At 38.9% G+C, this 144,179-nt stretch overlaps 1 long non-coding RNA gene across 14 annotated transcripts; it reads right to left on the bottom strand.

Annotated features, from left to right (window-relative positions):
* Positions 1-52,063: 52,063 nt before the first annotated feature.
* LOC149127849 (uncharacterized) lies at positions 52,064-111,851 on the bottom strand. Of its 14 annotated transcripts, XR_016229965.1 has the most exons (6): positions 111,601-111,851; positions 111,442-111,511; positions 89,270-89,344; positions 88,450-88,551; positions 85,964-86,058; positions 82,431-84,026 (listed from the first exon to the last, which is right to left on the bottom strand). It is a non-coding gene; the product is annotated as an uncharacterized LOC149127849 (long non-coding RNA). The 14 variants fall into 14 exon arrangements; XR_016229962.1 differs by lacking the exon at positions 111,442-111,511 and having other exon boundaries at positions 111,601-111,849; XR_016229963.1 differs by lacking the exon at positions 88,450-88,551 and having other exon boundaries at positions 111,601-111,848.
* Positions 111,852-144,179: the final 32,328 nt, after the last annotated feature.

The following is a 144,179-nucleotide window of genomic DNA, read 5'->3' on the forward strand; positions in this document are numbered from 1 at the left end:
TAAAGGCCAGAAGAGAATGAAATTATATATTCAAGATCTTGAAAGAAAGAAAAATCCAAATAGGTATGCGAAATCCAGCAAACCTATTCTTTAAAAGGAGAAACATCATCTTTCCAGATGAGCAAACACAGAGAATTCATCACCATTAGATGATCCCTGTAAGAAATCCCAAAGAGATTTCTAAAGTATCAGAAAAACCTTCATAAAAATATGTAAAAAGAACTAAATCCACTAACATATCAAGGACACAAAAAAAGGAAGAGAGTCAAATTTCATTATGAGAAAACACCAAAACACGATGAAAAATATTAAAGGAGATATTAAAATAAAAAGAATATATGAAACAATCAGTAAGCAACTAAAAAAATAAGTTAGTTTTGATTTATCAATGTTAACATTTAATGTGAGAAGAGATTACCTAGACAAAAGATAAAGCTTGGTCAAATGGATAAATAAAAAACCCCAGGGGCCAGTGTTGTGGTAAGGAGGATTAAGTCACCACCTGTGGTGCTAGCATCCCACATAACCACTAGTTCGTGTTCTTGGCTGCAATCCATCTAATCCTTCTCCCTAATAATGCACCAGGGAACTCATCAGAAGATAGCACAAGTACTTGGGCACATCTCTCCCACACTGGAGTCCTGGACGCAGCTCCCAGCTTTGGCCTGGCCCAGGCATTTGGGAAGTAGAGCAACAGGTGGACTATCTCCCCCTACCCCTACCTCGGCCTGTCAAATAAATAAATCTGAAAAAGAATATCTCACTGTGTACTGCCTCCAAGAAGCTCACTTTCCAGGTGGAGATACACATAGCCTGAAAGTGAAGATTTGAAAAAGATAATCCATGTAAATGCAAACCAAAAATGAGCAGGAATAGCCATACTCCATATCAGATAAAGCCAACTTTCAACCAAAAAAAGTACAAAAAGTGACGAAGAAGGATTAGGTAGAGTATCAACACAGTGAGAAGATACTGCAACTTAAATATATATGCACCCAAGACTACAAAAATATATAAAATGAAGATTATTAGAGCTAAAAGGAGAGATAGATTCTACTGCAACTTTAGTGAAGAACTGCAACAGCCCACTCTCATCTACGGATGGATCATCCAGAAATCAACAAAAGCGCATCAGAGTTAAGACATACTCTAATGACAATTGCCTTAACAGACATTTACAGAATATTACGGAAAATGGTAACTTTGAAGAAGATATTTTTCTGATTCTGAGTCAATACCCAATATTTTTCGACTCCCCAGTCCACACCCAAGCCCCCAAGTCCATAAAAATGCTGAAGCTCCCTAGGCAGTAAGACAAGTTTCATGTCTTGGTTGATTGACCTAAATTATATGAAGAAAGCACAATTGATTTAGCATTCAAAACTAATCAAATAATTAATTTAGTTAACAGTGTAAGAAAGAAAAAGAACTTTGATCATCTCAATAGATGCCAAAAAAATCATTTAACAAAGTCACACAGCCATTTCTAAGAACGGAAAAAACAAAATTTAGTAAACTAGAAATAAAAGAAAAATTTCTCATCTGGCAAAAGATATTTCTGAATAAATCTCCAGCTGATCTAATTCAATAACAACACGCAATGCTTTCCCTCTAAGCAAGTGGAACTATTGTTGAACTATTGTAGAACTCTAACCACTTCTACTCAACATATTTACTAGAGCTATCAGCCAGAAGCTAACAATAAATAAACAAATGTAGATAATTGTTTGTGAAACACTAAAAAGCTACAGTATAATTAAAAATAACAGAATATGTGCTAAACACACAAAAGTCAATTATATTTTTATATACTAAAAAATCAATTGGAAGTTGAAATTGATGTTAAGACAAAGCAACAAATATGAAATAGTAAATATAAATATGATAAAAGTTGCTCAGATTCTATACTAATTACTCAGACCAGAGTTGAAAAAGATCTATATATATGGAGATATGTGATACTAATTTATCACAAACTCATTAAGATTAATTTGGAAAATTTCTCCAAATTGATCTTTAGATGCTGTGCAACCCTAATCAAAATCGCTTCAGATATTTTTGTAAAATTTTTATGATTCAAAAACAAATGATATCTTTAATGTATTATTCATTTATACAGAAACATTATTTGGACTGATATATTTACAGTCTTTCCCAATTTTTCACTTCCACTGGCCAAATATATATCACATAATAGTCAACAATGACTTGAATTTATTGCCATTATAAATCTGTATGAGATAGGGTTTAGAAGTCCTCCCACCCCACTTTTAAAGACTATAATTTCATTTTAACTGAAACATTTTGCTGTATAAGTTCCACCAATCTTTTTTCTATCTTATGAATAAATCCACCAAAACTGATCTAATGTCGTCAAATTTTCAAGACATTTCATTGTTACTTTTCCCAACTTGTTGTTTATAAACCATGGCAATTAAAGTCCACATCTCCAGCCTGCGATGACTTAACTATACTCCCTTAAATGGAGCTTCACACTCCGGCAGAACCAGACATTTTCTCTTCAAGAGAAATCTACTCTCCTTTCTTCTCTTCTTAATTTTTTATATATACCAGACTGCTGCCTCGCTTAATATTCAGACACTAAAACTTTCAGCAAAATCCTTGAATTGGTTTTCTTTCAGTAGCCTAGAATGTATTGAATCATTCCACCTGTCTTCAGCACTATGAAATGCTACACTGTAAAAACTGCATTTTCTTATTGTTCTTCAAAAACAGAATAGCTTGGTTTCACTTAGTAAAATTAATATGACTTAAAAAGATACATATGGGGGCTGGCACTGTGGTATAGCAGATAAAGGCACCGCCTGCGGTGCCAGCATTCCATATGGACACCGGTTTGAGTTGTGACTGCTCCACTTTCAATCCAGCTCTCTGCTATGGCCTGGGAAAGCAGTAGAAAATGGCCCAAGTCCTGCACCCATGTGGGAAATCCAGAACAAACTCCTGGCTTCAGATTGACGTAGCTCCAGCTGTTGCGGCCATCTGGTGAGTGAACTAGAGGATGGAAGACCTCTCCTTCTCTCTCTCTCTCTGCCTCTGCCTCTCTGTAACTCTGCCTTTCAAATAAATAAATAAATCTTTTTAAAAAAAGATATATTTGTACACAGATACCCATATAGTTTTAATCAGCATGAAACCTTTTAAAGGCATGCCAATTTGAAAAGGCATCAAAGTAAAAAAACAAAAGTAAACACTAAAAATTACTTTACAATAAAAAAACTAAATATTTGGTAGGTTAAATGATTGAAAAATGAGGAATGTAAAGTGAAAAAAAAAACTAAACTTGTATTACATTTTGATAAAATGAAAGAAAACCTATGATGTTTTACGGTTTTTCAAGAAAATTATATTTCAATATCAATTTTAAAATCTTCCAAACATATTCCACATAGATTTTAGGAGCCAACATTAAAATTTCAAATTCTGTATACAAAGTTTATCAAAGAAACACTAATAGAATTCCAATACTTGTAAAATTCTAAGTTTTTGATAGTATTGTAAATGTCACAATTGGTTTGTACTGGAAAGGTATGAAGAATCCATAGGAGAAAACCTAAGCATTTGATTAAATATACCAAGTATTTTCTAAATAATCCAAGAGAATATCTTATAAAAAAACTGTAATTTAATTGTCATTCATGTATTTTTAGCTGCCATAACAAAGAATGTAAAACAATGAAATTGCTACAACTGGTATGAAGTAAACTTATGAAGATCCCATACTCACATTACAAGAAAAATAAAACTGTACACATTTATAAATAAATGCTCTACCAGTTAATACACACAGCTCCCTTTATACCAAATTCCCTTTCCATTTGCCACTGACCTGGGCTTTGTCCCTTGCGTGTTAGGTGCACCTGTGCATCCTTGGTGTCTTCTGCTGTCTGTACACTGGAACCACGTTCTGAAGTGTTTTCATCAGCCTCTAGCTGAATAAACCTGGAAGCAGCGATGCCCTTCTCTGAGCTCTTAGGTTCCATGAAGAGGGGCTGTTCTCTTCGTGAACCCTGAAGCTCCGGTGGACGAGCAACCTGCTGGAAAGGGGCGGTGGTGGTTTGAATAAAATTGCATCACTGCTGCTTATGAAACTTGCCATTGGCTGTAAAGCATGAGACTGGCACGGAGAAGGGTCTTGGAAGAGAACTCAGAACATACTTTTATCTTTGAGTTGCCAAAAATTCAACAAATGATAATTACGAGGACAAGGCAAAGACAAAACAATTTTAGAAAACAATCATACATTTGGAAACTTAAACCACCTGACTTCAAGGCTTATTATAATGAAGCAGTAGTCTAGAAAGCATGGGATTTTTTTTTAAAGATTTATGCATTAATTTGAAACATAGAGTTACAGAGAGGGAGCAGGAGAAGCAGCGAGAGAGATTCCATCCACTGGTTCATGTCCCAAGCAGCCACAACAGTCAGGGCTGGGCTAGGCCAAAGCCAGGAGCTTCATCCAGGTCTCCCATGTGGGTGCAGAATGCAAGGACTTGGGCCAGCTGCTGCTGCTTTCCCAGGAGCAGTAACAGGGAGCTGGATTGGAAGCAGACAGGCCAAGACTTGAATTGGCACCCATATGGGATAATGGCACTGAAGGCAATGGCTTAACCCACTGTGCCATGGTGCCAGCCCCAGAGTGGCATTTCTTGTAGGGAAAAACATATCATGGAAGGGACTGAGGCTCTCATAAAGAGTCACATATGGATGAGGACAACTGAGTTCAGTGGAGAATTGACACTTTTTCAACAAATTATGTTGGAATATTTGGTTATCTACATGAAAATAAATGAAATATGCAAAGTTTATCTCACACTAAAAATGTTATCAAAGTAGATTCCAGACTTAAAAGTAAATCCTTAAAGTACAAAACTTCTAGAAGTAAAAATAGAGAAAATGCTTTTGGACATGGATTGTGGAAAGATCTTAGATATAACACTGAAAACCTATTCCATAAAAAATAAAAACTGTATGTTCTATCTCAACAAAATTTAGAATTTTTGTTCCTTGAAAAATGGCATTAAGAGAATAAAAATATTTTAAGTGCCATATTTAATAAAGTCTTGCATCTAGGATATAAAAAGTTCCTAATGCCAATACTAATTTTTCAAACTCAGAGAACTCAATTTAAAAATGAATCAAAGATTCAAACACTTTCAAAGAAGATATATGGATGAAAAATAAGTACATAAAAACATGTTGAACATAATAGTCACTTGTAGAATACAAAATAAATGTGCACTTTGAGTATAAGCAGACCAAGTCTTACATAGCATGTAGAGCAACTAGAACTCTCATTCACTACTGATTGAAATGTAAAGTGTTGCAACCATTGTAGAAAAGATAACAGCTTCTGAATAAATGAAATACACATCTCTTAAATAGGGAGACCCATATTGAGTTCAGACTCCTGGCTTCAGTTTGGCAAAGCCCCAGTTTCTGTGGGGCATGATGGAGGATCTCTATCTCTGTTTCTCTTCATTTCAAATAAATATAAATAAATTGTACATTATCAAATATATAAATATGTGCATTTCATTTCAAATGTTAATCAAAAATATATACAATATGTGAGATTAACAAAAAAAGTCATTGTAAAGTTAACAATTAGTATAAAAGAGCTCAGGTGTTATAGCCAGACCATGGACCAACAGTTTGCATAAACAAATAGAGTTGGTTCACTCCCAAAATTCCCACAGTGGCTAGAACTGAGCCAAGCTGAAGCCATGATCCAGGAACTGAATCCAGGTCTCACACATGAGTGCCAGGAATCCAATTATTTGAGCCACCACTGCTGCATTCCAGGGTCTGCATTAACAGGAAGCTAGTGTCACGTGCTGGCACCAGGTATCAAACCCAACTACTCTGATGTAGGACATGGGACTCTCTGGTGTCATAACTGCTGGCTAAATGTCCACCCCTAATTCTCAATTTTTTTAAAAATTGCTTCATGTGAAAAGGTGATCAAATGAATCACAGGAAGTCCTTCAATAAAGAAATTCTCAGAGGTAGTTGATTATATAGAACATGAATATAAAAATATAATACTGATATGCCATGGTGCCAAACTTCTTTAGCCAGAAAATTACCTCTTCACAGAATACATATTAACATCAAGTATTCCAGGATTCCTCTGAAAAAGCTTAAAGAAGTTCTAATCTGGGGCATCAATTTAGCAAACATTTACTGATGACCTAATTTGCACCATGACTCAAGCTTTAGGCACTGGGATAAAATAATGAACAAAACAAACAAAAATCTCAACTCAGAGGGAGATTTCATTCTTCCAGGACACTATTGTATGAATATTGATGCAATTTAAATATTTTAATACTCAAATGGTATTTTTTATGATTTATTTATTTATTTGAAAGGCAGAATTACAGAGAGGAGAAGCAGAAAGAGAGAGAGAGAAAGAGAGAGAGAGAAAGACCTCTATCCGTTGTTTCACCCCCCAGATGACTGCAATGGCTGGAGCTGTGCTGATCCGAAGCCAGGAGCTAGCAGCTTCTTCTAGGTCTCTCACGCGCGTATAGGGGCCTAAGGCCTTGGGCCATCTTCTAATGCTTTCCCAGGCCATAGCAGAGAGCTGGACCGGAAGTGGTGCCGCCAGGACTTGAACCAGTGCCCATATGGTATGCCAGCACTGCAGGTGGCAGCTTTTCCCACTATGTCACAGGGTGGGCCCCTCAAATGTGTATTCAATCCAATATTGTGCAATTTAATATAAATTTATATTCACAAACAGAAGCACAAATTAATTGATTTTTCACTGAGAATTTCTTTCATTAATTTATTTGTTTACTTGAAATGCACAGTAATAGAGAGACTGAACAGAGAAAGATATTCCATCCCCTGGTTCACTCTTCAGTTAGTTACAATAACCAGGGATAGGCTAGGCAAAACCAGAAATCAGGAACTCCATCCAGTTCTCTCAAATGGGTGCCAGGGGCCCAAGCACCTGCGATATCATCTACTGCCTTCCCAGGTGCATTAGCAGGATCTAAACCAGAAGCAGAACAGCCAACATTTGAACTAACACTGGGATTTGGGTTGCCAGCATCACAAAAAGCAGCTTAACCTGTGGTACCCGAATGCCAACCTCAAGAATGTTCTAGAACCTTTTTATAATAATAATGTATTAACATATTAATAATATAGCAATATATTAATGTAACAGTTGTAATTATTCTATATTTATTTGATATTTAGTGTAATATTGATATTATAATATTTAATATTATGAAAATAATAATTTTCATACTACTTCCTGAGAAAAATACAACAGCAGTAGCATATTATAGGTCTGACATTTAAATCTCAATTTGAATAACATAAAGTACCATAATAAATGAACTTCAATTTTTTGCCCTTCTTTGTTTCTTTCTCCATATTATCTTATCTTCTCTTTCAATTTTCATTTATAAATTCAAACTTTTTGCTAATATATATTCTATTCTCATTCATAATAATTGATACAAGTGGGACACATTTTAAATATTTTTAGACTTATTTTTCATATCGATTTTCTAATTTAAGATTAAAGAGGTCACTGCTCCTTTTTCAGAGAAAGGTATTTTATTCAGGGAGAGAAGTTACAAGATGGATTCACAGTCAGAAAACATCAGGAATGTAATTCAGCGTTAAAAAAAATCTCAGAAAGGTAGCTCTCAAAACGTACAACTTGCTAACAAGCATAAAAATGAAGGATCTGCTAAAAGGTCAGTTCCTCTCTAAGCCTTTACCTGTTTAAGGAATAGCCCTGTGGGAAAACTAGGTATCTTAAAAAATAGCAATATCTTTCTGACCCCAGGAACCAGGCCGAAAAAGCAAAAACCTAGGAAAGTCTGTAGTGATATTAAGTTCCCACTAAAGCTGAATACTGCCACAGTCTATATATTTCCAACCCTAAGCAGTGCCTTTAAAGGTTGAAAGATTGAAGATATATGATTACTAATGGCGGTGGAGGCTGGTTTTCCCAGTATGGGGAAAGGAAATCATTATTTAGAGGAGAGGAAAGAAAAATAAGGACAGATTAACTCCCTGCATGTTACATTTCACATCTATTCTATCAAGGAAGGATTTTACAAAAGATCTCCAAAACATGAGTTCATAGGGGTTTATGTAAATGTGTGATGTGTGTCTGTGTGAGTGTGATTTACCTAATTGAATTAAATTCACTTAAAAAAAAAAAACAGATGCTTGTTTTGTTTGTTTCTTGTAATCTGGTTTGGGGGTATGGTGATATGCTTTGGAGTCTAACTGTGGGTTTTGATTTTATGTGATTCCAAGTAAAATATTTATGTTCAGAAACTGCCCCATATTCAGAATACTCCTTTTGTATGAACTGTATGTTTCATGGATTTCTGTTGACAAAGCTTCTCAATGTATTCAAATAATGGAAAGGCAGGGACTCCTCCCAAACTTATATGAATTCAGCATCACCTTCATTACAAAACCAGAAAGATATACAACAATGAGAGAGAATAATAGGTCAAAATCACTGATGAACCTAGATGCAAATATCCTCAACAAAATACTAGCTAATTGAAACCAACAACACATCGGAAAGAGCATTCACCTGGACCACATAGGATTTATGCAAGGATGATCTGACATCTGCAAATCATTAAATGTGATGCATCACATTAACACACTGAAGAAAAAACCATGTGATTGCCGCAATAGATGTGGAGAACACATTTGATAAAATACAACAGCCATATATGATAAAAATCTTAAGCAAATTGAGTATAGAAGGAACATTCCTCAATACAATCAAGGCAATATATGACAAACCCATGGCCAGCATCATATGTAAAGTGGAATAGTCAAAATGAAAATAAGCAAAAATAAATAAATAAATAAATAAAGTGGAATAGTTGGGAGCAATGACACTATGATCCAGAACCAGACAAAGATGCCCATTTTCATCATTGCTATTAAATATAGTCCAAGACATTTTAGCCAGAGCCATTAGGCAAGAAAAATAAATCAAAGGGATATAAATTAGAAAAGAGGAAATCAAATTGTCCCTGCCCGCATGTTTTAATATATAGGGGAACCAAAATGCTAAGGGACTATTGGAACTCATAAGAGTTCAGCATAGTTGCAGGATAAAAAAGTAACACACAAAAATTGATAGCCTTTGTATGCAAAATAACACTATGATTGGGAAAGAATTTCTAAGATCAATTCCATTCCAGATAGATAAAAAAATAAATATTTGAAAATAATTTCATCAAGGAGATGAAAGATCCCCATGACGAAAATTACAAAGCATTAAAGAAATAGAAAAAGACAAAATAAAATGGAAAAATCTTCCATGCTCCTTGATTAGAAGATTTATAACTATCAAAATGCCCAATCTACCAAAAGCAATTTAAAATTCAATATGATCCTAATCAAAATATCAATGAAATACTTCCTAGATCTAGAAAAAAAGATGCTAAAATTCATACGAAAATACAAGAGACCCTGAATAAGCAACAAGAACAAACCCGAGGCGTCACAATACCAGATTTCAAGACATACCACAGAGCGGTTAAGATCAAGAGATTCTGGTACTGCCATAAAAATCAATATGTAGATCACTGGGACAGAATAGAGACCCCAAAAATCAATTCACATATCCAGGACCAACCAATTTTTGACCAAGCAACTAACATGAATCCCTGGAGAAAAGAGAGTCTCTTCAACAAATGCAGGGGAAATTGGATCTCCTTGTGCAGAAGTATTCAACAAGACCCTTGACTTACATCTTATACAAAAATCAACTCAAAATTGATCAAGGATCTAAGTTTACAAACTAATACCATCAAATTACTAGAGGAGAACGCTTGGGAAACTCTGTAAGACATTGGCATAGCCAAAGACTTTTTGAAAAGACCCCAGAAGTACAGGCAATCAAAGCAAAAATAGACAAATGGGATCATATAAAGCTAAGAAGCTATTGTACTGCAAAGGAAACATTCAACAAACAGGCAATTGACAGCATGGGAGACAATATTTGCAAACTATACAACTGATAATGGATTAATATCCAGAATATATAAAGGAGATCAAGAAATCAAACAACAACAATTTGCCCAGTTAAGAAACAAGCAAAGAAAATGATCAGGCATTTTGCAAAAGAGTAAATTCAATGGCCAACAAACACAAGAAAAAAATGTTCAGGATCACTAGCCATCAGGGAAACGCAAATAAAAATCCATAATGATGTTTCACCTCACCCCAGTTAGAATGCATCTCATATAGAAATGAAGAACCAATAAATGCTAGCAAAAATGCGGGGAGAAAGGTACCCTAATCTACTGTTGGTGAGAATGCAAATGAGTACAGCCACGTGGAAGACAGTATGGAGAGTCCTCAGAGGTCAGAGAACAGATCTACCCAGTGACCCATCTATCCTACTCCTAGCTCCCTAAGGAAATGAAATCAGCATAGTAAAGAGTTATCCTCACTCCCCTCAATGTTTTTTGACAGGCAGAGTTACAGTGAGAGAGAGAGACAGAGAGAAAGGTCTTCCTTCCGTTGGTTCACACCCTCCCCAAATGGCCACTACGGCTGGCACGCTGCGCTGATCCAAAGCCAGGATCCAGGCACTTCCTCCTGGTCTCCCATGCAGGTGCAGGGCACAAGCATGTGGGCTATTCTCCACTGCCTTCCCGGGCCACAGCAGAGAGCTGGACTGGAAGAGGAGCAACCAGGACAGAATCTAGCACCCCAACTGGGACTAGAACCAGGAGTGCCGGTGCCACAGGCAGAGGATTAGCCTAGTGAGCTGCGACACCAGCCACTCCCCTCAATTTTTACCACAGCTCAATTCACAATAGCTAATCAACACAGACACTCATTAACTAATGACTGGGTAAAATAAATGTGGTACATATATAGTATGTAATAGTACTCAGCCATACAAATGAATAAAATTCTATCTTTCCCAACAAAATGAGTGCCAGTGGAAACCATTACCTGTGATAATTTATAGAATACCAAAAATGTAATATATAGGAGTGAAATTGACATTTTGAGATTGAGGTTTACAACCCTTGTCTCTCATCTGAGGAACAGTATTTTTTTTTTCTTCTTTTTAATATTTGTTGAACTCTTTTACTTAGTCTATGGTTAATCATATGAGTATAAAATAAACTGAAAGTATATCATTGTAAAAGTTAAAATAATAAGTAAGGCAGAGGGAGCATGTGACTATACACGGGAGGGAAGGTAGGCTGAGAACTATCACTATGCTCCTAAAACTGTATATATGAAATACATGAAATTTCTTCTCCTTAAATAAATAAAAAATCTTTAAAATGTGTAATCCTAGATAGAAGAACCCATATACATTATAACTGTTAGTGTAGATAAATTTATGAAATTTGCAATCTATGCAACAAAGTATGGAAGTACAGAATTGAAGGATACAGGAGAAAATGACAAACCTTAAAGAAAAATAGGAAACAAAATTAGTGGGCCAGGATTTTGTGATTCCTAATTTCCCAATCTTTTCTACTTTTAACCTATTGTGTGACTCAAAGAAAGTCATACAGTTCCTTTAACTTCAAGATAAAAGGATGGATTCTATTACCCCACAGGTCATTTTCAGCCCACAATGTTAAGAAGTTGATCTACTTCTTCCTATTTCTGTGAGTTAACTCTGCTCGCCTCAATTCACTACCGGTGAACTCAGAATGAACATCTGGTGAATATTTCAATGTTGCTGTGGGGACACAGCCTTCAGCAGATAGCCTACCTGGAGAGAAAAGACTCAAGTGATCCACTCCTTCCCTCTAAGCCTGGATTATGTACATTCTGTTATTTTACCAAAAAAGACTGTGATATATAGAGTCTACTAATAGGCAGTAAGATGTGCTTGCAAAGCACTACAGCAGTCACTTGTAACCTGAAATATTTACTGCAAGTTCTAATGCAATGCCATTCAAGGAAATAACTTACACATGAGAAAAAGTTGGCTTAATGGTTTGCAAGTTTGTCATTGTATCTACACAAAATGTGCAAATATAACTAGTTAATTTCTGCTTTTTGTCAATTTTATTGAACTGTTTTCTTTATATATTTTCCTGTTGTGACCAATTATAATAGTTTCCCTTGCAAAAACTATTTTTTAAGAAAACTGATTCTCTCTAAAACTATACTTTCATAATACTGTGACAAATTTAGGAAGAGTTTTTTTCTTTTCTTTTCTTTTTTTTTTTTTTTTTTTTTTTTGGTTTATTAGAAAGAAGTCTGTGTCAAAGCAAAAATTGCACGTGGCAAAGCTAAACAGTCAAGGGAGATTTAATTCCAGCCTACTGCAATGGGAAGAGAAGGCAAAAATCAACCTGACTGAATGTCACTAAAACAGAGGACTGGCAGTTTTGCAAGGGCTGGACATACTGAGGGTGCTGGATAGTGTTAACCTACTGTATTTGCTAATTGTCCTGGTCCAAAGGAAAAAAATCCCTTTCTGATATCAACACGGCAGGAAGCAGTTTTGAATTTGGAGCAGAGGCCCTGGGCAAGCTGGCTGGAGTCCTGGCGCGGAGGCTAGCTGTTTTTGGGGACACCTGCTTTGGTTATTGTATTGTGACAGGATGTCTTCCAGGTCCTTGAGAAATACAGTCCTGGATTATAAAACTGACAATAAACATTTAAAAAACTGTGTATCTCAAAGGGGCAGAGTAAGAATTCACAGTAACAAGTCTCCTAATGTGAATTATCTAAGAAAAAGGAGGTCGGGGCCGGCACCACGGCTCACTAGGCTAATCCTCCGCCTTGCGGCGCTGGCCCCTGTGTTCTAGTCCCGGTTGGGGTGCCGGATTCTGTCCCGGTTGCCCCTCTTCCAGGCGTGCAGTGGAGGATGGCCCAAGTACTTGGGCCCTGCACCCCATGGGATACCAGGAGAAGCACCTGGCTCCTGGCTTCGGATCAGCGCAGTACGCCGGCCGCGATGGCCATGGGAGGGTGAACCAACGGCAAAGGAAGACCTTTCTCTCTGTCTGTCTGTCTCTCTCTCTCTGTCTCTGTCTCTCTCTCTCTCTCTCTCTCACTAACTCTGTCAAATGAATAAAAAAAGAAAGAAAAAGGAGGTCAGAGGCCTAGTTAGGCATAAATTTATCTAAAGTTTAGTCAATCTGAGGAGAGCATGTGGAAGCCTCTCGTCCTGCCGGGAAGCCACAGTTCACACATTACCAAACACTGGAACACAGGATTTTTTTTTAATCTCACGAAAAGAGGAAAAAATATGCCTGGGAACACACTTCAGTCTCTAAAGGTTTTCAAAAGCTCCCCACCCCTCATCTGTAGATCATCACTATTGGAGAGAAACCAGGGAGATCAGAAAGTTTAGTGTGCTAACAAATGTTCTAAGTATGAAAACATAAATAAAGTCTAAAAGCAGGTCCCATTCTCTGGATATTTGGAGTCTAGAACCAAGAAGAGGACTAAGCATTAACGTGAGGAGTTAGACTACTAGGCAATAAGGCAGGGTCATAAAGGGCTGGGTCCTTTTAAGAGTGGACAAAGTGCTTGCTTCTTCCCAGAGGCAGCCTTTAACATTTAGTTTTTTCACGAAAGCAGGCTACAGAGGATTACCAATTCCAGCCCTCTGATGGGCTTTTAGTTTTATCATGAGAGCAGGCTAGACACAATGACAAATTCTGGTCTCCTGGTGAGTTTTTATCCTTGCCTTTAATTGGTTGTAATCCCAGCGCTCCAATTGGTTGCTATTCCAGTCCTCTGACTGGTTATTATTCCAGCCTCCTGTTAGGCTATTCTGGCTCTCTGGTTGGTTGTTAGCTGTTATACTGCTCCTCCCCTGGTTAGTTAAATCCAGGTAGCCACTTCTGTGCGTTAAAAGAGCCAGCACTTTTTATGGCTTCCTGGGTAAGTCCTCCCTCGGCGCCTTTTTCCTGTAACTCTCTCTTGGCTCACTGTCCCTGTCTGTGTGGAATTCTTCTTCAACATAAGAACTGAGATCACCTTCACCATCCCATGATAATCACAGCCCCTACAGTATAACCTGGTATAATTTAAATAAAACACTAAAAGGAAAGGCTCCAAACAGTCAGCAAGAATAAGTTGGCTTACTTATGGAAACAGGCTTGTATGTGTGAGCTTCTGTCAAATTACGGTTTCTTGTCAATTATTACTATTTATGAAATGAAAATCACTTTTGAATCTACATACATTCAACAAGAAAAATGTAAGAAGAAATTCTAGATGTGAGTGTGACTGACATGAATACAGGTTTCAAATTGGGTTCCTGGGAAACGGGTTCCCTGAGGTAGTTTGGAATTACAGAGGAACCAGGATGAAAATGACCCCACAGAGTTTCACCATCCCTCCCCCCAACACACCAGCTCTACTTACATACCTTTTAAGATAAGCTTTGTTATGCATTGTAAAGAAAAGTCTTTCACCATTTCAAGATATAAAGCTGCAGAAAATATTTCAACATAATGAAGTTATATATAAGCCAACAGCTAACATCATACTGAATGTGACAAAGCTGAAGGCATCCTATCTCAGATTCGGAACAAAACAAAGATTGCCCACTTTCATGCTAGTTTTGGAAGTCCCAGCCAGAGCAAAGGCACAAGAGAAAGAAAAAAGGGTATCCAAATCAGAAACAAAGAAATTAATTTGCCACTGTTTGCAGATGGCATGACGACTTCTCCAGAAAAGCCCCAAAGATTCCTCCTAAAGGCTGTTAGAATAAAAAAATTCAGGAAAGTCAGAGACTACAAAGTCAAGGTACAAAAGCCAGTATCATCATTATAGACTACAAGATGATCATCTAAAAAAGAAATCAAGAACATAATTCTATTTTTAATAACTACAACAAAATACTTGGGAATAAATGTAAAGAGCTGAAAGATACTTAAAATCAACACTATAAATCACCAATGAAAGAAATTAAAGAAGATACAAAGAATTGTGAAGACATTCCATGATCATCACTTAGAGGAATCAATGTCATTAAAATGTCCACACTAACTAAAGTAAGGTACATAATGATTGTAATCCCTATTCAAACTCCAATAAAAAGCACTACTTAAATTTGTATGGAACCACAAAGACCCCAAGTAACCAAAGCAATCTTGGTCCAAAAAGAACAAATCAAGAAACATTAGATTACCTGATTTTAAAACATTTTGCAAAGCTATAGTATGGTATTGGCATAAAAACAGATAAAGAGACCAATGGAACAGAATTGAGACCCTAGAGGTAAAGCAGCACACATACAGCCAAGCGATCACTGACAAAGGTGCTAAAAACATACAATGGAAAAAGAATTATTTTTTCAAAAAGATTTTGAGAATACTAGATTTCCACATGCAGAAGAATGAAACCAGGCCCATATCTCACAGCACACACAAAAATCAGTTCAAAATGAATTAAAAATAAGGATGTAACATCCACATCTTTGAAATTACTAGAGAAAATATAAAGGAGATGCTTCAGAACATTGGAATGGGGAAGGAATTTTTGGATCAGACCCCAAAACACAGGAAGAAAAAACAAAAATGCACAAATGATATCTCATCAAATTCAAGAGATTCTGCAAAGTAAACAATCAACAGAGAAAGGACACAACTTGTAGAACAGACTAAAATATTTTAAAGTTATACATCAGATGAGGTTAATACATGTAATATATATAATAATTTAATAGAAAAAACTTAAGAACAGGCAAATCTAAACATATTATACAAAAGAAAGTATACAACTGGATACAGACACATGAAAAAATTTTCAATGTCACTAATCATTAGAAAAATACTACCAAAAATACTCTGAAATGCAACCTCCCTCCAGCTAGATAACTAATGTTGATGAGGATGTAGAGAAAATAGAGACTCTGAAATATGCAAAGAATGTAATGATAGGAATATAAATTAGAACAGAATTTGTGGGAAACACTATGGAGGTTCCTATAGAACTATTGTGTGATCAGCAATCCCAATGCTGGGTATTCAGAGGAAGTGAAATTCCTTTGTTAAAGAGACATCTATACTTTCATGGTTACTGCAGAACCATTAACAATAGACAAGAAACGGAAACAACCTAAGTGTCTATCCACTGAGAAATGGACTTTTAAGATGTGTTTTACACACACACACACACACACACACAAACAAAATGAAATATTACTCAGCTTCAAAATGGGTAAATTCATGTCAGTCACAACATCATGGGTGGAATTGGAGTTCATTATGTTAAGTGAAGCTAACAAGCCAACTACAGAACAAGAAGCATCATATGGCTGTCACACATGGAATCTTAAACAAAACAAACTTCCCTCATAGTAGTTAGAAACGTACTGACCATTATCAGAGGCTGGGGAGGGAAAATTAGAGGAAGGGATTGGGAAAGGTTGATTAAAGGGTGCTTTCTAGATACAAGAATGGTTGGGGCTCATTAGGTAAAAGCAAATCAAAACCACAGTGAGGTTTCACTCACCCTACTTAGAATGGTTCTTATACTGAAATCAAGAAACAACAAATGCTGGAGAGGATGTGGGGAAAAAGGTTCCCCACTTCACTGTTGGTGGGAATGTAAACTGGTGCAGCCATTGTGGAAGACAGTGTGGAGTTATCTCAGAAAGCTGAAAATAGACCTACCATATGATCCAGTAATCCCACTCCTGGGAACTTATCCAAATACAACAAAATCAGTAAATGAAAAATTATCTGTACCCACATGTTTATTGAAGCTCAATTTACAATATCTAAGATATGGAATCAACCCATATATCCATCAACTTGTGACTAGATAAAGAAATTATGGTATATATACTCACTAGAATACTACTCAGTAGTAACAGAAAATGAAATCCTGTCCTTTGCAACAAAACGGACATTATTGGAAACCATTATAAGCCAGTCCCAGAAAGAAATACCATATATTTTTCCTGATCTGTGGTAACTAAGAGTACAAAAAATTTAATCTATAGGAGTGAAATTGACATTCTAAGATTTGATGACTGTTTTTAGCCCTTTGCTCTGCTGTTGAGGAACAGTGTTTTTTTCTTCATATTATTTGTTGAACCCTTTAATTAGTGTAGAGTTAACCTTATTACTATAAAGTAAACTGAAAATAGATCTTTATAAAATTAAGAATGGAAATAGGAGAAGGAGGATAAAGGGAAGAGTGAGGGAGGGCAGGGTGGGAAGTATCACTATGTTTCTCAATCTGTATATATGAAATTCATGAAATTGGTATATCTTAAATAAAATCATGAAAAAAGAATTGTTGGGGCTCTTTTGTATAACAAGGAGACTGTAGATAGTGTCAATGAACTGATAGTTGTCTATTAAACTAGAAAGCAGGATTTTGAATGTTTTCAACAAAAGGAAATGTTAAATGTTTGAAGAGATAAGTACATTTATCCTGATTGAACATTAGGTAATGTGTACATGCACTGAAACATCACATAGCACTCCATAAATATGTGCAATTTTTATATAGGGTTAAATATTTTAAATAAAAATTTTAAACAAAAAATCCATATAGAAAAAATGGGTATAAAAATTATCAGACAATACATGATAGTTTAATTTTTATTTGTGGAGTTTTCACATCTATCATTTGCCCCCCACATCCTTTATATAATTACCAAATAGGTATTTGCCTCAGACTGAAAAATAAATCTTCTTTCTTCCTTTCTAATTCATGTCACACTGCAATGATGTCACTCTTTGTAATGGTCCTCTAAGAAGTTGGAGTGAGGAAGAGAGGCCGAAATACATTAGCAAAGAGCCTGAAAAACTAATATAAGCCTTGGGGATTATTCCATATGTTGTTACAAGGAAAGAAACTGGGACAGTTGGAATCAGAGAGATAGAAGTGCCTGGTCATCCAGCTTGCTCTAAACATCAGCAAGCAAAGATCCACCAGCCTTGGGTAACCACGCACACTTTACATGTGACTTGTATTGACAAATTGATAATGAAACTGTAGCCTACATGGAACTATCAGAAATCCTGAGCTTATCCTGGAGAACAGCAGAAATACCATGTTTAGACTCCCAGACAAAACATGCCCAAACAACCAGAATCATGGGACAAAACACACATGTGTCTGGCTGCTGTGTGACCTAATGAAGAGGCCTAGATCTCTCCTTTCTAAGCATTATAGAGCCACCATTTTTTTTTTTTTTTTTTTTTTTTTTTTTTTTTTTTTGACAGGCAGAGTGGACAGTGAGAGAGAGAGACAGAGAGAAAGGTCTTCCTTTGCCGTTGGTTCACCCTCCAATGGCCGCCGCGGCCAGCGCGGAGCCACCATTTCTTTAAACATGCAGTGTGTGAAAAGGCACAGAGCTGACCCATGCCTGCAAAAAAGAAACCAAAAACTCTGCTTTCCTAAATCAATTAACTCCCATGCCTCAACTCCATCCTTTGCTCCCTTCCCCTTCCCAGCAAATATGTTTTGTAAAAATTGTGCAGGAGTGTTCTTTGAGAATTGCTTCTGATTCTTTTCTTGGCTACCTCTTACTAACCCTTCTCTCTGCAAAAGACTCCATGTTTGTATTTCCCAGTGTGCCACCAAATGGACTCATCTTGATTGACAATAATGGTGAAACTAAGCCCTGCTACACTTGATTCAAAGTGTGCCTCTTTAAAAAGAAAAAAATAGGGATCAGCACTGTGGCATGGTAGGTAAGCCTCTACCTATGGCACCAGCATCCCATGTGGGTGCTGGTTCATGTCCCAGCTGCTCCTTTTCCCATCCAGCTCTCTGCTTATAGCCTGGGAAAGCAGTAAAAGATGGCCCAAGTGCTTGGGCCCCTGCAACCACATGGGAGACCCAGAAGAAGCTCCTATCTCCTGGCTTTGTATCTGTTCAGATCCTGCTGTTTCTGCCATTTGGGTGAGCAAACCAGCAGATGGAAGTCCTTTCTCTCTGCCTCTCCCTCTCTCTGTCTGTAACTCTGCTTCTCAAATAAAATCATAAAATTATCCATCTTTTGCATAATTACAGTTGCAACTGGAGGACATCATGTTCAGTGAAATAAGCCACACACAGGAAGACAAATATTGCATGATCTCTCTTACGTGTGGGAGCTAACATCTGAAAAAAAATCAAAAAATAAAGAACTGCCCATGTGTATCGATATTGTTACAAATATAGGTTTGTCAAACTTTTAAAAATATATTTGTCAAGCAAATTGTTAAGTATGATATAGTACTATGGTTTTAATGGTGAAGGAATATACAAGCAATTAGAAAGGAGAAAAGGAATACTTTTGATTCATAGAGAATTTCTGGTTATAGACTTTGTATTTCCCTGGACACTCAGTGGGTTCTCTCAAGGACCATGAGGAAAGGATATAAGCCAGTGGCTGGCACAGAGGTTAATCTGTTGCAATTTTTCACTGGACACAAAAGGACTGATAGTGGTTCAAACATTAACCTAAACCCCCAAAAAAGACTTCCATCTGGAAAATGATCTCAGATTAACCTACTTTGCTAACTCCCTTCCTTACTCTTGTCACATTTCTTCCCAGTGCTTTTTCTTCTTTAAAAAACACGGAGAGGAAAGCCATGGCCATATATCACTGAGCAAAAAGAGGGCAAATTAACCTTTATCTCCATCCTTGCTTCCTTTGTGGTAGGAATGGGTTTCTGAGTTTTTATTCTAGGCCCTGTTCCTGCATAAAATCAGAACTCAAAGCAGAGGTATGTGCAGACCGCAGGGAGGAGAGCAGGATTTATTTAGAGAGAGAGAGAGAGCAGGTCTATTGAGGCATGAGAACACATTCAGGCCATGAGAGGGCCAGAGGGAAAGGCCTGCCCTTGCTGAGAGCGTATAAGAAAAGGCCCAAAAGGGAAGCTCCTAAGTCCAGTGGTCCCCTTCATGGGGTGGTGGGTGGTGCCCTAAATGAATGCACAAATCATTCAGTGTGTATGAGGTCTTCTGGGAAATTTTTATGGCATCTCCGCATGGAGCTCTATGCACATGTGCACATCACGGCACCCTCCTTCCTGATGTGGGAGGAGACTCAGGTGCAACATGGGAAAGCTGGTATAATAGACTGCATGCAAAGGGTGAAGTTAAATGCACAGGGCCAGAGACAGAAATGGTGTAAAAACCTTCCAGCTCATTTTCTATGAACTCCCTGCCTGTCCTGAGCCCCATCGCATATTCACTTCCTCCCTACTTTACTTCCTTTTTTAAGTGATCATATACTCCCTCAAGCAGTACCAGCTAGAATTTCTCAACTGTTCTCCTTTAAATACTAAGGAATATGGGTATGGGTGTTTGGCACTGTGGTTAGTACACCATTTGGGAGATCTCTGTTCCATACTGAAGTGCCTGGGTTGAAGTTCCAGCTCTCTGCTAATAAGCACTCGGGAAGGCAGCAAGTAATGCAGCAAGTACTTGGGACACCATATAGGAGATCTGGATTGAGTTCCCTGCTCCTGACTTCTGCCTGCTCCTTCTTTGGCTGTTGTGGGCCCTTGGAAAATGAGCCAGCAAATGAGAAACCTCTATTTGTCTGGCTCACCCTGTCTTCTGAAAGAAACTGTACAAATTGAAATACTGAGGAATGTAAAAGAACATGTATCCCAGTGGGTTTTGCATTTTGCAATTTTGCTACAGCAAGAAACAAGGACTGATGTTGACAGCCTCAGCGGCACATGACCATCCTAAACATGCACATGACCTCTTTCCTAATGGGTCATCACAAACATCGGACCAATGCTAACAGGACACAGATCTCTTAACCAGAAACCTCAAAACTAGAGGGAAAAATATCCTTCACCAACTGTGTTTGGCAGAATCCAGAACCACATAAGTTCCGACACAACTATCAACAAGCATTCCCCAAGCAACCTATTTTAAAAGTGTCTTAGTCCCTTAGTCCATTTCTGTCAGGTAGAATACTACAGAGAAGGAATTAAAGTCTATAAACAAATAAGGTCCATTTTGCACATAGCACTGAAGGCAGGAAGTCCAAGACTGAGGGGTTACCCTGCCGAAGGTTTCCCTGCCATGCCACAATATGCTGCTGGGATCCTATGGTGAGGGAGCACCAGAGAGAGAATGAGAGTAAGCAAGAAAGGGCTGGGATTCACGAGGCTTTATCATTAACTACTCCTATGATAACGAACCTACTTCTAAAGTGACAGAGTTACTGTGTTTATTAATGACATGGAAATTTAATGTATATATCATTTAGGGGTTACACCTCCCAATACAGTCACGTTAGCAAGTAAATTTCAAAGTAAGCTTTGGATATGGCATTCAAACCACAGCAGTAAATGATCTTGACGCTATTTGGCATTTCTGCTTCTATTTCATATATCTTCTAAATTAGTAGATTTTGGCGTGTGGTATCCTGAGTTAATTTCCTCAAAAAGATTGCCATGTAAGAGAAACGCAATAAATAATTAACTGACTGAAATGCAGTTGAGGCCTCATTTATCTATCTCTAGTTTAATAGAGCTAGAAGATAGCTTCTATGTTATGTTCACTTTCCGAACGCCTTCACAGGACGAGAGACACTTTTCCTCTTAGCATGATATGAATGAGGAGCAGATCCTCCCTCCCTCTGGTTCTGTATAGCATGGAGTGGACAGCACTGTGTGTGAGGAAGAGGAATGCTACCTGTCTAGGGACAGGATCTTCTCCAACAGAAAACAAAGTCCTGCAGGACAACTCATGCTTTTCAGTTTGGTGGATGACTTATTCTGTTTTAGCTCTCATCTAATGTTACTATGAATAAAGCAATTTAAGGAGCCACTACTTGTGGTTGAGTATTACCTAAAAGGTGCCTCTTCTATTGTACACAGGGGTTACTGTTGTCAGGGGTGCAGTCTGTACAGTACTAATGCCATGCTCAGACTGGATTTGGATAGGAGATTTCTAATGAGGGTGTGTGGTTCTAACATTTTTGTTTCCAAAGAGAAAGACTCAGCCAAATCCTACTGCTACATTTTGTTCTACATTTTTTCACTTCTTTAATTCTTATACACCTTTAACCAGCTGGGCTTTAATTTCTGAACTATCCTACACAAAAGAACATTGAGGAAATACAGGTTAATTTTTTCTATTTTAATTCATGTACATGATACTCTTAACTCTGCTATAATTTGCCTAAATACACATTAAAACCAAAAGGCTTAATTCTCCTATTAAAAATAAGGGAAGAGATTTCATTCCTCTCATTTTCCATAGGGAATTCACTTAAAAAATCTTGGCAATGTAAATGTTATCTCCTGTCTTTAAAATTCATATATCACTTGGAAAGCTGATTACCTAGAATGTACATCATATTCTGGTTCAGTTATAATTTAATAATAAGACTGATTTTCTCTAATACCTTGTTGGAGGAGAGTTTTGGTAATAGAACTCAGAATATACTCTGTCAAAGTAGACACCTTGGTGTACTGAATATTTTAAGCTTAAGGGAACTGGGCAAACAGCAGAAGCAGGAAAGTCACTATCTAATCTTTTCCAACATTTTCCCCTGAAATAGGCCATAAAAGAACACTCTGACCTTACTCTGAAGCAAGCGTTCTCACTGTACCCAAAGAAATGCATCCAAAGACAGAGATTAAACAATGTGAGCAAACCTTGCTAATTTCCCCTCAGTTTATTGCTGTTAGGTAATATCCTCTTAGGAGTCTGCTAATCATGATTCTATGGGAAAGTCTATAAAAAGACATATCCTTCCCTGTTTCTTTGCTATATTTTTTCATTTCTGAAGATTCATGTTTCACATGAAACATATAGATTTGTGTATGTTTTTGGCCTATTAATCTGTGTTTTGCTATAGAAGTCTCAGCAACTAATCTTATATGACAGGTGAGGAAAAGATGCGGCTTTTTCCTATTCTATGCTGGGTTGGAGAAGTTCTTGTTTTTAATTATATTCCCTCATCAACACCAACCATTGCTTTCCAGTACAGACAATAAAAGGAGCAATCACTTGTTTCTCACTGACTAGAGAAGGTAAATTGCACCTTCCAGCACTCTCAGGATGTTTTCTCTCATTTAATTGTTTGCTTATTTAGGTTAAAATGTGTCTTTTATGCATATTGTGAAGTTTACCGAACTACGCCTAGACTTGCATAGTCAACTAAGACCGGGCTAGCAATCTTCCTCCATGACACATTGACATTTAGGTCTTAACTCTGAAACATAAACAAACACTAAAGGTAAACATACTGCTTTTAATTGCTGCTAATTAACTCTACTCTGTCATACTCTGCAAAAGATGAATTACTGAAAGCACATGGTGAATTCCAATTAATTTTTTGACTAGATAAATTGAGGTTCTTCGGAAAACACTCATGATTTGCAAAATTAAATGAAACTGTTAGAAGTGCAAAGTAAATTAGTAGGCAGAAATTAAAAAACCTATCATGACCAGCCCAGTCTTCATCTGCCCTATTTATATGAATTGTTAAGAGACTTAAAAACAATTAGCATTAATTGGATATCCATCATTTGCAGCCTTGAGCTGATTTCTTTTTCTCCAGTATATCTATAATAATAGTAGTGCATTAAAAAATTAATTGTATTTTTCTTCATTTCCATCACTTAGGGAATCACTATATTTGTCCCAGAGACACTGCATCACTTAGAAGTGTAAGAATTTCAAAGAATTTACCACAAATGTCTTTTTATTAATCTGATCAAACCCTAGAATCAAATGTCCATCTATTGAAGGTTAATTAACCTTTAGAAACCACTAACACTATGAAAATCATATTTGAAATATCAGAAGAAAGACAATATGACTTTTCATTTAAAACTTATTTTTAATTCAAGAGATAGAGAAACCCCATCCATTGGTTCACTCCCCGAAATGCCTGCCTATTATCTATTATGACTGAGCCAAATCCAGGATCTAGGAAATCAACCTAGATCTCCCAGAGAGACATGGAGTCAACTGATTTATATAAATATAAATACACTGATTCTAAAATTTGTATAGCAAAGCAAAGATCCAGTGCAGCTAACATGATATTGAAGAACAACAAAGAGAAACAACAGTACTTGATTCAAAGCTTACCGTAAAGCTATGGTCATCAAGAAAGTACAGTACCGATGAAAGACTAAACCAATGAATCACTATAACAAATGGACAGCCCAGAAACAGACGTACACAAATATCACCAACTGATCTTTCCTTTTCAATGAATTCTGAGAAGCAGAGAGACAAACAGAGAGGAACAGATAGACAAACACAGAGTCCCATCCATCAATTCACTCTCTAGATACACACAAGAGTGGAGGAGGACAGCAACCATGTTTGATTGAAGCCCAGACATGGGAGCCAGGAACTCAATGCAGGTCTTCCATGTAAGTAGCAAGGTGGCAGTGAAATGAGCCTATACTGTTGCATGCCACAGTGTGTATTAGCAGAGAGATGGAATTGCGAGCAGAGGAGGGACTTGCACCTAGGCACTCAGTGTGAGATGTGGTCATCCCAAGCAGTGTCTTAATCACTAGACCAACTGCCTGTCCCAGTTTTGTTTTTTTTTTTTTAAGATTTTATTTATTTGAAAGAGAGTTGGAGAGAGAGGTAGAGCCAGAGAGAGAGAGAGAGAGAGAGATTGGGGGGGGGTAGAGCGAGGGGCGGGGGGGGAGAGAGAGAGGTCTTCCATCTGCTGGTTCACTCCCCAAATGATCACAATGATCAGAGCTGCACCGATCCGAAGCCAGGAACCAGGAGCTTCTTCTGAGTCTCCCATGTGGGTGCAGGGGCCCAAGGACTTGGGCCATCTTCTACTGCTCTCCCAGGCCATAGCAGAGAGCTGGATTGGAAGTGAAGCAGCTAGGACTTGAACTGGTACCCATATGGGATGCCAGCACTGCAAGCTGGGTCTTTAACCCACTGAGCCAGAGCGTCAGCCCCCATTCCAGGTTTTTTGACAAAGAAGAAAATACAATTAAGCAAAAGAGTCTTCTCAATAAATAGTGCTAGAACAACTTGACATCTACCCACCAAAAAATAAATAAATAAATAAAACCAAGACATAGATCTTCTACCATTACCCAAAATTAAGCCAGAGACAAACATAGGAATACATGTAAAATTAAAAACTACCAACTGCTATAAGAAAACATGGAAGCATATCTGCATGACCATAGGTATGGTCATGAATTTTAAAAGCAAATATGTGATCCATGAGCCAAGGGAAAAATTGAGCATCCAGACTTCATTAAACTTTTGTACACTGGAAGACATTGTGAAAAGAATGAGAAGACAGGCCACATACATGCAAAAAAAATTCAAAACACATCCCTTTGCAAAATATTCTTGTTCCAAATTTACAAGGAACTCTTGAAACTCAACAATGAATAGATGTACCTCCCCACTGGAATACGGAGAAAAGACCCAAGTGAGTACCTCCCAAGGGAAGATATTCAGGAGGAAGAGAAGCACATGAAAATATGATCCACCTCACAAGTCACTGGGAAACTGCAAATTAATACAATGTTGAACTGCTACTACACACCCATTAGACCAACCAAGGCCTGCAGATACTGGTGAACCTGTGCTGTGGCAGAACTTTCTAGTTGGAAGAAGCAGATTTGAAAGGGCTGTGATTCAAACTATGTGGCATTCTGGAAGGAGCAAGACTATTATAGAGACAGTGGCCAGGCAGTGAGGATGAGAAATCCAAGGAAGAAAAAATAGACTGATAAGAGGGCATTTTGGTGCTAGTAAAACTATTCCATAATACACAATCATGATGGATACATACCATTATATATTTGTTGTGATCCACAGAATGTATCGTAACAAGAGTCAAAACCATGGCAGGTGGTGTTGTGCGGTCGGTTAATTGGCCATTTGGGAGGCCCACATCCCATAACAGAGTGCTTGTCTGAGTGCCCAGGTTAGGGTTAGGGCTAGGGTTTAGTTTTGGTTAGGGTTAGGGATAGGGTTCAGTTTAGGGCTAGGTTTAGGGCTAGGGCTAGGGCTAGGGCTAGTGTTATGGCTATTGCTAGGGTTAGGACTAGGGTTAAGTTTAGGGCTAGGGCTAGGGCAAGGGCTCTGCTTCTAATCCATCCTCCTGTTAGTGTTGTCTGGGGAGGCAGTAGATAATGACCCAAGTGCATGGGCCCTGTCACCCATGTGGAAGAATTTGATGAACTTTGAGTTTCCTGGTTCCAGCCTGGCCCAGGAACCAGGTCCAGAATCTCTCTCTCTACTATTTCTCTTTACCTTTAGAGTAGGTAAAATAATAAATCACTGTAAAAAGTCAAAACCACAGTGTGAACAGTGGACACTGAGTGATGACATAGAGGCAAGAAGTAAATGGTAAATCCCAGTGCCTTTCCCTCACTTTTCCTCTAAACTTAGTACTCTTCTATCTTGAAAAAAATCATATTTTGAATATTTGGCTTTTAAAAACTTTCAAGTTTCTCCAAAATAAAGATGCTCCAACAAAGTAAATATATATATATATATATATATGTATTCAATCATATATATATATATATTCAATCATATATATATATATGGCCATATATCGAAAAAATTATGTAAGGTCATTAAGATAGTGTTTATAATTAATAATTAAATATAAAAGTTAATAATTACAAAATATCTTGCCTGATGTGTTAGTATTGTGTTTTAGGTGAAATAAAGTTCAAAATTTACTAACTTCTAATGATATCTTTATTTGCTATTGAAATTTTAATTATTTAAATATATTGTCAATATTCAAAAATTCAAGAAAATTATGTTTTCAGAAATGTTTGAACAGAAGTTTCTGAAAGGATTTGATTTTCAATCATGCTGCAGGATAAAATCTCTGACTTTTAAAATGGAATATTAGAAGTCTCTGATCCTCAGAGAATGGAATTTAATCAGACTGAGGCAAGATAGCTGTGATAGACAGTTATTTATTTAAGAGCAATATGACTTTTCAGTTTTGATAAGCAAAGTGCCCTCTTCTAATATTAAAGTTGACAACTGAAGTGAACTTACTTTTAAGTTCAGAAGATAAAATAATGCACTTTTATAAAATCTTAGAAAAGTTTTCATGTTTCATACTTGAAAAAAATCTTTAGACCAATGGATATCAATAGGAGTCTAACACAGATTCATTTCCAGAGAATCTTTAAAACTAATGAACACAATGAGACCTACTAATCTATTTTAATTATTTGTGTGTTTCTAAATGCTTCACATAATACATGGTTCACTTAACGTGTTCAAAAGTTGACTGTTAACAAATAAGCTTCAGAAAGGTATGGGAGAAGCCACAGGATATAACCATTCCATGGAGATGTACTTTTGTCAATATAGGCTACATCGTTTTTCCCTCTTCCACACAAGGAGCCCTGCATTCATGGGTGATTAATGAAGCTACTGAGTAATTGCCTCCAACCACAAAGTATAAGATATCCGATACCATAGACTACCTCTCCTAAGACTTCAAGTTGCCTCTCAATATAACCAAAGTCTTTAAAAGAGGCAAACATCATTTTAAAATTGATTTGCCTCTTTAAGACCCGATTGATCACTGATTTTTAGATTGTGAAACAAAAACACATGCATATTGTTTGTTCAAGTTCATCAAATTATCAAGTAAACCATAATCAGGATAAATTTTTTCCTGAAATCTGATTCAAATACTTGGTATAGCTTGTTATGAGGGAAGCTGAAAAGTGAAAATAATTCTGGAGAAATGATGCAACTTTTTTCTTTCAGGTTTTCTTATGACCATCACTCAAGACCATCACTTCAGTTTCTCAGATAGCAATGTTATCCTGACAGATTCCTCACCAAAGGGACAATCAATGACAAATTTCCCAGCTATAGCCTTGTCAACAAAGAAACTAAAATGTAGGCATGATCTTGAGCACCCCCTGGATCCTATATCCACAAAAAAGGGTGTATGGACAGGTATTTAGAAACTTGAAATAGACAGCGTGGCTGCAACAGAGGGAAGCCCTCAGTGGAGGCTGAGAGAGGGGTTAGTCATCTCCTTGTCTTCACTGTTACATGTGGAGTCATGAAAATGACTCCCACAGTTGCTATAGATTTATCCACTGCTGATGACTAAAGAACTATTGCTGGGTGAATGAATGAGGAGACCCCAAACTGAAAAGCTTCCTAACCCTGAGTCTGTGTGTTCAAACGGGGCTGCATCTAAGCATGAGACGGGAAATCTCTTTACACTTTTCAATCCTGTAAAATGCCATATCCACTTAGTAAGGCGCACTCAAGACTGTCTATTCTAATTAGACTTTCTAGCTCAGCTCTTCCCTCTGAAACTCAGCTTCCCTGGGAAGCATAGAAATCAAGGTTTGAAAAGCTAAGGCTGGGGGCCTGTGTTGTGGGGCAGTGGACTAAGCCACTACTTGCGACATAGCATCCTGAATCAGAGCTCTAGTTCAAGTCCTAGCTGTTCTACTTCTGATTCAGATCTTGTAATGTGCCTGGGAAAACAGTGGGTGGATGGCCTAAGTGCTTGGATTTCTGTCACCAGACCAAGAGTGAGTTCTGGACTCCTGTCTTGACCCTGGCCCAGCTCCTGGTGTAACATATTTGGGGGAATGAAGTAGAAGATGGAAATGTGTATGTGTGTGTGTGCACACATGTGTTACTCTGCCTTTTCAATAAATAAATAGTTCTTTTAATTAAAAGTTAAGATTGAACAGATTCATGGGGCTGGGTCTTTTCCAACTTTAGACATAGGAAAATCATACAGAACATTGTGTCAGAGGCTAACACATCTGTTAGGAAAAGTGCTTCCTCACAGCCTGTAAATAGTTTTTCATAAAATAACAACTGTTCCTAATCAAAATTTAAGAGTATTGAGAAACTTTCAGGTTAAATCATCTGAAATATATTAAGAAGTTTACTGTGTAGAGCTTAAATATATTTGTATTTATAAAATATATCAAAATATTTCGTGTTTCCCATTTTTCATGTCTCTTTTTAAAAAATCAGTCTGGTTTTATTTCAAATACTTTGAATTTACTTTCTTAGAAATCACAAATTGATAATTATGAACAAGCATTTTTAGCATATTTCATGTTATAACTAATACAAATGTGGTTATCTTGTTTGTCATCTTAACAGGGATGAAAGGGACAGTGGTTTATGCCATTTCTGATTCTGCTGATAAATTATACTACCTCTAACACCAGGAAGACAGTGCTGACTTTAGAGGTAGAGGATCTAAATCTGTGTCATGGACAATTTCTTTCAAAAAAAAAAAAAAAAAACCTACTTCTGGCAATCTCATCTTGTCATCTCTAAACCAACCAATAACACAAGGTTGCTTTATTTACTAGTGATGTCCCCAGGGGAAAAAGTACTGGCCAGGTAATTGAGTTCTTCAGTTAGACAAATTCCATTAATGTGTGTACATAATCCCTATGATTTATTAAAACAGTTTCATTTTAAATTTAATGTCTTTAAATATTGTGCAAGAAATTGCATTAGTAGTTGAATAAATTTTGCATGTATTTCCAAATTTTTTGTTTTATAACAAAAAATATTGATTTGTGGGTAAGCTGTCAAAAATTGACAACAGTTTTTTAAATGATTATCATATTCTAAGTTCTATAAGGTAATTAATTTACAAAACTAATGTACTGTGCTGATGATCTCCGTGGTATTTAAAGCCTCTCACAGAATGCTTTTTAATATGCTTGTTTTGTTGTAACTTCAAATTTGCATTAAGTATATGCAGAATCCCTGAGGTGCTGTAACTACATTGATCATTTCCTTGGAAGTTATAAATTAGGAAGACTTTTGTTGGAAAAATTGGGTTATTGGAATTGTTCCTTTTTTGAATATTTATATATTTTCTTTTTCTTCTGTTTTTTTATTTAACAGAGTTAGACAGTGAGAGAGAGACAGAGAGAAAGGTCTTCCTTTTCTGTTGGTTCACTCCCCAAATGGCCACCAAGGCCAGGGCTGCGCTGATCTGAAGCCAGGAGTCAGGCATGAAAAAATACTATCACAAATTGCTCTCTAAAACATTATACAGGTGAGAATTTTTCTGAATAACTGAATTGACTATTTCACGATGGAATTATCAATTACTATTTTTTTAAACTTTCATTTAATTAATATAAATTTTCAAAGTACAGCTGATGGATTACAATGGCTTCCCCCGCTCCACAACTTCCCTCCCACCTGCAACCCTCCCCTCTCCCGCTCCCTCTCCCGTTCCATTCACATCAAGATTCATTTTCAATTCTCTTTATATACAGAAGATCAGTTTAACATATATTAAGTAAAGATTTCAACAGTTTGCACCCACCTAGAAACACAAAGTGTAAAATACTGTTTGAATACTAGTTACAGCATTAAATCACAATGCACAGCACACTAAGGACAGAGATCCTACATGAGGAGTAAGTGCACAGTGACTCCTGTTGTTGACTTAACAATTTGACACTCTTGTTTATGGCATCAGTAATCACCCTAGGCTCTTCTCATGAGCTGCCAAGGCTATGGAAGCCTTTTGACTTCACCTACTCTGATCATATTTAGACATGGTCGTAATCAAAGTGGAAGTTCTCTCCTCCCTTCAGAGAAAGATACCTCCTTCTTTGATGACCTGTTCTTTCCACTGGGATCTCACTCGCGGAGATCTTTCATTTAGTTTGTTTGTTTTTTGGTTTTTGCCAGTGTGTCTTGGCTTTCCATGCCTGAAATACTCTCATGGGCTTTTCAGCCGGATCTGCATGCCTTAAGGGCTGATTCTGAGGCCAGAGTGCTATTTAGGACATCTGCCATTCTATGGGTCTGTTGTGTATCTCGCTTCCCATGTTGGATCGTTCTCTCCCTTTTTGATTCTATCAGCTAGTATTTGCAGACACTATTCTTGTTTATGTGATCCCTTTGGTTCTTAGTCCTATCCTTATGATCAATTGTGAACAGAAATTGATCACTGGGACTAGTGAGATGGCATTGGTACATGCCACCTCAATGGGATTGAATTGGAATCCCCTGGTATGTTTCTAACTCTACCATTTGGGGCAAGTCCTCTTGAGCATGAACCGAATTGCACATTTCTTCCCTCTCTTATTTCCACTCTTATATTTAACAACGATCACTTTTCAGTTAAGTTTCAGCACTTAAGAAGAATTGTGTATTGATTACAGTATTCAACCAAAAGTATTAAGTAGAACAAACAAAAAAAATACTAAGAGGGATAACGTATTAAGTTGTTCATTAACAGTCAGGGCGAGGGCTGATCAAGTCACCGTTTCTCATAGTGTTCATTTCACTTTAACAGGTTTCCTTTTTGGTGCTCATTTAGTTGTCACCGATCATGGAGAACATGATATTTGTCCCTTTGGGACTGGCTTATTTCACTCAGCATAATGTTTTCCAAATTCCTAACAGGGATCACTTTTCAGTTAAAATTTAAACACCTAAGAATAATTGTGTATTAATCACAGAGTTCAACCAATAGTACTAGAACAAAAAAAAAATACTAAAATGGATAAAGTATTACATTGTACATCAACAGTCAGGACAAGAGCTGATCAAGACACTGTTTCTTATAGTGTCCATTTCACTTCAACAAGTTTCCCCTTGGTACTCAGTTGTCACCCATCTGGGAGAACATATGATATTTGTCCCTTTGGGACTGGCTTAATTCACTCAGCATGATGTTTTCCAAATTCCTCCATCTTGTTGCAAATGACTGGGTTTCATTGTTTTTGACTGCTGTATAGTATTCTATAGAGTACATGTCCCATAATTTCTTTATCCAGTCTACTATTGATGGGCATTTGGGTTGGGAAATGCAAATCAAAACCACAATGAGGTTTCACCTCACCCCGGTTAGAATGGCTCACATTCAGAAATCTACCAACAATAGATGCTGGCAAGGATGTGGGGAAAAAGGGACACTAACGCACTGTTAGTGGGAATGCAAACTGGTTAAGCTACTATGGAAGTCAGTCTGGAGATTCCTCAGAAACCTGAAGATAACCCTACCATTCAACCCAGCCATCCCACTCCTTGGAATTTACCCAAAGGAAATTAAATTGGCAAACAAAAAAGCAGTCTGCACATTAATGTTTATTGCAGCTCAATTCACAATAGCTAAGACCTGGAATTATCAATTACTATTAAGAAATTCCCATAAAGTTGTTTCATATCTAAAATGTTTGCACTGAAAAATCATAAAATGCCAATCACTATTTCTAAAGAATCTGTTCAAATTTTGTATGTAACTTTTTCTATTAGAGAGTTCTATTAGAGAGTTCTCTTCTGCATTCTGTGATTCAAGTTATCAAGTAGAACCCACGTACTCCTGTGTATCTGTTGTATCATATCTTATGATTCATATAGTAAGGTTTTCTGAGAGAAAATTGTGAATGTTTTATAGGGATAGCCATGTTTTACAGTCATTTCAAATATTTGGTGTCCTTTTACATTTTTATGAAAATATACCATGTTATTCTTCTCAAGTTATTGTCTTAATGAAAATAATAGATTTGCATGGTAAGAAAGATCAAAGAGTTCTTTGAGAAATATGTGAGAAAGATTATTTCCATGCTCTTGTTGGGGAAAAGTATTTTTATTCAGGCTTCATAGATTTTGGGTTGGAATAGACCCCTGCAGAAAAGACAAATTAACAAAAGAAAAATGAGAAGTTAATTAACCAGTAAATTTCACATATACAGGAACAAATGGTTCTCAAAGAGATGAACTTTGAATTTTGGCTTATATAGCATCTCAGCAAAGAACAGCAACTACTTAGAGGTGAGACAAGACAAAGGAAGAGGCAATTGCATCTCTAGTGTGTTAACTTGTACAAAGGCAAGTAAGTAGCAGATAAAGGGCAGTGAATAAGGCTTGTTAATGCAGAGCCCTCTGGTACCATCTACAGGCTAATAAGAGTCTAATATTACCTCCCCGGTCAGCCTTTCTTATCCCCACTAGAAACTGGCCAGGTAGGATCCTTGTGTCCTTGTAAATATCTGCCCTGCTTTTATGCAAAGATGAGGCAGGCAGAGAACTCCCCTGCATCTGATTCTTGATTGCCTTCAACTTCCTTCAGGTTTTGAGCCAATACATTCTGCACTCCCACCGACCATCTCGTCCTTTCCAATTCTGATCCTTGTTCTCTTTATGAATTTAGTTTCAGAATCCAAACAGGATGCCTATTCCATTGCGGATTCTTAAATGAGACAGTATGTTTCTTTATACATATTTCTCACAGACAGGCACACACCTCTCTAATCCACTGGTTCACTCAAGAGCCCACAATATCTAAGAGATTGGATGTGCTGAAGCCAGGAGCTGGAAACTCAGTCTGGGCCGTCCATGTGGGTGGTAGGGACTCAACCTGCTACCTCCTAGTATATATATATATATATATATAGAAAGAAATTAATATCATGTTTATATCTGGCATGACGGATACTAAGCAGAATCTTATTGTCAAACACCTGCCCCTATTATTCTTTTAATTTTCAATTTTAGACATCACTTATTCACTTCCTAGTAAAGATTTAGCTATCTTAAATACCAATAACTGTACCATCAAATTATCTGGATGTAATAATAATTCTGATTAAATCAATGATGAGCTTCAGATTAACTGAAAATACTATTTGCAGGTAATTATATATATGGTCATTTTATTTATTGGAAATAATTTCATTTTTGTTTATATTTTAAGACTATCACAAATTTCCAAACATCTTCAGAAATTTAAATCAGCTTTTATGATGATATATTCTACAAAGGTTATAAATCCTCTATCTTCTCTAAGTTTATGTCAGCTATTGCATTTAGATTTCTAGAATATATAGAATATTTATTTTCCCAACTTTGTGCTAAAGTCTACTTCTTAGATCTATTTCTTTCTTACATTTCTCTCGTTAATTGATGGAACACATGGTCAGTCAGTCACATATAGGATGGGTAAAGAAGCAAAATGAGACTGAAAATATGAGAATAATTATCTCTTATGTTGCTCGGGTATTACTTAAACAATACTAATCTCACACACACACACACACACACACACACACACACACAAATAAAGGGTACTAGTCACTGACAACTCCCAGATTTGGTGATTTATTGCAACATATTTTTCTCAACCAATGGCATGGAGACTGACCCTCTCTCTTCTGAATTTCACTGAGTTGGTTGAAAGTCAATGAGGCTAACTCCCAGCAGTAGGTGCCTCTTGTTCCAAGATGAAGTAATAACAACTAACTTCCCAAGTCAGGTGACAGAAATTAAAGTGCTGTCATCTTCCCAAACCGCTTATACCCACAGCTCAGAACTGGCACAACATCCACTCCGCTCATCCAGTCTGTAATCAGTGGAACCAAGCATGAACAGGCTATACAATCTTGTGGGATACACTGTAAAATCTCAGGGGACAGGAACCTCGTGTAATTATGTGACAGGAAGACAATGAATAGTTGTACCAAAAATTCAGTCTCCATAAATCTTTACCCTTGATGACAGTTTTATTAAAAATATAGCTAGTTATCAAATATTTATTCTAAAATCTATGAAGGTTTCATTCTATTAACTTCTTTGAGTACCTGCTATGTTCTGTTTCAGTTGAAAATATCACTGTTACTACATTATTTTTATAGCTGTTATGTGTATTTCCACTAAAGTCTTTTTGTTTTTTACTTGTTAAAGTTCTTATATGGTGAAGTGTCGCTCCCCCTCTTCGTGGAGGAACGACACAGGACCCTGCGCTGTTCTTTCGTCTGCTCGGCCCTCCCCGGGTTTGCTGCTGGTTCTTCCCGGGTTGGCTACTGTCCCTTCCACCTCCGTGGAAGGGCAGTTCCCCCTGGCCACATTCCCCACTTCCGCAGGGGAGCGGCACACCGCCGGCCGGCTCTCTAGGGGGCTGCACAGGTGTTCCCCTTAGATGTTCCCCTTAGATGTTCCTGGTGCATGCCGTCTCTCTCCTCCTTTATAGTCCTCCTCTGCCAATCCCAACTTGGCTGCCTACACGCCGAGTACGCTGCTCTTCTCCAATCAGGAGCAAGTCCTACAGTTTATTGGTTGAACTGGAGGCAGCTGTGCAGAAGCTGTTTACTTCTCTCCCAGCGCCATATTGTGGGAGAGCAGATGCATAGAATAAGTCTTAATTCCAGTAACTCAGTCTAGTCCGGATTGCTCCCCACAGTGAAGTATTAAACCTTTTTACTGTAATGTAAATTTAAAATGTTATTTCAAAAGCCAAAAAGAAAGGATGAATGGGAGAAGGAAGGAGGATGGGAGGGAGTCAAGGGGAGAGAAGAAGGGAGGGAGGAAGGTGATACCATTATGTTGTTAGCATTGTATCTAAAAAATCACATTAAATCTGTAAAAAACTAATTAAATATAAAAACTATACAAAGAGCTGTGGTGGACTCAGGACATTATTTATTCTCAGGACATTAGTTCCTAAATTATCCCAACTGTATATCTCAGCATTTTAAAGTGTGTTTCTGCTTCTTGTTGCCACTTCTAATTTTTTCCTATTAGTTATCTTCTTATTGAATATTGGAGGCTTTCCTCAAAACTCTTAAAATCCTGAGATCTTCAGAGTCAAATGTGAAATGTTAGCAAGTGCAGTAGAGAATGTCTTCACTTCAATACAGACAGATGGAGTAAGACTCAGTCTCTCTAGATGATTTTACACAACATACTTGTATAATATATAGTATATTCAATCAGTTTCTATAAACATTAATGACATTTAAAAATAAGAACATTAGCGATTAAGGTTTAAACACTGAGAAGATGTAGAGGCAGTCCTTTGATAAAGAACACTGCTGACTCAGCAGTGTTGAGATAGTTACAACAGTTTTCAATTTACGATAAACCAATGCAAATCCAATATGCAAAATAAATTCTGATGTAGTATCTAGAAGTGTGTCATTTTTATGAAAAATGAAGAAGCCCATATTTTGGAGTAGACTCCTGTCACTGCAAATAAGAATCCTAGTCAGGGAATACCAAATGTAGTTTTCACCAAAGGAAATTCAATGTAAAACCCTTTGGTAGTTTTTTATCCTTAACTATATATTATTTTCTAAAAAGTTACAAGGAATGGGATGATTTTATCTATACTGCTTACTCAGCTCTTCTGTTGTCAACCAGATACATACAATTCCTGTCTTAGAGGCAAAAATTCATTTCATTGAATTTGAAAATGGCAATTATGAGCTATTTAAGACTGGCAGTGATTTGAAATCCTGTCATTTTATGCTGGAGAATCATTAATAATAAGAAATAACATACTGATGGGAGACCAGGAGAAGCACCTGGCTCCTGGCTTTGGATCAGCGTGGTGCACCGGCCGCAGCGGCCACTGGAGGGTGAACCAACAGCAAAAGGAAGACCTTTCTCCCTGTCTCTCTCACTGTCCACTCTGCCTGTCAAAAAAAGAAAAAAGAAAAAGAAATAACATGCTGAAACGTTTTTATATATTGATTTTGGGCTTTGATAAAATCTAACCAAAATATTTTATTAACATTTTGAGGGAAAATGAGAGTAAATATTTGGAACACTTAAATCAGATTCTTTAGTCTTTCTCTAAATTTAATGGGTTCTGAAAATAAAAGCTTAGAACTTGTAGTCAATCAACAAAAACCAAGATATTTAATCGACTTCTAACCATAAGTAACTTGTAGATAGAAATAGCCTCTGCAACAAATAATTGAACAAAGCATGAAGCACATATTTTTGAACCAAAGACGGAGTTAGCATCCTAATGAGAATCTGAGAGTTTTCTGGGGGCAAAAACAATAGAAAAAAAAGATCAACAGATTACAAGGTTAAAAGACCGATGAAAGGTTTCAAAAGGCTTATGATACTGTCAAGACTACACTGAAGTCTCAAAAGCCTCCGAGGAAAAGGGACTCTGATAAAAAGCCCAGGCTTTTTTAAGAGCCTTTTTAAAAAAAAAAAAAAAAAAAAAAAGTCCCAGAACTAAAGGCAAGCCAAAAATAAACTAATCTTCATGCAAACAGGATACAGTGATGAATTAATTCAATCTCACCATTAACTTTTTTTTTTGTTAATACAGTCTGATGACCCTCAGAAGCAAAATTCCTCTCTGGAATTGAGTAACAATATCCACAGCATCTAGGTATCTCTAGAATATTTCATATTTGTGTTCAATAGAAAATAAACAAAAATGCTGGGGGATCTGAAACCAGACTAAAGATTCAAAAGAATATACACAAAAATTGAAGCAGACATATTGATATGGCATAAATTTCAATCTTTAATATAGCTTTGACTTAATACATTTAAAATATTAGAAGATAATTTCAGCAGAAATATATAATTTAATCTCGCTATATCTGTGTCTACATATATAAATGAAATGGAAAATAAAAACATGAAAGGCATAATTGCAATAAAGCCATCAATAGATTAGCTTCACAGATTAGACACAAATGAAGAGACATTTGTATAAATCAGAAGAAAATTCAAAAACTGAATATAGGAAAAAAATGACGTAGAAAATCCTAACTTATGTGGAACTAAACTCAAAGAAGCAGAAAGGAAATATAAAAGGACACAGCAATTTAATAAAAGATAAAGAACAAGAACTTTCCAGAGCTGGTTTAAAACACTAACCCAGATATTCAGGAAACTCAGAACATGTAATTCAAAGGAAACAACATAGCATATTGAACATTAAACCAACATAGCAAACATCAAGCACCCAGGTCAAAGGTCAAACTTCCAAAGCAGTGAATGAAAAAGATAGATTACTGTCACAGAATAATAAGGAGCTGACTTATTGAAAGAAATGATGGGAACCAGGAGACAAAACAATGGTATCTTCAGGGTGCTTACTGTACATTATTTCTATATGTAGTGATAATCTCTTTCAAATATGAAAAATTAACATATTTTCAAAATTTTTAAAAAATTCCAAGAAATATGAAAGAAAATCTTTGACTTTTTGATCATATGAATCATAGTAACAATACCAGTATCTTGGGAATTTAAAATAGCTTTACAAAGAAATACCTGAGGCACAAAATAGAAAGAGGGAAATTCAGTAAAAAATGTTTTGAAATACACAGATTCTCAAAAAATGGCAAAATCCATAGTTTTACTTTGGTACCTGGAAACTGCACATTGCAGTAACTAGGCAAATATTAAAAATGGTGTTAAGAATGTAAAAGATAAAATCTGGAAGATTTTTTTTTCCAAAAAAGTAGAATAAAACAATGGGAATATTTTTGTTCTGTAAATTTAAAACTATTCTGAAATTACAAGTTCATTAGAAATAAACCCAAATTAAATTTAAAATATCAGTGATTAAGTTCAAGGCAATAGGCTAAAAAATCTTATTAAAGGCAAGTATGATGAGACTGGCAAAGTCTATATACTTAATTATGTATGCTGCAATACTGAAAATAAAATGATTTAAAAAATTCCAACATTCAAAAACAAAATTAATCCCTGTTTAAGAAACATAGTTTATAACGTGCTGCTCATTCTATCAAGAAACAATAATTGTAATATTGTACATGCTTAATAACTATCTTAAATTATATAAATTAAAACTTACAGGAATAAAAAGAAACATAAATTATAATTACAAAAGAGGCGGAGGGGCTGGCACTGTGGTGTAGCAGGCTAAGCCTCTGCCTGCAGCACCGGAATCCCATATGGGCCCCGGTTTGTGTCCCAGCTGCTGCTCTTCCGATGCAGCTCTCTGCTATGGCCTGGGGAAGCAGTGGAGAAAGGCCCAAGCGCTTAGGCCTCTGCACTCACGTGCAAGACTTGGAAGCAGCTCCTGGCTCCTGGCTCCTGGCTCCTGGCTATGGATCAGCTCAGCTAAAGCTGTTTGGCTTTCTGGGAAGTGAAGCAGCAGATGGAAGATCTCTCTCTCTGTCTCTCCCTCTCTTTGTTTATAAGTCTACCTCTCAAATAAATCAATAAAATCGTTATGTAAAAAAAAAAGATGTAGAAATACTAAACTCATTTTTAAGAGGCAAATAATCTTAGTAACAATCCATTACAGAAATGAAAAAAATGATAGCTAGTTACACTGATCAATACAAAAAACTATAATATTAATAAAACGGATGTATCATGTATTTTTTTAAACTTTTATTTAATGAATATAAATTTCCAAAGTACAGCTTATGGATTACAAAGGCTTCCCCCCCATAACGTCCCTCCCACCTTCAACCCTCCACTTTCCCACTCCCTCTCCCCTTCCATTCACATCAAGATTCATTTTCAATTCTCTGTATATACAGAAGATCAGTTTAGCATACATTAAGTAAAGATTTCAACAGTTTGCTCCCACACAGAAACATAAAGTGAAAAATACTGTTTGAGTACTAGTTACAGCATTAAATCTCAATGTACAGCACACTAAGGACAGAGATCCTACATGAGGAGTAAGTGCACAGTGACTCCTGCTGTTGACTTAACAAATTGACACTCTTGTTTATGGCCTCAGTAATCAACCTAGGCTCTTGTCATGAGCTGCCAAGGCTACGGAAGCCCCCGGAGTTCACTGACTCTGATCATATTTAGACAAGGCCATGGTCAAAGTGGAAGTTCTCTCCTCCCTTCAGAGAAAGGTACCTCCTTCTTTGATGACCTGTTCTTTCCACTGGGATCTCACTCACAGAAACCTTTCATTTAGGTTTTTTTTTTTTTTTTTTTTTTTTTTTTTTTTTTTTCCCAGAGTGTCTTGGCTTTCCATGCCTGAAATACTCTCATGGGCTTTTCAGCCAGATCCGCATGCCTTAAGGGCTGATTCTGAGGCCAGATTGCTGTTTAGGACATCTGACATTCTATGGGTCTGCTGTGTATCTCACTTCCCATGTTGGGTCATTCTCTCCCTTTTTGATTCTATCAGCTAGTATTTGCAGACACTAGTCTTGTTTATGTGATCCCTTTGGTTCTTAGTCCTATCATTATGATCAATTGTGAACAGAAATTGATCACTGGGACTAGTGAAATGGCATTGGTACATGCCACCTTGATGGGATTGAATTGGAATCCCCTGGTATGTTTCTAACTCTACCATTTGGGGCAAGTCCTCTTGAGCATGTCCCGAATTGCACATCTCTTCCCTCTCTTATCCCCACTCTTATATTTAACAGTGATCACTTTTCAGTTAAGTTTCAGCACTTAAGAAAAATTGTGTATTGATTACAGTATTCAACCAAAAGTATTAAGTAGAACAAACAAAAAAAATACCAAGAGGGATAACATATTAAGCTGCTCATCAACAGTCAGGGTGAGGGCTGATCAAGTCACCGTTTCTCATATTGTTCATTTCACTTTAACAGGTTTCCTTTTTGGTGCTCAGTTAGTTGTCACCTATCAAGGAGAACAAGTGGTGTTTGTCCCTTTGGACTGGCTTATTTCACTCAGCATAATGTTTTCCAAATTCCTAACAGGGATCACTTTTCAGTTAAAATTTAAACACCTAAGAAGAATTGTGTGTTAATTACAGAGTTCAACCAATGGTACTAGAACAAAAAAAATACTAAAATGGATAAAGTATTACATTGTACATCAACCGTCAGGACAAGAGCTGATCAAGTCACTGTTTCTCATAGTGTCCATTTCACTTCAACAAGTTTCCCCTTTGGTGCTCAGTTAGTTGTCGCCAATCAGGGAGAACATATGATATTTGTCCCTTTGGGACTGGCTTAATTCACTCAGCATGACGTTTTCCAAATTCCTCCATCTTGTTGCAAATGACCGGGTTTCATTGTTTTTGACTGCTGTATAGCATTCTATAGAGTACATGTCCCATAATTTCTTTATTCAGTCTACTGTTGATGGGCATTTGTGTTGGTTCCAGGTCTTAGCTATTGTGAATTGAGCTGAAATAAACATTAATGTGCAGACTGCTTGTTTGTTTGCCAATTTAATTTCCTTTGGGTAAATTCCAAGGAGTGGGATGGCTGGGTTGAACGGTAGGGTTATCTTCAGGTTTCTGAGGAATCTCCAGACTGACTTCCATAGTAGCTTAACCAGTTTGCATTCCCACCAACAGTGGGTTAGTGTCCCTTTTTCGCCACATCCTCTCCAGCATCTATTGTTGGTAGATTTCTGAATGTGAGCCATTCTAACCGGGGTGAGGTGAAACCTCATTGTGGTTTTGATTTGCATTTCCCTGATTGCTAGTGATCTTGAACATTTTTTTCATGTGTCTGTTGGCCATTTGGATTTCCTCTTTTGAAAAATGTCTATTGAGGTCCTTGGCCCATCTCTTAAGTGGGTTGTTTGTTTTGATCTTGTGGAGTTTCTTGATTTCTTTGTAGATTCTGGTTATTAACCCTTTATCTGTTGCATAGTTTGCAAATATATTTTCCCATTCTGTCGGTTGTCTCTTCACTCTCCTGTTTCTTTTGCAGTACAGAAACTTCTCAATTTGATGCAATCCCAAATGTTAATTTTGGCCTTGCCTGCCTGTGCTTCTGGGGTGTTTTCCAAGAAGTCACTGCTGGTACCTATATCTTGCAGGGTTTTTCCAATGCTCTCTAATAATTTGATGGTGTCAGGTCGTAGATTTAAGTCTTTAATCCATGTTGAGTGAATTTTTGTGTAAGGTGAAAGGTAGGGGTCTTGCTTCATGATTGTGCACATGGAAATCCAATTTTCCCAGCACCATTTATTGAATAGACTGTCCTTACTCCAGGGATTGGTTTTGGATCCTTGATCAAATATAAGTTGGCTGTAGATGTTTGGATTGATTTCTGTTTTTTCAATTCTGTTCCATTGGTCTATCCATCTGTTTCTGTACCAGTACCATGCTGTTTTGATTACAACTGCCCTGTAGTATGTCCTGAAATCTGGTATTGTGATGCCTCCAGCTTTGTTTTTGTTGTACAAGATTGCTTTGGCTATTCGAGGTCTCCTGTGTCTCCATATGAATTTCAGCATCATTTTTTCCAGATCTGAGAAGAAGGTCTTCGGTATCTTGATTGGTATTGCATTGAATCTATAAATTGTTTTGGGAGAATGGACATTTTGATGATATTGATTCTTCCAAACCATGAGCATGGAAGATTTTTCCATTTCTTGGTATCCTCTTCTATTTCTTTAAGGTTTTGTAATTTTCATCGTAGAGATCTTTAATGTCCTTGGTTAAGTTTATTCCAAGGTATTTGATTGTTTTTGTAGCTATTGTGAATGGGATTGATCTTAGAAGTTCTTCCTCAGCCATGGCATTGTCTGTGTATACAAAGGCTGTTGATTTTTGTGCATTGATTTTATACCCTGCCACTTTGCCAAACTGTTCTATGAGTTCCAATAGTCTCTTAGTAGAGTTCTTTGGGTCCCCTACATAAAGAATCATATCATCTTCAAAGAGGAATAGTTTGAGTTCTTCCTTCCCAATTTGTATCCCTTTAATTTCTTTTTCTTGCCTAATAGCTCTGGCTAGAACTTCAAGAACTATATTGAATAGCAGTGGTGAGAGTGGGCATCCCTGTCTGGTACCAGATCTCAGTGGAAATGCTTCCAACTTTTTCCCATTCAATAGGATGTTGGCTGTGGGTTTTTCATAGATTGCTTTGATTGTATTGAGGAATGTTCCTTCCAAACCCAGTTTGCTTAGAGTTTTCATCATGAAAGGGTGTTGTATTTTATCAAATGCTTTCTCTGCGTCTATTGAGATAATCATCTGGTTTTTCTTCTACAGTCTGTTAATATGGTGTATCACATTGATTGTTTTGTGCACATTAAACCATCCCTGCATACCAGGGATAAATCCCACTTGGTCTGGGTGGATGATCTTTCTGATGTGTTGTTGCATTCTATTGGCGAGAATTTTATTGAGGATTTTTGCATCTATGTTCATCAGGGATATTGGTCTGTAATTCTCTTTCAGTGCTGCATCTTTTTCCTGGCTTAGGAATTAAGGTGATGCTGGCTTCATAGAAAGAATTTGGGAGGATTCCCTCTTTTTTGATTATTCTGAATAGTTTGAGAAGAATTGGAGTCAGTTCTTCTTTAAATGTCTGGTAGAATTCAGCAGTGAATCCATCTGGTCCTGGGCTTTTCTTTGTTGGGAGGGCCTTTATTACTATTTCAATTTCTGTTTCAGTTATGGGTATGTTTAGGTTTTCTATGTCTTCATGGTTTAATTTAGGTAGGTTGCATGTGTCCAGGAATCTATCTATTTCTGATAGGTTTCCCTGTTTGCTGGCATACAAGTCCTTGTAGTAATTTCTGATGATTCTTTTTATTTCTGTGGTGTCTGTTGTTATGTTTTCTTTTTCATCTCTGATTTTATTGATTTGGGTCTTTTCTCTTTTTTTTTAGTTAGTTGGGCCAATGGGGTGTCAATTTTGTTTACTTTTTCAAAAAACCAGCTCCTCATTTGGCTGATTTTTTGTAATGTTTTTTTGGATTCAATCCTGCTGATTTCTTCTCTGATTTTAATTATTTCTCTTCTCTTACTAGATTTGGGTCTGGTTTGCTGTAGGTTTTCTAGATCCTTGAGGTGAATTGGAAGCTCATCTATTTGGTGCCTTTCCAATTTCTTGATGTAGGCACCTATTGATATAAACTTTCCTCTTAACACTGCTTTTGCTGTGTCCCATAAGTTTTGGTATGTTGTGCTGTTATCCTCATTTACTTCCAGAAAATTTTTGATTTCTCTTTTAATTTCTCCTATGACCCATTGTTCATTCAGGAGCATGTTGTTCAATCTCCATGTGTTTGCGTATGCTCTAGGGATTCCTGAGTTGCTAATTTCCAACTTCATTCCTTTATGGTCTGAGAAGCTGCATGGTATGATTCTAATTCTTTTGAATTTGCTGAGACTTGCTTTATGGCCTAGTATGTGGTCAATCCTAGAGAAGGTTCCATGTACTGCTGAGAAGAATGTAAAATCTTTAGCTGCAGGATTGAAAGTTCTGTATATATCTGTTAGATCCATTTGGGCTATAGTGTTGTTTAAATCTACTGTATCCTTGTTGATCTTCTGTCCTGTTGATCTATTTCTGAGAGTGGAGTATTGAAGTCCCCCAGTACTATTGTATTGGGGTCTAAGTCTCCCTTTAAGTCTGTTAACAAATCTTTTAGATAAACCGGTGCCCTGTAGTTAGGTGCATATACATTGATAATTGTTATATCTTCCTGTTGAATTGATCCCTTAATCATTATCTAGTGTCCCTTTTTTCTCTCTTAACAGTTTTTGTGGTAAAGTTTATGTTGTCCGATATTAAGATGGCTATGCCCTCTCTTTTTTCATTTCTGTTGGCATGGTATATCTTTTTCCAGCCTTTCACTTTCAGTCTGTATGGATCTTTGTTGGAAAGATGTGTTTCTTGTAAGCAGCAAATAGATGGGTTTTGTTCCTTAACCCAATCAGCCAATCGGTGTCTTTTAACTGGACAGTTCAGGCCATTAACGTTCAATGCGACTATGGATAAGTGGTAACTTTGCCCTGCCATTTGCCAAAGATAAGTTCTAATATATGCTTTGAATTCCCTGTGATATTTTGCTATGAGGTTTCCTTCCTTTACCTTCTTTCATATTGATGACCGTGTTTCTGTGTTTCTGTGTGCAACACATCTTTAAGTATCTTTTGCAGGGCTGGACGAGTGGCGACAAATTCTTTCAATTTCTGTTTGCTATGAAAAGTCTTTATTTCACCTTCATTCACAAATGATAGCTTTGCAGGATATAATATTCTGGGCTGGCAGTTGTTCTCTCTTAGTACCTGGACTGTATCTCGCCATTCCCTCCTAGTTTGTAGTGTTTCTGATGAGAAGTCAGCTGTGAGTCTGATTGGAGATCCTCTGAGAGTAATCTGACGTTTCTCTCTTGCACATTTTAGGATCTTTTCTTTATGTTTCACTGTGGAGAGTTTAATTACAACGTGTCGTGGTGAGGATCTCTTTTGGTCGTGTTTATTAGGTGTTCTATGAGCTTCCTGTACTAGGATTTCTCTGTCCTTCTCCAAACCTGGGAAATTTTCTGCTAATATCTCACTAAAAAGGCCTTCTAATCCTTTCTCCCTCTCCATGCCTTCAGGAACTCCTAGAACCCGAATTTATTTATTTATTTATTTTTTTTTTGACAGGCAGAGTGGACAGTAAGAGCGAGAGACAGAGAGAAAGGTCTTCCTTTGCCGTTGGTTCACCCTCCAATGGCCGCGCTGATCCGATGGCAGGAGCCAGGAGCTTTTCCTGGTCTCCCATGGGGTGCAGGGCCCAAGCACCTGGCCATCCTCCACTGCACTCCCTGGCCACAGCAGAGAGCTGGCCTGGAAGAGGGGCAACCGGGACAGAATCCGGTGCCCAGACCAGGACTAGAATCTGGTGTGCCGGTGCCGCTAGGTGGAGGATTAGCCTAGTGAGCCGCTGCGCCAGCCCGAATGTTGGGTTTTTTAATAGTATCCTGAAGATTCCCGACAATATGTTTTAGATTTCTAATTTCCTCTTCTTTTCTTTGGTCTGAGTGTATCCTTTCCTGTTCTCTGTCTTCTAAGTCCGATATTCTCTCTTCTGCCTCACCCATTCTGTTTTTAAGGCTCTCTAATGTGTTTTTCATTTGATCTATTGAATTCTTCACTTCATTACGATTTCTCGTCACTATCACAGTTTCCTGTTCTACTAGTTGTTTCGTTTCATTTTGATTCCTCTTTAATATTTCATTTTCACGAGAGAGATTTTCTATCTTGTCCATTAAGGATTTCTGTAGTCAAGAATTTTTGAGAACTTCTTAATGTTCTTATCAATTTTTTAAGATCTGCTTCTTGCATTTCTTCTATCTCATCATCTTCATTATCTTGAATTGGGGTGTCTTTTTCATTTGGGGGCGTCATAGTGACTTCCTTTTTTTATTACCTCGGTTTTTGCATTTGTTATTTGGCATATTGGAGATATTTGGTTTCTTCACTGTGGTGCTTTTTCTTGTTATACTATGACTCTAGATTAAGTGCACTGTCTGTTTTTGATGGAGCCTTAGAGGCTTGAGATGGGTGTGGCCTGAGAGCTCTGTTTGGTGTGCCAAAGGTGACACTCCCAGGTTAGGCGTGATAGATCTCTTTTTGATTCAAAAGGGAAGTAATTCCGCACAGCTGAACGAAGTTGGAGGTAGTTAGCAGGCAAATGATATACCCACAGGAGCCAGAGATCGGAAGCTCTTTCCCAAGGACCACACAGGGAATCTGTTCGGCCCTCAGAGTGGGCTCAAATTCTCCTTCAGTCTCCCACTGGGTTGCCAAATTTACAGAATTGTAGCGTCTCTGGAGAGTACTCACGTGAATTCCGTGAGTTCTCTCCCCGACCGTCTCTTTTTTCACAGTCTCAGTTCAATAGCACCACAAATTCACTGGGTTCTAATCTCCTGTTAATTCACCCCGCCCAGAGTCAGGTTTTTCTGCTAGGCTCAGGGCCGGTGCAGACCTGAGGTCGCTCTGCTTATGACATATGTCCAAGATGGAGCCTGCTCTTTGTCTTGCTCGCCTTTGAGAGGTGAGCGGAGAGAGAGAAACCAGTGTCCGTATCAGTCACTTTCTTTTTCTCTCTCTCTCTCTTTTAGTTAGCCTGGTGAACTTCCCCCCACCCCCCGGGGGTCGTTCCCTCTAGTCTCCTCTTTCTGCTTGCCTGCTGGTGCCTCAGGCTATTGAGGTTCAGCTCACCTTGCGTTCCAGCGCTGGTGTGTTGAGTCTGCTGCTGGTGTCCCGAACTGTGGGCTCCCACGCTCTCCACGCAGGTCCACTGTGAATCACTCGTTCCGGAAGAGTTTCTTCTGCTGCTTCTTCCCCTACTCTTCCTTGAACCTGCAGTATCTCCATTTTATTAAACTGTCTCTCCCCGGATTATCAGTGTGGTCCCTTCCTATTCCGCCATCTTGCCTCAAATACTGTATCATGTATTTTTTAAAGATTTATGTATTTATTTGAAAGTCAGAGTTACACAGAGAAGGAGAGGCAGAGAGAGAGTTAGTTCTTCCATCCTCTGGTCCACTCCCCAATTGAATGCAACAGCTGGAGCTGCTCTGATCTGAAGCCAGGAGCTTCTTCTGGGTCTCCCACATGGATGCAGGGGCCCAGTGACCATAGCAGAGAGGTAGGATTGGAAGAAGAGAAGCTGGGATGCTGGCACTGCAGGTGGCAACTTTACCCGCTATGCCAGAGCACCAGCCTCTCATGTTTTTTTAAAGCATTATGACCAAGAGTGTTATTTCTAGGAAATTAAGCAAAATATGAGACTTTGAGAAGCAATCGAAATAATTCCTCAAAGTACCAAATTAGGAGATTTTATAATCACCTAAAATAAACACAGAGAAAGATAAGAGACAAAATCCATCCATTACACATGGGAAATTAGAGATAGCATAATATGTACAATTTGCTTTTGAACAACTCAGAAAAATAAAACTTTCTGGTGATTTTTACCTATGTGTAGTTATTTTTCTCGGTTTCCTTTTGATCATGTTTCAAATTTTTCATAATAAAACTTCATTGTACTTTGAAAAATCGTATTTTGAATAATACCCATCTTCAACATAAACCATTAACAATAAGTCCAAGTGCTTTATAGGTCTTCTACTAACATAATAACATCTTCTAAACCCTTAAGAGAAAAACCTAAACAGCTGATCATATGGGAATGAGGAGATGCAAATAATTCCCGGAGAGTGGAGGGGGGATCAGAATGATAAGAGAAAAATGCTGATAACAAATAGATCAAAGTTGCTGCTTTGGAAGATAGCAGTGTGTTATGGGTTAAGAACATTCTGACCGCTCACCAAAAAACCTCACTGACAAGTTCTTCAGTATCTTTCTCTTATATTCCCCAGAGGCCTGTGTCGTAACTGTTTTAATTCTCTTAGTGTGTTCTACAGAGGTGATCTGGCCACTATTTTAATATGATCTCATGTATCATGTCCTGTGCAAACTCTTAAAAAAAACAAAGAAAAATCACTCTACCATCAAATCACATTTCTAATAATTCAAACCATAATAATAATAGCTCATTCGCTGCCCTGAACACTCTATCTACTAAATCTGTGGATTTTTTTGTTTTGGTTTTGTTTGTTTTTTATTGAAGGGTTCAAGCTCTACTAAGCTGCTGTATCAAGGTTTGGCTTCATAGTTGAATATCTTCACCCAGTGTTACTAATTAAAGATTCAGGAACATAGAGGTTATTTAATATGCCACTCTCAAATTATCCCACATTATTATAAAACACATCCAAACAGGACTGTAATACCTCATTCATTCATACCATCCAGAAAGATAAGAGACAGAATCTTCTGTTAAGCAATCTCCTTAAGTGAAAATCCCAAAGACACTGAGTAACTTTAGTGCTGCTCTTTCTTTGTTAAAGCATAGTAATCACTCCCACGTAATTTTATTTCACAGCTTGGAATTCATGTCCATACTCTTCTATCCTAAACCATGGGACAGAAAGAACGTCTAGAATAAATATACCTTTGATTTTGCCTGCTTTGTAGCTGTGTCAGGATAGGCAAGATTGGGTGACTGAGAAAAGAGCATTATAATGCTTATAATGTAGCTTATTCGGTCAGCTCTTCTAGAGGTCAATTTAGAATGTATCATTTCAATCCAAAATGAGGTATGGCTAGCTCTTTCATTGTTTCCTAACGAAACACATAATCTCTTCCAACTGTTCTGAAATGCCTTTGTCAGCCACCAGGCTGCCCAGATCAAGTCAGGGTTTTTTTTTGTTTGTTTGTTTTTGTTTTGTTTTGTTTTTTGAAAGTCAGAGTTACACAGAGAGAGGAGAGGCAGAGAGGTCTTCCATCCACTGGTTCACTCCCCAGATGGCCGCAACGGCTGGAACTGCGCTGATCCAAAGCCAGGAGCCAGGAGCTTCTTCCTGGTCTCCCACGTGGGTGCAGGGGCCCAAGGGCTTGGGCCATCTTCTACTGCTTTCCCAGGCCATAGCAGAGAGCTGGATCAAAAGTGGAGCAGCCGGGGCTAGAACCAGCGCCCATATGGGACACCGGCGCTTCAGGCCAGGGCATTAACCCACTGCGCCACAGCACAGGCCCCAAGTCAGGTTTTAATTTGCATGCCTTATTCAAGTCTTTTGGAGCAATCAATGTTCCTCTGGTCATGTGACATAAGTTTCTTGTTTCAAACTCCTTAGTTTATTAACAGGTCTGGCCATTCAAATTCAGTGATACACAATGGCAAATTATAATTTATTTTTCATTTGCAAGAATGAAACTCCCTACATAATTTTTGCTTAAAAAAAGATAAAATAAAGACATACTATTAATGTGGATAAGTAAGATGTTTGATATGGTTTCTCTTTTACAGGCATATTTAGGGACATTCATTACTGAAATTTCAATTAAATGTGTTGCTATAAGGTTTAATTTGAATGATGATGCTATCTCAGGAGGTAAACGGGAAGTAAAATTAAGCTTAATCATATGAGAGAGTTAATGAGAAAACATTGAGAGAAGTTATATGGGGTAATCATAAACTAAACCATGTGACACTTAGAGGGTTGTATTGTACTGCAAACTCTCCAGTGGCATTAAATCCCTAATTAGGGTCTTTCACAGCATTGGAATAAACAGAAGAGAAGTAAACTAAAGTAGGAAATGCTTTGCTGCTATTGTCTCCTAAACTCACAGAAAAGCTTTTCCTGGGTATTTGAGGATTGTCCTGGATGGGGAATAAACAGCCACGCCCATGGTCGTAGAGGATAGGCAGTTGTGCAGAATAAGAATAGCTCGTTTGGTGATCACTTAACCAAGAACCAAAAATGTCATGAAATTTTCATGCATCCTTGCATTTAATCCCCACGACAAGTTTATGCATTAGGATCTATAAATTTCGCCGTGAATACTGAGGGCACTGAGGCACAGAATAACTGGGAACAAGCAAGGTAATCCCAGTGCTAGCACATGATTTAAATTAAAACATCTCTTGTGGCCCAAAACACCCGCAGTCAAACTAGATCTATTCTTGTGCAGTCTCAGAGCAGTCTATAGTGACAAACATAATACTTTTTTTCTGGGATGGGGGTTTGGCCTACCAGTTAAGTTGTCAATTAAGACACCCACGTCAGAGTAACTGAATTCAGTGTCCAACTCTAGCTCTAGAACTCCAGCTTCCTGCTAGTGGGGTCTGCGGGAGATAGTTGATGGCCCACATCATTGTGTTTCTGTCGCCCACATGGGAAACCTGAATTGAATCCCCATCTCCCAGGTTTGCCTCCTCCAGCTGTTGTAGGTATTTGGAAAGGTAGCCATCAAATGGAATCTCTCTCTCTCCTTCTCCCTCCAAATAGATAAGTAACTTCCCCCTTAAATTCCTCCATAACTTATCTAATAGACTGTAGTAGGTAGGTAAATGAATGCTTTTTCAAAGTGCACATCAGGACCACAGCCTTCATACCTCTATCCAGTGATTCTAGATGTCTTCAATATAGTGAGTCTCTAGGAACCAACTGAATAAATATTTCTGCAGAAGAAAGTCTGAAGATAGTTAATCTAAATCAACCTATTGACAAGGATTCTCTCAACATAATTTAATATTAGTATATCACTTTGAACCTCAGCAAGAAATAGCATACTCGGAATTAGAATTTATCAAAGGATGTGATAAAGTTTAATGTTACCAACAAGACATGTGGCAAAATTTCAGAACCATCTATGGCAGAAAGCTATAAATCACCCAAGGCCTCTATTGAAAAGGGGGCAGGGGTGTTTCTCCGAGTCACGTGGGCAACAGAAGAGAGAATGCTCAACAGAATCTACAGTTTAAGGGAGGCAGTTCTACCAGACTATGGAAGGGCGTGGAGAAACCCGGATCACGTATTCCCACTCTCCAGTTTACTACTGCTGCCCTCTATTGGCTGACTGTGGCCTGAACCTAAAAGGCAAGAAAGTCTAAATCGCACAGTTCAGGGTCTATACCCTAGCACAGCAGGTTATGCATCCCATATGTGTGCCAATTGGAGTCCTGGCTGCTCTACTTCCCACCCATTCACCTGGGAAAGCAAGCAGAATATGGCCCAAGTGTTCAGGTTCCTGCCACCCGTGTGGGAGACCTAGATGGAGTTCCAGGCTCCTGCCATCAGCCTGGACCAAGCTTGAACTTTGTGATCATTTGGGGAGTGAACCAGAGATGGAAATCAATCAATCTGTGTGTAAAATTCTGCCTTAGAATAGATAAATAAATCTTAAAAACACAGAACAGAAAATAACAAGAGATAAGTTAATCAAATGGAGGATAACTACATTTCTTGCACACTTTAAAATTCAGCATCTATTCTCACCAGATTGGAAATCATAGAAACCACAAAGTTCAATGTCTCATCATAGGGTGGCCCTAAAGTACAATATTATATTAGACTTTGTAATGATGGAGAAATGAATCACTTGGCATAACACATATCCATTCTAGTACCTAACTATCAGTCACAGAATCAAAGTCAGTAATCATTTCTTTTCCCTTTTTCCACTGTTTTATTCCATATTCCCTTACTCTGTCCTGTACCTTAGCTGGTTGATGCTCTTTACCTAGTGGTGCAATTCAAAAAAATTCACTTGCATAGAATTCAAGTCCATGATGCCCCTGACTTCACTGATTGTCCTCATTACCATTAAAATTATAACTGGACAAAGGAATACAAAAGAATTTGTGATGAATTCACCAGGGCCAAATACACTACTTCTTTTCTGCTTTGTGTAGTGATCCCCTATAATAATTTAGAGCACCATAGCCTAGAAAAGAATCCTCTCATTTGCTTGTCAGTTCAGTGGAAGGGGAGTCCAAAATGACCAACTGGCTGTCTCATCTTCCAGGTAAACAGGACCATGACTGTAGTTGTTTCTCTCTCTGTCTCCACCTCCATCCCTTGTACTAAGATTTCCAATACAATTAAGCCCAGTTAGTGTAGATGGGAGGGCAAATATTGGGAATGGATTATTAGGTATCATACAGAGAGGGCACTCTTCTTTCTACCCATTGATGTAACAGCTATGGAGGAAATAGCACAAAATATGGTGTAACGTTAAGGAATATACCATAACCTGTAGATAAAGGCCTCAAATTTTATGGGTATTTTCTTTTCCTGAGACAGGCAGCTACCTCAGAAAGTGTGAGAACATGGAATTCAAATACGTTTATTTTGGTTTTGAAATTTTTGAAATCCATGCATAGTTTTTTCCTAATATCTGCTTTCCATGCAGTTTTGCAGATCCCATATATGACCGCAACTCAGTCGTCAGTCTGCCTTGTCTACCATTCTATCAGGTCAGCTGACTTTGGATGCTGAGCAGAGAGTAAGACAAATTCTGTGGCTCAGTCCCTGATGGAACAAAGACATAAGCCTCAGCAGGCGCCGTGGCTCACTTGGCTAATCCTCCTCCTGTGGCGCCGGCACCCCGGAGTTCTAGTCCGGGTTGGGGCGCTGAGTTCCAGTCCCGGTTGCTCCTCTTCCAGTCCAGCTCTCTGCTGTGGCCCGGGAAGGCAGTGGAGGATGGCCCAAGTGCTTGGGCCCTACACCCGCATGGGAGACCAGGTAGAAGCACCTGGCTCCTGGCTTCAGATCAGTGCAGCATGCCAGCTGTAGTGGCCATTTGCGGGGTGAACCAACAGAAGGAAGACCTTTCTCTCTCTCTCACTCTACCTGTCAAAAAAAAAAAAAAAAGCAAACAAAGACATAGACTTCAGCATTCTCATTGCCGAAAAGATAGATAAAAATCAGAATGTATTCCTTACCCATGAATCTCAATTCTGTCTCACACCCTACTGTCTTTGTACTGCACTCCCTCATTCTTCCCCAGGTTCAGTGCACCCCCACCCAGGAGGCCACTTGAAAGACCAGTGTAGAGCAAGTCACCCCTGCCTGCTGCCTCCTACCCCCACCCCCACTCCCACCCCCACTCCCACCCCCCCTCTAGCCCTCCTAAGACATGAAAAAGCCCAGCCTGCAGGGGTCTGGGCCTCCTGCTGCAGGTTCCATCAATGTGCACGCCAACAGTTGATCACCTCTGGATTTATTTTCTCTGAATAAATTTGGTCCGGTTGTAATATCATACCCTGCCTCCTCTCTGTTCTGTGCCTGTCTTCCTTACATTTTGGTGCCTCATGTAAGGAGGGGAGCAAAGGATTCAGCTTTTGGGTAAGAGCTGTGATTCCCTTCTCCCTTCTTCCAAACTCTCTCATTCTCTCTGTGGCTCACTGGATCTTCATTTTCCTTTCAAGAAAGAGACCGTGGATGCATGGGACTGGAAATAACTTGGTGGATGACAGAGCCTCTGATCAGGGCGACTCTGGTGAGGCTCAAACTTCCCCAGGTGAAAACTGGACCCCAACAGCCAGAAAGGGCATCCTAGAATCTACTTTCATTTCGGACCTGGCTTCTCCTTGAGGGGTAGGGGGTGCAGCTTCCAGGATTCCCCCAGCTGTCCCCCTTGGAGTGACCTGTTGGGCCTGGGAGGCATCATATGAGTTGAGAACATCCTTAGTCACTTTTTCACCTCCACTTGCACTTTCTCATCTTCCCAACGAATTTACAGCCAACAGGGTGCCTCCCTTAAAGGAGATTCCCATCTCTTGCAATTCTCTTCCAGCACCCTATGGATTGGTCCAGGCCTCACACCCAGCCGGGCCTTAGAGCCTATCCAAATATTATTAAGCTTAGAAAGCCCTTCCTGCCAGTTCCTAAAAACCGGGTTTTGAGTAACAGCACCTATTTGGATGGGTCCTCACAGAGGACTTAAAGGGCATATCTCTTGAGGGGGGTGCAAAGTAATCTAAAATGTAGATGGTTAAATGTAAATGATTAAAAAAAAAAAAAACATAGCCAGTCCATTAGAGTGTTAACTATTTAACCCTTATCCTCACCCCTAGGGAGAGAAAACCAGCCCCAGAGAGGATATGGGCCATGTAGCAAATTCCTACTTCTGCAAACTTCAGACAGTCTCAACATTTCCCTAACAGGTTATGGGTTCCTAGACACAGGGAAATAGCACAGTTCCTAAACCAGGGAGCCAAAGCAGAGCCTCCTCCTTTGGGAAAAACAAACAAAGCATAGCTTTCATCCATTGAAATGCTGCCATGAGTAGGGCTCTCACAAAGGGATTGCTACTTCAGGCCTTCAAAAAGGTCAGTATTCCTTCCCTCAAACAGGACAGATCTGTGGGAATGACTATTGATTGTCCGGCACCCACAGCTCTCCGAGAACACAGAGTTCCCCCAGCCATGGCTTAGCTACAGCCAAAACTCCAGAGGGATTGTAAGGAACAGGAGGGCAACTAGGAAGGGCAGTTGGCTGAGAGCCTGAGAACCCCCGGAGCTCACTTTGGCTTCCTGGCGGCCGGACTACAACCCGAGGACCTTGCCTCTCTTGGAGGGATGCCTGGTCACGCTGCCTACTGCTACATGAGGGGGCTTAGCTTCAGTTGCGGCTAATATTGGCCCTCCAGATAAACTCCTATGACTAGAGATAACGGGCAATCATGAGCGATAGGAGGTTCCAAGCACTCGGTGCAACAGCGCACCTACCCAACCCCAAGGCCAATCCTGCTAGGCCCAGACATGCAGTCTTCCCCATAAATGGGGCACCATGGCCTTTCCCTGTACTCTCTTCCAATCAACCCGGGTGGCCTGCTGCACCCACATAGGCACAGCCAGATATCTCTGACCTCCCCCATAAAGACCCCATTCCAAACCCTAAAGAAAGCTCCTCTACAAGTACCTGCCATAAGCCTTCCTAACCCACTTAAAATGTTCCTCTTCTATATCCATAGCTCTAAGGAAAATCTCTCGGTCTTCTGGCCCAAAAGGCTGGAAACTATTACACCCGTTGCCTATTTCTCCAAAAATTAGATGGGGTTTATCAAGGCTAGCCCCAGTGCCCAAGGGTCCTGGCCACAGTAGCCCTTCTAATATCTGAGGCCCAGAAGCTGATCCTTTATCAACCCTTACAGACCTGGTCCTCCCATGGATTGCAAGACCTCCTCAGCCACCGGATTTTTCAACCTATATCATCATCATCCATTCAAGTTCTTCACTCTACCCTTCTCCAGCCCACCACTACTTTTCAAGATTGCTCCTCTCTCAACCTAGCGACTCTCCTCCCCACTATCCTCTCTGATCTCCTCAAACCTCATTCCTGTCCTATCTTGATTTTTCCCTATGTTTTACTACCTCACAGACATCCCTATTCCTAAAGCCCCAGATTGGTTCATTGATGGCAGTGCTTCTAAAACTCCCCCCTTTCCCTGGATATGCAATAATTGAGGGGTACTGTGATGATACCACCTCCTCTTCACTGCATAGAGGCAGAGGCTAGACCCCTATCTCATGGCACTACCTCCCAACAGGCCAAATTGTTAGCTTTGATTCAAGCCTTCACCTTAGCCAAAAGAAAGATAGTCAATATATATATATACAGATTCCTGATATGCCTATAATATCATCTATTCCAATGCCTAGATATGGCAAGAAAGGGGCTTTCTGACAGCCCAAAGGACCCGTATAATAAATGGCAAGATGATTAAAGCTCTAGTTCATACTGCCCAGCTGCCAACAAAAGCTGTTATTATTCACTACAAAGGCCAACAGAAAAATAAACAATACCTATCTGAAGTTGACAATCAAGCTGATCTGACAGCTAAAGCAGCAGCTCATGGGGAAATGCTACCATTTTTCCTCTTTAACTTAGCTCCTGTATATTCAGACTTAGAAATCTCTCAGTTCCAACAATAAAGGGTATCCAGGAAGGACTCATGGTGGTTTCTAGATGAGAACCTAATACTCGCTGCTCCTCTCCAAGTTACCTTCCTAAAAAACCTTCGTTCTATCACTCAAACTCTCTTCCCTTCCTGAGATCACACATACGCCTGCCATAGGAGAAACTCTGCACAACATATCTCAGACATGTAGCATCTGTCTAATATCAGGCCACCCCCATTCCCCACTCACCAGGCCTGGGGATCACTCCCAGGCGAAGACTGGCAGATTGACTTCACCCATATGCCACATGTTACCTTCTGTTATGGTGGGTGGAAGCTTTCCCTACTAGTAAAAGAGCTTCCGTCACGTCCACTGTACTACTAAACCATATTCTCCCAAGATTTGGATTACCAGCTTCCACTCAGATAATGGACTGGAGTTTACTTCTCAAATTACTCAAATAGGGTCTGCCTCTCTTAGTATCTCATGGCATTTTCACATTCCCTATCGACCCCCTCTTTAGGAAAAGTAGAAAGGTGAATGGAATTTTAATACATGATCTAGCTAAACACTCTGCCCATGGAAGGCCCCTTCTTTCACCTAACTTCCCTCCCCTACAGAACTCTGAAGCCAGTCCTCCCCCTCTTACTTTCCTCCTCCTTACTGAAATGCACTCTCACTTCTGGACCTATGCAGACACACACCTACCCACACTGCACCCTCTGCCTCCCAACGATACTCCTACCTTTCAACCTCCCGACTGGGTTTATCTAAAACAAAATGAGGCTGCTCCAAAGCCAAAGTGGAGCGGGCCCTACCAGGTGATACTGACTACCCCCACCACTGCCAAACCCAATGGGCACCCCCGAGTACATTTTACCTCATTAAAACTAGTAACATCTCCTTCATACAAGTCTACCTCCACAGAGCCCACCTCTCTCAGCTTGACATGGCTCCACCCACAATATGAAAAGAACCACTTCATGTCCCTGAAAATTCCTGAATTCCACAGATTTCTCCAAATTATTCTACAGGAAAGCTACCGGTATTCATCTCCACCAATCTGCCTTTCCAACCTTGTCGCAGATTGCTGGCTCCAGGGAGATCTCTGTGACTTCACACCTACACAGATACCCTGTTTACCTTCTGTTTATGCTTCATATTATTCTACACCTTCACTCTGTTATTCTCTGCAGCTGTAATTCTAGCCCTAACTTGCCATAGGCTTGATGGCAATCACTCCCACCGACTGGACCTGTGGCTTAAACAAACAAACAAACAAAAACTTTTCTTAGCAATCTTTTCTCTCTAACCTGATCCTGATCCCCTATCATGGCTCCAAGCCCCCATATGTCTCACACACATTTCCTCCCAAAATTCTTACATTAACATTTCTTCTAGCCTGTTTTTTGAAGATAGTCCCAATGTCTCTTTATGTTGGATCTGCACACTCTAAGCTCTGGGAAAAGGCCCTTGGACTTGTTTATATTACAAGGACTTGAACCCTTCTGGCAGAACCCTGGGACATATCTCTCTTCTGGAATTCCCAGGAAGAAATGCCAGCACAGCTAGTGGGAGAAACACTGGTATTGTACAGGGAAATAAAAACCAGAGGATCCATCTGTTAAACCTGTCCAAGGCATTTTTGCTCTGGCCTTGATAACTGGTCAAGCTCTTTTATGCATCATGTGTGCTACCTTTCCTTCTTCCCATAGTGCGAGTTCATTACCCCACAACACCTGTGACCTAGCTGTCACTCTTCCAGGCCCACCCCCTCCTGGCCACCAGTACTTCTCACAACCAATGGAAGTGGCTGCATGGCATTTACTCATCATATTCCCCTGCCACATGAAAGCATAAAGATTATCTCTTACCATATGATCGTGTGTATGGGCCAGAAATTCACATTCTTTCTCTGTGGTAACCAGGCATACACCTGCCTCCCTACCAACTGGACAGGGACTTGTACACTTGCCTTCCTATTTCATCCTTTGTCCTATAACCTAGACCAATCTCTATTTTCTGTTCCTAAAACCCACCGTGTCAAGAGGGATTTCGGGCTCATCCCTTTGATAATCTCTCTGGGAATCTTTATAGGAATCGGAACAGGAATGACAGGACTAGCCATTTCAGTGCACAAGGCAAATAAAATCGAAGGTTTCTCTCTCAGTCTGAAAGCAAACATAAATGACCTAGCATAGCCACTGTCTCAGCTCCAGGACCAGGTGGTTTCATTGGCAGGACTGCTGGGGACTGGACCTCCTCACAGCTGAGGGGAGGACTTTGCCTCTTTTTAGGTAAAGAATGTTGCTTTCACACCAATGAACTGGGTGTGGTAAGAGATGGGATCCAACATGTAAAAAGACATGCTAACGAGATATATTCAGAAGGTAAATTCACCTCATTTTGGCCATATTTTCTGCCAAGGCAATGTCTAATATCTCCTTTTGTCCTCATAATCATAGTGCTCCTATTTCTGCCATGTATAATTAACTTATTCCAAAGGTTCTTGCAGGAATGAACAACCCCTATATCTCAAGCCATCTCTCAGGACAATACAAAACTGTTCTTCTTCAATCCAACCCCGACTATAGATCCTCACCTCATGTCTATGTCCCATATCAGCAGGAAGCAGCCAGAAAGAAACCAGCACGCTGTCTCCTTATCTATACCCAGAGTCATGAATGATGGAATGAAGGCATAAGCTTCGGCCATTCTCACTCATTGCCCAAAAGATAAAAATCAGAACATATTCCTTGTTCCTGATTCTCAATGCTGACTCACACCCTATTGTCTTTACATACCACCCCCATATTCTTCCCCAGGTTTGGAGACCTGGCAGCCACTTGAAAGACCACTATAGAGGAATTCACCTCCTCTGCCTGCTGTCCCCTACCCCCACTACCACCACCAGCCCTCCTAAGACATAAAAAGCCTAGCCTGCTGGGGTCTTGGCCTCCTGCCACCTCTTCTGACAATGTGTATGCTCCCAGTTGGTCATCTCTGTGGTTTTATTTTCTCTGAATAAATTCAATCTGGCTGTGAAATTCATACCCTGTGTCCTCTCTGTTCTGCACCTCTCTTCCTTATAGTTGCTAGCTCCCTTGAAAAAGATCTTTATTAGGAGCAATGTTGTGTTGACTAAGCAAGCAATGAATCATTCTGTAACGAATGAATGATGGCCCTGGTAGAAGTGTTGTGTTAGGGAATGGTCAGTCTATATTCAGAATTGCTCTCCATTTCTGTGAGAACAACCAATATTCCCTCATGAAGGAAGATAGCCTGTGTAATCAGTGAGCCACTGGAAAGCAGTGCCACCATATCTCAGAATTAGCCTCACTTTCAGAATCTGGGCATAAACTCTGTGTTGTTGAGCTCATGCATGGTCTCCATCTTTGCCTAGGTAGCCATCTGGTATATAGGCCCATTGAACAAGAAATAGAAGTCTATAAACAGTATACTGAAAACCACAAAACACATTTCTTCATCTGATTATTTAGAGACAGCTCTCTATAAAAATAAACATTTCAGTGCTTTGTGTGTATATTGATAGGTCTTATCCACGGGTGCCCCATCCCAAAACTCACCTAACAGAAATAGTCTAAGGTTGTCCTTACTAAGTCCTTGCTTAACTAGCCATCTTATGATTCATTGCTCAGAAATTAGTATCGAATCAAATCTTTCCAAATAAACTATACAGTAAAAGTTAGAGTGCAGATGTTGGCCAATGGGAATAGCTTCAGAGTTCTGTAGGGGAGGGAAGTTAGGTGAAAGAAGAGGCCTTCCATAGAGAATTTCCAGCAGGCTAAGCATTAACAACTTTCAGGGAAGAGATCTAATTCTTAGCAGAGCTAAAGGAAGAAGTTTCGCCCAGTCTAAGTGGAACTGGGCAGAGAGTTTAGTTAAAGCCTGTTTTAAAATTCCACTCATCTGTTCTACTTTTCCTAAAGAGGGGGTTGATACAGAATGTGAAAATGCCATAAGATATGATGAGAGGCAGACCCTATTTGAGTAATTCGAGAGAGAAATTCCGGTCAGTCATCTAATTGAATGGAAGCTGGTAATCCAAATCTTGGCAGACTATCGTTTAATAGTACAGTGGATGGAAGCTCTTTTATTAGTAGTAGGGAAAGCTTCCATCCACTCTGAGAAGGTGTCCACCGTAGCCAGAAGATTACATGTGGCATATGGGTGAAGTCAGTCTGCCAGTCTTTGACATAAAAACTTTGGAATACATTTTAATAGATGTTTTTCATGTATACACCCATGAATCATAGATCCCTAGATAATTGGAAGCCTTATTATGGGACAGTTTTCTATTTCATAGCTTATCTCTCACCCTTAGGGACACCACCTTTTTTTAAAATATTTATTTTTTATTTGAAAGGCAGAGTTAGAGAGAAGCGGTATATGTGTAGAGTACTAAGTAACAAGGGATATGGCTTGTCTTCTGCAGTAAAGTGAACACATGGGCATCCAGATCAGTTAAAGTTGGTACTAATTGACAATAATTACAATTAACCTCATTTTTGCACCTGCAAAATAAGTGATTTAACAGGAATATGATACAAGCCATTTCTTCATCTGTTTACTCTCTGATTGTCACTTTAATTTCCATTTGTGGTTAAACTTTGCTCTTGGATTATTATTGGGCTGGGGATGACAGTTCCACAGACTCCTATTTGTTCATCCTATCAAAATAATTTTCAGTGTATGGCTCAGGAAAACACTCTGGATTCTCATCATTACTACCGTATGTACATTCCAGTTGTAAATTCAGCACTTTGTGATAACCATTGTTTCTAATCCAAACTGTGGAAGAGACAAGGCCATATCTCCATTCAGCATCAGACCTCCATAGTTGTATTCTCTCCAAATATGATCCAAGGACAGTGGTGGGATTGTGATACTCTAGGATTTACTGTGCTTTAACACCAATATCTAATAATCTCTGTAGTGTCCAGGTATTTTTTAATCAGGACAAATTCAACTCAATATATGAAACCAAGATCACTGGAAGGTTTTAAAAGAAAACATAGTATAAATTATAGTCATCTTACAACTTTCTTCCTTGTAAGGAACTGAGTCCTTTTTCAACAAAGGGCTAAAGGTCTGTGAAGGAAACTTAATCTATGAACTAAGCAAATCGCTGTGAATACGTAAAATGTTGACAAGAATCTAACTCTGGAAAAAAATGTTTTGATTATTAGATCAAGTAATTCTTCTGTAAATCTACTGTTCATTACAGATAGGAGCCTGTACCCAAAGGCTGTGACATTAGATCCTACAAGTCAAAACATATTGTTTTGAAGTGAAAGTGGCAATGAAGCAGGTTAAGCCACCACCTGGGACACCTGCAAGCTATACTGGAGTTCTGGTCTGAATCCTAACTGGTCACTTCTGATCCAGCATCTTGCTACTGTGCCCATGAAGGTAGTGGAGATGGCTTGAGTACTTGAGTCCCTGATACCACATGGGAGACCCGGATCTGAAGCTCCTCACTTTGATCCTTCCCAGCCCTAGTCATTGCAGCTATTTGAGGATTGAAGCAGAGGACGGAATATGTCTCTCTCCTTCTAACTCTGCCTTTCAAATAAATAAATAAATAAGTCTATTTAGAAAATGATTACAAGAAGATCACAATGATTCCTAGAATAAAATATTGATGCTAATTTATACCCTATGGGTCCCAGCAACATTTATGTTCTGTTTTATTATGAACAATCTTATATTAAAAGGTCTTTGAAAATGGTGTTTACAATTACTTTAGAAAGTGTAGAAAACTTCTAAAATCTTAATACACAAAAATGATACCAACTGATTATTAGAGGATCCCAACTGATTTGGGTCAACTACAGGATTAACTCGATAAATTGCACAAAAGAAAATCTTGAAATTTGAATTCAAATATACTGATGCCATAAACAAGAGTGTCAATTTGTTAAGTCAACAACAGGAGTCACTGTGCACTTACTCCTCATGTAGGATCTTTGTCCTTAGTGTGCTGTACATTGAGATTTAATGCTATAACTAGTACTCAAACAGTATTTTTCACTTTAGGTTTCTGTGTGGGAGCAAACTGTTGAAATCTTTACTTAATGTATGCTAAACTGATCTTCTGTATATAAAGAGAATCAAAAATGAATCTTGATGTGAATGGAAGGGGAGAGGGAGTGGGAAAGGGGAGGGACGTTATGGGGGGGAAGCCATTGTAATCCATAAGCTGTACTTTGGAAATTTATATTCATTAAATAAAAGTTAAAAAAAATGTTAAGGTTAGCACAACTTCTGTTTTCTCTTAAGGTTTTATAAGAAATAGAGATTATCTGTCCACAGCTAAAAAAATACAAACTTGATAGTAAGTGTACTATATTATGATTAAAAAGCCATTTAAACTGCTCAAATAATGGATGAATGTGCACAGAAAGTTCCTGAAACATTCTCTGGCATAGAGTATGAGTGACAAAAGTATAAGTTTTCAATGTTATCATCATCTTTTTGCAGATGGCCAGAAACAGCGAAGAATTTATAGAAAATTTAGCTCAAAACCATTCAGATTACAATGGAAGCATGATGTTTCAATGAAAAGTTGTGGAATAAAGATTTCTAAAAGCAAAAAAAAATATATAGTTGATTCAGTACACTTAAAACTACAGAACATCAATGAAAGAAGATGTAAATTCTTTTATTTGACAGACAGAGAAAGAAAGGTCTTCCTTCCGTTGATTCACACCCCAGATGGCTGCTATGGCCAGCATGCTGTGCTGATCCGAAGCCAGGAGCCAAGTGCTTCCTCCTTGTCTCCCATGGGGTGCAGGGCCCAAGCACTTGGGCCATCCTCCACTGCCTTCCCAGGCCACAACAGAGAGCTGGACTGGAAGCGGAGCAACCAGGACAGGACCAGTGCCCCGACCGGGACTAGAACCTGGTATGCCAGTGCTGCAGGCAGAGGATTAGCCTAGTGAGCCGTGGCACCGGCCCATAAATTTAAGTGGAAAGATATCTTGGGTTCTTGGATTGGAAGACTTAATATTAATGTATTTCCAAAAGCTATCCAACAATTCAATGCTATTCTCATAAAAATTCCAATGGCATATTTTCTAGAAATAGAAAAAATATTAAAATTCATATGGAACTAAAAAAGATCTCAAATAGCCAAAGCAATTTTGAGAACAAAGAAAAAAACTAGAGGCAACACATTTCCTGATTTCAACTATATTATAAATCTGTTATAATTAAAACTGTATGATACTGGTATGAAGCTGGACAATTAGACCAATGGAACAGGTCAGAGAGCCCAGAAATAATCTACCACATATGGTCAACTGATCTTCAACAAACAAACCAAGAATTCACAATGGGGGAAAGACAATATTCAACAAATGGCATTGTAAAAACTGTATATCCATTTGTAAAAGAAAGAAATCAGATCCTTATTATATATTATATTAAATACTCAAAATTAAAGACTTAAATGTAAGACTTTAAACACTTACAGAGAAATATAGGAGAAAACTTAATTTGCTCTTGGCAATGATTTCTTGAATATTACACCAAAAGCACAACAGAAGCAAAATTAGACAAATGGAATTACATGAACTGTAAGCAAAGGAAACAATCCACGAAATGAAAAAGTAACTTACAAAATGGAGAAAACATCACAAACTATACATTTAATAAGGAGTTAACATCCAAAATGCATAAGAAACTCCTATAACAAAAAATAATTAGACGAAACAAAAGGGATGAGATAATGCAATTTGAAAATGAGCCAAAGACTTAAATGGACAGTTCTCCAAAAATACACAAATGGTCAATAGATATATGAAAAGATGTTCAGTATCACTGATCACGATAGAAATGCAAATCAAAACCCACATGACATATCATTTCATAGTAATTAATATGTTTTCATTAAAAACACACTGAAATACTAATTATTGGCAATTGCATGAAAAATGTAGCCTCTTGTGCACAGTTGGGAACATAAAATGTCATGATTACTGTGGAAAATAGTGTGAAGATTCCTCAAAAATTATAACATATTCCAACAATCCTACTTCTGGTTATATATTTTAAAAAATTGAAACCAAAATCTTGTAGAAATATATGCACTTCTATCATGTTCATTGAAGCATTATTCACAAATATTTGTGTTGGACGCAACACAAATACCTATTGACAGATGATTAAAGAAAACGTGGCACATACATACACTGGAATATTGCTTAGTCTTAAAAAAGGAAATGCTGTCATTTGAAGCAACTTGAATAAACTTGGAGGACATTACACTAATGGAACTAAACCAATCACAAAAAGGCAACTGTCAGGGTACTACATATATGAGGTAACTAAAATGATGAAACTCAAAGAAGCATAGAATAGAATTGTGGTTAGCATGGGCTAGGTAGAACGGAAAATGCAGATTTGTTTGACTGCCTATAATCAACAATACTGCATATTATACTTAAAATTTGTTAGAAGAGTGGATTTCACATTAAGTGTTCCTACCACAAACAACAAAGGACACAAGGGATCTTCTGGCGTTGATGGATATATTTATTACCTTGAGGTTGTGGCAATGGTTTCATTGATTTAATTGCAGATTCAAATTCAGCAAATGAGATACATTAAATATATACTGCTTACTGTATATCAATTATACTGCAATAAAGCTGTTTCTTGTCAAAAATATATTTCAATGCTTTGGTGTTAATGAAATAAGGATACCAGTTAATTTGAAGTAAATGCCAAGAGATAATACAAAGTATATCTATCTTAGAAATCTTCTAGATACTTTGATAACAATTGAAAGGTGATTTTAGCAACATATGACTTAAGACTAATGTTAGTCTTCCAATTACAGAAATAATTAACTGCTTTTTCATTGTTAGCCCAGGCCTGGCTTTTTCATCTCAGCCAATTTAATGAGTTCTTTAAATTTTCCATTAATTTTGTGATATGTTCAACATTTAGTTATGTTTCAAAAGACATTTTTAGACACTGCAGTGGGAAGTTCTGGGGGAGGATCTATGCCTCCTTGCACTCTAAGACTTAATGCCCAGCCATTGTGCATACACAGCGAGTACTGGCCTCTTCTGTGTCTATAATGTTTGCTGAGGTCTAATGAGACCTTGATGTAGTGTGCACACAAAGTATTCAGGAATTTTTCTGGCACAATTTGCTGGTTGAACTTTTGTCAAAGTTTTCAAGTTTTTTCCATGACAGCATCCTCACTTTAGTTTTCTGGCAGAATGACATAAATCACAAATTTAAATTTAAAAAAAAAAACCTCAATTTGCTAATTTTAAATGAAAGAGTTGACAATTTTGTGATTTATAATAAGTATTTAAGCTGTCACTGGCCACCCAGTGTCTTGCTAATGATTTTTCTCCTTTAGATGACAAATCCAACTGATTAACTGTCTTAATTGCTACTGTGCACAGCTTTCCTTAGTAGGAGGCTGAGTAATTTGAAAGACATTTTAAGTAGAAATTTGCTTGAGACTTTAAAATGTAGGCATCATTTTATATAAATATACTCTATAATATGCTTTGTGGATTTGTTAAAAGGAAAAGTAAACTTAGACGTGTTCAATGGCTTGCCTGAGTAGTAAAGGCATGCGATACTTTACAAAAAGCATCCACAAGATGAGACACATTCAAAACAAATATTTTGAAGAATGGTTGTAGACATGGCTAAAAAACTAAGGAAATCTTTACTTTGATTCACTTTTAAACTCTTCTTAAAGGATTTAAATACTATGTATCACATCTCTTACATATAGAAATTAGTAAAACTTGGCAACACATTAACAAAATTGTACATAAAATATATTCATTGAAAATCTGTCATTTTATATAACAATTAAATATTATTTCTCTATCATTTTTCACTAAAAACATTTCAATGCATAATTTTGGTATCATTTTAGTAGTTATAGTAACTTTCTAAATGGATTTTAAAATGGCATGTAGCAAGTTTACAGACAATGCAACTAATGAATTTGTGTCATCAGTAATTAAAATTTAATCACAAATATATGTTCCATTTCTGTGATTTTTTTTTAAGATTTATTTATTTGTTTGAAAATCAGAGTTACACAAAGAGAGAAGGAGAGGCAAAGAGAGAGAGGTCTTCCATCTGCTGGTTCACTCCCCAATTGGCCACAATGGCTGGAGCTGCGCCAATCTGAAGCCAGGAGCCAGGCAGTTCCTCTGGGTCTTCCATGCAGGTGCAGGGGCCCAAGGACTTGGGTCATCTTCTGCTGCTTTCCCAGGCCATAGCGGAGAGCTGGATCAGAAGTGGAGCAGCCAAGACGAATTGGCAACCATATGGGATGCCAGCACTGCAGGCAACATTTTTACCCACTATGCCACAGTGCTGGCCCCTCCACTTCTGTGATTCTAAAGCAGTTATGTTAGGAGGTCAGCTCTTGGGAAACAGAAAGATTGCTAATAGATAAAAGACAAAAACAAGGAGCCTGGGGCCAGCACCATGGTATAGTAGATAGAGTAAGACCCTACCTGTGGCACCGACATTCCTTATGGGTGCTGGTTTGAGTCCTAGCTGCTCCACTTTGATCAAGCTCCCTGCTAATGGCCTGGGAAAGCAGTGGAAGACAACCCAAGTGGTTGGGTCCCTGCACTCCCATGGAAGACCCGGAGGAAGCCGCTGGCTTCAGATCAGCCAAGCTCCAGCTGTTGTAACCATTTAGGGAGTGAACCAGTGGATGGAAAATCTCTCTCCCTCTGTCTCTCCCTGTGTCTGTAACTCTGCCTTTCAAATACATACCAAAAAAAAGAGGGGGAGGCTATTTAAATGACTATTGTAACAATTCATATGGATGATAAAGTATGGCCTGACCCACACTGGAGTCGTCAAAATTGCTATATATATATATAGCAAACAGGAGTTACTGATGAATTAGAATTTAAGAGAAAAGGGAGAATCAGGCATGAATCCAGATTTTCATTTGGAAATTCTAATGAATCCCATTGAGATGAGGGAAGGTTACAAACTACACAGATTGAGACGAGATGGAATGAAAATTTCATTTAACTATGAACTATGAATCCCTATGATACACATGACCTGCTATGGTAAATAGGCATCTGGATGTCTAAGTCCGTATTTCATATGAGAAGATTTGGAGAGAAATACAAATCCACGTGCATATAGATTCTGTTCAAAACTATGATGAGCATGTTCTATATAAAGTAGAGTTCTCAAACCTAAGTTCAACATTTATTCCTGTGGAAGTTGGAGAAGTAATACAAAGGAAAAACAAAATGACAATCAAATGATACTAATAAGTCAAGTCAGACGAGGATTGGGAATTGTAACTTTATAATAAAACAACTCCAAATCCACCTACTTAGATTTATATTATACAGTGTCTGAGTCAACAAAGTTCCTACCGGGCAGTGACCAACTGTTCACAGTGGTTGCATTTGAACAAAAGGAGGTGTTTTTTGTGGGGCTAATACTATATGGTATATGAATTTTACCTGCCCTATAGTGTCAAATACCAAAGAAAATTATATAAAAATTTATATTAAATACCATGTTAGAAATCAGTATTATAATAAACATTTAATTGAAATTATTTTAATCTTTAAAAAAAGAATGCCATGAATTGAAAATAAATTTTAAAAGAGGATAAGTGAGAGAAATTTTGCTTCTGGGAAGATGAAGTAGACATTAATTTTCCATATTGTAGTCACCAAGTAAAACTTTAACGACCTGGATATTATACATACAAAATAAGTATAATGAGACACATATACTAGCAATCTCCCACCATGAGGAGTGACAGGTTGGTGACTTTCTTGGATTTTCTTTTTACCTGCTTTATTCAAGAATGCATGCTAGAGAAGTCAGTAACCTCAAAGCACCAGGAATGCTCTAGGAGGAGTCAACAAAATCACCAAGAAAAGCTTCTATTCGCTAGCCGAAAGATCAGAAAAAGGAAATCCTAGAAAGAAAACTTTTAGACAAGCACCACTCTACTCCAACCTCACCCTGCAAAAAAGTTAAAAACATCCTCACACTTGTGAGCCACATTTGCACACTTGAATAGAAAGAATAGACTCCCACCTGTGCAAGGCAAAAGTGAGCACCCAAACACTCCCTCTGCCAGAATGGCACCAGGAATGTCTGGACAAAGAATCAGTACTTTCATTTTTGCCAAGTGGTATGAAGTCCTCCTATCTCATGGTGTCAGTGGGGACCAGGAAGGATGTCAGATTTCTACCCAGCAATAACAATGTACTCATCCACCTCCTTATTAATTTTTTAGCAGAGACACATAGTGTGGAGCCAAGACTTTTTCTAAAACTTAGTGTTAATGGCATCACCCCTGTGGTATCAATGGAATTATCACATGGATGCAGTAATGAAGAACTTCTGGTCCCAGTCACAGTGGGATCAGCCGAAGTTTAATAGACAGTTTGAACTCTTACTTGTCCCCAATAATATCAACGAGTCTTTTTTATCTCAGATAAAATGGAGGTTAAATGGAAAACCTTCACTTCTACCCCTATCTGACAATATTAATAAAGTATGTGTGTAAGCGTGCACACACACAAACAACATGTTGTTAATTGTAATGTTATCAAAGGAGGCCTACAAAACACAAGACTGAAATAATAATTCCAGAGCATTACCATATCTCAAATGTCTGCATTTGACACATCACTTATTTTATCCAGATTAAAGAAAAACTCTAGCTGAAGAGAATAAATAATCAACATACCAACAATATAATTACATGAGTGTTTTTTTTAGAGTGCTATTTCTGACAGGCTTTTAAAGCTGGCATCATAAAATTGCTTCAGCAAATTATAATGAAATGTTTGAACACGTGAAATTTGTTTCAGCAAAGAAATAAAGCATAGAAGAAAAATCAAATGGAAATTTTAGCACAAAACACAGTATCAAAAATAAAACAGTCACAGGATGAGCTCAATAATAAAACAAAGGCAACAGAATGAATAATCAGAGATTTTGAATATAAAATGATAGAAATTACCCATTATGAACAACTGAGAAAACAGAGTGGTAGAAGAAAACAGAACCGTATGGACCGGTGTTTGGTACAGGGGCTAGATACTACTCGGGACACCTACATGCCATATCTGACTGCCTTGTTTGAGTCCTGGCTCTCTCACCTCTGACTCAGTTTCCTATTAATACATATCCTGTGAGGCATCAAGTACTTGTGTCCCTGCCACTCATGCTGGAGACCTGGATGAAGTTCCAGACTCTTGGCCTCAGCCTGGCCCCTTGACTAGTTTCGGGCTTCTGGGCAGTGTACCAGCAGATGAAGGTATCTCTATCTCTTTCCCTCTCTCTCTCCTCTCCTTTTCAAATAAAGTGAAAATAAATCCATAAGTTTGAAATAGCATAACCTTAAAGACATGTGGGCTTATTTATAAATAATTTCACATTCATATAATTGGAGTTTTGAAAGGACAGGAGAACTAAAAGGTTATGGGTGGAAAAATACAAAATACAGAAAACTTCAAGAATTTTTCAAGATAGAAGTGTAAAGATTTAAGAAGCCACGAAAATCCCAAATACAATAAAAACAGAGAAATCTATGCGAAGATATAATATCATCAGCCTTTTGTTGGAGTAGGTATCTGGCCTTGCAGTTAAGAAACCTATACTCTATATCAGAGAACCTGCTAGTTCCCAGTTCTGGTTCCCAACTCCAGCTTCCTGCTAATGTAGGCTATGGGAGGCAGTAGGATGGCTCAAGTAGTTGAGTGGCTACTACCCAGGTGGGAGACCTGGACTGAGTTCCCAGCTCCTGCCTGCAGCCATTGGCCCAGCCATAGGCACTGCTGGCATTTGGAGAATGAAATGGTGATTGGGAGCACCGTTTCTCACTCTCTAGCTCTTTTGAATTTTCTTTCTTAAATAAAGAAATGTAAATTTTTAAAAGCATTCTGAAAAGTGAAGATCAGAAATGTTCAAAAAAGCAAAAAAAAAGATGTGATATTTTATAATATTTTACATGTAAAAAAATCAAATAACATTAGATTTAACATACAAAATCATGAAACTCAGAAGGAAAGTGGCACCACATTACCAACCGGTGAGAGGGTAAAACAAAAACAGTTTATTTTTGGGGTTGTCAATTCTTTTTTCTAAATATTTACTTTTTAGTCTTATTTATTTTAAAGGCAGAGTTACAGAGAGATGAAGAGGGATAGAGAGTCAGAGAGAAATCTTCTATCTGCTGGTTTACTCCCCAAAGGGCCCCAATGGCCAAGGCTGGGTCAGGCCAAAGCCAGGAGTTTCTTCTGGGTCTCCCATGTGAGTACGGGGGGACACAGACTTGGGTGGGTCATCTTCTGTTGCTCTCTCAGGTGCATTAGCAGGGAGCTGAATCAGAAGTGGAGCAGCTGTGAATCAAACCAGCATCCATATGGGATAGCAGCATTGCAGGCAGAGGCTTAACTTGCCACACCACAACACTGGCTCAAATTCTTCTTAAATGTAGTAAAAATATATATATCCAGTTAAAGCAGAAATCAAGACATTCACAGATTAACAAAAACAAAAAGAATGTGTCCCAAGAAACTACTTCCTAAAAAAAAAAAAAAAAAAAAAAAACAAACCACAAAGAAAGAAGAAAACTTTCTACCAAAAAAAAAAAAAGTGTAAACTTGGAGCATAAAAAAAAATTAATGAAGAAAAATAAGTGAAAGTCATTTTCTATTGAGTTTTCAGTTATACTTGATGAACTGGTGAATTATAATTTAATAAAATTATATATTAAAATGAGTGTTTTAGAAACTAACAAAGGATTCAGAATATAACAGAATTTTTCTTAGGCAAGACATTTTGAAATGTGTTTCAAGAAATATGTATCAATGATGAGAGAGAGATTATATATTCAAGGTCTTAAAAGAAAAAAAAAAAACTTCCAACCAATATTATATCCAGTGAAGGTATTCTTTAAATATAAAGGAGAAATTAGTTATTTTTCACATAAGCAAAAACTGAGTGAATTCATCACTACAAGATCAACCTTACAAGAAATTCTGAAAGCACCTTGTCTTAGAAATAAGCATAAAAACATATGATAGCACCAAACTAACACATCAGGTAGAATCACTATCCAATAAACAAAATGCCAGGTCTTAGTTTTTATCTATCATATTGACCTTGAATGTAAATGGATTAAATTCATCAACCAAAAGACAGAATGGCTGAATGGATAAAAATAAATAAAAAAGCAAAAGTCCCTCTACTATATGCTGGCTATAAGAAACTCACCTCACAAAGATACACAGAGACTGAAAGTGATGTATTAGAAAATAATATAGCAGAGCCGGCGCCGTGGCTCAATAGGCTAATCCTCCACCTTGCGGCGCCGGCACACCGGGTTCTAGTCCCGGTTGGGGCGCCGGATTCTGTCCCGGTTGCCCCTCTTCCAGGCCAGCTCTCTGCTATGGCCAGGGAGTGCAGTGGAGGATGGCCCAGGTGCTTGGGCCCTGCACCCCATGGGAGACCAGGAAAAAGCACCTGGCTCCTGGCTCCTGCCAGGATCAGCGCGGTGCGCCGGCTGCAGCGGCGGCCATTGGAGGGTGAACCAACGGCAAAGGAAGACCTTTCTCTCTCTGTCTCTCTCTCTCACTGTCCACTCTGCCTGTCAAAAAAAAAAAAAAAAAAAAAAAAAAAAGAAAATAATATAGCAGGCAAATGGAAACCAAAAGCAAGCAGGTGTGGCTATCATGATATCAAATAAAATGGACTTTAAATCAAAAACTGTAAGAAGAGATTAAGGATGACATTATATTTTGATAAAAGTTTCAATTCAGCAAGAAGACATAACAATCACAAATGTATATATGCATCCAACACAAGACCACCCAGGAATATACAGAAATTATTATTAGACTTAAAAAGAGATATAGACTCAAATACCATGGTGGGGCGACTTAAACACCCACTCTGACCAATGGACAGATCATTCAGACAAAAAACCAGAAAGGTACATCAGAGTTGCAACTTACTATTGAGCAAATGAACCTAACAGATATTACAGGACATTTCAGGCCACAAATCCAGTCTCAGCAAATTCAAAAATATTGAAATCATATCATGTATCTTCTCAGACAATAAAGGAATAAAACTGAAAATCAACAACAAAAACAACGGAACACATATACTTGGAAATTAAAAAGAAATTAAAAAGGAAATAAAAAACTTCTTGAAATAAATGAAAATGAAATCATAATATATCAAAACCTATGGAAAAAATTAAGTAGAATTAAGAGGGAAGTTTATAACATTAAGTGCTTATATCAAAAAAGAAATGTCTCAAATTAAACATTGAATAATACATCATGAAAACTTAGAAAAACAAGAAAAAAAACACCAAATCAGTACTGAATTGGTTTATTAATTCTAACAGCTTTTTGATGGAATGTTTAGGTTTTTCCATGTACTACAATAGGTTATCTCCAAACGTAGATAATTTGACTTCCTCTTTTCCAATTTTGTTGCCCTTATTAATTTCTCCTCCCTAACTGCTCCTGCTAAAACTGCTAAAACTTCTAGCTTTGGATAAAAGTGGTGAAAGTGAACATCCTTTTTTTTTATTCTAGATCTGAGGGGAAAATGTTTTAGCTTTTCCCCATTCAGTATGATAATGGCTGTTGGTTTGTTATCTATAGCCTATATAATTTTGTGGAATGTTCCTTCTGTACCTAATTTGTGGAAGGTGGAGTCAGGCATCTCTATCCGACTGGTTGCTGGGCATGGACACGAGCTGGCGCACCCGCTCTCTCAGCTTGTTACATACAGGTTGCCATTGTAAAGTGATAAGGGAGAGAGAAACGTGTCCATCCCTCCCCCCCCCTTTTTTTCTCCTCTAGTTTGGTGGGTACGCTATCCCATATGGGGCTCTGTGGGGAGCAGGGTCCGTCTCCCGCAACATGGCGGGGCACCTGGGAGAGAAATAAGTACTGAAACTGTGAACTGAAACTAACTCTATGCGCCTGATCTCCCATCATATGGCGCTGAGAGGGAGTAAAGAAATCTTACACAGTTGCTTCGTCAATTAGCTGATTCCTGATCCAACCTCTGATTGGAGGAGAGCGGCGTGCTCAGCACTTGGGCAGCAGAGCACGGATTGGTGGGAGAGGAGTATAAAACGGGGAGACACACAACATGCGGGGGCCCCTGAGAGAGTCGGTCTGAGAGCTTGTTGTTAATAAACTCATAGAAATAGAAATCAAGAAAGAAATCCCATTCACAAAAAAATAAATAAAAAATAAATAAAAAGGAATCCTAAAATTCATATGGAATCACCAGAACCCAGAATAGCCAAAGCAATACTCAACAAGAAATATAAAGCTGGAGGCATCATAATACCTGATTTTAAAGCATACTAGGAACCTACAGTAATTAAAATAGGTTGGTACTGGCATAAAAATCAATACATAGATCAATGTAACAGAACAGAGAGTCCAGAAATTAATCCACATACATACAGCAAACTGAGTTTTGACAATAGTGCTCAGACCATACAGTGGAATAAGGATAATCTCTTCAACAAATGATGCTGGCAAAACTGAATACATATATTTAGAAGAAAGAAATTAGATCCACACCTCTCACCATACACAAAAATCAACTCAAGATGAATCAAAGACCTAAATGTAAGACCTGAGACTATGAAATTGCTAAAAGAAAACGTAGAGGAAACACTCTAAGACACTGATGTAGAGGATCATTTCTTGGGCAAGACCCCCAAAGCACAAGTGACAAAAGAAAAACTTTAAAAAATGAAGAGTATATCAGACTCAGAAGCTTTTGCATAGCAAAGGAAATGATCGAGAGGGAAGAGACATCCAAAATAATGGGGAAAAATATTTGCAAACCACCCATGTGACAATGAATTAAGACTCCGAATAAATCAGAACTTAACAACAACCAACCAACTCAGCTGAAATATGGGCAAAGGACTTCAATACATTTTTTCTTCCATGGAATATGGAAATTATTAGAGAGGACAATGTTTGTACAACAAATTCTGATGGACTAAGTGTTTTTTTTTGTTGTTGTTGTAATGCTTATGTGTATTTTTTATGTGTATTTTTCTCTAAATATTCTTTTCTTCTGTATTATAGTTGTTATCTAACTATGCCATATAGTCCAGATCCTACTCACATTGAAGAGGAGGAAGTTACATGAGGACTACACACCAGAGGGTAAAAATTCAGGACCTCATGTTAGAATGCTACCGACTACAGTACTCCTCTGGCTAAATCACACTTGCCTAACTAAAAGTTGTAGAACAACCCAACCCTGATGTTACTACATCCTCTCATGACTAATGCAACTCAAGTTCTCATACTGAATTTCAAATGACCTTCTCCCATCAATCCTATGAGATTTTAAGCTCCTCAGAGCACTCCTTTCCCTACCACTCACTTAGAGCTATATTCTTACTATTCATAATAAAATTTGAGCAACTGACTTATTATTTATTTTCATTTTATTTAAGAGAGACAGAGAGAGATCTCTTTTAATCACTGGTTCACTCTGTAAATGCCTGTAACATCCTGCATGTACCAGGACAAAGTCAGGAACCGGCAACTCGTTTCCAGATCTCCCACATGAATGGCAAGGATCTAATTCTTTGAGTCAAAATCTGCTGCCCCCCAGGATGTGCATTAGGAAGAAAATGGAATCGAAAATGGGGCAATGACTCAAAGAGCAGGCACTTTGATATGGGATACTGGTGTCCCAAATGGCATTTTAACAATCAAAATAGCAACTTAAAATCTAGATATTGCCCGAGACCTGAGGGAAGCAGCACAATGCAAGCATTCAGCACAGCAGTTGAGACAGCATTTCAGGTGTCTGTGCCCCACATCAGAGCGAGTCCGAGCGCTGCTTCTACCTCAGCTGCATGCGAATGCACACCTTGGGAGACTTGATAGTTCGAATATTTGGTTCTCTGCCACCTGCAAGGAAGGGTTGGATTGAGTTCCAGGCTCCTGGTCTAAACCTGGTCCAACCCCATCTATTGCAGGCTTTTGGGAAATGAACCAATAGATAGAAGATCTCTCTCTTTACCAACATTTTTATTGCCTCTTTGCCTCTCAAATTTACATTTTTTAAAAGATCAGGATCACAAAAAATAAGACAAATTTTAAATATACCTATAATAGTAATATCCAATATCTAAACAAGCCGGTTGGTGCCAGATACCTATCATACTAATGGATATGTGCATACACACTTCTGTAAAACTTTATGAAAGAAATAGGATTTTTTCAGTTTTTGTTTGCAGAGAGGAAAAATTATGAAAAGGGGATTAAGTGACTTTCCTAAGGGCACACAGATAATAAATGACAATATTGAAACACGCAGGATGGTCAAGAATAAGTTACCGACTACTATGCAATTTATTCATGAACAAGCAAAGAAATAAGTGATTTTGATAACTAGGAAAAATTTGTGTGTATATCTTTTATAAAAACATATACATATGTGTTTATATGAATACATATATATGTATGTGTATTTATGTGTATGCATAAAATATGCATACATGCTTATGTGAAAAAAGGTAAAAGTATTCAAATCCACAATGTGTATGTGTGTGTGTGTGTGTGTGTACTGATAAGTTACTTGAGAGAAATATTTTCTGTGCTTTTGGTAATCAGTCCTATTTTCAAACTTTTTCACCCTGACCACATGAACCAATGCATCAACTAATAAATTGAGCTAATTGTTTTCTGCTTATATTAATAATGTACATGAGATTCCTGTGTGTCTTATTCAAGAGCAGTATAAATTTAAAATGTTCTATCCATGAAATTAACTCAGTTTCTAGTCTAGATCTGAAAGAACTGTTGAGCAGGTACTCATGAAGTCACCAGTTCCTGCACTTTAATCAATGAATCTGACATCACTTTGCTACATAAACTGTCATAGTAATCAAAAAGATATAAAAGCCATAATTAGAAAAGAAATTGAATTGTCTCTATTCACAGATGACATAGTATTGCATGTAAAAAATCCTAAATTTGCTAGTAACTAATAAATTAATTCAGCAAGGTTGTAGGATATAAGATCAACACATAAAAATCAGCTGTATTTCTGTTTTCAGTGATAGAAGTGGTAATGTGACTAAAATGTTTCATGGCTTCATGGACTATAATATAGTCACTGCTAAACCTTAACCTACCCTCTGAAGGGTTTATTTTTCATGACATGCATTTTTCATGAACTTTTTAAAATGCCCACATAATAGCCATCAATCTGTTTTATGTATACAATAGCAATGAACAAAAACAAAAGAAAAATCAAAGTTGGAAAAAGAGTAGTCAAAATAACGATTTTCTTTTTTCAGCTTTTGAGCGGTTGCTGCCTGTAAGCTGTAACTTCTTGAAATGTTCTTGTAGATCACACATAGGAACTAGTATTGAAACAGATGGGAAATGGGAGGCGTCAGATGGGCTAATAGGCAGTTAGGTCAGCTGGGAGGCAATTAGGTCAGTTAAGGGCACTTAGCTTTACCAAAGCTAGACAGGATTGTAATCCCTACCTTCTGATTGGCTGCTATTCTGCTACTCCCCTGGATGGTTAAATCTAGGTTCAATTTTCAAAAGGGGGCCAATCAGAGAAAGCCACCTCATGTTTATAAAAGGGCAGACCCTGCCGAGCTTCCTTGGCAACGCCTCCTTGGAGCTTGCTCCTGACTGCTGTGGCAGAAGATTTCTTGCTTTCAATGAATCTTGCTTTGCTCACTGTCCCTGTCCACGTGGAAATTTTTCTTCAACATGAGACAAGAACCAAGATCACCCTTGCCCTCATCCTCCCACAACAAAATTACGAACTACACGTGATTCTCCTGATAGGTGGAAAAGTAGCAAAATGGTCAACTGAACTTTTTTATCCAGTTGCTAATTGCTGTACTCATCAAAAATTCAAATGATATTTTAGTGATATTTGTGTATAAAGGTAAGGGAAGTTGAGAGAAGAGGCCAATTATAACTCCATCCTTTCAGCCTACTTAATCTTGGAAAAATCTTTCAAAACAAACTCAATGTATACCTATCTTAATATTTAGCAAACAATGTTCTCATTAATGGCTTTTCATTGAACAGAAATTGTCTATTTAAAAAGTAATAAGAGAAAAACTGTTCCAGCCTTCTGACAGGTTGTTTTAAAAGATTCTTCATTTGAAAGTACAATGAATACAGTTACTTCCAATGAAAAAATGTTTTCCAGAGTCTGATTTGCATGATAACCATTTAAAAGTACCATTTCTCAAACATCAACAGCAGCTTTTGGAGCTTTGCTTTGTATTTGTTTTTGGTGTGTGTCCACTCCAAAGAGTTTCAACTGGGAATTTCAAATACTTCTCAATAAATCCTTCTGAGTACTCACTTTTTAGACTCTTGTCGTAACTGAGGAAACACAGGGATTCTAAATCCATGTGGAATTCAGGCAACTGCACATCTGTACTCATCTCCATCTTCATTCAGTGAGTTCTTCTGGATCAAATTGCAAACACCACCTACTAAGTTGGATAGCCTAAGTTTCCTTGTTAAATCCAAGCATTCAAGTTTTAGCCAAAATGCACATTTCTATAATAGTCAAAGTGACATTTTAGGAGTTATAACAGCCAGTAAATGTTTAGATGAGTTAACTCACTGAATTATATCTGTTATCATCTGAATGACTGCTAATAAATGAAGTCTATCGGCCGCCGCCGTGGCTCACTAGGCTAATCCTCCGCCTTGCGGCACCGGCACACCAGGTTCTAGTCCCGGTTGGGGCGCCGGATTCTGTCCCGGTTGCCCCTCTTCCAGGCCAGCTCTCTGCTGTGGCCAGGGAGTGCAGTGGAGGATGGCCCAGGTGCTTGGGCCCTGCACCCCATGGGAGACCAGGAAAAGCACCTGGCTCCTGGCTCCTGCCATCAGATCAGCGTGGTGCACCAGCCACAGTGCACCAGCCACGGCGGCCATTGGAGGGTGAACCAACGGCAAAGGAAGACCTTTCTCTCTCTCTCTCACTGTCCACTCTGTCAAAAAAAAATGAAGTCTGTCCATCTAGAAAGCACTTAAAAAATTTAGACTTTATTTACATATTTATTATTATTTTCATGATGATGATGAGTGAATGAGATCCAGTGAAGAAAATTCTGGAATGCAAATCTGAGTTTCTGCTTATGAATCTCAGCTTCAAATCTTGTGACTTTATTAAATCAGTCATTATCTCTGTTTCTCCTTTATTCAACTATCAAGTTGTGCCAACTTCATAGGATGTTCTCAACGAGAAAAGTCGCTGTTGCTTCTTCACATGTTTTCCCACGGCTACATAAAAGTACTGAAGGAGCTTGGGACTCAAAGCAGGCCAGACTGACACAGTCCCACAGCTCCCTGCTAGCACATCACACTGCAGCGCCTTCCCAAAACAAACAGAGCAGGATGCGAGCCCCTCCTGGCAAATATCTACCAAGGATGACAAGATCTAGGTTTAGATAAAAAGCTAGAAACGGCTCCATTAAGACCGCCTCCCAATAAAACAAATAAGCTAATAAAGAAATTAAAAACAAAAAAGAAATCAAGGCTGCCTCCCAGCCTTCACAGTAATCACTGCCTGTGTTCCTTGGAGAAAATGTGTTAAGGACATACAAGTGCCCCGAGACTGTAAAACTTGCTCCTCCTTATCACCCCCATTCTCTTTTCCAGAATTACACTGTGGATGCTTGTGACTGTAGCTAACCTGGCGGAGGACTGTCAGTCAATGACTGGGGCTCCTCCTCGGTGTGATCCGAAACTCCCAAGGCCAACAAGTGCCAAACACCACCAGGGTATCCGAGTGCCGGCCTCCCCTTTACTTTTATTTCTCACTGGAATACTCTCCTCGGTGGAGGTGAGGGGAGATTCCCGGGCTCCCCACAGGATCCTCCTCAGGGTTTTCCCCTTGAAGTGACTCACATGAACCTTAGGAAGACCCTGTCTACACTCGCCAAGTGAGGTTAGAAAAATTTCAACCTCTTCACTCTGACTCCCTGTCTTGAATTCCGTGTCCGACATGGCCTCTTGCCTCCATGTCCCTGTGAGCCATCAGGGTCCCTCTGTTATCTGTTTGACTATTGTTGAGATTTTTAATCAGCCCTCCACCAGGTTAGCTGCAGTCACAAGCATCCAAGGAGGTGATAGGACAGAGCAAATAGGAGCGATGGGCCATGGGGGTCTCTTATCGCTCGGAGAAGGAATCCTCGTGGGTCTTCCAATCTTGTAACAGGAAGTCTCGTGAGATGAGTCCAAGTTCATGTCCAGGTGTCGATGGCAATTTACGAGACCAGACACAACAGTGAGTAGAAGAACTGAAGTCTTAAGTAAGGAAAAGAGAAGCTCCAAACAGTATGATCTGATGGGTTGATAGAAAGAGACCAATCCACTGAGGTCTTGAGGTCTAGGGGTATTTTATGTCCTTAACATGTTATCTCCAAGGAACAAAGATACTGGCTATACATTAGTTACTGTGAAGGCTGGGAAGCAGTCTTAGTGGAGCCCTTTCTAGCTTGCTGTAATCTAAACCTAGATCTTGTCATCGTTGGTAAGTATTTGCTACAAGGGACTTGCATCCTGCTCTGTTTATTGTTGGGAAGGCACTGCAGTGTGTATGTGCTGGCAGGGAGCTGTGGGATGGTGGCAGTCTGACCTGCATTTGGTCCCGAGCTCCCTCAGTACAAGTCTTATTAGCAACTCAATAAAAATTACATATGATTTTCTATCAGAGTAAAAGCAAGTATTGATTAATATGTTCATTTTTCAAACATATCTTTGTGAAATTCCTGTTTCATTTATCATTTAAGTAGATACAAGTATTAGCCCAATTGAAAACCTGGGGGTGGGAGGGCTCTGTGGCACAGCAGGTTAAAGCCCTGGCCTGAAGCAGCGGCATCCCATATGGGCGCTGGTTCTAGTCCTGGCTACTCCTCTTCCTGTCAGGCTCTCTTCTATGGCCTGGGATAGCAGTAGAAGATGGCCCAAGTCCTTGGACCCCTGAACCTGCGTGGGAGACCCGAAGAAGCTCCTGGCTTCAGATTGGCACAACTCCAGCCATTGTGGTTATCTGGGGAGTGAACCATCAGATGTAAGACCTCTTCTCTCTACCTCTCTAACTCTTTCAAATAAATAAAATAAATCTTTGAAAAAAAAAAAAAAGAGAAAACCTAGGGAGGCTGGTGCTGTGGCATTGTCAGCTAAGCTTCTGCCTGCAATGCTGGCATCCTATAAGTGCACTGGTTCGAGTCCCAGCTGCTCCTCTTCCCATTCAGCTCTCTGCCATGGCCTGGGAAAGCAGCAGAAGATGGCCCAGGTGCTTGGGCCCCTGAACCTGCATGGGAGAACCAGAAGAAGCTCCTGGTTCCTGGTTACAGATCAGCCCAGCTCTGGCCTTTCTGGCCATGTAGGAAGTGAACCAGCAGATGGAAGACCTCTCTCCGTCTCTCCCTCTGGAAGGCAATGGAAGGCCACCACAAAACACACTAAACACTGGAGTTAAAACAAAGGTCTATTGTAGGGTGGGGGGAACTCGACAGGCTGGAGAGAGGGGGAGAAGAGGGAGAAAGGTCTAGAGAGTCAGAGGTCAAGAGAGTGTGTGTGGGGGAAGCAGGTTCTGTTATAGTCTTGCAGGAGATAGGGAAGTGGGAGCAATAAATCCTGTTGGGTGGGGCTGGAGCTGATGCTGTGGTTGGGCCATTTGGTCACCTGACTTCTAATAAGCCAGGCTGGGCTTAGGATAGAAGCTTACTGTGCAAGATGGCAACAGGGCCGGAGCCTAAGATGGCACCGGGGCTTAGGATAGCAACACAGATAAGACGGCACCATTTTACTAAACCTTCTCTCTGCAACTCTACCTCTCAAATAACATTTTTTAAAAAAAGAAAACCTGGGGTTTTTATTTCATTCAATTATGAAATTAATGGAGAAAAAATGATGACATGTTTAAGAATGAATGTCAATTTAAGAGACTTTTGGAGGAGGTGTTTGGCATGATAGTTCAGAAATCTGCGTGAGCTGCATCTCATTTTTGACTTCCTACATTCAAATCCTACCTCAGCTCCTGAATCCAGCTTCTTGCTAATGCACGTGTAGGGAGGCAATAGGTGATGGCTCAGGTATGTGGGTCCCTGCCACCCCTGTGGGAGACCTACTTTGAATTTCATTCTCCTTGCTTCTGTCTGGCCCAGCCCTACCTACTGAGGACATTTGAGGAGTAAACCAGCAAAAGGAAAAATCTCTTTGCCTACTTTATATCTTTACATGTAAAATAAATTTTCCAAAAATACTTTTTACCAATTCACTTAGTAAATGGATTCAACTTTCAATAAAACATCTACATAACATTCTTTTTAATTCTTAACATTTTGAATTATCATATTTTCTTTGAATATTTTCAGATTGAATAAAGTGATAAATTTTCTGTCAATGCTACTCAAAGATCATTATCCTTGAGGAACAAAAGAACTTGACTCAGATATTTTCATTTCTTAATAAAACTAAAACTTGACAACTGGGATTATTTTTGACAAAAGAAATGGAACTGAACTGAGAATTTCTAATAAGCATTAAAGTGTATTTAATAGAAAGTTAATTAGAGTGTCAAATGCTTTTATGAACATTACTTACATTTTTACAGTCAGATTATAAATCAGTGAATATAAGGGAACTGATTGGTACAGTAAGAAGTAAATTTTAGAATATGGATGTATTTTAACATTCTTTTTATTATTTAATGAAAAATGGCACTGACAAAAATTTAAATAATTTAATAAATATGATTAATACTTTATCTGTACTAATGAAAATATAAATTAAATAATTTTCCAAATTTTCCATTTTATCCCATGATAATAGAGATGAACAAGCTTTTACCCATCACAACTATTGTGTCTACCGAGATGAGCAAACTTTTAGGAGATTGTGGGGGGCCGGCGCTCTGGCGTAGCTGGTAAAGCCACTGCCTGCGGTGCCGGCATCCCATATGGGCACCCGTTCAAGTCACAGCTGCTCCACTGCCAATCCAGCTCTCTCCTATGGTCTGGGAAAGTAGTAGAAAATGGCCCAGGTTCTTGGGCCCCTGCAATCACATGGGAGACCCAGAAGAAGCTCCTGGCTCCTGGCTTCAGATCAGTGTAACTCTGGCCATTGCAGCCATCTGGGGAGCAAACCAGCAGATGGAAGAACTCTGTCTGTCTATGCCTCTCTGTAACTCTGCCTTTCAAGTAAATAAATCAAGCTTTAAAAACGTGAGTAAAAATAATTTTTGAAATCCATAATTTTCCATAATATATTTAATATCAATTTAAAGGTTCCTTATAATTTTGAATATATATATGACTCAAGTATCTTTCACATTTCTACTTATGCTATCTGTGAAAGGGTAGCAAAACCAACCCACAAGATCCATTTGAAATTAGAACTAAAATTCAGTTATACATCTAAATCAAATGAAAGTTTTCCATGAGAACTTTGAAAGTAGGAGGTGGAACAAAATGGTGATGTGTAAGACACTGGGTGATCATCTCCCCACAAAGAAACCAATTTTGAACAGCAATTTACTCAGCAAAATCACCTTCACGAGAGCTACAGAAGGGAGATGAGAAACCACAGTGCCTGGTTTTAGTATAATAATATGAAAAGATGCATTGAAGACAGCAGGAGGGAAAGAGCTGCCCATTACCCCCCAGCCCCAGAGTTCCAAGTAGCACAGCATGAAGAGTGATGGTGCCCACTTGGGAGAAAGAGAGTGAATTAAAACCAGACCTGAGAGCCAGCATCACAGCTCACAAGGCTAATCCTCCGCCTTGTGGCGCCGGCACACTGGGTTCTAGTCCCGGTCGGGGTGCCGGATTCTGTCCCAGTTGCCCCTCTTCCAGGCCAGCTCTCTGCTGTGGCCAGGGAGTGCAGTGGAGGATGGCCCAAGTGCTTGGGCCCTGCACCCCATGGGAGACCAGAATAAGTACCTGGCTCCTGCCATCGGATCAGCGTGGTGCGCCAGCCACAGTGCACCAGCCGCGGCGGCCATTGGAGGGTGAACCAACGGCAAAGGAAGACCTTTCTCTGTCTCTCTCTCTCTCTCACTGTCCACTCTGCCTGTCAAAAAAAAAAAAAAAAAAAAAAAACAGAACTGAGACTTGAAACTCAGAACCAGGCCTTCCACAATAAAAACCAGTACTTGATGCTCTCAGGGGTCCTGTCCCCAACTAATACCTGCAGTCTGAGTTTTGAACCCTTCTTTGACAGACAAGCAGCCAAGGAACTGCCACCACCACTGCTCTCCCAATCCCTGGGAATGAGGCTTAGCTATTGGAAAGAAGGGAGGGAAAGAAAAGATCTTAGCTGGGAGCTCAGAACCAGGCCACCACTATGAGACACAGTGACTGTTAAAATCTACAGGCCTCTACCTATAGGCCACTGCTGAGAAATGGAGCTTCTAGAATTGCCCCCGCCAGAGGTGGAGACCTGCAGCCCAGAAGGAGGGATTCATCATGGATCATACACCATCAGCCTGATTTGGGCCTGGCATGCATCCTTCAAACAAGGCAGGGTCTAGTTGCTGTAACATACAGGTGTGACTCGGGTTAGTGCCTGCCTGGGTGGTCATGAGCTGCCTTTATCATCCTTCTCCCCTCTGTGGGTCGACAGCAAAGATGCAAAAGATTGTTTTAGAACCCAGAGTCAATTGGGCTAATAAAATGCAACAGTGGGCAGATCTTATGGGTGCCTGTCTCCAGGCCAGTTTGCATGAATGGAACCTCTGGACCTGCCCCAGTGTTGAGTGGAAGTTTTATGGTGCTAGTTGATCAGAGTTGCACTGCAGCTAACATCATATAGGATTAGTTGGTGCATCTTCAGGATCTGAGCTCAAGTCTGCAACAGATACAGCATGGCAGTGTGGGATTGGGCCTTCCCTGATGCTGTGCCGGTTTGGCATGCTGTGCTCTCCAGGTGCAGCATTGGTAGTTAGAGGACGGGGTATCTGGGCCTTCCCCAGGTATAGGCAGAAGTATGTAGGATGTTTTTCTTGAAGCCTCCCTGGTTCCAACTGGGTAGTAGGCCAACTGAAGACATGAGACAAATCGAAGGTCAGGGCACCAGCAAGGCAGTAACAGTGCACTGGCAGTGGACATTTGGCAAAGCTCATCTTAGGGCACACTCAGTGCTGAAGTGGAGGGAGAGTCCTTAGGCTTGGAGAAATTAAACTGCTTAGATTTTCTGGAAGGAGAGCCACAAGTGATGCCACATCATGTAGCCACGGAAGACAATCTTTCAATGCCCAAATGATGAAATACACCAACAAGCATCAAGAACTCCAAGGGATTCTTGACTTCACCTGATGAACAAAATAAAGGGCCAGAGAGCAACCAAGTAGATGTGATCTCACATTGTCAAATGCTCACATGAATAATTTGAAATATCTTTTCAAAGGAAGCTCAAAAAATTAAGAAAACCTAGAAACAATAATCTGAGAGACTTGACAGAAGTAATTTTAGAAAATTAAACAGAAATAATTGAACTGAAAAGCACACTAAGTATAATTAAAAATGCAATGAAATTCATCCACAGCAGAACAGATTAAATATAAGAAATAATCAGTAAGCCTCAAGGCAGGCTTATTGAAAATATACACAGGAGAAAAACAAAAAAAAAAAAAAATCAAAGGGAATGAAAAAAGTTTATGGAGATTTTTAGAACATGAAAACCTAGAGTTCAAGGGGGACTTGAGAATACTAAAAGAGAAGATGACAAAAACCTACCAAATCTAAATCAAGAGGAAGATGTAATAATGAAGGTATAGGAAGGTTAGAGGTCAACACTCATATTCAACGTAAAAAAGTCTACCCAAAGACATAATTAAGATCAGGCTCTTCAAGGTTAAAGACAAAAGGATTCTCAAAGCTGTAAGACACAAAAAGCAACATATAAAAGTGTAACCATTCACCTAACTATAGATCCTCAGCTATAGATTACGGCCAGGAGAGAGTGGGATAAGAGTTTCAGAGTACTCCAGAAGAAAAAAAATTACCACATAAGAGTACTATATGCAGCAAAACTATTCTTTATATATAAAGGATAAATAAAGACATTCCAAGACAAACAAAAGCTGAGGGAATATATCAATATCATGTATGTCTTATAAAAATTGCGAATGGAAGTTGTTCAAAATTAAAGAGACACTAAGGAGTAAGAAGAAAAAAATAAGATAGAAAATTATTTGGTGACAAAAGCTATACACATTCAGGCCGGCACCGTGGCTCACTTGGCTAATCCTCAGCCTGTGGCACCGGCACTCCTGATTCTAGTCCTGGTTGGGGCACCGGTTCTGTCCCAGTTGCTCCTCTTCCAGTCCAGCTCTCTGCTGTGGCCCAGGAGGGAAGTGTAGGATGACCCAAGTGCTTAGGCCCTGCACACACATGGGAGACCAGGAGGAAGCACCTGGCTCCTGGCTTTGGATGGTGCAGCACGCCAGCCATAGCGACCATGGGGGGGGAGGGGGGGGTGTGAACCAATGGAAGGAAGACCTTTCTCTAAAAAATTATAAAGAAAAAAAGAAGCTATACAAATTCAGAATATTATAATATGGTAAACTGAGTGTATGAGTGTAGAAATCACTCACATCTTTAGTAAAAACACTAAGATGCAAAACAATGAAAAGTAAACAAATATATTCATTTGCTATAGGACAGGCATTATAGGAAGACGTAAAATGGGACATCAACAAATTTCGACGTGGGAAGAAATGGAAAGCAAGTGTTGAATTCTTTACTTGTACTGAACTATTTTTTTGTTTATTTTCCTTTCTTTATAATCAATTTCAAGTTACTGACATTTCAAAACAGCTTGTTATAACCAAAATATGTAATTTGTAAGCCTCATGGTAGCCATAAAGACAAAGCTATCATAGACTCATCAAATGTAATCAGGAATTGAAGAATACTAGAAAAAAATAATTAAAAGGAAGGTTATAAGATAGAAATAAAAAATAAAGAAAAGAAGTACAAAGAGCAAATGGAGAGAGGGAAGGATGGAGGGAGAAGGAGCTAGAATAAAATTAGAAAGGATAAAAATGACAATAGTAAGATCCCATTTATAGATATAAGATATTCCATACAAAGGGAACCCAAAAGAAAGCAATACTTAAATGAGATTAAGCACATTTTAAATCTAAAACAAGGAACGTTATCATATAATGAAAGAAATATTCAATTCATCAAGATAAAACACTTGTAAATACAGATACATGCAATATCTCAGCACTCAAATACTTACATGTTAATAGACTCAGAGATAGACTCCAATACAGTAATCGTACAGGGTATGAGCACTCCATTTTTAGAAATAGCCAGTTTATCAAATTAGAAAATCTACAAAGAAACAGCAGTTACATTGCACTACAGATAAGTTGGATCAAATATACATGTAAAGAACATTACATTCAGCATCTGCAGAATTCACATTCTACTTAAGAGTAATGGGAGCATTCTCCAGGATAGATCGGATGGTAAGGCTCAAAACAAGTCTTAACAAATTTAAAAAACAGAAATCTTACTATTTTTTCTGATTGTGGTGTAAAAAAGCTATTAACCATAACAAGAAAAACTTTGGAAATTACATTAACACATAGAAATTCAACTTAAACAACCAGTGAATAAGGAAAAAATAAAGAATTAAAAAGAAAATGTTTTTAAGAAGTTTAAGCAAATCAAAGTGGAAACACAAAATACTAAAACCTATGGGATACAACAAAATTTATACCAATAAGGAAATTCAGTTATCAGTATTTTGATCAAAAAACAACAAGGCCTGAATTATTTTTGAACCTTAAAGAATTAGAGAAACAAGATCAAGCCTAAAATTAATCATTTTAATTAATGTAATATTGGAAATCCTAGGCAGAGCAATTAGGTAAGAGAGAGAAATAAGAGGCATAGGGCATCACAATTGGAAAAGATGAAGTAAAATCACTGATCATGTGTTATATACATTAAACAGATCTAAAGATAGCTATTAGAACAAACTAATTTAGCAAGCTTATGGGATATAAGGTTAACATGCAAACGTTAGTGTTTTTATACATTAACAGCAAATTTTAAGATACTGAGACAAAGAAAGAAATCCCCTTTCCAAACACTACCAAAAAACAGCTAGGAATATAGTTCAAAGATGTGAAATATCTGTGCAATGAAAAGTATAAAACAATCATCGAATCTCAGAATGTCTATTTCACTCCAATACAGCCCTTGTCTCTTTTGTTGAGGAATAGCGTTTTGTTTTGTTTTTTCTTTGTAGTTTTGTTGAATTCTTTTCTAAGTGTAGGGCTAACTCTACAATCATTAAGCAAACTGAAAATAGATCTTTGTAAAAATTAAGAGTGGGAATGGGAGAGGGAGGAGGAAGAAGGGATGCAGCATGGGTGAGGGAGGGTAGGGGAGAACTGTCACTGTGCTCCTAAATCTGTATGTATGAAATACATGAAACTTGTATAATTTAAATTAAAACAAAGACAAAAATTATAAAACAGTGATGAAACAAATTGAAGAAACACAAAGAAATGGACATATATCCCATGTTCATGCATTGAAATAGTCATGCTGTCCAAAGTGATGTATAGATGCAATTCAATTTCTATCAAAATACCAAAGACACTTTTCTTGGAACTATACAAAACACTACTAAAATTTGTATGGACTCACAAAAGATCCCAAATAATGAAAGCAATCTTGAACAAAATGCACAATGCAAGATACATATTATTAGATACTAAAATATATAACAAATCTTCAGTAATTAAAATAGCATTGTATTGGGGAAAATCCTCACATAGACTAATGGAACAGAATAAAGATCCTAAAAGTAAACCCACACATCTAAAGCTAATCTTTGACAAAGTTACTAAGAACATACATTGGAAAAAAGATTCTTCAATAAGTGGTGCTGGGAAAGTCAATTCTTCACATGCAGAAGAATGAAACTAGACCTCTAGATATTACCATGTACAAAAATAAATTCAACATGGGCTAAAGACCTAAATGTACTACCTAAAACTTACTAAAAAAATGGTAGAAAACACAGAGGAAACCCTTCAGGACATTGGAAAGAGCAAGGATATTTTTGGGTCAGACCCCTGAAGTACAGCAAACAAAGGCAGAAATACACCAATGGAATTTCATCAAGCTGAGGAGCTTCTGCACAGTAAATGGAACGATCAACAGAGTGAAAAGACGGGCTCCAGAAGGGAGGAGATATTTATAAGTTATACTACTGACAAGGAGTTAATACCCAGAATATATAAGGAACTCAAACAACTCAATAGCAAAAATGCTAACAAGCTAATTTTAAAATGAGCAACAGATCTGAAGGGACACTGAGGAGATTATGAATGCATTAGAATCTAGTTGGGTTATGACTCAGTAGGTCAGTTTATTTACAACACAGATAAAATAATTTTCAGAAATAAAACCATATATATATATATATATATATATATACATATGGAAAAAAGCATATAAATGGCCAACAGACACGAGGAAAGGTGCCCAATAGGATTAATCACCAGGGAAATGCAAATAAAAACGATAGATATCACCTCACTCCAGTTAGATTGACTATTACCAAAACCACAAAAGAAAACAGGCAATGGATGGAGAAAAAAGAATTCTTGGACACTCTTAGTATGAGGGTAAATTAGTATATCTATTATAGATAAAGCATGGAGATTCTGAAAAAAAAAAAACAAAACCTAAAAATAGAACTACCACATCATCCAACAATCCCGCTATCATGTATATATCCAAGGGAAGTGAAATTCCTCGGTCAAGAAGACATCCGCACCCCCATGTTTATTCCAGCGCTGTTCACTGCAATCAAGAAATGGAAACAATCTAAGTGCCCATCAACGGATGAATGGATAAGGAACATGCAGTAGATACACACAACGTAATTCTACTCAGCCACAGAGGAGAAAAAAGTTCCCTTATTTACAATTGCATGGATGGAACTGAAGGTCATTATGGTAAATGAAATAAGCCAAGCACACAAAGACAGTTACTGCATGATCTTACTTACAAGAGGAATCTGAAAAAAGATATCACAGAGATTAATAGAGTGATGTTGGTTACCTGAAGCTAAGGAGTACGGGGGAAGGATGGATAGGAAAAGGTTGATTAACCGTATTAGATTGTAATTCAGTAGCACTAAGAAATCTGGTGTTCTGCAGCACTTAGGAAGATGATAGAAAATGATAATATACTGTGTATTCCTAATAAAAACTGGAAAAAAGATTTTAATGTTTTCACAATAAGGAAATGTTGAATGTTTAAGGAAAAGAATGTATTCACACTGATTAGACATTGTGTAGTACATATAAGCATTTTATGGTACCCCATAAATATGCACAATTTTTACATTTGAGTTTAAAGTAAAATAGAAAAATAAACAGAAAATAATAAAGTTTACTTCTTTAAAAAGAAGCCATATTATAAAATAATTCAGGAATCATTCTTCTGTAAATAAAGAGAATAATTCTAATGAAAACAACTTTAAGAGTGAATAGAGTATTCTCTGAAGTACACTCACATGTATGAAGGAATTCAGGCTACTCTGAGCACTTGCAATGGCACAGGTGGCTAAACGGCCATGTTGACTGAACAGCTGGAGGGAAAAAACGCTTGCTTAGGTTGAGGATCTTCTCTGAAGTGTTTCAGACCAGAAATGACTCAGAATCCTGATTTTGGATTTTAGAATATTTGCATCTTCATAATTAGATTCAATGGGGATGGGCCCGTGTCTAAACACTGAATTCATTCATGTTTTATACATCTTGTACCCACAGTCTGAAGATAATTTTACACAGTATTTTTGTGTTCCTACATTTTGACTACAACCCATCACAAATCGAAGATATGAAATTCTGCATTTGCAGCATCATGTTTGCATTCCAAAATTTTCCAATTTCTTGAAATTTTTGAATTTATGATTTTCAGATTAGTGGTGCTTAACCTGTATTAAAATGATAGTTTTTTATTACTTAGAATACTTTCCATTGTAAACAATAGACCTATAAGCATCACAATTTGTAATAGGTTTAGTACAAAGAATAAAATTATATATTCTAGCCTAAAAATAATACCAATTTGTGGCATGTATGCCTAAAACTCTAATGTCTGTAGTTGGAGGGCTTCAGTCAGACATGAATGCTTTCATAATCATTGCATCTCTCTATTGTTCCCTTGCATCTGCTTCAGCCTAAGACTGGAAACCCTCCTAGTCACAGAATGTCTGTATGCCAGCTTCCAAACTACTGCCTTCTTCATTCAATTCTAGCATGTGGAATTATTTTCTTCAAATAATTTTTGATACAAGTTAGCAATTTGCATCACCAAGAAGCTCATATGGAAAATGATTTCTATTCATCTCATTGACCTTAATGGAATAAAAAATCCATTCTTGAATACCAGAACAAAAAACAACATACATGGTTTGAAGGGATGCACTGAGCACATTGTAAGTTAGTTCAGCCTCCACAGATTAACTTGGACTGCCAGAGAATGGGTGAATATCAGAAAAGAAATCTAGGATTTGTGTTGTACCCCAAAAAAAGAAAAAATGAATTATTGTCAGCATAAATCAAGAGGTATCCTTTACTGTACTGAATATATATAAAATATCAATTATATTAACAACGAGTCACTGGGCACTAACTTCAAATACAGGACCTCTGCCCTCAAAGAGTTGTATTATAATTATGTCTAAGTGCTCACAAAAGATGTATCATTCTAGGGTGCTTCTTTAAAGTTAATTAAGTTTCTAAAAAAAAAAAAAAAAGAAGAAGAAGAAGCAGAGGCTTGCTCTGTGGAATAGCGGGTACAGCCACCACCTGCAATGCTGGCATCCCATGTGGGTGCCGGTTCGAGTCCCGGCTGCTGCACTTCCGATCCAGCTCTCTGTGATGGCCTGGGAAAGCAAAGATGGCCTAAGTCCTTGAGCCCCTGCACCCTCGTGGGAGACCTGGAAGAAGCTCCTGGCCCCTGGCTTTGGATCAGTGCAGCTCCAGCTGTTGTGGTCAGTTGGTGAGTGAACCAATGGATGAAAGGTCTCTCACTCTCTCTGCCTTTCTGTGTAACGCTGACTTTCAAATAAATCTTAAAAAAAAAAAAAAAAAAGTGAAATTCACTTCAAGATGCTATGACTTTGAACAGCCCTTGTCTCAACTATTAAGAAACAGTTTGTGTGTGTGTGTGTGTGCATGCATGTGCAAATTGTTGCGCTCTTTACTTAGTATAGAGTTGGCCTTCTGTGTATAAAGTTAATTGAAAATGGATCTGGGTGGAGAAAGGACTGGGAACGGGAGAGGGAGGAGGAGGAGGCATGGGAGAGTGGGTGGGAGGGCAGGTATAGTAAAAAGAATCACTATATTCCTAAAATTGTACTTATGAGATGCATGTTTTGTAAAAGGTTTCTTTGGGGAAAAATAGTTAATTGAAATAAAATATTAATTGCATAATACATAATATTTATTAAATGTTATATCCTATACCTATTGAAGGAGAAGCTATGGTATTTTAAGAACTAGGGTTCTAAAAGTGATGTTTTTAAAGGTAGTATAGTATACATGCACTCTTTTCAAACAGCAAAAAAATGTATCAGAAGCACAAAGAATTATTTTACCCATTAAATAACTGGCTCTTTCCCTTAACATTCTAGAACACTTGTGGAAAATACCAATAGAAAAAAATGTACTAGAAAAGTATTGTTATAAGTTAGGAGTAAATCTACCATATACAATTTTAATGTAGCTATAGCTTTTTCATCTGAATTGAACAAGGGATCCTCGAGAAGACAGAAATTCATGGTGTTCAGCAGAACTGTTTACAGGCAGAAATTAAGCTCATTTTAGAGTAAGGAGCTTTGCATATAAGCTGATTTTAGGGGCTGCTAAATCCAAAATGTAAATGGCTTTAATTTAATGGTATCCCTGCTTTGTAATACAAGCAATTCAGGCTCCTATCTTCTTTCTCATTAATGATTGATGTTTTCAATTCATTTTGTTAAGCCCCAGAGCAGTCAATATATTGGAACACACACATTTCTCAGCTCTTTGGCTCACCAGGATTTAAATTCCTTTATAAAAAGGAAATGCACATGTACATAGTGATAGCTCTAAAACTAAAATAGACAAAAAAACACAAATAAGGACTGTGTACACATACATACACATGGCTGGTGATTATACATTTTCAATCAAATCTCAGATATCTAAGTTAATACGTGTATTTTTCTAGGATTCTCAAAAGGATTAAGAATGATTTGAGAATTTCTAAATTCCTTCATGGATCTGCATTCATCTTTTAGACAATTAAATCAATATTTTCTTTTGTTTTTCTTCTTTGTATTCTTAATAATCCTTTCCCATTATTCAGTGTCTAGTATGCACCAGAAACTGCCAGGAGCATTCTCAACCTTATCAAGTATTGCTCAAGTCAGTTGCCATAGCCCTAATCTAATGATAGGGAAACTAGGAATCAGAGAAATAACTTAAAAATATCTAAAGTCAATGGAGTTAAAAGAGGTAAAATTTGTATTTTACCACAGTTATATAAAATTTTCTGGGCAGATAATGCCACTATAACTTTTGCTATATTTGTTTCAGATTCTCTTCCTTCCTCTGCATATATTTAAGTAAAAACGGAAGTATTTACATTAAAAGAGGAGTAACAGTATGTCTTGCATTACTGTTATTATTTTATAAATGTAAGCCTATAAGTATCTTAAAGAGAAAAAACTAAGAAAAGGGACAATATCCATTCTTAAATTTCAGAAAACATCAGTCCTCTGATCTGAGATACTTTGGAATATATTTAGGTGGAAGAAAACTGACTCAGTGAAAAATTGAGTCAGCAACTGATGATTATTAACATTGTGGTCATGGGAAGAAGAAGAAATCCACTGGAGATCAGAAGAAAAATGTCGAGAGGCCAGTGTTGTAGCACAGAGGGCTAGGCCGCCACCTGTGACACCAGCATCCCATGTGAGCACCCGTTAGAATCCTGGCAGCTCTGCTTCTGACCGAGCTCCCTGCTAACGCACCCAGGAAAGCCATGGACGGTGACTCCAGTACTTGTGCTCCTGCCACTCATGTGGGAGACCTGGATGAAGCTCCTCGCTCCTGGTTTGGCTTGGCCCAGCCCCAGCCACGTGGGGAATAAACCAGAAATTGGAAGATCTTTCTCACTTTCTACCTCTCTCTGTCACCCTGTCTTTCAAATAAAAATCAATCAATCTTGAAAAAAGTATCAACACATTAGAAATATTTTAGAATTTCTCCTCTTGGACAAGTACCCGTGTTAGTTACTTTCTGTTTGCCCTGACAAATTCACCCTCCTGGCATTCTTTCCTGGATCACTGAAAGTTACCCAACGTGGACTAGAGTCGTCAGGTCTCACAGCGTTGTTCTTCTCTTCCGGTTCAGCCAATAGCAGCAGAGCAGTTGTGGCAGATGAGATGGGGAGGGAATTGAGGTTAGCTGTTTATTTCACAGACACCCTTCCTTCAGCCTCCATGTCAGATGGCCACATCCCTTGAACACAGCAGTTCTCATTACAGGGACTTCTCAATACATCCACCCAGCACAGCTTTAACTAACTACTTCTCCCACTTGCTGTTCTACGCTGATGTATGAGAAGGCTACCCACTTTTGTAAGCTCCAGAGTACTACAAGATCCCCAGATGGCTTCCTTCTACTCTGCCCACTCCTTTGTAAAATGTCCATTCCTTAAACTTTCCTCACTTACTATCAATGTTTCATCTGCTTTTCCAGCTGAGACATTGACTAATACAGTAACTGCCTTTTGAGTAGCTTTAGGAAACAGGATTTTTTTTATCTCTTATGGTGTTAGAATCGAATCAAAACAAGATTCCATGATTGAGGTGCTCATGCATTTGAGAAGAGAAGAAATACCCTCCTTGCTGGAGGTAATGGGCCACCGATAACTCCAGAGCATGCGGTGGCATCATGATAACTCCAATTATCCCTACTGGGATGAGAGATGCTGTGCAGATGGAGGTCAAGTGGCTGAAGTACTTGGTAACTATGGTAACAGTCATGATTATAAAAATTGTGGCGTCCGTTGGCTTTTTCAGACTAGCCTAGAAAGCATCAATAGTGAAAAGGATAAACTCTAGTCCTTGAGTGTCCAGCGAACCACAAAGTGACGAAAAAACTATAAAATCTCTAGAATATCTTTGAAGATGCTCTCCCCTCCCCCTCAGAGTTGCTGCAACTATATGCAAAGAGCAGCTAAACTATAGCACCAATTAAAATATCAAAACCTCAGAGAATTTGATATTAAATTAAAGTCACTATTATGGAAGATGATGGCTAAGGCTGACACTTGATGCTGGCATCCCAGCTGAGAGTGCTGGTTTGAGTTCCAGGTACTCTTTTTAATTCAGCACCCTGCAAATACATCTGGAGAGGCAGCAGGTGATGGTCTAAGTTCTTCATTCCCTGACACCCCCGTGGAAGACCAGGAAGGAGTTTCTGGCTCCTGGCTGTGGCCTGGCCTACACCCAGCTATTGTGCACACTATGGAATGAGCCAGCAAAGGTAAGTTATGTCTTTTCCTCTTATTCTGTTGCTCTGCCTTTCAAATAAATAAATGACTAAATATTTTAAAAGAGGCTGACACTGTGGCATAGCAGGTAAAGCCACTGCCTACAGTGATGGCATCCCATATGGGTACCAGTTCAAGTTCCAGCTGCTCCACTTCTGATCCAGCTCTCCGCTATGGCCTAGGAAAGCAGTAGAATATGGCTTAAATCCTTGGGACCCGGCAACCGTGTGGGAGACCAGGAAGAAGCTCCTGGCTCCTGGCTTTGGATTGGCTCAGTTTGTCCATTATTGACATCTGGGGAGTGAACCAGCAGATGGAAGATCTCTTTCTCTGCCTCTGCCTCTCTGTAATTCTGCCTGTCAAATAAATAAATAAGTCTTCAAAAAACATTTGAAAAAGAACAAGCAAAGCTTATTAAAAAAAAAAAAAAAGGAATCCTAGAAATGTGCAGTGGGGACATTTGAGCAGAACCAGTCAATGCCAAATATTTTGACAGAAAAAGTATCCTGAACTATCTCCCTTGCCAATAGAGATATCCGCCCTCTATGTCCACACCACCCAACACAGCACCTCCCCTTTCTCTCCCAAGGAATCAGTCTGTCCCTGCAGAAAATACTCTCAGGTTTGATGGTTGATCCCTGTACTAACCATGGCTTTTGTTTTCTGTATTCTACGCTTTGACATCTGGGGGCTCACCAATCCACAAGGATTGCCACTCCAGGAGTGAGTCAATTTCCAGAGACAGCCAACACCCCAACTATAGACATGATTTTCAAATATAAATCAATTTATCCAAGCTCACACTCAACTAACTCTTCTATTAGGCTCACATATTCCACACCAATATCCACCTGTCCTAAACTCCCCAGGCCAGATACAAAACTGCTAGAGATAGCCTCTATACCTGGGCCCTCCAAGCTTATTTACCAAGCCCATCCTAAGCCTATCCTATTTTTTTTTTTTTGACAAGCAGAGTGGACAGTGAGAGAGACAGACAGAGAGAAAGCTCTTCCTTTGCAGTTGGGTCACCCTCCAATGGCCACTGCATCACGCTGATCCAAAGCCAGGAGCCAGGTGCTTCTTCTGGTCTCCCATGGGGTGCAGGGCCCAAGCACTTGGGCCATCCTCCACTGCACTCCCTGGCCACAGCAGAGAGCTGGCCTGGAAGAGGGGCAACCGGGACAGAATCCGGCGCCCTGACCAGGACTAGAACCCAGTGTGCTGGCACCACAAGGCAGAGGATTAGCCTATTGAGACGCGGCGCCGGCCCATCCTAAGCCTATTTATCTTGCCTCACTAGTTCCTTCCGAAGGAAACTTCAATAAAATCCTTACACTTAGTCCTACCCTCTCCTTCTGCCTCCAGATCAACCTCCCTGCTTCCTCACATGGCCTGCCTTGGCCGGGGTGCCGCCTTCCCTGGGCAGCTGTGAGGTACATACTATGTTCAAACGGTAGTCATCTTCTGATCTGTTGGCCTTTTTATACCTCAGATTGTCTATCCATATACTAAATTTTAAAACAGTCCTCAGGCTTGTCCCTCAGAAAGGGATCCTGACTCATCCCAGGACATACCTCTCCCTCACTTCACCTTTTTGATTCATAGATAAGTCTGGAATGTCATGGTGTGATTCAGTATTGTGTTGTAAGTTCAGATCAGTAGTGGTCTAGGGAGTGTTTTTTTGAGTGCATATTAAAACAGAAAGAATAAGATAGACATAGTGCCTGGGATGAATGTATTGATAGATACATATATATCTCAGATTTAGGATTTACTGTTCTAAATTTTGGGCCTGGGCTGGCACTGTGGTGCAGTGGGTTGGGCTGCATCTCATGTTGGCACAAGTTCATGTCCCTGCTGCTCCACATCTGATAGGACTCCCCACTGATGTGCCTGAGAAAGCAGCAGAGGGTGGCCCGGATGCATAGGTCCCTGAAGCCACGTGGGAGACCCAGAGCAGCCTCCTGGCTCCTGGCTTCAGCCTGGCCCATCCCAGTTGTTACAGCCATTTGGCGTGTGAACCAGCAGACTGGAAGATGTCTCTCCCACTCTGTAACTCTGCTTTCAAATAGATAAGTAGATCTTTAAAAGAAAAAAAATATTGAGCACAGTATTTATAAGAATACTTTAAATCACCCAAATCCCTTTAATCTTGTCTAACCTCCCTTACTAATTTGGCTAATTGAAAATTGAACTCAACCAAAGCCTATAGTCATTGATGATTAAAATCAAAAGTTCATTGGCTTAGAGCTTGAAAGTTCAGACTGCCATTAATGTTGGTCTCAATTCAGGTCTTCCACATGGGTGGCAGTATTCCAACCACCTGAGCCATCACCATTGCCTCCCAGGCTGGGCAAGAGAAGGCAACTGGAATCAGCTACGGGGCCAGAGCTGGAAGTTGAACTCTGGCATTCTAATTTGGAATCGAGTGTCTTAAACACTAAGCCAAATGCACGTCCCTACAAGTATTTTTAAATATAATAGATTTTAGTATTTTAAATATGTCTGGAACCTATCACATCTTCATTTTATCATGTTAGCTAGTGTAAGAGAGGACCAGGTCATGGAGAAGGACTGTAGATGACCACAAAATTAATCAGGCAATAATGGACCATCTCAGCTGAGTGACTAGAGATGGTAGCCTCACAGAGTTAATCAACATACACAGTCTCGTGTGTACAGGAGCTTTCTTTTCCCCATTCCAATATATAAAATTGGAAAGATATTTGCCCTCATCAGCAGTAATATCAGCACAATCTTATTCTGACTTAGGACTATGTCATAATAAAGGCAGAAGGTGCCTTGGTCATGCTGATATATTACTGATATTTTATAGTGACGACTGTACTGTAACTGAATCTCATTATGAGAAACTAATAAGCCTTCAAAATCTACAGTAGGATATATGAATACAGGAGAATGGATTACAAACTGTCAAATTTATGGTCTTGTCCTATCAGGGAAATGTCTATGGGTTCTACTGAATATCTCAAAATAGTCTCTTTAAAGTGAAAGCAAATTGCTGAATCTTGCACTATCCACTATTTAAAAAAAAAAAAAGGAGCTCAAAGCTTACTTGGAATCTTTGTACTTTGAGACAACACATATCATATTTAGATGTGCTTCTGTGGATAACTCATAAATCTGAACCATTTCCAGTGGTTCCTAGAATAAGAAAATACTATGCAGTAGGGAAAACAGGGCATTAGCTGTTCTACTGAATCATAAAATCAGGTGAGTCCAGTAGTATGCCACCATGTAATAGAAAATAAATTTATGAGAGTGGATCTGAAATACACAAACTGAAGAATTAGATTTGGATGCATGCATTTTCACTGCTTTTCACTTCACTTTTAACATACATTTTTCATTGTGTGACCATGTGGTTTACATCCTAATCAGGACACTTAAGAGGGAAAAGCAATACCATTAATAATTAAGATAGGAAAGTGGGGTAAATCAAGAACATTCTGTGAAAACCAGGATCTATTATCAAATCTTATGATCACTTGACCAAGGAATGAAAAAAGTTGGCTTACATATCAATGCGAAATCATATGTAAGTAGTAGATAGAATTGAAAAGTTGTTGTATTGCAGCTCCATTCAGATACGGCCTTGAAAGCTAGTCTTTCAGGAATGATCTCTATTTGACAGTCTGTGATTCAGATCTATGCTGATTCACGGGTAGTGACTGTTGGATTTGTTGAACAATTACAGAGATGGAAAGAAAAACGAACTTAGAAGATAGCTAATAGGACATTTGAGGTAAGGCATGGACTTCAAAACAGGTAAAAAGTGTAAAACTATTTTTGACCCCTCTAAGTGTCAACCAGAGAGCTGCCATTATGTATTAAGCTCTCAGAGATGAGGAAAAGCATGTAAACTACCCTGCAAACATCAGCCATCCAGGTGTTTTCTCAATGGGTTATTTATAAACTGGCCATGACAGCAGGGATGGGATCTCTATGATTTGTACAAGAGGTACTTCCTCATCTAGGTTGGTTGGGCTACTATTATTGCATTCAACCTGCCAAAAGTGAATTCCAAATGCTTCATTCCCAATTTGGTTTCATTCCCTGGGGCTACTAACAGTCTACCTGATGCCAGGTTGATTGGTTTGGGTTCTTATACCATGGAGGTGTTCATTAGCTAGATTGTATTACAGTAAAAAAACCAATCCCAAAATATCATTGGCTTAAAAACAGCATAAATATTTCCTGTTCATGTTGCAGCAGTTGACTGTGGTTCTGTTCCATCCATCTTCTAATTTATTATTCTAGTTTCAACCCAACGTGAAGGAGAAAGTCCAATTTGGGAAGCCTGCTATTGTGGAAGAGGGGAAAATCAGAAGAGGTTGGGCCAAATCACATAATGAGTCCTTATTCTCTGTGTGCAAATCAGAATGCATCACATTGACTCACTGTGTTTTGACAAAAACAATTAGCACAATTGAGACCAGCTGTGGGTTGGGATGTTACTACATATACCATTTACCAGGAAGCAGAGCAAGTGCCACAGGCTAAGGGCACTGGGGTGCAATCCTCTTATAAGGAAAAGACCTCATATCTGCGCCAATAATGCAATCTTCAATAAAAACAGAAAACTCCCTCTTTCATTCACACATACAGTAATACAAATATACCCTTGATACATGTTGGCCATATCTTTGCGAAAAAAGAAATCTTCCTCAGCAGTCAGGACACAAACTGGCACTGACATAAAATGCTGGCACCTAAGATGCCAGCTACACTACAACACCAGCAAAGGACTGACTTTCAATACAAGTGTTTTTCAATAAAAAAAAAAGCCCTCTTCCATTCACACACATAGTAATGCAAATATACGCTGGATACAGATAGTCATATCTATGCAAAATTCTTCAGCTAGTACTAAATATAAAATTAATTATGAGAATGCCTCATTAATTGCCAGGATATACAAATTAATCTTTGATGAACAGATATTTGTTATAGAATTTAAAAACAGCAATGGGTTGCTGCACACCAAACTCAGTCTTACCTCATATTCTATCACCACAAAATGTTGATAGGATACTCAACAGTCTACAATATTTCTGTACCAACAAAAATGTGTACTACATGTCTTATAAATCTTAAGTTGTGGTACAATCTCTGCCACAGAGAGGATGTGTATATTCGAGTCGGTGTAGAATTAGTAGTGAATTTCTCACTATTAACTGATGTAAATTATTTGAGATTTTTGTCACCATCTCCATTAGTAAGGGGTCTCTGGGTACTTAGAATTCTGTGCTCAAAAAGGAAATGCTTCTACCAGGGAACACCAGCATGAGTTCATTAATGGAAAAGCTAATGTAGTGCTCTGACCAGTCCGCATTCACTCCTATTTCTTTAGATCCCACCAGCAGAGAAGGGGTCATTGTATTACGTAAAGTGACTGATACTACCATTCAGTAGAGAAACAGCCTGATATAACACAGTAGAGAAAAGAAGAACAAGGTCAGAAATTCAGATGTTTAGCAACTGCCAGACTTCCCTTAACACTGCCTGGGCCAAAAGTTCAGGTTTGTGGGAAAATGCAAAGACAAAGCCTATAGGAGTGATGAGGTGCAATTACTCCACCAGATAAATAATGCCATTCAGTAGAGTGCAGCTAAGGATTGGGAACACAAATGATGGTAGAAGGAAGCACCATGACTTGCAACTTAAGCTTCTTGTCTAAAGTGAGATGATTTGAGACCTATAGAATTTGTGTTGCTCTTTCCATTTTTATGCCTGTGAGATTAAAGAGGTGGCTAGAGTTTTAGATTTCGGGGTAGTAGCAAGTATTTTATCTCCTAGGCAACTTCTAGAACTTTGTCTTTTGTACTAGGTTCACATATTTTTCACTTGAACTGATGAGTAAATGTCAAAAGGAAAAAATGATAAGTTGTTCAGTGAATTTTTCACATATCCCTTTAAATATATTCTCCTTTCCTTTAAATCCTTTGAACAGTACTGATGGCATGTAAATTAGTTTATGAAAGTACAAAATATGAGTATCTTTTTATTGCATGCTGATCATCACTAATGAATACCCAACGTGAAAGAGGAGTGAAGCAATTCAGTAGGCAATACGGCTTGATCAATTGGCATGAGCCAGCCTCTGTCATTAATCAAGGCCACTGTTGGCAAATCACCCTTAAATGAATTAGTCATGCCGCAGGGATTTGGACCGAGGGCAGGTGTGGACTCCACATCTGGGCTCCGGTATCAAGGCTACACCAGTCACTGCCAAATGTTCAAACGCCTAACACCTGAAAGCACTTCTGCTCCCCTCCCTCCCCCAGTAAGACATCATGACCAGAGATCAGTTGTAGTAATCATGTATGTAGTTTGTCATACTTGCTTTCCGCTTGTTAATTTCCCTGGAGATGAAGACCAACCAGGACTCCAGAGAGGAGCTCTTCTCAGAAGAGGTGACTTTACGGTATGAGTGGCACAAGGATTGAAAAGTAGAGTGAACAATGGCACACCACTCAGATGTCACATTTAGGAGTGAATCAGTCATGTTCTCAGCTGTACTGATTGCTAATGGCAATAGCCAACAGCTAATTTCCTCTTTAGAAGTGAGTTCAGCCAGAGCAGGCATTTGTGGCGTCGTGTGTAAAGCTTAAACCTGGGATGCCAGCACCCCATATGTGTGCCAGTCCATGTCCTGGCTGCTTCACTTCTAGTCCAGCTCCCTGCTAAAGGCCTTTGAAAAGCAGAAGAGTATGGACCAAGCACTTGTTCCTTGTTCCCAGTGTGGGAGAACCAGATGAAGCTCCTGGCTTCAGCCCAGCCCAGCCCTGACCAGTGCCATCACCTGGAGAGTGAATCAGCAGATGGAAGAATTCCCCATGTTTTTCCCTTTGTCTCTATAATTTGGGCTTCCAAAATAATTACAAAAAACAGAAGTGAATTCAGCCAACAGGTGCTGACTCACTATGATTAGTGGATCTGGGGTATACAAAATCTGGACTCATCACCTCAATTCAGAATGGTCTGCCTACTTGCAGAGCTTCTTAGAGAATTGTGGAGTCTCCTACAACCACATTACTATTCAATTTCTGCCTCTGCCCATTCCAGATTCTCCCACTTAGAAGTTCATTTTTAAAAAAAGATTTGAAAGCCAGACTTACAGAGAGACAGGGAGAAACACACATACACACAAAGAACTCTTCCATCTTCTGATTCACTCCTTAGATGGTCACGACAGCCAGTGCTGAGTCAGGCCAAAGCCAGGAGCTTCTTCTGAGTCTCCTGCATGGGTGACAGGGGCCCAAGTACTGTGCCCCTCAAACTGGTACCCACATGGGATGCCAGCGTCGCAGGCCACAGCTTTACCATGAAGCCACAATGCTGGCCCAGTCAAAAGTGCATTTGTCAAAGATTTCCCCAAGAAATTCCTGATCACAAATATGCTTCTCAGAATGTCTTTTCTGGAGGACTCATTCTAAATCAAATGTTGAGATTAATACATTTTTACTAGATAGTAAGTTGATCTTTTGTTTATTCAATATAAAGTCCATTATATTTAATGTTGAGCATCCTTGTATTTTAGATAAGCCATTCTTAGATTGATTTCTAAGAATGTTTTGTCATATTCAATTTATATTTACATATATTATTTGTATTTATTAAGAATTTTTGAATCCAGAGTTGACACCCATGTCCCACATCTGAGTGTCTGGTTGAATACCCAACTCCTGATACAAACTTCTTAATACTGCACACCGTGGAAGACATTAATGATGGATCAAGTGATTGGGTTCCCACCAACCACATGGGAGGGCTCATTGACTTTATGGCTCCAAGCTTTTGCCTCAGCCCAAACCCAGATGAAACTGTTGGGTGCATTTGGAGACTTAATCAGAAGACGAGATTTTCACTTGGTCTGCCAAATAAGTTTTGCTTCCAATATGTGTGATACTGACAATACAGTTTTCTTACTTTTTCTCTTAAAAAATGTTTTGCTAGGGCTGGCACTGTGGCATAGCCCATATGGGTGCCGGTTCAAGACCCAGCTGCTCAATTTCCAATCTAGCTCCCTGCTAATGCACCTGGAAAAGCAGTGGAAGTTGACTCAAGCCCTTGGGTCCCTGGACCCATGTGGGAGACCCAGTAGAAGCTCCTGGCTCCTAACCAGTCCAGCTCTGACCATTGTAGCCATTTGTGGAGTGAACCAGCAGATAGAAACACTGTCTCTCCTGCTCTCCCTTTAACTCTGCCTTTCAAATAAATAAATATTTTTAAATGTTTTGCTATATTGTCTTTATATTGATGTTAATAAAACTTCAAAGTTTCATAACTTGGTATGGCCCTTTCTTCACTCACTGTGGTGGGGCTTCATTGAGCCATTTCAATAGAAACACAGGAAAATCTTCCTAGAATGGAAGACTACCAATCTTTTATTTGTTAATTTCTTATCATTTATTTTTCATTCTGAAACGTATAGTACTTAGATGTTACATATCTTCAATTGTCCCTTATTTTTTAAAAATGATTTATTTTATTTGAAAGGCAGGTGGGGGTGAAGGAGAAGTCTTCCATTTGCCAGTTAACTCACCAGATCGCTGCAACAGCTAGGGCTGGGCCAGGCCAAAGCCAGGAGCATCTTCCAGGTTTCCCACATGGGTGCAAGGGCCCAAGCACTTGGGCCATCCTCTACTGCTTTCCTAGGTGAATTAGCAAGAAGCTGGATTAGAAGTGGAACTGGGACTTGAGCTGGTACCCATATGGGATGCTGCCACTGTCAGCTATGGCTTAACCCACTATGCCACAGCACCAGCCTGTCCCTTGCCTTTATTACCTTTTTGTCCTTTCATCACTTTTGCAATGGAGGTTTAGTAGTTGTAAAGTAAGAGGTTTAATTAAGAGATTAACCCAATAAAGTATAAAGTGGGGCTTTGGAAGGAGAAATTTTAGGTATTTCTAAACTTTAAGGTTTGTAGTTTAAGCAGTTTAGTAATGTCTGATGCATTAGTTGGCATTTTTATAACATAACTTATAGTGATAATAAGGACCTCAAGCCCCCTAATAAAATCATCTGTTGAATCTTCCATGTTCTTCATTAACTTTCCAAATATCTAAGTTGTTCTACATTTCATTATCTTTTATTGTGAAAATAAGGAAATTCAAGGTATGTTCTACATAATAAAGAGAATACAAGCAGGCCGGCGCCGCGGCTCACTAGGCTAATCCTCCGCCTAGCGGCGCCGGCACACCGGGTTCTAGTCCCGGTCGGGGCGCCGGATTCTGTCCCGGTTGCCCCTCTTCCAGGCCAGCCCTCTGCTGTGGCCCGGGAGTGCAGTGGAGGATGGCCCAGGTGCTTGGGCCCTGCACCCCATGGGAGACCAGGAAAAGCACCTGGCTCCTGGCTCCTGCCATCGGATCAGCGCGGTGCGCCGGCCGCAGCGCGCCGGCCGCGGCGGCCATTGGAGGGTGAACCAACGGCAAAAGGAAGACCTTTCTCTCTGTCTCTCTCTCTCACTGTCCACTCTGCCTGTCAAAAAAAAAAAAAAAAAAAAAAGAGAATACAAGCAACCCAGGGCCAGATAAAGAACAGAACTGGAACTTGAGTACACTGGAGCTCTCTCAAAAAGAGAGGTTTGCTAAACACGGAAAACTGGGATTACAAGTGCATCTCCTGTCTTGCTGATCTGATTGCAAGCCTCTCTAATCATGATTTGCCCTGCTGGGCATTTCACATGCCATCTTTCTCTAATCCACTCAGGATTTCCCTCTCAGCCTCCAATCTGTGAGGCAGTTGTCAAATATATTTTCCTAACTTCCTACTGATGAGTACTAACAAAATCTTTTTTTCTCCTCAAAGGACCAGCCACATGAGAGTGGCATGAAGGGGACAGTAAAATCAAATCCATCCTCACAACGTTTAGTGCCCAGCTTTATCATTGACAGTGGACAATAAGACCCTTTCATCAAGAGCACAGGGATCACTGATAATTGTCCCATCCTAACAAGAAAAAATAGATGACATTTCCCACTGTACCAGCTTCACCCTGTTATTGCCTGATTCCTTAGCATTTTCCAGCCTAGTGGAAGATGTATGAATTAATAGACATAATTCACATTTCCTTACATACTAATGTTTAACAGCTCTTCATATTAATACAGGCTATTTATGTTTTTCCTTTGGTGAAATTCCTAATCATTTGTTTTGTCTATTCTTTTTTTGACAGGCAGAGTTAGAGAAAAGTCTTCCTTTTCCATTGGTCCACCCCCTAACTGGCTGCTGTGGCCGGTGCGCTGCACCAATCCGAAACCAGGAGCCAGGTGCTTCCTCCTGGTCTCCCATGTGGGTGCAGGGCCCAAGGACTTGGGCCATCCTCCACTGCCTTCCAGGGCCACAGCAGAGAGCTGGACTGGAAGAGGAGCAACCAGGACTAGAACCCGGGGTGCCAGCACCACAGGTGGAGGATTAGCCAAGTGAGCCATGGCGCTGGCCTGTTGTCTATTTTGTATTGCTTTATTTTTCTTATTATTCATAAAGCATCCTTATATATTCTTATATTTTTAAATAATTTTTACTTATATCTCTTATTTGAAAGGCAACGAGGGAGTGAGATAAAAAGTAGCAGAGCTCTCCCACTTGTTGGTTCACTCTCCAATTGCTCACAGCAGCCATGACCAGGCCAGGCCAAAGCCAAGAGCCAGGAACTCAATCCAGGTCTTCCACATGGGTGGCAAGGACCCGACTCATTCACCAACACTTCTGCCTCCCAGAATGTGCATTATCAGGAAGTTGGAACGCGTAGTGGAGCTAGAATCTAATCCCAAGCACTCTGATGTAGGAAACAGGCATCCCCCTAACTGTTCCAAACTCTTATTTATATATGTATATATTCTTGATACTAATTTCTCCCAATTATAGGCATTACACGTACCTTTTAAATACATGACACCCTTATTAGATAAACAGATGTTGTTAAACAGATTGTTAGTTTTAATGTAATCAAATCCATCATTTGCTTTATTTGATTTATGCTTTGTTTCTTATTAAAAAAGTCATCTCCCCATTTGGATAAAATATACATACTATTGTGTATATGTGTATGAGTGAATGAGACTGTGTGTATATTGTCGGTCTTAGCTTCATGTTTCAAATCAAATCAATGATTTGTTATTAAAGTGTCTTTTAAATCTCTACATTGATTAGGATATCAACTAGTGAATGCTTAAAGCAGCACAAGATGAAATTTCTCAGAGAAAAATACATAAGAATGAATCTTCCAGCCGGCGTCGTGGCTCAATAGGCTAATCCTCCGCCTTGTGGCGCCAGCACACCGGGTTCTAGTCCCGGTTAGGGCGCCAGATTCTGTCCCGGTTGCCCCTCTTCCAGGCCAGCTCTCTGCTATGGCCCGGGAGTGCAGTGGAGGATGGCCCAAGTCCTTGGGCCCTGCACCCCATGGGAGACCAGAAGAAACACCTGGCTCCTGCCTTCTGATCAGCGCAATGCGCCCACCGCGGCGGCCATTGGAGGGTGAACCAAGCGCAAAGGAAGACCTTTCTCTCTCTCTCTCACACTGTCCACTCTGCCTGTCCAAAAAAAAAAAAAAAAAAAAAAGAATGAGTCTTCCACAGAATTCCTATTTTAAAGGTTTATTTATTCGAGAAAGAGAGAGAGAGAGAAATCTTGTTATTCTATCCAATGGTTCCCTCCCAAGATGGCAGTAACATTCTGGGGTGGGTCAGGCTGAAGGCAGCCTCCAGCACTCAATCCAGATCCCCACCTGGGGGATGAAGCACTTGAGCCATCATCTGCTGCTTCCCAGGTGTATTATCAGGGAGCTAGAATAGAAGTAGAGTAACTGACACTCAGACTGGCACACTGATATGGGATGTGCCTCACCCAAATGGCAACTTAACCAGCTGTGCCACAACATCAACCTCTTCCACAAAAGTCTTACAAGCTCAAAGAATGTTAATTTCTTCTAAATAAATATAAATAATGACTTTCAAAATATGGAAATCAACAGACTACTGAACATTGCTCTTCTGAACAAAAGGAGAATGGTTTGAGTTGCCAGGACAAAACATACAACTCAAATCCTTTCAAACAATGCTTTCACCTCTACTCTAACTTTCTTCAAAGTTGAACACAAGTCAATGATGTCATGAAAGAACTATTCATTCTATTTTCCTTCCTCCTATCTCATGTCTGCCTTCCAACTAATATGCCTTACATTGACTTACTCCTTTCACCATCTCCAAGGCTACAAACTTGCTTCTTTCAAAATCATTGTGAAAAGTCAATAGATTTCCAACTAAAATTGCACAAGTGTGTGTGTGTGTAATTTTTCAAGCCAGTACTAAAATTTACATGCAGATACACAAATATAAGATTAAAGATTATGGATCCCTATTATTTGTACCTCCTGCTAATCCCATTTTCATCCACTAAGGAAAAGTTGAGTTTATAAAATTGATTCTTACTTTCCAAGATTTTTCTATCATTGTACATGTACATATAAAATGTGTATGGAGAGTGAAGACAATTGGTATTAATACTTTAATTACAGGAAAATAGTATTTCCCAAATTTGTTTGCTAATATTTCTGTTATCAATATAAAGTTTCATAGGATGTGCCAAGAAGACTAGCCAACACTTGGTTTTTAAAGACTATTCCCAAAAAACATCAATATTTTTGTGTTTATAAGATGGTCCAAAAATCAGAAAAATATTCCTACTTCTAGCTCAGCATTCTTTTTGCAATGATAGTATTTTAACTTTTTTGCCAACATCTCGGTGTTTATTCATCTCTCTGCCAGAGACAATGGCTCTCTTATCATTCAGGGGGTAGTGTATGTCACGGATATGTCAACTTGCACCAACATGTAAGACTGCAGTGTTCATGATACAGTGCATTCCATCTATTTCTTTAACAGCAGAGGCCCAATAATTTAAAATAGAATTGGCAGCTAACACCGGAGTGTGAAATCAGTGTTGGCATCAATAGAAGAGTTTCTTATATTGCCTCTTAGTCACACTCTCAGTTTTTCCTCACCGCCACAGAGTAAAATATTCTCTTCTTTTTCTCCTTTAACAGGTGTTACTAAGAGTCAATTTTCATGCTATGCTTTTTGTTGAATTTTTGAAAGATGTTTAACCTTAACAGAGATTTTGAAGAAAGCTTTCTCAGTAGGAGCTAAATGTTATTTTACATCAGTCACATTAGGATTCTTATGGTTATTGTCCATTTTATGCAATGTGTAGAAGTCTTAAGCATCAAAAAAGTTGAAGGGCCATGTATATTCTAACAATGTTGACTGTTTAAATGACCATTTTCTCTACATTTACATTTCTCAACAGCACTGAAATAACTTGGTGCTAGTTGTCGTAAATACAGTGAGCTGTGTTCAAAGAAGAGCTTATACAGACTGACTAGAACAACTCTGCAATTCTTCATACATTTATTTGGTTGTGTGAGAAATATTGACCTTGTAAACAGGGAAAATTTATTGAATGAATCTATGTATCAAATTCAGTGAGTGGAAGTACAGGTAGATGTGTTAGTAAATTCAAAAGAAACCATACAACTCTGCCAGAATTTATGGAGACAACAACAAAAATAGGAAGGGGAAAAAAAGAACTATTGATAGAGCTCTATTTTATCTCTGAAGTAAACAGAGTCAAGAACTCTAAAAATTCTCTCAAATGCAATTAGACTCCCTAAAGCCTGCACTATCATAAACAGATGAGTTAAGTAATGTTCAAATTGAGGCAAAGTGACAGAGTAAAGGGGGTTCCACACACCAGAAGACAAAAAAAAAAAATCAAATGATGCATAAAACAATTCACTGAAGGCTGTGTGCTTGAGAGACACTTGAGGTTCTCAAGACCTAGAGATTCTCCCTGATTAATGTCATCATAAGCTTTGACAGATAAGTGTGTATCTGTATTTTCTTTGCTCTTCGTGTTCTTCACAGCAAACATTCACAAAAAGAATCAGGGGTGGAGTGATTGCAAATGCCCCTCTCCTGAGGACCGGTACAAGGTGCCTGAGACTCCAACATTTTGAGCAACTTGCACACCAGTGACCACCCCAAAACTGAGTATAAGGACTTGTGTATTTCACTCATGTACTTATACATTCAAAAAATATTTCCTCTGTGACAAGAGCAGCTCTTAAAATTACTCAGCATACATTTCTGTGTCATGGTCTTATGTGCATTAGCTATATTTCACAATAAAAAATCTAGTAAAAATACACAGTGGAAGGAGAAAACAACATGATGATAACTACAGAAAACTAAGTAGGGAAACTAAAATATAAACTTGAAATATACCATGGAATTTAAAAATGGGAAAGGGCTAGCATTGTAGTCTAGCAGGTTAAGCTGCATGCTGCCACACCAGTATCCAAAATGGGTCCAAATTTCTGTTTAACTCAGCTCTCTGAGAAAGGCAACAGAAGATCATTCAAGTGTTTAGTCCCCTGTCACTCATATGGGAGACATGTATGAAGCTCCTGGCTTCAGCCTGGCCCAGCACTGGCCATTGCAGCCACCTGGGAAGTAAATCAGCCAATGGAAATGCTCACTTGCTCCTTCTCTAACTCTTTCAAATTAAATCAATTCTTTTTGAAAAATGAACAATAAAGTAAACTAGAAAATATTAAATATTTAAAAACTTATTTGATAGGCAGAGATAGAGAAATATCATCAAATGGAGACAGAGCGCTCCCATCTGCTGATTTATTCCCCCAAATGCCCACAATGACTGTGCCTAGGCCAGGTCATACATGGGAGTCAGGAAATCAATCCAGGAATCCCATGCAGGAGGCAGGCAATAAGCTTTTTGAGCCAGCATCTGCTGCTTCCCAGGGTGTGCATTAGCAGGAAGCTGGAATGGGGAGCAGAGCTGGGACTGGAACCCAGTCATTCCAATATGGCATAGGAGAGTCCCAATGGCATCCCACCAGCTAAGCCAAAAGTCCATCCTGACATATATTAAATTAAGATATGAGAATCCCAGAAATACATTTAAAAATAAGTTCTGAGGAGACAAAAGACCTTAGTTTTCAGACCAAATGATTCAGTTTACTGGTCAAGTTATAGTTCTAATTTTAACAAAAACAAACTTTAGTGCAACAAATAAAATACTGTAAGAATTCAGCCTGTACATTTTAGAAAAACACATACTTCATATGATATAATCAGCCAGGAAAACACTATTTTTAATACTACATAAAAACCAATGATTGTATAGCAACATATATAGGGTGTTGAGAGGAAAAACATCGTTACTTTAAAGGAATACACACAATAGGAAATCATGTAAACATCCTTAAGGTCATGTCAAATTTTTATCATGTAAAATGCATAACACAATATTCATCAAATCACTTAGCAATTTCACTTATACATTCACATGTCAAATCATCATTATCTTTACCTGTATTATTGCAATAGCTTCTTAAATGATCTATTTATAGCCTTATATTCCTATGATATGTTCCCAAAAATTATTCAGAGTGATTGTGATATTATAAAATGTTTTGGGCTCTAGCATTGCCACCACCCATGTGGGAAAACATGATGGAATTCTTAGCTCCTGGCTGCATCCTAGCCCAGCCCCAGCTGTTCCAAATATTCATGGAATAAAACAGTGATGACAAAACTGTCTAGTATTGCCCTGCCTCTTTCCTTCTCTCTCCCACTGTCACTCTGGCTTTCAAAAAAAAAAAAAAAATTTTTACAAAATAAACATTTTGATTTTTGTCCAAAGTCCCTGGCTCAGGAAATTCTTCCCATAGAAAGTCAATACACCCTAAGGTACTACTCACACCCGAAGAAGGAACCCTGGAGAATCTGAACACACAGGCCTTGTTGGTCGTCCCTATTCAGTCCATGATCAAACCCTTTCAATGCAGTTTCTATGAAAGCCTCAATTGACAGAGTCTGGAAGTTTCCAGATGGTTGAACACGTGCAGGTTCCTGAAGGGTGGTGCCCTGCTTCTCTCCAATCTCACCCTACGGGTCTTCTCCACTGTGTCTTTTCAAAGATTCAGTAGACCTAAGTGTTGCCCTGAGTTTTGTGAGTCGCTCAAGAAAAGTAGTCAAACCTGAGGAGACTGCAGGAATGCTTGATTTACAGCCAATCGGTCAGAAACAGGTAAAACAACCTGGGACTGATGACTGGCACCTGAAGTGGTGAGCAGGCCACTGAGTGGCTGATGCCCCAGCCTGTGGGATCTCTGTCCGATGCTAGCTCCAGGTGCATAGTGTCAGAACTGAATTGAATTGGAGGACAACCATCTGATGTCCCCTGCAGAGCTGATTGGTTGGTGTGTGGACCTCTGCACCTCCAGTGTCAGAATCCATGTGTGTGGTCAGTGAATAACAGGAAAAACTGAGCCCCAGTTTGTTTTTTCTTTCCTTTTTTCAATATACAGAGTGATCATGTTAAATTTCCAGATAAAATGTATTACTTCTCTTCTCAATACCCACCCCGTAAAACCCGCGCTTCCGTGTAGCTCTGTAGAAGCCCAAAGGATCTGACTCCCATTTGCTGTCTTGCCTCATCTACCCTTCATTCCCATCCCATCTTTAGAACACCCAAGCCTGGAAGCTTTGCATTTGCTATTCCCTCTGCTTGAAATGGTTTTTCTTCAAATTTCCAAATGCCTCAATCCTTTATTTCAAGATTTGATCAAAGATTCATTCATTTACTTATTTATTGAAAGAGTTACACAGAGAGCAAGTGACAAGACCCTTGCAGCTGCTGGTTCACTCCCCAAACGCCTGCAATAGTTGAAGTTAGGCTGGGTGGAACCAGGAGCCAGGATCTCCAGCACAACACAGGTACTTGGGCCGTTCTCTGCTGACTCCGCAGGCGCATTAGCCAGAAGCTGTATTAGATGAAAGGAGCAGCCAGGCACTCTGACATGGGATGCAATCAACAACACAGCAGCTGAACCTGCTGTGCCACACCACCTGCCTTTTATGTCAGGTTTTTACTCTATCATCATGTCTTGGTGACCTCCCAGATTCTAAAGTTTTCAATCCCCTCTTCTAAACGGTGCCTAACTCCTCCGTTGTGAGCAATAATTTTTGTTAATTTTGATACAGATTCTGGTCTTCTACAGAGATACAAATACAAAGCAGACTTACCTTGTCCAAATAGAAACGGAGCTTATTTGGCAGTGAGGAAACAACCTGTCCTCTCTCCTGTGAGTGTGGGCTGCCCCACACAGAGAAACACCCAACATGAGTAGGCCAAAGAGTTGCCCACAAACCTGAGTGAAAAGAAAAACTGAAAACAATACCTACAATTGGGAAGGGCCGCCAGAGCTCCGGGGAGGAAGCACGCACACCACAGCGCTGTTTGAGAACATTCCGCCACGCAAGGAGAGAAAACCAGAGCAGAAGCTCCAAGCAGGTTCCGCAGGGGAAAGAGCGCTCTCTTGCACCTTCCAACTCTTTTTATAAGGAAGGGGGTGGTGCCCCAATTAGATATGCAAACGGAGTGGGATCTTCACAAGCGCCCTTGCCGCTGATACACAGATGCATCCTGGGAAGACTGGCATATCAAATTGACAGTTAAAGAGATAGCATCATTTTGTAGGAATACAAAGTTTTGCCTGAATTTAACTGTGTAATTATTCCACATCACTTTACCCGTCCAGTTTTCACCATACACATTTCATTTCAATGTACTATGCAATTGACTTATTTATTTTAAGTCTATCACCTTTACTGAAATGTTGTTACCATAGGACTGGAACATTTCTGTTTCTGGTTAGTTGTAAAATATACAAATACCATGATTTTACATGGTATGCATATCAGCGTGTTGAATATTAAGTGAAGGAATGAATTTTTAAAAATTGATATCCAATACTAATAAAAGAATTAAGGAAAAAAGCAGATTATCTTAATATAGCACATTTTATTTCAAACTCACAAAATTACATTGATGGGAAAAATGTGGTTTATAAAAATACAAAAGTGGTAGATTATAAAAATAATTAGTGGTTGCAAACTTAGGCTGGAAACATACTGCAGGTTAGTGATATTATCATTAGTCTTCTATATCATACACTACACTTACAGTAAAAATCTCTATGAAGCAGCAGAAGAAAATCATCTTCTTTTGTAAATATAGGTATCCCTAGAGAGATAAAGATGACGAGAAAATAGTGCCTACCAACTCTTAGCTAAGAGGACTAGTTCCAGAGTACAACTAAAAATCTCCCTGGGGACTCCCAGTGTACACTGCAGTGGATTTCAGGTAGGCTGGGGTTTCTGTAGATAAAGCAGAAATATAGGTAGTGAAATATTATGTCTTTATTGTTAGCCTCTCAAAACATATGCCCCGGTAGGAAATGCCTATACAATATTGATTATTCTTCAAGATTTCTGAATAGAAACTGCATAATTCATCTTTTGTAATTATCCTCATAAAGTCCTCTACTGTCTTGGTTATTTTAGATATTTGTTCTTCTTTGGACACCTTGCTATCCTATATTCTTTGTATCAGCCACATTGAGAAGAGTATTTTAAAACAGTGTGAGGACAGTCTGGTTGCATGGGGAACATAGTAACGCATACATTCACAAAGAACAATTTCATCATTGTGATGCTATATTCTCCTACTTCAGGTTAGCAGCAAGGGCTCAATGTTGAGAGAGTGAGATCCCTTCTTAGCTGTGGGTGATCCTGTGCCTGGCTGGGAGACTGTTTACCTAGTCCATGCAGGAGGTTAAGAGGTCATGACACACCATACCTCCCAGGAAGGACCCTATGACCTGGCTGCTGGCAGGCAGCAGGAACCTCAGGCACATTACCCCACTCCAGCTTCCTATTGAAGAGCCTTGTAATTGTCAATCAGGTAAATACCCCCTGGGTGTGGCCCAGACCCATAGGGAACACCTGGAAGGCTACATAGGCTATGTGACCTTCAAGCTGATTGGAGAAGCATAGGGCACCGATATTGGCTTTATCCTAGAGAATTAGCGTTGCCCTGAAAGCTATGCCCCCTCTGCCTGCCCTTTAAAAGCCTGACATTGATTGCTAATAAATGGACATGTTCACCGAAACTTGACTCTGGTGCTTCTTGTCGAAGAATGCCGTCGCCCCACCATCCCGACAGTGTGGGCCTCGAAGGACAAGTCCGCACTTAGCCAGTCGTATGAAATGAATCACACTCAGAAATGAATGATTAGCACATTTGAAGGCCAGTTAAACCGAATCAAACTTACTTTAATACTTTGTTGCTTAATTTGTTTTGGTTTTTCAAAAAGTTACTGTTATTACATTTTCTCTGTGTTTTTTTTTTTTTTTTATATTTTGAAACTGATTTTCTTTTTAAAGATTTATTTACTTATTTATTTGTTTGGAAGGCAGAGTTACAAAAAGAGAATGGGAGAGATTGAGCAAAGGTCTTCCATCCTCTGACTCACTCCACAAATGGCCACAATGGCAGGAACTGGGCCAATCTGAAGCCAGGAGCCAGGAGCTTCTTCTGGGTCTCCCATGTGGGTGCAGGGGCCCAAGGACATGGACCATCTCTACTGCTTTCCCAAGCCATTGTAGGAAGCTGGATTTGAAGAGAAGCAGTCGAGACACGAACTAGCACCCAAATGGGATGCCAGTGCTGCAGGCAGAGGCTTCGCTAACTACACCACAGCACTGACCCCTTCGTGATGTTTTAGGAGAGTGGATTTTTTGGCAGAAAGTTGATTTTAAATCTATCATGATGATATATTACACGTCTATTTACAAATACATCTTGCATTACTAAATAATCACTTCTCATAATCAAATTATATGCATTTTCTCATGCATGCATTACAATTTGTTGTGAGGAAATTTTTTGATTGATTTGTCATGCTTCTTCATGAATCTTTTTGTTAAACATGTTACTTTGCCTGACATGTATGCACCACTTAAACTTTCCCTTTCTATATTGTGGTTGGAATTGTAACTTTTTTTTTTTTTTTTTTTTTTTTGACAGGCAGAGTTACACAGTGAGAGAGAGAGACAGAGAAAAAGGTCTTCCTTCCATTGGTTCACTCCACTAATGTCCACTACGGCCGGCGTGATGTGCCGATCTGAAGCCAGGAGCCAGATGCTTCTCCTGGTCTCCCATGCGGGTGCAGGGCCCAACCTCTAAATGAAAGATCTCTGTGAGTGAGATCCCAGTGGAAAGAACGGGGCCATCAAAGAAAGATGTACCTTTCTCTGAAGGGAGGAGCGAACTTCCACTTTGACTATGACCTTGTCTAAATAAGATCGAAGTCGGCGAACTCAAAAGGCTTCCATAGCCTTGGCAACTCATGACTAGAGCCTAGGGAGATTACTGACGCCATAAACAAGAGTGTCAAATTGTTAAATCAACAACAGGAGTCACTGTGTACTTACTTCTTATGTGGGATCTGTCCTTAATGTGTTGTCCAATGTGAAGTAATGCTATAACTAGTACTCAAACAGTATTTTACACTTTGTGTTTCTATGTGGGTGCAAACTGATGAAATCTTTACTTAATATATACTAAATCGATCTTGTGTATATAAAGATAATTGAAAATGAATCTTGATGTGAATGGAAGCGGGGAGGGAGCGGGAGATGGGAGGGGTGTGAGTGGGAGGGAAATTATGGGGGGCGGAAGCCATTGTAATCCATAAACTGTACTTTGGAAATTTATATTTACTAAATTAAAAAAAATAAAACCAGAGATGTTAAGATCCTTAAAAAAATTAAATAAAATAAGAAGGCAAATATTTATAATACAGAAATTCAATGTCCTAACCAAATAAAAGGCAAGCTTTTGATAACTTTAGCTTTTTGATTGATTCAAACATTTGACACAAAGTTTGGACGAAGCATGGTTGTCTTCTAAAAGGAATTCTGAAGCTGCAATCAGGAGACTTAGACAGTTGTCCTGGTTCTGACTCTATGAAAATATATTTTTCTGATTATTTTGCATCTGTACGCTTTAGCACTTTCATCTATAAAATGAAAAAATTGCATTGGGTGATCTATATAGTTGTATCTACCTCTAAAATTCTTTGAATCTGTTTTGCATGATAAATACAGTAATACGAAGTATTTTAATTTCCTAATGAAATAGGAAAAAAAAACGGTAATAAAACATTAAATCCTTTTACTTACATGTAAAAGTTTCTTTAGCATTTACCAGAAGCTAAAAATAGTTCGGTAAAGTCTTCATCCCTTTGGTCTTGGCAGTAACCAACATTTTGATTGAATTATAAATGAAGCTTAGTGAAGAGCAAAGGGAACCTCAAGAGTTGCTTAATGCCAGAAGCAGTTACATGAGTCCACTTTTCCTTAGACTTCAATGTGATTTCATTATATGAGGTTTAAAATATTTATGTAAGGCTTCTATTTAGGGGAACAATTATCCCATCTTCATTTTTATGGCTTCTAAATGCCGCATTAACTGCACTGGTATTGATTCAGACAATAAAATGGCAATCAGTATTCAATGAATAGGATAATTTTCTTACGAACATGAGAGCCTAACATCTATCTGTTTTTATATCCATGTTTTTATTTCAGTTCCCAGGACACCTTTCTTTCACAAATCATTAAGTTTCTCAGTGTGTGAATGCTTTGGATTATTCAGCCTATCGTAATAAAATAGTACATTCAGTATAATCCCTGGAAGAGATAGACCACATCTGAAACAATTTTTGTTTATCCCTCTCTTTTATAGTAATAAAATGATGTCTATTTGATCTATAAATGCATGAATAAACATTTTTAGGAAAAATGTTCAGGCATCATGAGTTTTAATACTGTATCTCATTCCCAAACCAATAGAATTATATAGTATAATTCTTCTCACTGCCAGAACAAAACAAAAAAGAAAATAAGTCTCTATATTGAAAATTATAAATGTCAGGAAAGCAGTAAACTTTAAGGAAGAAGAGCCATAAAAATTTATACTGTCCATCAAGAATTTCTATTTTTGAGCACTACTAACCCATCATTTTTAAAAATTTTCATGAATAATTATATGTATTTATGGAATTCAATGTGGCATGTGAATACATGAATACAATGTTCACAATAACCCATTATATATTGTATGGCCAGCCCATCGTTATGGACAGAGCACTGCCATTTTCACTACACTACTTCAGTGGCTGCTATGAGCATGACTTGCTGGGTTCAATAACACAACTGTAGTGAGACTCATTCGGACCCTTCTTGTCATTTCTTAAGCAGATTCTAAAAGCTTCCAGAGCCACTTGAGGTAGGAACTTTCAGTACCATATGTTCATTTTTCTCTCAACACTTCCATCTGACAAGTTCCAATGTGCACAAAATTGATCTCACCGTTCTCTCAAATCTGTTTTCTTCCTGTTCACAGAGATTTCACGATTCCACGTGAAAGGACTTAACTAGGGTAACACCTCTCCCAAGAATGCAGAAACCTAGTGTCCTTAGCTCAGTTCCATCAAGGCTTCTCTCTTAGCTCAGTCAGTCCTAAACAGAAAACACCCCTGACCTGTTTTCCCATGGTGCACCTTGAAGGGAGCTGGCTCCTCAATAACAAGTCTGCCAGTGACAGGATGGGAAAACCCAGGTAATTCGGGGTAAATAGTAAAAGGCCACTGTGCCCACACAGGTACTAAACACACTTCTACTCAGCTTTATCTATAATATAATTAATATTTTGAATGCTAATCACACTTACATCTGTTCTTCTTTGGGGAGTGCAGAGCAGGTACTTTAAACAAAGGAGGCTCACTTTGTGTGTGTGTATAAATATACCTTTATTTTATTGAAATATAATCAAAATATATTATATTGATACCCTTAAAGTGTACAAGCCAGGTGTGGACATTTGGGGCAGCAGTAAAAAAGCCACTTGGAATGACTGCATCCCACATGGGAGTCTCTAGGTTTGAGTCATAGCTCCATTCACAACTCCAGCTTCCTGCTAATATGTACCCTGGCAGGCAGAAGTGATGGCTCAAGTAGCTGATTCTCTGTCATGCACGTGGAAAACTCAGATTGAGTTACTGCTTCCTGACTTCAGCATGCTCTAGCTCTGGCTGTTACGGACATGGGAAAGTGAGGTAGTAAGTGGGAGATAATTCTCTCTCTCTCTCTCTCTCGTGTGTTTCTTTCAAAATAAATAAAATTCAAAAATCAAAACAAGCTGCATAATTCTGTTGGTTTGGTACATTCACAAAATTGTTCACATATCACCAACATCTATTTCCAGAGCATTTTCATTACCACAAAAAGCAAAAGCAGTGCTCACTGTGATCCCCACTCTGTGTGCTTTATCCCTGAACAACTACGAATCTTTATTGTTTGACTCTACGTACTTGCCTTTTCCAAACCTGTCATGTAAATGGAATCATATAATATGTAGATTTTTTGAGTCTGGCTTTTTCACTTAGCATAATGCTTTCCTTCTTCATTCATTTTGTAGAATTAATCATTACCCATTCTTTTTTGTGGCATTCTTCTTTGTGACTGAATAATACCGCACTGCATAAGTAGACCCAATTCATTATCCATTTATCAGTTAATGGATATTTGGTTTGCTTCTATTTGGGGGCCATTATAAATAATGCTTCTGTGGGGAGCAACTGGGACTAGACTGTTACTCGAATTAAGACTTATTTTATGCATCTGCTCTCCCACAATATGGCGCTGGGAGAGGAGGAAACAGCTTCTACACAGCTGCCTCCAGTTCAACCAATAAACAGCAGGACCTGCTCCTGATTGGAGGAGAGCAGCATACTCGGTGTGTGGGTAGCAGAGTTGGGATTGGTGGAAGAGGACTATAAAGGAGGAGAGAGACAACATGCACCGGGAACATCTATCTGAAGGAACACCTGTGCAGCCCCCGAGAGAGCCGGCCGGCGGTGTGCCGCTCCCCCGCAGAAGTGGGGAAAGTGGCAGGGGGAACCGCCCTTCCACGGATGTGGAAGGGACGGTAGCCAACCCAGGAAGAACCAGCAGCAAACCTGGGGAGGGCCGAGCAGACAAAAGAACAGCGCAGGGTCCTGTGTCGTTCCTCCACAAAGACGGGGAGTGACATGCTTCCATAAATATTTGGATAAATGTTAGTGCATGGGTGTGTATTTTTTGTTATCTTAGGTGTGTATCTAGGAGCAAAATTGCTAGGTCATATGAATGTTATGTTTAACTTTTTCAGAAACCTCAAAACCATTTTCCAAAGTGGTTGCGCCATTTTACATTTCCACTAGCAAGATTTGAGAACTCCAGTCTTCTGCATCCTCATCAATACCTGTATTATACAGCTCTCTAATGATAACATTTAATGATCTATGTCATTATTGTTAGTATATTTGCATTTCCTTAAGGAATTATGATATTGAGCAGTAATCATTTAAGGTATTTATTGGGTGTTTGTATGTCTTCTTTGGGGAAATAGCTATTCATATCCTTTGCCCATGCCTTAACAGAGTTTTCTTCTTAATTATGAACTGTAATAGTTTTATATATTTTAAATACAACATCCTTATCAGTTATACACATGCTAATATTTACCTCCTATTATGTGTTTTGTCTTTCATTTTCTAGGTAGTATTTCATTCTGAAATATTTTTCTATTTTTATGAAGTCCAATTTATTCATGCTGTAGCTTGTGTTTTTCATGGAGTTTCTAAGAAACAATTGCTTAGTATAAGATCACAAGGAATTATATTTAAGATTTTTTTCTAATAGTTTTATACTTCAATCTCTTACATTTAGATCTTTGGTCTATCTCGTATGTGGTTTGAGAAAAGGTTCGTATGCCTGTATTTTAATCATTCACAACTTGGGAAAGAACAAAGAGGTCGTTATTCATTAACTGTCTGTAAGTTTAACAATAAATATACAAATTGTGATGACTCCAAATGTCACTTTTAATAAATTCAGTCATGAATTCTCCTCTGAGTTCCATTGTCCTCTGTGCAACTTCTTACCAATGTCCTTAATTAATAACCAGTTGCTTTACAAACCACTGGGTAAATCATATGATCAAATTCTGCAATACCTGCAAACTTAATGTGAGTTGAACTTTCACAACAAGCACCACAATCCAATTCACTATCTTTTCACAGCTGCATAACAGACACAGCCTACCAACTAGCTCTACTTCTAATCTTACCCTCTAGCAGTTCGTTCCTCCCAAAAGTAGGTGGATTGACAGTTTGTAAACACACAACAAATCAAGATAGCCCTCTGCTTGAAACACTCCAGGGGCTTCTCTGGGAAGTGATTTTGCTGGGAGGGTAAAGGTAGAAATGCTTGGAGAGGTTTTAGGTTGCTACAGAGCAGCAGAGGTGGTGCTATCAGTGCCTGGTGGATGGGGCAGAATATTCTGCTAAACATCCCACAGTGCACAGGAGAGCCCATAACAAAGGACTACTTGGTGCAGGTTTTCTATAATGCTAAGGCTAAGAAAAGCTGTCATCTTTAGAATAAAGAGAGAATAAAATCCAAAATCCTTCCCATGGTCTAGAGGGCACTTTATGATCTCTACCCACCTCTCTGATCTCATCTACCTCTTACCTTCCCTCTCTATGTTCCAGTCACTTGTCTAGTTCTTCATCACAGACAACTACTTCTTGAATCAAGGCCTTTAACCTTGCCACTCCTGTTTCTTGGACACTCTTCACTTAGACTATTGCCTGCTCTGGTGCTCCTGATCTCCCAGGTCTCCTTCAAGCAAGAAGTCCTCAGAAATTGAAGACTCACATGCACAAGGCCTAGAGACTGACATAGGAAGAAAGTACTTTAGAAGAAAGAGTTATAGGAAGAACATTTGATGAAAACTTGACAGTAAAGCAACTGAAAGGACTAGAGGCCATCTTTACAAATTACAGCTGCTGGATAACTGAAATTTGTAGCACGTACAACCACTGGAGTTAGGCAATCTGTCTTTGAAGGTTGGGCATCCTGGGACTGGAACCGCCATCATGGTTTACTCGTGGTTGCATATTGGAGGCTGGAGAGGGCAGCGTCAGTGAGAGAGAACTGAGGTTTTCATTAGGATTCAAGCTGGATTGGGGAAATGGTATGGATGGTGAAGAAGGTGTCTACACCATGTGGAAAAGTGAAACAGAAGGCAGTGAGCAGCCTACTGAAAGTAAAGGTGCAGTTTCCAGAGGGAAATGACTCATAAAAGCAAAGGTTAGAGGGGATGAACAGAGTGATATTTCCAAGATTTGGGTCTTAAAGACACCAATTCCTGTTGATGATTAGAAACAAATTGTAGCTATTCCAGTGAGAGTGAAAATCGAGTTAAATGAAAATCCATTCAACTAAATAGAGTTTAAAAAATAAAGACTTTATGTAAGAGTGATATGTGTCATCACATAAATTTTTAATTCTCCAGGGGTTATGAGAGGAGATAGAGAAGTCTTCAGATTGTGAGCTGACATCAGTTAAGAAGGTATGAAGCACCGCGGCTCACTAGGCTAATCCTCCGCCTGCAGCCCTGGTACACCAGGTTCTAGTCCCGGTCAGGGCGCCGGATTCTGTCCCGGTTGTCCCTCTTCCAGGCTAGCTCTCTGCTGTGGCCAGGGAGTGCAGTGGAGGATGGCTCAAGTCCTTGGGCCCTGCACCCGCATGGGAGGCCAGGAGAAGCACCTGGCTCCTGCCTTTGGATCAGTGCGGTGCACCCGCCGCATTGCACTGGCGGCAGCGGCCATTGGAGGGTGAACCAACAGAAATAGGAAGACCTTTCTCTTTGTCTTTTTCTCACTGTCCACTCCGCCCATCAAAAAAAAAAAAAAAAGGTATGAAGCAGGACTCCAAGTTCTTAGGAGAGTTTGCCTATCAGCTAATAATAGATGCTTATGATATTCACTGTATGGAGAACAATTCCAAGCCTGGGGCCAAGTTCAACAATGAAAGAGTGGTCTGTTGGAATGGAGGGAAGAGAAGAGGTGGCACTTATTCTGGGTATTTTTCTTTGTCCAGGCAATGCATATTTTAGCAGTTGAAAGACTACAAAGAGCATACTAAACAGGTGTAAAAAATCTCCCAGGCTACAGTAGGGGAGAGCTGATGATCCCTGAAGGCATCTGGAAGAAAGTAGTAGGAGGCAAAGAGAATAGAATTGTGGCCCTCTTTTCTAATAGTTGTGCAACGATAATGCCAGGAAAGAACTGATGGGAAATTGCTGAAACTGGGAGTGGGTGACAGAAGGAAGCCCTGGATTTAAGTAGCAGCGGTGAAGCTTTTCAAACAAATGGTCAAGTTTATATAAAAGAGGCCCTTTGGGGGAACTTGTCACTGAAAGTCTCATCTAGGAGTGAATTTTGGTGTGAAGACCGAGGCTTCTTCTCTAGTTTCCTCTTCACATTTTCTCAAAGGTCAAAATAGAGGTATAGCTTTTTTTGTTTAATTGTAATGAAAGAGCTCCCTAGATATCCTTATCATCTAAGTGAGGTTGGATTTGGCACATAAATTATTATTAAGCACCATTACTTTTCTTAAGCTGTTTTTAAGTTGCTCTGTGTTGATTTCCATTACATAAATACCATCAAAGGGAAGATGACTTAGGGTTTGATTATCAGTTAAAATGTCAGTTGAACTGAAAATCAGTGGGAGGAAAAGCTCAAGAGGCACTTAAGATTTTAAAAGTGAGCAAAGGCAGTTGAGTAAATAAATGTTGCTGTTAAACATTGCATTAATTTTGGATAAAGGATAAGATGAAGGGAATATTATGGATGGTCTTCCAGTACTGAGATAACAGCTGTTTGTGATTCTGACATGTCCTCATAAAACACATGACCCATTTTAAAGAGAATCTGACACAAATAAGAAAGGGGTCATAATGGACATTTGCACTTTTATTTACAGATTCGTATCCAATGAGTGACTGATGTCCCACTGGTAACTACAGAGTAATGACAGCAATGTCTTCAGTGAAATTCACTGGAGGCATGAGTAACATTAGTTTAGTGGACATAAAGATCTTATATAATGAGGTCACCACTGACAAGACACACTTCCCTTTGGTAATGCTGTTCGTGGCCAGGCTTCTCCTTATGCTACATCAGAGTCACATATTTTCCTATCATACAGACAATTGCTTTTGAGCCCTGGGGGAGCCCTCGCCATAAGCCCTTTCTCCCATCTCCACATTCCATGGATTCTTAAGGAAGACTCATGCTTATTCAACCACTGAAGATATATAGTTGGCTATTATAGAAGTTATATTTTACATTCCCAAAAGGTAAATGAGGCAGGTCTATCATTATCAGTAGCCTGTTCTTTCTTCTGCATAGTACCCAAATACATGGCATTATCAAGATATATGAATGTAATTTTCAAAGAAATAAAGCATTAAATTAATGTGTGGAGATAAAACACCCTAGAAAACAACACTGTTATCATAGGACAGAATGAAATACGATTCATGTAAATGCATTTTACAAGATATTACTTATCATTTTATTTAGTATCTATTCAGTATGCTAAGAACTATATATCTCAGTAGCATATTATAATACACATTTTATCTAGGAATTTATATGTAAAATAATTTAAAGAAGGCAAATCTGAAAATACAAATTATATTTGATTTCACACATAAAAGACAACTTCTAATAATAAAGGTTCATTTGAAATTTTGTGAGATTTCAAAAAGATGAAAAAATATGCTAGCAGAAAACCAACATTTCAAATTAGATGTAAATTAAAGAGCAAACATTAGAGAGGAACTATGAATTTTCTCTGAGTATGCAATCAGAAGTGTATACTACCCTCTTACTTATATGCGAATATACAAATTCGTACCTTAGCAGTGTAAATCAAGATAAGAATCAGCTAGTTAGAAAGATAACAGTGAGGTTCTTGAATTGTGCTTTAATTTACAATTCTATTCCTAAAGCAAGTCATATTTGCTGTCTTATTTTTGATTATCACTGATCATAAACCATGAGTGCTGATTCAGTTCAGCCGTTATTAACGATGCTGTAACAACTGGCACACAAGTTTCTGGGACTTCCTCATAACATGCATGTTTTCATCATTCGTGCTACCTAACCATTGCAAGTTGACTTCATTGTTCCTGCCATTTGGGGGCCAGGGCTAGGAAGCCGCTTCTGGAACAATATAGGTCTCATGGAAAGAAACAAAGAGAATCAGGTGGCATTAAAAAAAAGTATCAGAGTGGTGGAGAAGCAAAATCTTTTCATAAGAAAGTGTAGTGCATAGGAAGGACGCTAAACATGTACCATCAATGAAGCTACATTGATGTAATTTTTCCTCGATGTCCTAATCTGAAAAAGGAGTTGGGGGATTTGGACAGAGACATTAAAATGAACAATGGTAACTGGCTCTTCATTCTGAACCTATTCAGGATAGTCTCCTAGATTTTTAACTTTTCTTATTATTCACTGCCTCTGTATTCAATTGAAGAAATCCTTCGTCTCTTGTGTATCTGCCCTTTCCCATGGTGGCCCTGTTTTCTGCTCATGTCTTCAAGGTAAAGGATTGACTTGATGACTCTTTAAGGATGAAGTCCTCTTTAAGGATGAAGTCCCCTTTAAGTCCTCTTTAAGGACTGGCACTGTAGCATGGTGGGTAAAGTTCCGCCTGTAATGCCAGCATCCCATATGGGTGCTGGTGCTAGTTCTGGTTGCTCCACTTCTAATCCAGCTCCCCTGCTAATGGCCTGGGAAAGCAGGTGAAGACAGCTCAAGTACTTGGGCCCATGCACCCACATGGGAGACACAAAGGAAGCTCCTGGCTCCTGGCTCCTGGCTTCAGATATGCCCAGCTCTGGCCTTTGCAGCCATTTGGGGAGTGAAGTAGTGGGTAGAAGATCTGTCCGTCTCCCTCTCAAGAAGAAGGGAGGAGGAGGAGGATGGGGAGAAGGAAGAGAAAAAGTAGCTGTTTACTGAAGCCAATCCCTTATCATCACTAGTGCATCATGAAGAAGTGGAGCTCTGACTGTCTCTAGGGTAATGAAGATGATGTGGCACTCACCATATATCAGATCCTGTTCCAAGTGCTTTATGTACATTATGACATTAACAATCTTACTTCCATTCTGCCTATGAGGAAAATAAAGTAAAACAAGGTTGGAAAAATTGAACACGGCTACATGGTCAACCGACCATAAGACTGAAATTCAAAACCAGATATCCAGGCCCTAGAACCTATACTCTTCACCACCATGTCACACTGAGTCTATTGTATTTAAATGCTACCAGTTGCGGAAATGTGTGGCTACTGTGCTTAATGTGATCTCCAAAGTTAATGAGGACTATTCTGAGAAGCATACACATGGGCCCCTCATTGTGACTACCAAGTCTCTTCAGCTGGTTACATGTTTGTTGAGGGTTTGACAATAAAGATTAAATAAGGATGATGTTAAATTCACACAGTTACACAAGCAAATTTAACCATTCACAGATATGATCAAGAGGAAGTGTTGTGTGAACAACTTTAATTCACCTTGACAGAATATATTTCATATAATGGAATGGAAATAAAACAAAAATAGCATTGCTTACTGCACATTTGATAAGGGTTTGCCACTTTTCAATAATGCAGACAAAAATGATCACATTTAGCAGAAAAAAGAAACACACCAATAAAATTCAGAGACATTAGTAGTCTATGAGATGTTCTGGGAAACTGATTAATACAAGAGGTGTGAACTGCCTGGAACTGTGGTGCAGCAGGTTAAAGCCCTGGCCTGTAGCACTGACATCCCATATGGGTGCGGGTTTAAATCCTGGCTGCTATACTTCCAATCCATCTCCCTACTAATGTGCCTGGGAAAGCAGTGGAAGACAGCCCAAGTCCTTGGGCCCCTGCACCCACATGGGAGACCCAGAAGAAGCTCCTGGCTCTTGGCTTTGGATCAGCTCAGCTCCAGCCATTGAGGCCTTTTGGGGAGTGAACCAGCAGATGGAAGACCTTGCTTTCTCTGTCTCTACCTATCTCTGTAACTCTGTCTTTCAAATAAATAAAATAAATCTTTAAAATATTTTAAAAAGAGGAATAAACATAAAAGCACACTTACAGATCTCAGGATTTCTGAGGAACTATACACATAACTGAATTCTGCTATTTTTTTTCAAATGAAAATAGCTGTTACTGAGAAGTATTTGGTTATTGAAGATAAAACTAAAGTTTCAGTATAACATAGTTCATTATAACAAGCTGTGACAGAATGTTATTGCACCCACAAATCAACAGAAAAGGTGATAACATTCTGCTTCATATACCAAGAAGAGTCCATTTTTTTTTCCTTTTTACCTCAATAAAATGTTTTTGGCATTTTGTTATTGCTACCACAAATACAAGGAAAAAATGTTTCCCTATCTTTCCCTTTTCTTCTTGAAGTTCAATGTCGTACTACATTTACTTTTGTCCTTTCTTGCGCTTCACAATAATTAATCCCTTTCTCTTTTCTGACACTGGATCTCAGAGGATATCTCTCTTGATTATCCTTCTCTGACTTTTCTTCTTTATTTAAAATGGATAACAGAGTAGAAAGTACGATCCCCCAGCCTGCACGCTATCCTCCAAAAGATCAGTCTTCGTACTGGAACCATCCACTGTTACTTCCTCTTTGTGAATCCTTATTTGAGGAGTTTTTCAGGGACAGTCATATTTTTAAACCTCTTATTCCCATCTTTTATCAGAATTCAAATAAACTATAATATTCTGAATCTTTCTCTTTTTACTTAGATTTTTATATATCAGTTTAACTGACTTTCAAACTCTTTAATCTTTCTCACTTGTAATACAGTATTTGGAATTGTTTTAGGTTAATCTTGTACAAATAATACATTTAATGTATAAACATGTACCTACCTATAAATAATAAAACCCCATGAACCCTTAGTCCTATATAATAATGCAATATTACATGTCTCACTCCAGTAAGTTTCTCTCCTTTGCTCTTTCTAATTTTTCTCTTGACTTTTACTTTTGTGGGTAAGCCACCATGCTTTTCAAAAATTTTGCCTCAGGGCCAGCATTGTGTCCTAGCAGATAAAGCTGCTGCCCCTTATGGTGCTGGCATCCCATATGGGTGCTGATTCCTGACCTGGCTGCTCCATATCCAATCCAGCTCGCTGCTAATGGCCTGGAAAAGCAGGGGAGGAGGGCCCAGGGGTTTGGGCCCCTGCTACCATGTGGGAGACCTGGGTGAGTCTCCTGGCTCCTGGCTTTGGCCTGGCTCACCCCTGGCTGTTGCCGTCATCTGGAGAATGAACTAGCAGATGGAAGATCTCTCTCTCTCTCTCTTCCTCTTTCTGTAACTTCAAGTTTCAAATAAACAAATCTTTTAAAAAAATATTATCTCATACAGTTTTACACAAAAAATGTTTAGAAACAGGATTCTATAATATGCAGCTTTCTGAGATCTTTTAATCTCAATACCACATTGAAATTTATAATTATAATATAATCACTTTGTTGATTTAAAAGATTCCATCATATTAACGTATAGCACAACTGAGCTAGTATTGAGGTGCAGCACGTTAAATGCCCACTAGTGAATCCAGCATCCCACACCAGAGTCTGGTTTGAGTACCGGCTGCTCTACCTCCATCTAGCTTCTTTCCAATGCACTTGTGAAGGCAGTGGAAGATGGCTCAAGTAGTAGCTCCCTGCCACCCATGAGGGACAGGCAGATGGAATTTCTGGCTCCTAGATTCAGCCTGGCCCTGAATCCAGCAGCCATTTGAGGTATAAGCCAGTGGATGGAAGACCCCGCTCCCTCTCTCTCTCCCTCTCCCTCTCTTCCCCCACCCCCACTTCCCTGCTCTCTCCTCATTATCTTATGGATTGAAGTTGGGATGTGAAGCGTGTTTTCAGCACATATCCAGGTTCTTGATTTTGCCAGTGGCTCTCCTGGCCTTCCTTTGTCGGGGTGTACTTTAGAGAATGTTATGGTGTCTATCGTGCTTCAGTCAGCCTGGGGGCTACACACATGTGGTAGTCACTTTCTGCCCCAGACCTGGAATTCCCTGAAGAGAAATCCCTCCAGGGAATACCAACCAGCAAGGTGTTATCCATTGGAAGAGCAAATGGCCACATGAGTATGGTGATTAGAAACGTAGCTATGCCACTCCCTGAATTCAGTGAGTTAATTTTAATGAGTGGTAAATTTGCTATCAAAAAGGCAGGGCAAGGATAGTAAGCTTAAGGAGGAAGGCTGGGAGGCTGGCCTCGTGGTACCCAGCATCTGCCTTCAAAGCACTGTAGAGGATCTCTGTTTCACTCATGGGTGGGTGCAGCAGGTATCACCCAACCTTCCAAAGTGGTTATGTGAACTTCTGTTTCGTTATTATTTTAATTTGCAAGATCTCTTTTTACTATATACCTATTTTTACATAGAATCCCCTCCTTAATGGATAAAATATCTTCTGTTACCTGAGGAAAGTAATTTTTAAATATATTTTACATTCGTTTATTATTCCTGTTCCTCTGATTCCTTTTGAATTACTTTTTCATTTTATTTATTTACCTTATAACTGTCATGTCAAACATGCAGAATTTTTTAGAAAGTCGATGTTTTAGCTGGGAGACTGAGATTACAGCACATTAGAAATCATCAGCTATCATTTCCCGCATGCGTCGTCTCCATCCTGGTCATTATATTACAGAGGAATCATACCCTCCAATCTCTTGCCTAGAGGCCTGGAGCCATGAGACAAGCAGTCCAATCTGACAAGGGTCCAGTGTTTTATATCTCCTTAGTTCCTTGTTTTAATTATGTAATCCTTTTCCTCAGTTGTGTTTGGGGTTCGTGATTACAGAATTTCTCTGGTTACAAGTGTGTGGAAAGGAAATCTCTGTTATCCTGCACTGAGGAGAAGTAGTCACATCTCTGAACAAAGTAGAGATAGAAATAGATTCCGTTTTGTAAACACCCACCCCTGATCTTTCCACATAGGTGCACACAGTGGCCCCTTCGGCACCTCACCTTTGGAACCAGCACCTCCGTCCACTTCTCAGGTCTTTAGAAGGGACAGTGATTTGCTAATGTGCTTGCTCAGGACTCCCCTGCATTCCTGAGTAGATTTCACATGTCTTCTGACAAGTAATTAATGCTTGTCCTTCTCCTCCACCTTTGAAATCGGTTGCTGTCATATTCTCTTCCATAGTCCTCATCTCTGTGGGTTGGTGTAAATTAATTTTGCTTTTCTGCCGCATTATTTAGCTGAGGAAGAGAAAATAAGTAAATCAATATATTATATTCACTGTGTTCCTTTGCTTGAACTTTTCAGTTCACCTCTTGACACTCCTCATTCCATGATTTTCTGGACTTTCAAAACCCAGGCTGAGTTTTGTTTCTGAGCAAATTTCCAGATCTTCATAAACTCTTCTGGTTTTTTCCTCTCTTGGAGCCCCCCTCCATGCTGCTCTGGCTGGAGGATTTTGACTTTAATAAATCTTGCTTTTAAATCTTAAAAAAAAAAATCTTTTGATTGACTTTGTTTTTAAGATTTATTTATTCATTTGCAAGGCAAAGTTACAGAGCAGCCTAGGCAGAGAGAGAGAGAGAGAGAGAGAGGTCCTCCATCCAATGGTTCATTCCCCACAAGGCTGCAATGGCCAGAGCTGTGCTGATCCAAAGCCAGGAGCCAGGCACCTCCTCTGGGCCTCCCATGCAGGTGCAGGGGCCCAAGCACGTGAGCCATCTTCCACTGCTTTCTCAGGCCATAGCAGAGATTGGAAGTGGAGCAGCCGGGACTCGAACCTGCATCCATAGGGGATGCAGGCACTGCAGGCAGCAGTTTTACTCACTATACCAAGCGCCAGCCCCCAATTGACTATTTAGAGCAGTGATTTCCCAAACGTTTTAATCCCATAGTCACTTTGTGAATACAAAAACATTCTAAATGCTTTACACATAAGCTCATGAGTACTGAGACTGCCCCCCCAGTATTTTCTGTAAACCAGTAAAAACGTGATCTTTGTTTTCTATATTTTGCTTTACCAAAATCAATAATAACATTTATTTAAAAGAAAAAATAATAATTTAAGTAATTATTTCGAAGTGTATTAAATGCAAGGGAGCGTAACGCTGTTTTGAATAATTAGAGATCCCAGTTATGCAGGCACAAGGCAGGTCTGTCAAACAGGAGACCTGATTTGGGTTCTAGCCAGCTTTGCTGTTAACTATTACAAGACATTTATCTCCCCACAATGCAATTTGCCTATTAGTAATTTGAAAAGGTCTAATTCAATGGTCTGGGGAACTATCAGTAGAAAAAATGTGTATATATATATATATATATATACACACACACACATACATGGAGAACATTTAATGTTTTGAATAGGAAGTATTTTTTATCTGTGGCCTTTTTAACTGAAGGAAAACACATCTTTTTTCTTCTATTCAGATGTCTTTGAACCATGGTTCTGGTCTCTGCTAGATTTATTTATATACTTAAAAGAGTTGATAGGCAGTAACCCGACCTCTCAGATTTTCCTTTACAACTTATTCATATTTAATGTTTTAATCTACTTTGCTGTCTTCTCTAAAGTTCTTTCTGTTCATGTTTGTCTTTGTTTCAAGGAAAATAATTTCAAGGGACTGCACACATGATTCCAGACACGAAACAGATTCTACACTACATGAGCTAGAACTTCTGTTTCTCACCAGCCTGTGTTCTGACCCTTAAAGCCCATCTTATTGCAGAATTATGTCTAGATTGTCCTTTCCTGTCAAATGCCTATAATGAACGCACAAACAAGGAAGTTTTTGTGTGTGTGTGTGCGTGTGAATTTAGATGTTTCTACCAATGGTACAGCTGTGTAATTCTAAGCAGTGTTTCTTTCACGTTATTCTCACTTACACGCCATTAATTCTTTATTAATAGGTGGGAAATCAGGCTTATTAAGGACGTACTCAGTTGAACATAGTAATATATAAATACGACACTCTGCACTCATGCAATTGATCCAACAGTAGAAGAGATTTCTCAAGAGCACTCAAGCCCTGCAGGCAGCTTCCACTTGGGTAAGGAAAGAACAATTCAGGAATTGGCATACATGCAACAAGTTTACAAATCCGGAAACACGTGCTACTGAGCAGAATCTTAGCACCATTTGGATCTTGAATGCTGTTCTGCATAGCACTGAGATGTAGCTTTTATAATTTGGTATTAATAAATGAATTTGTCTGAACCTCATACCTGTTAACATATCCCTGTTACAGCTGTAATTCTAGAAGAGCAAGGATACCATCTGACTTATTGTTAGATACCCAGGAAGCAGAACACAAGACATTTAATAAGTATTTCTCAAATTATGAAATACAGTGAACGAGGAGGAGCTGCAGTTTTTTTCCAGCTGTCATAACAAATTACCATACAATGGTGACTTATAAACAGGACAATTTCTTCTTTCACAGCTGTAGGTGGCTAGGAATACCTGGATCAAAGCGCCAGTACTTTGAATGTGTCTAGTGAGGGCCTGCTTCTCACTGAGTCTTCCCCTGGTAGAAGGAAAGAGAGAGCTCTCCAGTATTTCTTTTTTTAAGAGTACTAAAGCCATTCATGATGTCTCTACTTATATGACATAATCACCACCCAGCACCAGAGTTCTACCACATCAGGAGTTCGGATGCCAACATATAATATGGGAGGGACACAAACATTCAGTCTACCGAAAGAAGATAGTAAATATAATATATAATATATAATATAATAAAGATAATATATATTAATGTCTACCCTAGCCCATCAAAATCGCAAATGTGTTACCTTAAAATAAGAGCAACTGGAACCCATTATACTTAGTGAGATAAGCCAGTACCAGAAAGACAGAACATATGTTTTGCCTGATCTGGAGTAAATAGTAGAGTACCTGAAATGTAACATATTGGACTGAATTGGACATTTTGAGATTGAACTCTTTACTTGGTGTAGGGTAAACCTTATGCTCATTAAGTAAACTGAAAATAGATCTTTGTAAAAATTAGGAGTGGGAATAGGAGAGAGGAGGAAGAAGGGTTGGAGTGTGGGCAGGAGGAAGGGTAGGGTGGGAAGTATCACTATCTCCCTAAATCTGTAATATACAAAATACATGAAACTTGTGTAACTTAAATAAAATTAAAAACAAAAAGACAAAAGAGTAATTGTATGAATTAAGATTTCCATCATCATTATACAAGAGTTCTCTTCCCTCCACATACTCACATTCACTTGTTATCATTTGGTAATGAGCAATCCACTAGGTGTGAGGTGATCCTGTAGTTTTAATTGCATTTCTCTGATGCCCGCACTCTCGTGTGCAGTGCAGCATTATTTGCAATAGACAAGATGTGTAAGCAGTGAAAATATCTATTAGATGATGAATGGATTTACAAATGTAGAATATACTCACAATGGAGTAATACACAGACACACAAAAATCAAGGAAATTCTGTCACCTCTTACAATGTGGATAAACCTGGAGGGTATTATGTCACGTGAAATAAGGATATTATGTCCTCACTTGTATATGGAATCTGAAAAATTGATGTCACAGAAGTAGACATTGAAATGGTGGTGACCAGAGATGGGGGGGGGGGGGGGACAGGGAAGATGTTGTCCAAGCTAACAGTCTCCATTAGGTATGAGTAATACGGTTTAGTGACCTATGGCACAGCATGCTGACTACATTTAAGGTGCTACATATTTTAAACTTGCTTAAATAGATTTTAATTATTCTCTTCATTAAGAGATAGTAAGTATGGGGCGCTGGATTCTGTCCCGGTTGCCCCTCTTCCAGGCCAGCTCTCTGCTGTGGTCAGGGAGTGCAGTGGAGGATGGCCCAAGTGCTTGGGCCCTGCACCCCATGGGAGACCAGGATAAGTACCTGGCTCCTGCCTTCAGTGCGGTGCGCTGGCTGCAGCGCGCCGGCCGTGGCAGCCATTGGAGGGTGAACCAATGGCAAAGGAAGACCTTTCTCTCTGTCTCTCTCTCTCACTGTCCACTCTGCCTGTCCAAAAAAAAAAAAAAAAAAAGAGATAGTAAGTATATCAAGGACTGGCTATGTTAATTAGTGTGATTTAATCATATGTGTATCTATTATGATATCACATGGTACACCATGAACAAATAAGTATGATCAAAAATAAATTTAAATTTAAAAAGAATAGGAAGTTTGCTATATTCATCGGTCAAACTTCAATATATACTCATATGATGGTTTCTACTCATATTTTGCTTAATCAGTGTTAGTTTTAATTAACTAATAAATTAATTAATTGCTTAGCTGTCTTACGTGAGGGCTATTACTTCTCTAGTTGGCAATACAGTCAACATTTGTTTTAATACAACATAAACAGAAACTGTGATGAATGCTAAAATTTTAAGGAATTCTGAACACTATTATCAGTTGAAATGGAGAGAAGTTTTGGGAAATGGTAATACCAAAAATAGAATTGGTAAAATATGACAAATTTGACCTTGAAAATAGGGTAATAAATGTATCAAACTTAGCCAGTAAAAATTCTCATTTTTAGTTGCATGGAAGACAAATGAAGTAAAGACATAGGTCATGCTGGGAAGGTCAGGTGATAAAACAATAATTCTCAAAATTTAAAAATGTCATATTCTGCAACTTGGACTACATAGTGCTATAAATTATATGATCTTATAATTGCTCTTTCTCCTATCTACTCCCAGAAATTAACATCTCAGTAGTCAATGGGAGGAGTTGACATTATTCTTTGATGAAGTCTATTCATATCTAGGTGGCACTAGTCTTCTAAAAGTATATAAAAATTTTAGATTTATCATCCTGCATTTATAAGTCTATATAGAAATGACTTATCAAAAATTATAGGTACCTAACTAGCTTCCTGAAACTAAATTTTAGCTTTGTTGATGCAAAATTATTTGTATAATTATGTAATTCTTGGCAATCCATCACTACACATGATTTGTCTATCTTTTAGAGACATTCGACAGTAAGCCTATCAACTTAGTATTTCAATATAACCAAAGAATAACCTTTCAAAAATAGATTTATATTCTTACTGACCCAAAAAAATGTTATTTCAACTTTCAAAGAGAAAAAGCTTTGTATATTTAAGTTCGGTAGGAATCATTTTTGACTTGTGATATGTTGTCAGTAGGTTAAAATATAAAAGCTGGTTTGTTTTCTTTTCATTCATGTTCCAAGTACCCTTCTGTTATATATCAAGTTTTCTCAAAATGTGGCTTGTCTTAAAATCATGGTTCTTTCAGTATCACCTGAGACTAAGAAACTGTTTTAAGAGTTGCAAATCATTAAAATATGTTTTTCATCTATGGCATTCATCAATCAGAATAATGTCTAAACCAAGTAAACTCTTTAAGGAGGTGTAAAAATGACAGTGAGCGGCAGCCTGCAAGTACACATACAGAGGAATAATGTGAAATAAGTCAGTCACAGAAAGACAACACCACATAGTTTCCCTTATATGTGGAATCTATTTAAAAAGTTAATCTCAGCCGGTGCTGAGCCGGTGCTCACTAGGCTAATCCTCCGCCTTGCGGCGCCGGCACACGGGTTCTAGTCCCGGTCGGGGCAGGCCAGCTCTCTGCTGTGGCCAGGGAGTGCAGTGGAGGATGGCTCAAGTGCTTGGGCCCTGCACCCCATGGGAGACCAGAATAAGTACCTGGCTCCTGCCATCAGATCAGCGCAGTGCACCGGCCGCGGCGGCCATTGGAGGGTGAACCAACGGCAAAGGAAGACCTTTCTCTCTGTCTCTCTCACTGTCCACTCTGCCTGTCAAAAAAAAAAAAATTAAATCTCATAGAAGTAGATGGCAGAAGAGTGGTCACAGTGGGGAAGACTATAAAGGAGGGAGTGGGAGAGGGGTTGTGAACATGTACAAGGGCGCCGCTGGATAGCAGCTGTAACTTCTAATGTCTATAGCACAATACGTTAACTATGGTTGGCTAATAGTTAACTGTGGGGAGCAACTCGGACTAGACTAAGTTACTGGAATTAAGACTTATTCTATGCATCTGCTCTCCCACAATATGGCGCTGAGAAGGGAGAAACAGCTTCTACACAGCTGCCTCCAGTTCAACCAATAAACTGTAGGACCTGCTCCTGATTGGAGGAGAGCAGCGTACTCGGCGTGTGGGTAGCAGAGTTGGGATTGGTGGAAGAGGACTATAAAGGAGGAGAGAGACAACATGCACCAGGAACATCTAAGAGGAACATCTAAGGGGAACACCTGTGCAGCCCCCGAGAGAGCCGGCCAGCAGTGTGCCGCTCCCCCGCGGAAGTGGGGAATGTGGCAGGGGGAACCGCCCTTCCACGGAGGTGGAAGGGACAGTAGCCAACCCGGGAAGAACCAGCAGCAAACCCGGGGAGGGCCGAGCAGACAAAAGAACAGCGCAGGGTCCTGTGTCGTTCCTCCACGAAGAGGGGGAGCGACAGTTAACAGACTTCAAAATAGCTTGTAGAGAGGATTTTGGTTGTCCATAACACAAAGAAATGATACACATTTAAAGTGATGGATAGATATTATATTCATGGACTGAAATAACACACTGTACTCCATAAGTATGTACAATTATTGTGCATCAATTAAAGTTATAAAATACATATTAAAATTTATCTTTCTAGCACAGTTATGGTAGAAAAATCTTTAAAAGAATCTAAAGATATGACAATATATACATCTTATTTGTACCCTAATGAACAAAATCTTATTTTTGATCAAAAGTTCCCTATAAATTATTAGCAATTATGATAACTGATGCATGTGCATTTTTAAAGATGTATTTATTTATTTGAAAGTCAGAGTGTGAGATGAGAGAGTGAGAGGGAGAGACAAAGAGATTGATTTCCCTGCCACGGGTTTACTCCCCAGATGGCCACAACAGTCAGTCTGGGCAGGCCTACACAAGGAACCAGGAAATCCATCATGGTCTCCCAAATGGGTGGCAGGGCCCAAGCATTTGGGAACAACTCATTTTTAGCCTTATGACCTGCAGAACACTGTTCCACCATGTTTGTGGAAATTTATTATGGCAGTTCTAGGAAATGAGTACCCTACTATGATTCCATGATTCAGCCCTTTTTCAGTCCACTAGAAGCAACATAGTACATTAAAGAAACAGCTTAACAGCTTTAGAAATTGTCTGTTGGGTTCAGGCATGTTTTATCTACTTACTAGCTTAAAATTGATTAAACATTGCAAAAAGTATGTAAATGTCGCCAAGGTTAAATATACCAAGGTTAAGAAGAAATGCTTCTAAATCTGCTCAGAGTTTTACTTGTTGTATAGGAAATACACAACAAAAAACTAACAATTATTCCCTAGAGAATTCTACTGGCCATATAGCTGCACTACTCATCCTTAATTCAAATCATTATCATTAATTCATTTAGGATTGCTCGTTTGAGAGGTTTTCTCTTCACCTGGGAAATTCACATTTTTTTTACTTTTCTTAAGGAAGTGGTTTTGAGGTGCATTTGATTTTCCTTTTCTTAGAAGCCTTTGACAAACAAGTTAATCCTGCTTTGTCACAGAATAGCTGTATACTAACAAAAAGAGTCACTGAAAATTCCAAAAGGAATTATGATTTCCTGAGAAATCAAACTGTAATTATGTCTCATTGGAAGGATTTGTTGCAAGACAGAGTGATCACGTGGTTTTTTCCCCAGAGAGCCAGATGGGTTAATTTTCCTTTCTTGAGAACTCATGAGAAGCCTGTTCCACCCCCAGACCACCATCAAGCAACTCCTACTCTGGAAGACTCTGACATCTCTATTTTCCCCTCATCGTATCCTGTCTCCTCTCTGCTCTGCTCCCCTTTTCCTTAGACCTAGCAGGGAATTCTATACCTTTGTCTTCATGCGAATCCCAGGTTTCTTATTACCCAACGGATATAGTGCCAAGTGTGAAACTCCAGGAGACTATAAGAGTGCTCCCTCTTTCTTCCAGGCGTGGTAATGGCCATGAATGTACAACTGAAAGAACTATTTCTCCACAAGGGCACAGAACCATATGCGAAGTTAAGATATTGAGAACAGGCCGGTGCCGCAGCTCACTAGCCTAATCCTCCGCCTCTGGTGCTGGCACACCGGGTTCTAGTCCCGGTCAGGGTGCCGGATTCTGTCCCGGTTGCTCCTCTTCCAGTCCAGCTCTCTGCTGTGGCCCCGGAAAGCGGTGGAGGACAGCCCAAGTGCTTGGGCCCTGCACCCGCACAGGAGACCTGGAGGAAGCAGCTGGCTCCTGGCTTCAGATCAGTGCGGTGCGCCAGCTGCTGCGGCCATTGGAGGGTGAACCAACGGCAAAAAGGAAGACCTTTCTCTCTGTCTCTCTCTTTCACTGTCCACTCTGCCTGTCAAAAACAAAGATATTGAGAACAACCCCAACATTTGGAATGTAGCTTGTCCTCGTTGCCTTGCCTACTCTAAGTCATTTTTAGAAATTGTGATTTTTCAGGCCAGCGCCGCGGCTCACTAGGCTAACCCTCCGCCTAGCGGCGCCGGCACACCGGGTTCTAGTCCCGGTCGGGGCGCCAGATTCTGTCCCGGTTGCCCTTCTTCCAGGCCAGCTCTCTGATGTGGCCAGTGAGTGCAGTGGAGGATGGCCCAAGTGCTTGGGCCCTGCACCCCATGGGAGACCAGAAGAAGCACCCGGCTCCTGCCATCGGATCAGCGTGGTGCACCGGCAGCCATTGGAGGGTGAACCAACGGCAAAGGAAGACCTTTCTCTCTGTCTCTCTCTCTCACTGTCCACTCTGCCTGTCAAAAAATTTAAAAAAAAAAAAAAAGAAAAATAGAAATTGTGATTTTTCATGATTTTGCAGAATCACGGTCAGGAAACAGTGGCATAATTGTGGACCCTGACTGGATCTGAGTAAGGGGTATATTGGAAAGACGCTGTTTCTGTGCCCTCAAATCGTCCCGGCATTCACTTGTACACACTGAGGGCTCCTGTCACTCTGCTTAGGGGATTTTCCACAGTCTATTGAAATATTCTTTGCTATGTTCAAGATCATTTGAAATTAAAGAAAATCAGTTACCCTGGAAACAAGTCTCAACCAACATCAGGGATTTAGAAATTAAATTCACCAGGTTTCTCTCCTGATCTCAAATAACTTGGGATACCTACTTTGTTTGCATCACCCTGAGTTCCTCAGTGAACTGGGTCCCATTCCCAGTCACAGCTGGATGGGTGACACCCTTCCTTTACCTGTTCCCTTCCTTTTTTTTTTTTTTTTGTCATGCATTCATGCATCCTTGCTCACTTGTCTGCCAATTCAATTGCAGATGGATCCAAGATATAACTATGAAAAGAAAATCTCAAAAATTTTAAGAATATCTATTGCTTTTGTGAGGAGAAAGGAATACAGTGTTTCTAAGAAATGACACAAATCTTGAGAATCAAAAGAAGATAATTGCAATACCACATCAGTAAACAGAATGTATTAATAATCCTTTATGACTCAATAAAAGAGAAAAATCCAAAAGAAAATGGCCCAATAATACTAGTTATCTTGAAACTTCGATATGAAGCACCTGTAAATATACCTAATCAAAATCCTATGGCAATGTGTTACACAGCGCTTTACATACACTGCTACAATGTTTTAAATTACTCTCCTTCTTAGACTCAGTTGAAAACTTTACAAAGATGTGATGCTCAGCAATGTAGACATAAGCTGTGTAGAAATTATACAGCAAAAAGTTTGGTTGAATATCTTAATTTCTAGTAAAAGTCTGTCCCAAAAATTCTAATGTGCATGATTCCAATTGTGCAATAATACTGTTACTTGTAAGCGAAAAAAATTCTCCAAAATGCAATGCATATGCTGATAAAATAAATGGATACTTAGAAACGGAGTGATAGAAATACATGTTGCTATAATGGAAAATGAAATGGAATATTGAGCTGTCAGAATCCTTTGCTTTTACAGATGTTCACGACTCTTCATCTTGGTATAATACCTCTTGAAGTATATTTTCAGCTTTCATTGTATTGTGCAACATTTCATATCCTAGTCTTCCTTTGATAACTATAGCTACTCCAAGTTGATAGTACTGTCTGATCCACTAAATAAAGATCAAATCTTTCTAGCTCAGGTAAACTCTTCTACAGAGATTTAATAATTCCAAATAAAGGAAATACTTCTATAAAGTTTAAGAAACTTTAATAACTTCTTTATTTCTACAAACCCTTAAGTGATTTTTGCTATTGCAATTGAGAGCCACTTTTTCAGGAAAAATAATTCCAAGACATTTTTGATATCCCATTTATCTTCTCATGGGGGGGGGGAGAATGGCTGTAACTTCCAGCTTTATCTACAAAACAATGTAACTGCAATAGAAAGGTGATCAAAGTTAGAAACTGAGTCTGCACAGACTTAACACTTGCCCTCTAGTTGTACATCTTATGGCATTTAGCAGCAAAATTTTGGAGTTCTTTTTTGCTTGTTTTTGTATTTTTGTAGTTTAATCCTTGTTTTGAAGCTTTATGCATTACTCCCATATCTCTAAACAAGTTTGTGTATAGTAATCGCATCTGCCCTGGTTAAGAGAACAACACTGAAGGTACTTGGAGAGGTTTTTAGAGGCAAACAATTTAATATCAGACCATATTGTTCTATATTGCTGTTAACGTCTGCTTTCAGATTTTTGATGTTTTGTCATTTAGACCACCTAAATCTCCAATAAGCAGATGCTGAAAACTAAGACTGGAACAAGTGCCACCTATCCAGATCATCTGCGCTGCACTGTTGTTGCCATAATATGCTTTGGACAATAGAAGACAATTATTTGCCAACCAAGAATTAAACAATACATTGTGTTTTTGTTTATATTTCAAAAGTTTCAAGAGGCAAGCATCTTAATACATTTTTGTATTCAAACAAATTGTGTAAATATTGACTTTGATTTTTGGTTTGTTCTTAATTTTTAACCTGTATAAAGACAGATTGTTGGGGCTGGTATTGTGGCATACTAGGTTAAACTTCCACCTGCAGTGCTGGCATGCCATATGGGCGGCGGTTCGAGTCCCAGCTGCTCCTCTTCCAATCCAGCTCTCTGCTATGGCCTGGGAAAGCAGTGGAAGGTGGCCCAAGTCTTTGGGTTCCTGCTCCCACATGGGGAACCTGGAAGAAACACCTGGCTCCTGGCTTCAGATCATCCTAGCTCCAGCAGTGGCAGCTATTTTGGGAGTAAACCAATGGAAGGAAGACCTTTCTCTCTGTCTCTCCCTCTCTCTGTCTGTAACTCTGCCTCTCAAATAAGTAAACAAAATCCAAAAAAAACAAAAAAAAACTGAAATAATTTAATTACCAATTTAATTTCCTAAATGGTGGGAGGTTATCAAATCAAATCTCACATGAGACAGAGTTGGTTTTCTTTTCTTTTTTTTTTTTTTTTTTTTTGGACAGGCAGAGTTAGACACTGAGAGAGAGAGAGAGAGACAGAGGGAAAGACTTATTCATTTGAAAATTATTGTTCATTAAGTTACAAACTAACAAAAATCCATGTGTTCATGATCATAATGCCACTGATCTCAACAGAGAAATAGTTAAGTAGTGGGAACCTGGAGCTGGCACCATAGAGAAGCAGGTGACAATGCTGTCTGCAACCTCAGCTTTCCAAATCAGAGTGCTGGTTCGAGTTCTGGCTGCTCCACTTCCAACCAAGCTTCCCATTAATGCACCCAGAAAGGCAGTAGATACTGGCCCTAGTACTTGGGTTGCTGACACCCATACGGGAGACCAGAATGGAGTTCCTGGCTACTGGCTTTGGCCTGACCCTGTCCTAGCTGCCCATTTGTGGTAGGAGCTAGATCTTGCGAAGCTGCAGTGTTGGGTCTAGTGGTTGAGCTCCTAGTACTCAGGTCTGGGACCTGAATGGGGTTGCTGACTCCTGATATCTGTTGCAGGTATTTGAGGAATGAACCAGCAATTGAGCACTGTATCTCTTTTTTCTATTTTTCTCTTTTTCACTTACTGTCTCGCTCTCTCTTTCTCTCTTCCCCCTCTCATAAACAAATAAATACATAAACAAAGAAATGCATGAGCACTGTTCCTGTAGATCATTACCTTAATTTGGTATGCTACAGAAGTTCTTCATGGACACATCCCATTTTGTTACACAAAATATTTAGAAGAATCTAGATATATTAAAACTTAACTTGTACTGCTTTGTCAAGGACATTTTTTTCATGCAAGAGCAGAGCAGAGCATGACAGTGAAGAATGCAATGACTCCTGGCCAGGTTTGGTGCCTTCACTTGATTTCTGCCAAGGAAACAGCGCTTTCACCCACCATTGCTTTGTCTCATCGATACAAGAATCAACACAGTGAATATGAAAAATTGCATCAATTTTTATTAAGAAAATCATTCTAACCCCTCAAACCCTCTTGAAATATTACAGGATTGTGGGTGGATTCAAGGATCCCTGAGTACAGCTGGCATACAACATTCACTCTGCAACTCACTACAGGATGCCTTCAGAATGTACTAAATGCTTTCTGTCACTCATATACATTTTTACGAATTACATTAGCCTTTTCAGTATGAATCTGTGCTGTCTTATAAGCTCACCATTTTTCTCACTTTCTATCATCATCCTTGATTCTATCACCATACTTCTACTCAAAGTATGCAAGAAAATATCGATTAGATATATTTAAATTATGTTAGCAAATTTTTCCTTTCCAAAGTGAGTCTATGTGACTGCAAATTATTCAGAGCTGATGTGATGAATAGACACTGCTTACATAAGAAATATTTGCTCCATTTGATTCCTTTCTGTTAGCTTGCTTCTTTTCACAGAAAGTACATTTTCATTTATCTCTGTGGAAGCTTAATTGTCTTTGATGACTCAACATTTAAAAAAAAGTCAAAAAAAGGGAAAAATGCGTCATTCATTTTGGCAGGTTTTAAGAAATTAAATGCATGAGAGGAAAGTGAAGACCAAGCTGAGGGAGACATTTTTCAAGAGCAAAGTATAAAATAGAAAACTATTGCTGTCCTATTGAGGAAACAGAGACCCCCCAGTTTCCTACTTTGGTGGGGAAGAAAGAAACGTTTTTTCCAAAGATGGGACTAAGCAAGATATAAATCAGAGTATCTCAAGTGGGCAGAGGCTACAGCTCTCCTACTGTTCTTGACTCACACGCGTTATTTCCAATACTTGTCTTCCAGGATGAACTGAAAATGGCCATTAGCACACCTGTATCACACCTATAGGTACTAAGATCGGAAACCCACGTCCTCATTCTAAGACGTTCCATTTGAACGAAAGCTGTCCTTGCAGACTTTCCCTCAGAAGGTCTTGAGCTATTTTGAAGCTATTTTGAATTCCCTCCTTGTGTATGTTTATTTTTTTCAGCAAATGTTGATTCAGTGTTAAATATTATAGTGGATATTCTGGGAATGTAAAATAGTACAGAACTGTGTCCCTCTCTATTGTACTTCTAAATTACTGGGAAAATCAGATAGGTTCACAAATTACTAAAATAGTAAGCAATTCATGATAATTCTATAATGGGGAATATAAAAACAATGCTATAGGGTTTGGGTGGATGTACAAATTAAGGATGAAATGAGTTAAGGAGACAGTTTTAACTAGATTACTAAGTGTAGGTAGGTGTGGGTAGATAATAAAAATTATGAAACATCTCTGGTGTAAACAGCACCCCAGGAATAAATAGCAGGAAAGAAAAATAACATACATAATAGTGAGGGTGTGCTCGAGAGCTGGTAATGAGTGAGGCTAGCTGTAGTCTATCTAACAGGAAAAACTGTGACCTATGATTGCATCACATAGTTACACCTCTTCCTATGGCTCAGTTTCTCATCTACAGAGGTAGGGTGATAAAGCCCTGACTTTCCTACAAGGTCATTGCTAGACTCAGGTAAAGTGTTGACACACTTGAGAAACTATGAAATAATATACTTCATATGTCTTACTATAATTGTATTTACATATTTACTTTATTTGGATGTCTACTAGAATTTTCAGATACCTATTACAATCTCTATTCAGACGAAAAGACTTCAGAAAATAGAAATAATAACTCACAGCTTTAAACAATGTTAGTAAAAAGAGATTTATCCAAGCTGATACCAGGAGTAAGCTGGACAGAAGGAATGCATTTATGATACAGGAAGGATTTTTTTTCCTAAGAAATTATGGTATACTTATTTAAAGTTAGTGATTAAAAAGTTGGTGCTGGCATTGACGATGGCATCCCACATCTGAGCACAGGTTCCCATCAAGCTCCCTGCTAACATGCTGAGGTTGGCAGAGAAAGGTGGACCAAGTACTTTGGCCTCTGCCACCCATGTGGGAGACAAGGATGGAGTTCCAGGCCCCTTCTTTGGCTTGGAGTAATACCTGTATTACTACAAACTTTATAAAATTATCTGTTAGTTAACTCTACCATGCAAAGAATCTTCTTTGTCAATTGGTAGATAATATACGAAGTTTTGATCAATTCAAGATAAATTTTCACTTGTGAGTGGTTTGTACTTAATATTTCTAGAAATTAGTTGTTAAATAGCTAATATAAAAATTTTATTTCAGATTTACAATAAAATATAAATAGTTCTTAATGGCATTCATCTAAAAACCATCAAAAAGCAATGAATAAATGTAAGTATTTATAAACTTCTGTAAGTTCACTAGGTTTGATACTTTTTTACTCCACTGATTCAGCATATAAAAATATAGAAATATGAACATAATTCTTAAAGGAACATAATAAAACAAGAAATATGATAGAGTAAATACATTTTTGATCCCATATATATGCAGCAATAATAAAATGTAAAGCGTTTTGCAACAATTTTTAAATAGTAAGATAAAAATAAATAATTTGAGATGTATCTAGCAAGTCATTTTTAATATTTTTTTCAATTAAGTTTAAAATTCTAACTATAAATTTATAATCCTTTAACAATAAAATATTGAGTTTAATGAGTCATTATGATAAAAATGCTACAAATAATTCACAAAAATAGGAGTTTGAAAAGACTGAAGTTTCAAAACTGTATAGAATATATCTTGACTACTTGTAATTATCTTCTGGTAAAAATAATCTATTGAAAATATTTTAGGCCGGCGCCGTGGCTCACTAGGCTAATCCTCCGCCTTGCAGCGCCGGCACACCGGGTTCTAGTCCCGGTCAGGGCACCGGATTCTGTCCTGGTTGCCCCCTTCCAGGCCAGCTCTCTGCTGTGGCCAGGGAGTGCAGTGGAGGATGGCCCAAGTACTTGGGCCCTGCACCCCATGGGAGACCAGGAGAAGTACCTGGCTCCTGCCATCGGATCAGCGCAGTGCGCTGGCTGCAGCGTACCGGCCGCGGCAGCCATTGGAGGGTGAACCAACGGCAAAAGGAAGACCTTTCTCTCTGTCTCTCTCACTGTCCACTCTGCCTTTCAAAAAAAAAAATATTTTAAAACAATGTCAAAAATATAGAACAATGTCATTTAACTACTACAATATATTTTAAAACCATGATTAAAAAGAATGCCTTGGGTAGGAAGAGACAGAAAAGTGAGTAGAAAAAAATGGAGATTCTAATTGACCAGCCCATCCCCAGCTATGCAGCCATTTGTGAAGTGAACCAATAGATGGAAGGTCTCTCTCTCTCTCTCTCGCTCTCACTCTCGTTCTCTGTAACTCTACCTTTCAAACAAATAAATAAATCTTCTAAAAAAAGAATTAAACCAGCACTTCTATATGGGATGTGGGCATCTCAAACTGCAGGTTGACCTGCTGAATCACAATGTCTACCCCAATCAATTTTACTTTTAGAAATTAGAAATTTTGCATGAGAAATAAAGATTACATACAAATGTCAAAAAAAACCTGGAAAATATTCCCAATACATAGCTCAAATAAGATGCAAACTGTCTAAAATACAGAGATTTTATCATTCAATGCAAACAAAATAGTA

Source organism: Oryctolagus cuniculus, chromosome 2 (genome assembly GCF_051225735.1).
Source record: "Oryctolagus cuniculus isolate XC-2025 breed Fujian yellow rabbit chromosome 2, ASM5122573v1, whole genome shotgun sequence".
NCBI classification, from domain to species: Eukaryota; Metazoa; Chordata; class Mammalia; order Lagomorpha; family Leporidae; genus Oryctolagus; species Oryctolagus cuniculus.